Here is a 126,550-nt window from a genome sequence, read left to right on the forward strand (position 1 = left end):
AGACGGCTTCCCTGCCTCGAGACCCCAACCGCAGAGACAACTACTACCAGGCCCACATCCCCAAAACAGTGGGGCTACAGAGCGTCTACGAGAAGGTCCTGCACAGCGAATACGATTACGTCCTGGTTACCCCAACCAGACCGGTGAGGGTGCAGGAGATCAGCGACGTGGCCATCCCGGTTTACACCCCGAGTCCAACGCACTGTCCCAACAACGATGTTTAGGACACGGCGACGCACAACCCCACAGACTCTGAGTGCAATGTACAGACTGATCAGATGTTTTTATTTATGATGCTTTGAAGCTGAGAGAGATGTCTTCTCGTCTTATTATGCTAAACAGAGCCGGTCCAAGACTAAACGGGGCCTTGTGCAAAGTTTCATTTGGGACCCAAATAACTGTTTGATGTCAGCCATATTGAAAGGCTAATAATGCATCATACATGTAACTGAAACATTACTATGAAGGCTCAGCTTTTCTTCTGCATTTTATATGATCACAAGTTTTATTTTGCACAATAACTGAAGATGTGTTATTCCTTGTTTCTACCCCTGTGGGCTTTGGAACCCAGAGCAGCTGCACAGTTTGCTTATGCCTTGGGTCGGCTCTGCTGTTATATGTTTGTCTTTAAGTGGGGGGGCGGGGACAAATTTGAGGTCCAGTCAATCACTTTGGGATGTTTGTCGGACATGAAGTGTATCATATGCATATCCATATGTATATGGAGAGATTTTATTTTTCTATGAAAAAAATCAATAATTGAATTAAAAAAAGTAAATATGTGTAAATACAGATCTCTAAGCATGCTTACTATTTAAAAAGCCCCCAGAACATGTTAGAGAGCAGGAGAGGAAGAACGTATGATGTTGGGAACAGTGTATAAAATCATTTGAATGCAATATTGTGTCATTGAACAGTTTTTTTTATATCACAATATTCTGAAAATAAATAAACTTTGAGATACTCTTGTGAACATGAGTGTTGGAGTTTATTGCAAAGATGGACTATCCATCAGGCTAGTGTAACGGAAGCCAACAGGCGTCGCTGTTATTGCAGCATGACTGAGTCTGCGTCCTTGCAGCCCGCTGAGGAAGGTCACTTAAGTTTTTTTCCCCTCGGTGAATACATGATTTTCCTGGTGAGATGCCCAAAACAGACTCAGGAGCTTTTCAGTAAATCACCCCCCCTCCCCTCCACATGCACGCACACCATTTCACACAAGTCAGCCAAACCCCGCCTTGGTGATTCTGTTCTTTATTACAGACTTGGCTGCATTCATTTGCATGAAGAATTGGAGGATTTGTTTGAGTTTTTAACACCCTGGGTGATTAAAAAAAGGGGATAAAATCTGTAAACAACACATTTTCTGCTTAGAAACACTCAAAGAGACAGATGCAAGGTTTCACAGGGGGAACACAGTTCCTTGCAAAGTATTTACACCCCCTAAAACCTTTTCTTTGTTTGTTTTGAACTCAGAATCAAAAAACTTCAGTAGCTTTTATTGGGATTTTGATGGGATTAACCAATACAAAGTAGTATGGAAATATGGAGTGAAGACAAACTGAAAATAGTTTCATTGTTTTTCCAAATAATTTAAAAAAAGTCTATCCAGACCCAATGCATAAGTAATTTAATAATTTAACAGTTTCATATCTTTCATGCGTGCATCTTAAAGCTTTCCACGTGTTTGATGACATGTGATGCTGATTCTGAGCCAAACAGCGTAGGCTCGATAAAACTTGATCTGTGAATGTCATTTCTCACATTATGTGTTCGTATGAAATCGTACGAAAAGTTATGCACCGTAATTTCGTACGTTTTGGACGTTTTTTTCGTCGTATGCGCATGCGCATTTTACGCACCATTCAAGAACATAGACTTTAAAATACAATTAGCCCTAACCCTGACCCTAACCCTAAGATATAAAACAGCAAGCAGCGTAGTTAGAGACATGAAGAAGTGATTATTGCACTGTTTTTCCCAGTTTTACGTCCGTCCGCGGATCTGCTTTTTTTGTCTGTCTGCCAGCGCATGCGCACTGATCTGGTTTTTTGAAGAAAAACGACCAAAACGTACGAAATAGTGTGCATAACTTTTCGTACGATTTCATACGAACTGATAATGAGAATATGTTGTTTCTCAAGGTCCTTAGTTGGACAAAGGTTTGAACCAGTGAACCGCATCAATGGGCTTTGATATAAACCACTTGTGCAGCATATTGCCAAGGTGTTCAGTCACCTGCTTTAGCTCACATTTGAACATAAGTGGCATTTTGTACTTAATCCACAGGGCTCCATTTCTCATTGGTCCACTTTTTGCAGCTGTGAGATTCTCTGGAAAGGTTTTCTGCAAAGGACAGTGTTTAAGGGGAATGTTGGCCATTCTTCTGCAACAAGATGACCTGACTTTTAATCTCCTTCTTAATTTGTCTAAAGGTTCTTCAAATGTGTTGATGTTAGGATTCTACTGGGCAGTGAATCTAACTAAGGGTGTAATGATTGATAGTTTAATCAATGAACCAATTTCCATTCTTGTGATCCAGCCACATCTATGTGCGCTCTTCAAATTATTAATAAAAACGAGTCTAGTCTATAATTGTTTTCAAATAAGTAATCAATTTTATCAATATAAGCAAATAATATATCGAAGCATTGTAGCTCCTATCATTTTAAATTTGTTTTATTTTTGCATTTTAAAGCTACAGTGTGTAATTTTTAGCAACATCTAACGTCCAGACTGCAGACCGCAGCAACATGAACATCTCCCCCCCACCGCTTCTCCCCCCCAACAGTACGGCGAGCGTTACGGGACAAATTGTCTTCCACAACGTCCGCATCACCTACCTTCTCCAGTGATCAGGTTTGTTTACATAGATAATTTTAATACTGCCATCTACTGTTCAGTACCGTCTCAGTTCATCTCTCTCAACTTGCCGTAGTTACTTTCGAGCGTAATGGGCGATCTCGCAATCGCTAGTTTGTTGGCTCTGCGCTGCCGTAGCGCAAAGATGTCTGCCTCCATGGCTGAGAGACCCGCTCCTATGTAATTATAAATAAAGAATTCTAAGGCAACGCAAATATTAAGGTTAAGAGGCTGAGCTCGTAGATGATGATAAATAACATAGTTATGTATAATATATTACATTTCTGACTGTATATCCCTGTAATTATTACACACTGTAGCTTTAATGATAAAGACATTGAATGTAACTTGATTTACTCCGTCTGTCTCGACGTCATGGCTTTTATTATTTAACATATTTTACTTTATATGACATATTTTCAGCGTGTCTTACAGATAAAAACTTTTAGCAATCTATATAAAAGATGACTTCTTAAGACTAATTCTCTACAATTACTTTATTGTTTTGAAAGACTTCCATGTTTATTGACTAACTAACAGTTGTTCTGTCAACAGATTATCCATCTTCTAAGCAGCGGTACTCTGCAGCTCCACTAAAGTCACAACAGGCCCCTTGTGGCTCCTCTCCTGATTTTTCTAGCCTCTCAGTTTAGATCATAGCATAGTAAGTCTGCAGCTATCCTGTTTTCAAATTGGGATTATACATCTAGTGCTCTGTTAGATATTAATTTACAGTATAACCTAATTCTGCTTCACAGATGTTCAAAAACCTCATCCATCCACGATCTTAAGGATGTTTGTTCACTAGGATCAAATAAGACAAATGGTTACACTCCATTTACTGTTAGATGACTCTAAAGAGATTTTTTTTAAAGCAACGTTTAGGGCTAAATAGTTCTGTAAAACACAGTTTGCTTCCGGATTTTTTTCCCCTCCACCATTATTATTCATAGATTCAGGGCATTTCTTATTAACACCAAATGCTGTGGATGTAGGACAAGGTGTAGGGATGTGGGGAAGTAAAAGCACAGATTTGGCACATGGCCAAACGTGCAACATTCTGCAGGGGCAACCTTTGACCTGAGAAAGAAACGTCTCTGGGGAAAAAAAGGGCAAAAAGGAAAGGTTTGGGGGGCACCCTCCTCCACTATCACCATAATTATTGAACAGGTCCAAGTCGGCCCTGCTCAGGTTGTCATAAAGCCTAATGATATGAAATCCTGAGGATGAGCGCAGGATCAACCTCATGTAAGTTGCATGAGCAGCCTATGGAATCTTCAAAGGGAAAAATGGTTAATGACTATCTGGAAGAAAGCATAAAACCTTAGACTCACATTAGTGAATTTTCTGGCTGATAATCAGCTTGAAGTTACAACTTAAACTTTACCTTTTCTTATTAAAAGTAAGAAGAGCTTAAAATGCTAAGTTGGGGCTAAAAAGTAAAGTTAGATCTGAGAAGTGCCCTTCTCCCTCCTCCTTCCTTTTTCGAGGGAAAGTGAGAGAGAAGGAGAGAGAGGGGGGAGTCGGTGAACTGGAGCTGGAAAAGGTATTTGTCTGTTTGGCTCCAGTCATGGCCGGGAGCTCAGAGAAAGTACCCATTGCAACGGCGGAACCAGAGGACTCGTACCAGTTCATGGCTCCGGTGAGTAGCTTTAGTCCAATAGGGTGCACCTTCTATGAGAAGCAGTCATAGAAACCTGCTGCCTGCTGAGCATCCATGGGGATGAGTCAAGGGCAAAAACTAAAAGATAAGCACTATAACTTCAGTCAAACATAAAACCAGTCTGCAGCTTTGTGTTTATTTATCTGTTGTTGTGGTAAAAACTGTTTAGGCTCACTCCACCGTGTCTCTGAGACCAGCCTCCACCGGACGCCTCCTGAAGGCCGGGATTGCTGTGCTCGTAACCGGAGCCGTTCTGCTTCTGCTGGGAGCCGTCGGGGCTTTCTACTTCTGGAACAACAATGAAAAACACGTAAGGGGGACATTTCACACTGCCTCTTTGTGTAGGAGCAGTTCAGAGCCTGCTGCAAAGAGATGAACTTCAGTAAGGAGACTGTTAGAAGATAGTGAAAGGAACCCCCTGGGGAGATATTCTGCTTTATTTGATGTAGAAAAGCTTTATTATATGCATATTCAAACTTGTTCATTATTATTAAAGGCCACCGGCTCTTTTATGCCTTGTGTCTTTGTTTCGGGATTGTATCCAAGTGTACTTTGGATACAGCAGCTCCCATAGAGGGCAGATTAAAAAGGAAGGACGTGAATAATCAGTTAGCAGCAGTTTGACAGAACTCCAACACCCCAAACCTATCCGTTTTGCTACAGGTCTTTTTGAAGTGAAAAAGCAAACAGCTCTCTCTTTGAAAAAAAATGTTGTTTTAAGTAGTGTTGGTTGAATATGTTGAAAATGAAGAAGGAAAGAAAAGGGCCTTAGTCATCATTGTGTTTGAATAAAAATCCCGGCAGACTAAAGCAGATGGAGGCTTGTTTTTCTTATTATCATTTTTTTTCCCAGATTTATTTTTTGCGGAGTAGGCAAACAGTGAAGTGTAAATCAAGCACCCGCCCCTACGTGGTACAGTGCGAGGCAACGTTTGGTGAATGGAGCCGTTGTGCTATGGGATCCTGAAAGGGTGCAATGAGGAGGAAAGGAATGGTGCTGAGGGGCCCGCTCTCTGGTCCGGCTGATGCTCCGGGAGCAAGAGGGGGAAACGTGAGCGGCAAAATGCAGTTCCTACTTCTAGAGACAGAGGGGGTCTGCAGAGACCAGGTTACACCAAACAGGAGAGTTGGAAAGATAGATTCAACCAAGTTTTAATGTTTGCCTTAAAAAATGGGATATTAGAGGAAAAGTCTAAGCTTTGGACAAGAGGAGATTAAGAGCACATAAAGAAGCATCTGGGTGAGATGGGTTCACTTTCAGGACCCTCATACCTCACATGCCAATCTGAAAGAGTGTAAACAAAGCCTCTCAAAGTGACCACATCCCTATATATTCCCACACCTTGTTCGGTTACAATAAAACAATTCAATGAACATTTTTAATACTGTATAAAATCAACTCAAAGCAGTTCATCATCGTAAGGTAAAGGATACTGATACAGGATTTCCTAAGCCTTTTATGGATAAAAACTGAATAGATTCTGTTGCCCTGAGATAGACTGGAAGCCTGCAGACATTGATGTTAAAGTCTGAGCTCAGACTCTCTATTCGATTTAGATTAGAGCTTTGACTAGGCCATTCTGACACATGAATATGCCTCGATCTGAATCATCCATTGAACCTATGCCTGCTTGTTGTAGTAGTGACCCTCCATCATAGTTTCAAATCTTTTGCAGCACTGCCATGTTTTTATGACCAAAAACTCTGACGCACGTCCTTGTCTTCGTCTTTGTTAAAATAAAAAAATTCCTCTTTGTTAAAATAAAAGTTCAAGTCAGTCCGTGTAAGGGACAGCATATATTGAGGGCAGAAGAGTTGCTCGATTCCTAAACCATAGGAGCAGAACTCGGCCCAGAAATACTCCAATTTGGTCACATGAAAGCAATATGAATTTGGAGAAGTTATTACATAGATAATAAAGAAAGTGACGCTCCAGTTCTCTGGTTACATGCTGGGTTTATTACAGATGATAATTTGAAAAATATCTTTTCCCTCTAATTTGACAAGTCAGCTTAATGAGACAAACTGGTTCGAGGAGGGGGGGGTATTGCAGAAGCAGGAGGAAACATTTCTCCTCCAGTCTTAGCTGCATTTCTCAGAGGAAAGAAAACAACCCTCCAATAACAGCTTGACTAGTGACAGAGACACATAGGATCCAGTCACAGTGCTACCAAGATCAGGCATAGATACTAATTATCCAGCTTTGACACAACGTACCAGCTTCAGTAAAAAGAAAAAAAAAAGGCCACTGGTCGTATGAAATACTGGAAACACTGCAAATTAATTAGATTGATACCAACTCTCACTTATGAATCCCCAGGTTTTTCCAGTGCCTGTGGCTGTGGGCGGAGCAGAGTGTTAGCTTTCACCTTCTTCCACATATTTGCTCTTTCCCCTTTGTGGTTTGCTGCAAACTCTAAGGACTTCTAATGCCCCCCCCTTCAACAACAGCTTTCCTCAAAGCAGCCACTAAAAACTGTCTAAAAGATATTAGACTAATTTAACAGACTGTTCTGATACAACATTTATGATAGAGGAGCAGTTATATGTCATGAACCAGGGACAGAGAGACCCAGTATTCAAGGAGAGACAGTCAGTAGGAAAGTTCAAAAAGGTTTATTAAACAAAAACTAAAGTGGAGCTGTGGCTCGTGGACACTGCAGGCGGGGGGCGGGGCACCGCCCAATCTCAGACACTCTGGTTTAACAGTCCAGACCAAGAATGTCCCCAAGTGCTGCAGTCCCAGAGGTCATGCTGGAAGCCGATCCTGGTCAGGGATCCAGAACAGACAGGAACAGAGAACCATCAGGATCCAGATCAGGCAGGAACAGAAACAGGTGGCAGAATCCAGACTTCCAGGCATCCACAGGCTCCCAGGAGGGTTCAGAGTCTGACTGGGACCAGAAGCATGACCAGTTGGTCACGCACAGGATCAGGTGCAGACAGGCAGGCTCAGTGGAAGAGGGTAGCCGAGACAGGACGTGGAACCGGAACTCGATGCAGGGCTTTAAACTGGTCTCCTCCCTGGAGCCAGGCTTACTGGATAAAAACTGAACCTCTCCACATATTGAGCCAAAAACCCAGAGGACTCCGCGGGGGAGGAACAGTGGACGATCAGGAGACAAGATAAACACAAAAACCCTCTTTCGACTGGCTGCCAGGATCCAGAACATGAACCAAGCTAAAAACTGAACGGACAGACTAACAGAAAGACAAGTAATGATCTGGCCCTGAATGCTCAGGCTGAACTGAATATAACCAAGAGGAAACAGGTGAGAGGAATAAATTATAATTGAGGCAGAGAGGGAAAACGACAGGTGAAAGGAATGACTAATTAAGTGAGAGCAAATGGGCCAGATCATGACATTATAAGGGAAGGTTAAAGCTACTTAAAGTGAAAGATCCTTTTTCTGCTAAAGTTAAACCTGTCCTTCTACCTCTGCTGATAAATATCTCAGTGTCCACTATACAGTTATGAGTTAACTTATTCTCGTCTGTGAGATTAAACCCTAATAAATAAAGTCGCGCAGTGGTTTTTTTTTGTATCTTTAAGGTAATTGTATAAGTATGTGTGTATTTTCTACAGGTCTACAATGTCCACTACACCATGAGCATCAACGGAAAAGTGGAGGAGGGTTCGATGGAGATCGACTCGGCCAACAACATGGAGAGGTTCAGCACAGGCAGCGGGGCGGACGAGGCGCTGGAGGTCCACGACTTTGAGATTGTGAGTTTGAGCAGAAGTGATTGGAAAACATCACAAGGCTGTTGGGTGTGTCGTAGGGATCGCTGAGACTGGTTAAAGCAACGAAGGCCCCTTTGGGGGGGTCGGCTCATTGAACCCAGTAGAGAAACGAAGAACAATTAGACATCTTATTCCCTCGGGAAAAATCAGTGTCAAGATGCATCGTCCCTCTGATTTCCAGCACATTCAGACTGGTGGTTTTTGACCTTTAATTAAAGAGCCCCAATCAGGCTAATCAGAGAAGTGAAGCAGCAGCTGAAGCCTTTGAATATTAAAAATCTGACCTTTAATCAAAGTGTCCCTTTGATCCTCTTCATCTAAATCTGTGCACACATGCATCTGATCCAAAGTCTGTCATTACAGGTGAGGTGAAAAGATATAAATAAAAGGTTGGTGAATTTAAAACCTATGTTTTCTTCTCTTTGCAGGGAATCACAGGGTTACGGTTTGCAGGAGGAGACAAGTGCTACATCAGGACCCAGGTTAAAGCTCAGCTCCCTGATGTGGAGCCTCTGAACAAGGACTCAAAGACATTGGAACTGGTGAGATGACATTCTTTATGTGTGCGTTTGCTCTGAATCCCTGCAGTGAGCTAGAAACTTCATCACAAACAGGTAATGCATCATCTACAGCAGGGTGGCCAGTTTTGCTTGTATTGCAAAGAAGCACATGTCTGCGACTTATGATTTGTAACCAACACCTTTTATCCATCTTGCAGAAATAATAAGCCATCTTTTGGGGATATTTAGTCGGTTCTACTTGATCTGTTTCATCTATATGCTAAATTTTCATCAGCCACAGTTAAAAAGATGGAAAACACTGCCTGGAATACTTCTACGTAAATATCAATCCTACTTTGGTTAGAACTACTTTAACCAAAAGAGAAATGTTAAAAGTATTTTGCATTGACTGTAGGGTAGGTTTGGAACCCAACGTTCCCTCTACAGTCAAGGTGTCCAGACTTTTACAGCAGGAGCCAAAATCATTGGGTTCACAGGAGTATTTGCAGGGCACCAAACTGGTTTTATTTTACATTTTTTCCATTAAAACAACATTATTTAAAATAAATACCATAATTTTTTTGGTCAATGTACAGGATCATCGATGCTCAGTGCAGACTGCCCTTCTAAAAACTTGATGTAGCTTGTCGCTTTACAGCAGTCTGAGATGTCCAAAAACACGACAGCTAACCTTAACAGAGAGAGCTAATTTTCTCATCCTCATGTTAAGGTTGGTCATGAGCCGAGGGAAGCAAAAAGATGCAAACTAGGTTGGAGGGGGCAAAAAAAAAAAAAAAAAAGAGTAAGACACTGATTGCTACGTCTTATGAAAGTGTTTTTTGGACTAAAAGTCTCTGGATATTTCATTCTGTCAAACTGAAAAAAAAAATTGCATGCAATCTACAACATATTTAGATGTTAGTTTTTTATTTTAAAATCCTAAACGCTATGAGGAAAAGGAAAAAAAACTATCAGGTTGTGTTGAGGTTTTTCAGGACCCAAAAGCAGAGACTGAAGCTAGAGTGGTATCTTGCAGTTTTAGGCCCCGTCCACACGAAGTCAAAACGAACACGAAAGCTAATATTTTCCAGAACGTCTGTCGTAAAGACGGAGACTTAAAATAAATGTGATCGTCCACACGAATGCATGAAAACGCTGCAAAATGTATGCCAGGCCTGTAAGTGGCGCTGTCGTTCCAAAGCAAAAATAGGCAACGAAATGTTGGGCATGCGTACTAATATTTATACATGGTTGCCCTTCGGGTCCATTTTCGTGGTTCAGTCAAATTCAGGTGCTGAACTATGTCGTCGATATTGCTCTGTTCTTCCTGGAGATATTCCAGAAGAAGAAGATTCTGTTGTAAGCCCGACAGCAGGGTGAGTAGCATGAGCAGCAACAATTCAACACAGTACGGCGCCATTGTTGTTGTGATACTGTGTCGCGCATGCGTGTTTAGAGGCGACGCTATGACGCATGCGTGTAAGAAAAAAAATGCGGTTAGAGCTTAAAGATGGAAACGCAAAAACAGCGTTTCAAAATCTTCCCACTCTGAAGGCTGAATAAAAAAAAGATCGTTTACAGACCTCCGAAACGCCGGCTTCGTATGGATGAGAGGCTGGTTTGGTGAAAAATTTGTGCGTTTAGGCCAGGATTCGGCTTCGTGTGGACGGGGCCTCAATCAATGAAAAAAGTGGCAACTGAGGCAAAAATAACAAATACACAAAACCAAAATATAGGAGACATCAGGGAAAATACATATAAGGAGCCAGGAAATGACGAGGAACAAGCAAACAGTAGCTGAACAGGAGGTGTATATATGGGAGCCTGAACCCAAAAGGGAGGTAGGGGAAGGAGACTGACACAAGAGGGCAACAAGTATTACATACAAACTCAGAAAATATAAGCACTAAATTATACTTTTAACAACTATATATGGAATTAATTATAATAGCAGCATGCTACATTTTTAATGTTTGTTCTGGTTTTTTCTAAAATATAGTTATTAATTCACTCATGGACGTTAACAGCATCTGTACAGCTGAACTGTTGAGAAAAGTCTAAATCATGTCACAGACTATGCATCACACTGACAACGCTGCATAATTGCACCATATATATTTAATGCTCCGAACTTCAATATCAATGCGGTTTTTGCACCATGTTTTTGCTCCTACACTGTTTACATTTGATCACTGCTGCACTTTAAGAAATGGAAATGTCATGAAAGCTGTATAAAAAGAATAGTCTAATTATTTAACTTGAAGTGAAGAGAATGTGACATGTAAAGTTAATAAAATAAAAAGCATGCAATTCAAAAAATAATCTAGAAAAAAAATACATCTAAGAAAAGATCAAATTAACTCTCAAAAGCTAATTTTTTCAAAGATTAATTTTTGGTTTGCGTATTTTTATTTATTTTTTCATTTTTCCATTTAAAATACATGTTTTTTTTACTGGCAACATTAATGAAATAAAACTCCTTCCACACAGACGGACATGAAGTTAATATCTTGTTAGTATTAGCTCGACTTCCTACTTAATAATAAATGCCAGTTTGGTCAGCTAGGACATTTTAAAATCTTAATTTGTCTTTACATGAAGAGTTATTGAAGTTTAAGGGATTAATAAATGCAGCCCGTGTTGCACGGTCCTAATTACAAAAATCTAAAGCTCCTCACAGGTATTTATGAAAACTAATTCTCTATGCTTAACATCAGCGCTTTAAACAGCTGCCGCTTTAATTATTGCTAATGCGTACTCAGAAATTGGAGCAAGTGACCTATCAGGACCACACAGGTGACTTGTGACGGCGTGGTAGGCCAACACACACATATGCTCATCACACACAGTAGGAGCATGTACGGCGTGTGTGAGGATTGTTATCGCAAAACACACCACAGCGTGTGATTGCTCAATTGAGGCTGTGTGATAATTAAAATCATTTAGTTCTGGGTAAGCCTCACATCCACATAAATCCACATCAGCACAACTGCCTCAACGTATACGTGCATAAACACCCCCATCTGTACACCAAAAAACAACACAATTAATTATCACGCAAGAGTGCTCTTATTGCCTCTGTCTGCCTCATAAACGATCATTTATTTCACATTTGTGCTCGTGTGTGGGTTTGTGTTATTGCCTCATAAATGATCGTTTTGGCGCCCTGCTTGTGTATGTGACGCCGTCAGGGTGTGTGAGCCTCTGTGTGTTTGGAGACAGGGAGATGTTGTTATAATGGTTGCTGCAGGCTGGTCATTTGCTATAATTTAGAATGATGGCATATATGGGTTAGATAAGCGCACACGGCGCACACAAACCCTTCTTGATCCAGTGGGAGTGGGTCAGATAAACTCTTATCAGTCAGACAGGCAGTGAAGAAGAGCCCCCCCCTGCTTTTATTTGGCCCTCCAGCAAATTATTTGGAGCTGGGAAAGAAAAAGTCATTTCTGAAAGGTTCCTGAACGTGACTTTGGCTGGTGCAGCTCAGCCTGTGGGCAAGATCATCCCAACAGAGTTCCCCTTCTCCCTGCAGGCTGTGGATACTGAACGCATTTGTTTATGCAGAGAAACCTCGCCTGCTTTTTAAGCAGACTCACGTCCGTTCAGGACGTCAAACCTTTTCCCATCAGATGCTGACAAGACTTGACATCATGTGTATGCAACTAAATGTCAGTGCACAGAACAATCTACATACAGGCAGCCTTGAGTGCCTTCAGGCATGATTTTATAATCCTAAAAAGAGCATTAAAGGGGCACCAATAATGAGGATTAGACTTGGACAGGATGCACATAGAGTGGGTTATTTAAAGGGCAGTGACAAGACCCAGAAAGCCCAGAAGGAAACTGTTGTTTTGTTGTAGTGATGTTTTCTTGTGTCTGATTTGATGATGCCTCCAAAAACTAGTGATACACCCTAACTTTTACTCATTCTGCTAAGGGATGTTTTTTAAATCAAAACAAATCTGTTTTTAATGTGAAGTGGAGGGGAATTTATGCGGATATGAAAGTAGGTGAAGTTGGGTTTGCATTTCTATCAGCACATTTACCTAAAATAAAAATAAAATAAAAAACAGTCTGTAAAAAGGCTGCTTCATAGGTCTGTTTAGGATAATTATCCTGCTGGAAGATGAAGCATAAACCGACAGATTACCTGAGCTGCAGGAACTATTCAGAGCAGTGCTCTCCTTTGCTGATCTGTCAGCTTAGGTGAAAGGCCTTGTCTTGAAAACATTGAGGAAATGGACAACATTGGAGAACTTCCAACTCGTCCTCTCCTTCCTTTTGAAGGTTCTGAAAAAAGTTGTAACTGAACATGATTTTATATACAGCAGTCACTCTGAAGGTTCATATTAAACGACCCGGACAGAATAAATCTCCACTGAATCCAGGAATTGCTCTGTAACATGAGGCACTCCTCAAGGTTCTGCTTTTGGTCCCACTCTCTATCTACATGCTTCTTCTAGACCACATGTGTCAAACTCAAGGCCCGCGGGCCAGATGTGGCCCGCCATGTCCTTTTATGTGGCCCGCTAGAACTCCCACAGCCGTCATTTTGATGCTTCTGAGATTTTAAAGGGAAAGAACTATATTTAAAATTAAAATTATGTTGCTCATGTTAACTGACTTTTCCAGTTTCTATATTTCCTTCATTTTCACTTTTTTTTTTTTTTATACAATTAAAACGTAAAAAATAAATATGGTTAATTCTACCTCGATCCCCCACAACCGCCATTTTGACGGCTCTATTAGTTGCATTGTAAATTTCGTTGCCTAGCAACCAACATTCTACCTAGAACTTTTTGGCTAATATGGAAAAAGTGGCGTTCAGAAAAAACCTAACAGCGAAACAGGCTTTAGAAACGCTTCAAAATATCGATGATAGTGATTCGGGCGGAGGGGGAGAGACCGATGAGGAGGACTAGGTAGGAAGCGGCTGTGTGACACGTGTGTGTTAGAGCAACAAGCAAGCTTATGTTTTCTATGCAACTGTAATTGTCACTTGAATAAGTTATAATAAATAATGAGTTATTTAACATTAAGGAGTCGTTACATTTATTTTACATTACATTCAATTACATTTAGTTACATTTATAAGTTACATCTGGCCCTTTAAGGACAGCAATTACGCTGATGTGGCCCTCATTGAAAATGAGTTTGACACCCCTGTTCTAGACCATTGGATCAGTTGCTATGGAGTGTCTTTCCATTTCTATGCAGATGACACTTTACATTAAAATGGACTCTTGCCCTTATTCTGCTGTATCATCCAAGGTACCCCTACCATCATTGTACATGGACAAGATAAAAGCACAGATGACTCATTAATTCCTGCAGCTAAACAACTTAAAAAATAATGAAGCAATTTTAATCTGTACCTACCATCAGCTTCACTCACCCCTCATAGTCATAATCAGTTTCTCTGGTCAGGATATTTCTTTTCAGTCACCAGCCTTGGTGTCGAGTTTAACTCCCTATTTCCAACTTCAACATTAAGCCGCCTTCATGTTGAAAATATTGCAAGCCTTGCTCCATCACTTATCTTCACCAATTCTTAAAAAAACATCCTCATCTCCTTCAGGCTGGATGGAAATCTTCAGAAGCTTCAGTCCATTCAGAGCAGTGCATACAGATTTCCTTGGTTTCTTCTCTGTTCAAAAGATTTTTTTTAAATTATAATGCTATTTATATTAATTTCCCAATCTTAAATTATTTAAGACTTAGAAATATAAGTATATAGAAAGTCTATAGAAATATATATTTAAAAGGCAGTGCTATAAGGGAAGCGGCTCATGGCGGGCCCCTTGGCAGCCATAAGAACGCAACAAAAGCAGTGTTCTGTGGCACGCATGGCCTCAGTTCCCCGATCAACGGTTTGTACTAGTGTTGCACCAATGCCATTTTTGGCCCTGATATTGATACCATCTGCAATTGATATGTGTGTGTATATATATATACATGAAGAACTGCATACTACTTAGATGTAAAATATTTGCCATCATGGCTTTGTCAAGCGCCTGCCTACCTTTGTGAAGCAGGAAAAAGACTACCGGTAATAAAAAGTGAATCCAGGGGAACGTTTCATTGCCTTCCTGGAATGGGTGACAATAGCTGAATAAAATTTTGGCTCTCAAAATGCTATCGGTGTCCTATTTGTTGGTACTCGCCGATAAAGATTAACCTGACTCGGCGAAATGGATTTGCTCCGCATATCCATCTGGAAACCTTCCGTTGAAGTAATTTTGGGAAGGAGCGAAAATACTGGTTAGCTGATTGGCCTATGTTGGTGATAGATGGGCCAAATAAACCAATCAGATCAACGAAGCATATGACGTACTAACAGAGCGACGACGAAAACACAACCACAAGCCAGGCTACTCTTGCTGCTGCAGGTAAAGGCTCGTTAGACTCCAGAGCAGTGTTTTGCTCTTCTTTCAGTGAAGAAATACTCTGTAATTCCGATAAAACTTGCTCGATAGCCACGCTAACGCTAGTTTCATCGGCTGAAGCCGCCATGCTCTTTAGACTGAACTGTCGCGCTTCTCGTTGCGTCACACCTTAACCCGCCTCAAAGCCAACGCTGATTGGACGTTCATTTGGTGAACGGCTCCAAATTTTCTTTAACGGAAAGTAGCCAGACTGATCTGCGAGTGAAACCTTGAAAGCTCGCGAAAATCAGGATGGTCTCACGAGGCTAGATAAAGATATCACAATTTTAGTCTTGGATCGCGGCCCCGCCCGATACTGGTATCGGTGCAACACTAGTTTGTACTGAAACTCAAATCTCAATAACAAATGCAAATTTTAGTTGACATTAAAGAAATTGATTGATTTGATATAGACTCAATTGAAGCTCTAAGATATGATTTAGATCAAACTTATTTCTAATATCATATGATGTTACGCCTATAGCAGGTTTAATGTATTATCTTTAAGCTTTGACTGTGAATGTGGTTCCTCTTTATTTTTATTCGGCAGAACGATGAGGTGATGCCCGCCAAAGTCGATGACGATCTGATCCTGGTGGCTGCAGGCCCCCCTCTGCCCGACCCCTCCTTCCTCAGCAGCAAGATCATGGACCTGTGTGGAGACCTGCCAATCTTCTGGCTCCGTCCCACATACTCACCCAGTAAGCACGCTGCTATCTGTAACGATTTCAGATCCGACAAGGGGAAGATTTTTGTGCAATCAAACAAGTGGATAAAAACGATAAAATTGGGCCAACTGTCTCAATTTTCTATTTAACATCCCAGCTGTTTGGTGTACAGCTGATGAGAGGAGTGTAGTATGCAGAGAGGTCAAAGGTTATAAAAAACAACAACATTTTATTCGCCTCAATCTGAAGATTTCAAAACTGCTGCCTGAGAAGCAGCTCAGCAGCAAAGAGCCGTACCCGATGAGCGCCCCTCCGCTCCAACATCTGTGATGTGATTTCACTGTAATGCGTGCAGGAGGCCAGAGGAGCAGAGCCATCGCCCGCCAGCGCCGCCAGGCAACTCCTACGGAGGACTATGAGGACGTGGAGGCTGAGTTCAACCCAGAGAACCCCTATCAGGTGAGTCAGACAGACTCACACTTCCCTTCTTCCTCTGCAGTGTTTACATCCGGCCAGAGCGTTCCGGCCTGTCTGGTCGGATAGAAGCGGCTACCTGAGAAGGCCTTTTCCTGAGGAGAACTTCTCACAGCTGCAGGAGCCGCAGCAGATGCTGGGGTCATGGCGGAGGGGCCCGGCCCGTCACAGCAAATGAGTGTATGCATTTCCCCTACGCGGCTGTCTAAAGCTTTCTTTTCAAGAATGAGGCTGTATGAATAACCCCCCCTCCCTCCTTCTGTGGCCCCTCTGCCCTGCTAAACAGTCTCAAACAGACACATCCTCTCCCCCTCCCTTCTAGCCGCTCAGACTGAAGCCTCCCCTCATCTTCACCCTGTCAATTCCAGGCAGGATTGTACAGGAAAACCAACTGGAAAAACCCACTTCCAGTCCTCCCAGCTGAAAATCCATATCCAACAGGGCAGAAATAAGATCTTATTCATGGCTAAACATGCCCGCTAGGAATCGAGTCACTCAGTCTGACTGATTTCCTCTCTCCATCCCTGCAGCGAGGACTGGAGGGCGAGCAGGGCACCACGGATATCGACCCCATGCTGGACCACCAGGGCATATGCTGCAACGATTGCCGTAGGGGTTACACCCACTGCCAAAGGATCTGTGAACCGCTCGGGGGCTACCATCCATGGCCGTACCACTTCAGAGGCTGCAGGGTGGCCTGCAGGGTTATCATGCCCTGTAAATGGTGGGTGGCGCGCATCTTAGGGCTGGTGTGAGAAAACCCCAAACTCATCTGAGACGGCATGGGGTTGAAAGGGAGGCGAGATGAAGGAAAAAGTTTAAAAGAAAAAGGAGGAGTTGATAACTTTACTTGTAGGATACTGAGTTTGAGCAGATTTGTACCAAAAAGAACTGCTGCTGTGATTATAAACCTCACATCTATAAAAAAGCTGATTTAGACAATAAAAGGCTGTACAGAGGCTGCAAATGTTTTTATCCTGAAAGATCCACCAGCATTCAATGCACAACATGGTGTTGGGAAAGCAGAGATGCTGACAATCCTTCATGTAACCATGAGCATAAAAAAACCTTCCATTGTTTAGATATGATGAGTAATTTCTGTCCTTATGTCGTCTAAAATTGTGTTCATAAATATCTCGAAAGAACTGCAGAGGTCAGTAGCTTTACTAGGCCTTCCAGGAGGATTCATACATCTGGAGATGTGAAACGTTTTTTCAAAACTCAGAGGGTTCAACGCATTTATTGGGATTTTAATATGACAAACTAGTATGATGAACCCATATGATGATTTTTTATTTTGGAAAGATTAACTGACTTTAAAGAGTAAACGGACTTTTAGAAGTCTCCTAAGGTAGGGTGGTGGCTGCATCATGCTGTGAGATGGGGGGAAAACAGGGCTATACTGGGAGAAACTCGTTACAGGCAGCAAACATTTGAGAGCAGGATGACCCAATAACATGACGCTATATTTGGTTAGCAATAACATCTCAGGTGCTTCTGCTTAAAAATCAAATGTTTAGGCAAATTAATAATTATTCACAAAACATGTCATTTCAAGGCACTTTACAATTCAAAAAGATCATACAGTCAAATTGATTCAAAATGTTCTAAACAAAACCATTTGATTGCATCGACTTATTGACTGGAAGGCAATCCCTCGCACCAAGCATGCTTGTGTGATTGCTTGAGTCGATGCAATCAACTGGTTTTCCTTAGATGGAAAACTTTGAATCAATAAAGTGAATCTGTAAAATGCCTTGAGATGACATGTGTTGTGAATTGGCGCTATATAAATAAACTGAATTGAATTGTAGTGACAGTGGAGAGGAAAAACTCACTTTTAACAGAAAGAAACCTCCAGCAGAACCAGACTCAGTGTGTCGTAGGCTTCCAGAGTGCATTCAGTTAAATATGGCACAATCAGACAATCATGAGAAAAATATTGCAATGTCATGCTTTGTAATTATTGTACTTACCTTGCTTCAATCTAATGACAGGTTGAGATTAAATGACCCTAAAGTTCAGACATATTCATAGGTTTTATGTTGGTACTTGCAGTGTCCCCACAGCATGATACAACCTCCACCTTGTTGGGTATATTCAAAGGCAGCCGGAATGTTTTGTTAATTAGGGGTATTAAATATGGACATCTTATTAAAAGCATGGTTTACCTCAAAGTTGTGATTTCTTTTCCTTTCACACGAACCCAAATAAAAAGGTTGTAACGGGACCACATGTAAAAAAGGTCCATGAGGACGGTATGAGTTCCTCAGCAAGGCGCCGTAAACATCTGCTTACTTTCCATCTGTTTTAACTCTGTCTTCAAAGTTGCTTTTAATAAAACAATGTGCTGTATCTTTCTTCAGTTTTCATTTAAATATTTTATCTTCTTTCAAAACTTCTCAAGGTGCAATATCAAGAAAGTAAGCTTTTAAGTTTCAGGCCTCTTCATTCCGTTACGGATCAAAAGAATATATGTTATGTGATGATTCGTCTGGCTTCTGTCGTCGGGGTTCGGTCGGCGACGCCCCGTTTCTTCCTCTCATCCGGCCGCCGCTCCAAAAGGCCCGAGCCGAAAGTTTTCCAGAGTTCTTTTAATGTGCAAGTCAAGGATCTAGAACTCTTTAATGAGACTAAAGACTCTGCAGCCGTCACGCTCCCAGATCTTACCCACGATGCAAAGCGCTTAGCTCCTTTTGATGTCGCAGAGCCGCCTCGGGCAGGGGTAGGGGGTAAGGATGGGGGCGGCGTGTTTGTGTGAAGGATACTGGTGGAGTGAGTGTGTGTGTGTGTGAGATGGGAAAAAAGTAAAGTGTCACAGAGCTAAGAGTTCCATCCAGAGTCACAAATGGCTGTTTGATCATCAGGAGAGATGAAACGATGTGTGATGAATTTAACACTTAACTCTGTGTGAGAGGCTTGATGATGTGGTTAGGAAGGCTGATCCATATTAATGCTCCCCTGCTCTGGTAGGACACCCCCCCCCACACACAGTTACAGCTGCAGCATCTACAGTATGAGGTGGGAAAGAACGCTTCCCTCATCTTCGGCTGGATCCTCGTCCTTGGCCAACATACCCTGGAGGTGGGTGGGGGGGGCTCTTCCTTCACGATACCAATCTCACTGCAATAAGTAAACCCTGTCCTCAAGGTGTCAGCCGTATCTCAGCCGCCTGCTCTCATATCAGTAATACCACATTTCAACCGCTGCTGGCACATAATCACAGCACATGCTCCCTCCAATCCCGTCACAGCGTTCTGCCATCTTTGGGTCAGAGTGAAACATTCAGACACTTTCCATCTGATTCCAGACAAAACCAGCCGAAACAATACAGGAAACTGATTTAGAGACAAAACAAGAAATCTTTTATTTACAGCGAAGCTTGAGTCAGACTGACGGAGCGACAGGAGTTGAGCCATCGGCAGAAAAGTCAAGACGGTCGTCGGTGCAGGTTCTTTACAGAGAGGGGGGAAAAAAAACATTCATTTATAGTTAGATCACTTATTATGCGATTTTACATTTTTACATTATGCTGAAAATGGTAAATTATAAAAAGAAAAAAAGGCTTTGAAACGATTGGCTGAGGCTGGTTTAAATAAAAAACATCTGAAGGCTGAGTCGATGTAATTCAGGTCTAGCAAACACTTGTTTCCCTTTTGCAGTTCGTCAACCTTAAGAAAACCCAAACGGAGCGAATCAATCCTTTCAACAGATCATTTAAAGTCGTCCGACAGCATACAGGGCCTTGTTGTTTCAGTGGAGTGGTAGTGCCTCCCTAAGAAGCTGACCGCTGAGCAGGTCGCCAGGCAACCAGGGATCCCAAAGGGGCTCAGGTGGGTAAATGTGAAGACAGACCATATTTTTAAAAAAAATGCAAGGATGGGATGAAGACAGAGGGACATAGGGAGACGGTCAGTACTTCTTGAACTCTACGTCATCTGGAGGCTTCACATCCACCTTCCTCGTCCCCACGTCGCCCCAGTTGGTGCTCAGGACCGTCCCACCAGACTCCATCTGCAAAGGGAGGAGAAATGGAGAAACAAAAGAAAAATCACAATGGTGGACCAAGAATTGAACATGTTTTACCAAGAGCCCTGGGGGCATTTGTTCCATTCTATTTCACTTTGGTTAGAATTTGTAAAAAATAAGAAAAAGCTAGTATTCCAGTTGATCCAGTGCATTTGGTGGGGGGGCAGAAGGATCATTGTTGGACAATATTTAGCACACATTACCATATGTGTGGGGCTACTGCAGACTTTCTACCTCAGATGCACTAAAGAGCATCATCACTGATCCTTCCTACCAGCAGCTGTTAGACAATAAACATCACTGCTCCAAACAGGCAATGTAAATTGTGTGTGTACTATTCTAACCCATTCTATTCTATTATTCTATTCTATTCTATCCCATTCTATTCTAACCCATTTCATTCTATTCCATTCTATTTTATCCCATTTCATTCTATACTAACCCATTTCATTCTATCCCATTTCATTCTATTCTAACCCATTTCATTCTATTCCATTCTATTTTATCCCATTTCATTCTATACTAACCCATTTCATTCTATTCCATTCTATTCCATTCTATTCTATCTCATTCTATTCTAAACCATTCCATTCTATTCTATTCTAACCCATTTCATTTCATTCTATTCTATTCTAACCCATTCCATTCTATTCTAACCCATTTCATTCCATTCCATTCTATTCTAACCCATTCCGTTCTATTCCATTCTATTCTAACCCATTCCGTTCTATTCCATTCTATTCTAACCCATTTCATTCTATTCCATTCTATTCTATCCCATTTCATCCTATTCTATCCCATTCTATTCTAAACCATTCCATTCTATTCTAACCCATTTCATTCCATTCTATTCTATTCTAACCCATTACATTCCATTCTATTCTATTCTAACCCATTCCATTCCATTCTATTCTAACCCATTTCATTCCATTCTATTCTATTCTAACCCATTACATTCCATTCTATTCTATTCTAACCCATTCCATTCCATTCTATTCTAACCCATTTCATTCCATTCTATTCTATTCTAACCCATTACATTCCATTCTATTCTATTCTAACCCATTCCATTCCATTCCATTCTAACCCATTCCATTCCATTCTATTCTAACCCATTCCATTCCATTCTAACCCATTCAATTCTATTCTAACCCATTCTATTCCATTCTATTCTATTGTATTCTAACCCATTTCATTCCATTCAATTCTATTCTATCCCATTCTATTCTATCCCATTCTATTCTATTCTATTCTAACCCATTCTAACCTATTCTATTCTAACCCATTCTAACCTATTCTATTCTAACCCATTCAATTCCATTATATTCTAACCCATTCCATTCGATTCTAACCATTCCATTCCATTCTATTCAATTCTATTCTATCCCATTCTATTCTATCCCATTCCATTCTATTCTATCCCATTCTATTCTATTCTATCCCATTCTATTCTATTCTAACCCATTCTAACCTATTCTAACCCATTCTAACCTATTCTATTCTAACCCATTCTGACCTATTCTATTCTAACCCATTCTGACCTATTTTATTCTAACCCATTCTGACCTATTCTATTCTAACCCATTCTGACCTATTCTATTCTAACCCATTCTAACCTATTCTATTCTATTCCATTCCATACTATATGTACTACACTTAAAGTTGAACTGTGGGCATAAATATTAAATCAACATTGTTATTAGTTACGGTAGCTATTTGCTGTTTTTAAGAGCTTAAAATTAATATCAATAAATATAACCTGAGGATATAAAATGTTATGACTGTTTTATTGCTCTTTCACCCAACTCAGCATTTTTTGGAAATGACTGATACTGTTTGTTTGGCCACTAACAAACTAATTCACCAGGTGTATTAAAATCCTCAGCCCATGGCCACCAGCCATACCCAGGCCTGGTTATTGCCATACCTGGAGAACCAAGGCATTGCTTTAGCAGAACCTGTCTGACAGCATGAAGTAGGAAAGAGGACCTTAGGTGACAAAAACCATAACTGAAGCTATCCATGACATGGACACTTTGGGGTGAACCTTGTTATCCACAAATAGAGCAGTAGTCAGGTGTCACAGAACCATCAAAACACTTCCAGGGGTCACAGAGGATCTTGCCTCAGTTAAGGTAAGTCAGGGTTCTTGATTCAACAATAAAAAAGGAGAGAAACAAATACTAAAACCTCTGCTAAACCCAGAAAAACCCAAAACCAGACCAAAAAACAAAACAAAAAACAGATGATTTCAAAGATGTAACCAAAATATTTTGTGGACTAACCAGACAAAAGTAGAACTGGGAGGCCATTCAACACTACATTGAAGGAAAATAACATAAAACCACCAGTAAAACATGGTGATGAAAGTGTGGTGGTTGGGGATTTTTTTACTAGCCTGACGTAGTCCTACTCAATTCTAGTCAGAATATGAGTCTGACACTGCTCCATAGAGCTGTGATTATGGGGCGTGTTTCGAACGAACCAGGAAAAAAAAGCCTCTGCACTCAATTGGATAGACCTACAACCAATAAGAGTAAAGGCGTGCGTGACGTTTTTTAAGCGACGCATAGTTGTTGTCAACAAAAATCAAAGCGTGCAGTTGCACGCCTAGAATAAGAAGATGAGACTTGATCGCGTTTCTCTGTTCCTCTTTTAAAATTAATTTGCTGTCGATATCTTCTAGAACAGACCTAATAGCAGAATCTACACACCTCAACTCTCCAGCGGTAGCCATTGTTGTTGTCACCCAAGCGCGCTTTGGAGACGTGGTTGATTACTTTACTGTTGATCATCTGTCCATCATCGTATAAAGCCCGCCCTGACAATTTTAATGGCCCGCCAGATTTTGTGCCACCATACTCGCGCTAATATTGAGCAATGCCAGACTGAACTTCCCGAACTCAAACGTTGTGGGCGGGACTAAGTTCGGAATGGCACCCAGGCTATTATTTTACAGCTGGAGCGGGACTTTGACAATTGACATAATTAAAATGACCAACAATCCTATTTTTCACCAGAAGATCCTAAACAAAAACTAAAAATGTATTCTTGACTTAAACTAAAGAACTCTGGTTATTTAGCTGAATAACAGTCATCTATGATTTAATTAACTCCTAAAAGTAACTCTAATTAAGAACTAAACTGAACTGAAACTAAGCAAGTCTGCAGATAAACTACAGAAGAAAACAAAATGGTTTGGCTGCACAGTTTAGTTTGAGCTTGGATGCTGTGACAGGGGTTTAAACAGACTGCTCATCTACTGCACATCAGTCTAAACCTGCAGCTGAAAAAATTTATCACAATATAAGCCTTATTAATATCAGTTAATAAGAGATGAATATTAATTGCTAGCTTTACATATTTGAGATAAGGATCAGGGGGCAAAAAGACGGAAAGTCTTCCTTGCAAACATGAATTCAAAATGTAGAGCTGCACATCATGGACAATCAATAAAATATTATAGTCATCACATACAGTTCTAATGCTAGTTTGATTTCACAACATGAAGACGGGTGGCACATACTAACTGGAAATGTTATCTCTGCAGTCATTAAAACACGATAATCTTTTCATTCCTTCAGCGCGGAGATGCTTTAATTCACCAGGACTTTCACGACATCTATCAGCTTAAACGTTTTCCCTCTGCCTCATGTTTATAAACGCTTGCCTTCCCCTTCCTGTTGTGTCATCAAGCATCAACGCTGATGTTCCCGTCCATGTAAACCGATGCTTACTCTGTCAAGGTCTGGTGCCGGTGGATGTTTTTGAGCAGACACCTGCTAGGCATGAATGTTAAAACAGCCTCAGGTTAATTCTGCTGAGAACGACAGCAAATAAAGTTAAATACTCCATCACTGGAACTCGTGCAGATTTCCCCCTCTCACCTGCAGTCATTCTAAATGAGATCACAGATTTGCTTCTTTAATCATGGAAGGTCTGTGTCATTTTTTTTTTTTTTCATCGTTTAAACTTTGGGTCACATAAACTTTGCACTCAGCTCCTCTCTGCTAGTGATTCCTTCAACGTAGCGGTGACAAATCGATGCCTGTGGATAAGTGCAGATAGATGTTTTTTTTTTAAGAGGCTTTTGGTTGCTGTCAGTTCAGGGGGTGAGCATCTCCCACAGCCAACAAAAAAGCCCCTCTTTTAAAAACAGAAATGGGTTCAGAATCCAAATTAGCCCAGCTCTGTGTCATTAATGCACATCTCGCGACAGTCAATCTGCAGCTCGCATCAGCATCGTTTAGATTATTACGGAGTGAAAAGACCAAAGCTGCCTCCATCTAAAGGTCAGCTCTCCACAAAATGTGCAGAGACTGACATTCTTTGGTTTATTTTAAAGGACTAGAAGGGTTTTTTTTTTTCTGCAAAAGAGTGTTTGGAGCTCCAGAATTCCTTCAAATTGTTAAAAGCTTGCTGCTTTTCTGATGCAGAGTTAAAGAAAAGAAAAACTGCGTGTTGGTTTGTGGGAGAGCTCAAGATACTTGTGTCTGTTGAGATTTTATAGAGGACTTAAAGCTCGGCTGTACAAGGACTCTCTCAACTCACTGCACACAATAAAGGGAACATAGTACTCTGGAGGACGAGTCCTGATCTGTCTGAGCACATGTTTTATACAATGGAAGAAGGGAAATAAAATTACAGGGGAATGGTTATAAAAAGGTGAAAGGGTTAGCCTTGATCACTGCAGCTCTTAGCATCCTTTTCATTTAGTTTCTTGTTGAATAAAAACATGTTAGAATTATCATATTGCTGCTGTTTTGGCCTCTTAATAAGTATTCACGTCACCAAAAGGTATTCAGTGCAGAATTATAAGTGGGTAAAAGATTCAGTCCAGTACTCACTCAAAGCAATCAAATGTCTGGGCTTGAACAGTGAGCAACAGGAAGACATTTTTATTCCAGCTCAGGTTAAACCACATGAAGATTGATCATCTAATCACATTAGCTGAACTCAAACCCGGATGCTAAGAAAGCACCAGCATCAGATCTTTCTGTTTCCATCATGGTAGGTATGAACGTAAACCCCAAAATCTGCTTTATAGCAAACAACTTTGTGTAGCTGGGGGCAGGGGCGGATTTAGAATACAGTTTTCCAACTTGTGCACTCAACAACAGAGCAGGTTAGAAATCAGTTCTGGCCCACAGGAGCTGGATATGATGATCAGGAAAAGAATCACGACACCTGTTGTTGTTTAGCCATGACCATGATTTTAATTTTCTTCTTTTAAAGTGAGCTGAATATGTCCCTGCAGTAAAGGCCGTCGGTATAGCAACTGCTTATTGAGGTATACAACACTTGTTGACTGTTGGGGCCAGAACCTTGGCGCCCTAATGATGAAAGCAGTCCAGGTTTCACTGCAGTCGTTCCTTAGGTGGTGAAATGATTTAACCTTTAGTTCCATCCAGAGCCAAACGGCTTGTCTAGATTTGCTAAATCATCTAGAAAACGCAATGAGACCAATTACTTAAATGGAATAAAGCAGTGGATCATTACATTTTAGTTATGAGTATAAACTTTTACATGGGATTTTTGACCTAAAATTATTTAAATACATGAACCCAGCTCTTCACAGCTGATGTCCCTCTATAAGCTGAAGCGGGAAGCAGACATTTAGAGTTCTTTGTTTATTTCTCTCTGCCACACAATTTAGAAACCTGCCAAGCTCATCCTGCTTTTTAAAATTTATAAAAAAGTATTTTAAAAATAAAAGTATTTAACTTTTTGTGCATGTCTCCTCTGAGGAGACATGCATAAAAATGATGATGCACTTCCTTTGTTCCAAACTTATAAAAGACAAATGAGCATCCTGCTGCAGTGCTAACACTGAGTCTTAGCTGATTGCAGTGAGCAAACGAGTGTGAACATGAGCCTGGAAGTCACACGTCATCACAAGGCGAATACTCACAAAAGATTTGTTCATGGCTCGTTTGACCTCGTCTGAGCCGTCTGAGTAGATCTGCTGGAAGAGCTTGTTGAGCGCCGCGTCTCCCTCCAGCTTCTCGTTCTTCTCCTCCTCGCTTATGTCCAGCACCATCTTCTCCCACTTTCGGGTGTAGTGGGAAGATGTGGGGTACTGATCTGAAGGGAGGAGAAAAAAAAAGGTTTTGGGAACCTCGTTCTGTTAATTTCAGAGCAGAAATGGTAAGGAAAAGGATACAGGACAGAAGAGGGAAAATCCGCCTACAGTGAGCTGTCGAGGTATTCACATTATTTGATCTTTCTACTGTACGAACTAGAAAACTGTGTTTTACCAGGCTTCTATGTGAACCTGACAAAAACAAAATGCATGAAGAAGAGACTATTAAAATTACACTTAGTCTAAAATTAATGACAAAGTGTCTTCCATTTGTATTCCACCTCCCAGATGCACATCTTCAGGCTTATATCTGCATTTCAAAATCTCCCTATCAGACTGAGAGCATCTATGGTCACTAATTTTCAGGATCTCTGCCAGATTCTGCTCATGAAGTAGGTCAGGACTAACCTGACTCCGCCAGATGGATTTGCTCCGCATATCCATCTGGAAACCTTCCGTTGAAGTAATTTTGGGAAGGGGCGAAAATACTGGTTAGCTGATTGGCCTATGTTGATAGACGGGCCAAATAAACCAATCAGATCAACGAAGCATATGACGTACTAACAGAGCAACAACGAAAACACAACCACAAGCCAATTGATAGATTAAACTCTTGTGAAACCAGTCGGGAGAAGAGCAAAAACATCTTTTCCTTTGAGAAAAGTGAAGAAATACTCTGTAATTCCGATAAAACTTGCTCGATAGCCACGCTAACGCTAGTTTCATCGGCTGAAGCTGCCATGTTCTTTAGACTGAACTGTCGCGCTTCTCGTTGCGTCACACCTCAACCTGCCTCAAAGTCAACGCTGATTGGACGTTCGTTTGGTGAACGGCTCCAAATTTTCTTTAACGGAGAGTCTCCAGACTGATTGGCGAGTGAAACCTTGAAAGCTCGCGAGATCAGGATGGTCTCACGAGGCTAGGTCAGGACTTTGACTAGGCCCCTATGAACCTCTGCCCCAGTTTAGAATTTTTGGCAACACTCAGACCCACGTTCATGTCTCTACTGATGACATTCCCGCAGCATGATACTGCCACCACTTTTTTGTGCCTATTTCTGCCAAGTTTTCAGAGAGGACGGACTTGTGGAGGCCACAGCTACAGTTTTTATTCAGCCTGAGCATCTTGGTCACTTCTCCAATGTTGATGAAAAGCATCTCCACACTATGATGCTGCTGATGTGTTTTACAATGGAGGGTTAGCCTAAAAACAAGCTAAATCAGAAGGTAACACCTTCAAAACATTTGAGCATCTGAAAAGGGAGTATAATCTTGAGAACAGAGATTTATTTAAATATTTCCAGGTAAGGCATTTTTACGATACGAAAATAAAAAAAGGTGTTCCTCCAGAAGGTAATACTATTGTGAAAATTTTTACGAAAGCTTATACTCACCTCCCTTGTAAAACTGTTTCCAAACTATATAAAGGGTTGCAGGAACATAATGGAAATAACACCTTAAACATTAAGTCTAAATGGTAAAGAGAATTGGGAGTTATAATTACAGAGGATGATTGGCTTTCAATGTGTGTGACACAACAGACATCTACTAGTTCCAAAAGATGGAAGGAATTCGGATGGAAGTGCTTAATCAGATACTTTATTACACCTCAAATTACTAGTAGATATAGAGGAGAAGAACAGCAATGTTGGAGACAGTGTGGTCATCAGAACGCCAATCACTCTCATGTATTTTGGTCCTGCCCAAAGTTGGCAACTTACTGGGATGGAATCTGTCAGACAACTGGGACAATTTTGGGGTATGCCATCCCCAATGACCCTAGAATTTTTCTGCTGGGATTGATGTCTGGAAAAGTGTTTCAAAAAGAAGATCAGTACCTTTTTAAAGTTCTGTCAATTGCAAGCAAAAAAGCAATTACACGGTCTTGGCTAAAGAAACTCCCACCCCAGTTGGACCACTGGCGAGATGTCGTGGAGGAGATTCACCCTATGGAAAAACTGACATATCTTTTACGTATGAAAGGACATTCATACAACAAACGCTGGTCTAAATGGCTGACGTACAAGAGCAAGGAAGCATAACTAGGTGTATCATCTTGTAATGTATTGTTTTTTTTTTTTTTGGTATAATTACTGCTCTAACTGGGTTGATCTGTCAGCTCAAGGCATCTTTTACAGTCTCTATACTCCAGTTAATGATTAATTGATTACTAAATTGGTTGACGATTATATCAATAATCCTTTAGGGCCCTGTCACACCTTACCGATTTAACCAGTGCATGCCTGACATCCCAGAATCTTTTAAAACGCTAGCATACACTGTACTTTCAATATTTTCTTTCAATTTTAGGCATATAGATAGCGTATTCATGACAAGTCCAGAACTTAAGTCCAATGACAGCTTAACTTAAGCATAACGTACGGCAGCATAATACCAATGAAATGTCAAGCCAGTGTCCTAAGGGAGGCAGCAATGCACATGGAGGCGCCTGGTCTGCATAAAAAGATGTTTTTTATCGGGTTGTTAACCTAACTGCTGTTTACCGCCCACCAAAAAAAAAAAAAAAAAGAAGAGTTTGGAGTCGCAGCAGATTCAGGGTCATGTCTGCTAGGTTGATTGTTGGCCGTTGGCGTGAACGCAGAGAGGATCCAGCACATTCACGTTCTCACTTACCCTATGATGGGGATGAAGTCGGGAGGAGAACTGACGGTTTCCTCCTGCAAACCCCCTTTCAAACCAAAACACTGCAAAATTGCGATTATACAGTAGCTGTATGTTGGAAACATGTTTTGCGGTCGTCTGGAAAACGTCAGATAGGTTGATATGCATTGGAGATAAGTTCTAGATAAGTTACGTATATAAGTTACTCATAGAATTTGGATAAGCTGGACAAACCGACTTATGAGTAAATTACAATTATTTAAGGTATGTCAACGATCAAATAACTAGGGATGGAACGGTTTATGAAAACCGTCCGAACCGTTCGGTTCGACTGTCTCTGTTTGATTCGCGTGCTTTTGGTTCATGCGCTGCTTCTTTTTCTCATAGGTGAAGCGTTTACACTCCAGAGCAGAAGGTGGCGGTACTGTGACCAAAGCCAACCACCAGTAGTAAACAAGAAGAAGAAGCGAAGCAGCTTAGCCGGGTGTAGCAGAAAAAAATCTGTTGTTGTGGAGAACTGTGTGGGTATGGCGAGTGGGAAAGAACAGGAGTTGGAAGACGCGCCAGCAGCACTTTATAGGTCTGCTGTATGGGAGCGCTTTGCATTTAGAGTGACCTACGATGACGGCGGAAAGAAAGTTGTGGATAAAAGTGCAACAGTGTGCAAGCATTGTGCAAACGTGTTGTACTATACAAGACATAATAGATTTTCCTAACAATCAACATATACCGAACCGAACCGAAAACCGTGACCACGAAACCGTGAACCGAAACGAACCGTGGATTTTTCTGAACCGTTCCACCCCTACAAATAACCTTCCTGTAACTTATGTCCAACATATGAGCATATGCTGACGTACTCGCCGTATGTTGACGTCTGCCAGCGTGCTGCTGCATACTCATAACTTTTACAAAACATATCCATAACTTATCCAACGTATGCCAGCATTTTAGCCAGATTTTTTGTGCGTCAGACCTGCGCTGGACTAAATCGTTAAGGTGTGACAGGACTTTAATCATGATTAATCAGATTGTTTTAGCCCTATTGGAAATGTAACAAACAAACAAAAAAAAACAGGGATAATTTCCCGCCCACCTCTCAATTATGCATTGCTGTGTCGGTCTATTGCATAGGAGAAACGAGACATGCAAGGCTGAATAAATCTCCCTTTTCTCATCAAAGTCGCTTGGTAAACAATCACACTGAGGTTTGATTCCCGTTTTTCTCCCTGAATGTAAAACATCCTCTATAATCCAAACAACACATGAGGATGGAGAGCAGGGCGTGTAATCCAGATGGAGATTTATAGAAATACAGCAGCAGACAGATTCAGGCCAAGTGTGGACATATTGGAATTTGCCACAAAACAAAAAAAGTCCAATATGTTCGAATGTATCACAAACCTAAAGTTAAAGGCAGTCCCTAATAAACAGAAAACTGGGCCGTGGAAAAATAGTTTGGCTCCCCCCTTTATGACTTTGCCTTCCAAGCAAACACAACTACATAAGTATTTAATCGGGTCGGTTTCAGGAGCGCGTGGGCTACGACGCCGAGCTGTATGTTGCCGCCATACCTTTCCCTCTCCGTCACACTAATGAAAGACTCCAGCAGGGCTGGACTGCCCACTCTCATTTTAGTGAAGAACAGACAAACAGCAGCTTATATTGATCTTCGCTGAGAGAAAGAAACAAGAAGTGGTTTAGCAGGAAGACAGGGAGACAGCCTGACGGCAGCAGAGGCAGGGGAGCAGATATAGATAGGAGATTAGAGGGGAGCAAAAAAAAAAATTAAAGATGGAGTTTAAATGGCAAAGCTGAGTACTGACTCGGATCGAAGTGTTTGATGTTGGACTCTTGTCCTTCTCCCTCCAGCTTCTCCCATCTGATGGCATCCGTCTTCTTCATCTTGATTTCCACCTGACAGAAAACAGGAGGGGGGGACAGGACAATGTTAGACGAAATGTGATTCTTTGGACGAAAATAACATTTCCGTTAAACATCGGATCATTACTGAGGCCTGAAAGTCTGACTAGTTCACGCCGCTGCGGACAACTTAGCCTACTCATGAGCGCGTCTGAGAGAAGTCGGGGATATGCGGGGGCACAGCTCAATCTCAGGCCTCTCTGACAGACATACCGCACTAACGAGATGCCTGTCAGCCAGAGGGCCAGTGTGAGAGACGGGCATGGGGTGAGGGGTGGGGTGGGGGAGAAAAATCCTCATTGCACACAGCAGCATCTGATCCGAATCATTACACCAGGAGAACATGGGAGAGGAGGAGGGAAAACAATGCGGGATGAGAGAGGACACGGACTCCTGAGTCCTTTTAACGATGAGCCGCACTGACAGGACGCGTGGCAGCGAGACACGCGACCTGCCCCCCCCCCTCCCCAAACACCTATTAACGCTGCGTGTGTTAGGTGCATGTGCGCGTGAGAGACGGATCAGGTGATGTCGACGCAATTAAGGAACATTTCTGCTCTGCTGGGCAACGTGATGATTCATTTACGAGGGGGGCAGCCGAGGGTAGGGGGCGAGCGGGGCCCGGAGAAGGGAGCAGATCGAGGGGAAACCAGGCGGTGTGCTCGCCGTTAAGGGTGATGAGTTAGTGCGAGTGGCTGAACACCGATAGACTGCTCTAATACGTGTCATCGCTTTCTGCTGCACACTGGGGGCTAAAAACAGAACATCTCCGCTCAGAACGCTGGATCTGCTCAAGTAATGACTTTGCATCATAAGCTGTTAAAACAAATAGTTTACTAAAAGGTTGAAACAACTAGAACATCACATTGAATTCAATGAGCCTTCATCAACACGGATGAGGGAAAAATCATTTGGAGTAGCAATTTCAGCATTAAGTTCTCATGCCTTTTTCAATTAATGTCGCAACTTCTTCACAAGCCATAAATACCCTGGTTTCCATGGTAACGCTGGAGGGCTTGAGTGGTACATACAATGACGGCTGTCATCCCACACGACTATAATGCATCGAAATATTGTTCATAACTCTGGCAAACACACAGAGCCTCCGAACAACTTGGTTTGAAACCTTTAAGCTCAGCAATAAGTATTTTTAGCGAAGGGCCCGGCTAGCAACACAGCCGTGTTAAAATCTCCAAAACGAGACACGATAAAATGACACATCCATGACATAAAAAGAAACCAAAACTAGGAGTCTGGGTGTAAAAATATTAAAAAGTGGAGTTTTGGGGGGGATTCTACTGTTTTATTTCAGTATAAACTTCTTCCTGAGCCAATTAGACTCAGGAAGAATTCGCTAAGCTTTAACTGTGAACCATTTAGAGCTGGAAAGTTCAGCACCAAGTTTGGGTAACCCTCCCAATCGCCTGCTGCATTTGGCTCTGGCTCATAGCATAGCTAATGCTGGCCAGTGAACCTTAAAGCTTACTTCACATCCCTATTTTCAGCTGCATTTATAAACTCTGCCAAACCTTTCAAAATCCTCAGCTGATGTTTATTAACTCAAAAGCTGCGTCTCTATACCATGCAAGTAACACCTACAGATAAGGGGTCAGGACTTAGAAAACAAGAAAGCCTTGCAAAGGTGTGATAAGCGCCGTTAATAAATTAGTCGGTCTATATTAGGACATAAGAGAAGCAGAAAATAACAACTATTATAAAGCTGGGCTTTAAGGTCCGATAAAAAAGGCAACACATGTGGCATTAAGAGATAACAATAATTACAATTATTTTAGGCTTTTACTGAAATATTTTTACTCTTAAAAAGGCAAAATGGATTTTTATGTGGAGTCATTGCTAATTAAGACAATGATCTGGTTCTGAGTTTATTGCAAATAAGAAGGTTCTGGGTTTGATTCCCGGCCCAGGGTCTTTCTGCATGGAGTTTGCATGTTATCCCTGAGCATGTGTGGGTTCTCTTCGGGTACTCCGGCTTCCTCCCACAGTCTAAAAACATGCCTGTTAGGTTAATTGACTTCTCTAGATTCTCCATAGGTGTGAGAGTGTGTGTGAATGGTTGTTTTTCTCTGTGTTGCCCTGCGATGGACTGGCGACCTGTCCAGGATGGACCCCGCCTCTCGCCCATTGACTGCTGGAGATAGGCACCAGCACCCCTCGCGACCCCACTCGGGACAAGCGTGTCAGATAATGGATGGATGGATGAAAACTAATGTAATGGTCTCTAATGTTTATTTCATATTAGATCTTTTAGCTTTTTCTTAAACAGATGTTAGCTTAGAAACAGAGCTGGTCATATGGAAACATTATTTGGACGATAATGGAAATAATTCAACATCGGGACAATTTTTTCCTTTTTTTGTCTTTATTGCCCTTTGAAATATTGTTGTTAACATTGTATATTTGTAAAGTGCCTCAATTTCATCTGTGAGGAGGGGTTAAAGATTAAGGTGATGGCAGCGAGGCCTTTAAACTCTACAGCAGCTCATCAAAGAAGTGGAAAAATAAAAAGAAAATGGTCAGACATCATAAGAATGGTAAAAAACAGCTTTCGATTTATTATTAAGCAGCGTAAGAAGTAACTTTTCACTGATATAATGTAAATAAAAGTTGAGTCTCTTTCTGCATAGCTGATACTTTTAGATTATTTTCTCATATTTTGAGATGCCTGCAATTTTCTATCAGAAACACAAGTGTTGGTTGAATAAAAGTTATCTAAACCGATGAACTGGTAAATACATTTCAATTATAAGTCTAGTTTAGCCAGCTGTAATCTACAATCACCTTCGAAATTTCATTTTTTTTTAATCTAGCTTAAAGAAAATGACAAACCATCAGGAAACTCTTCATGCTCAGATATTATTTGTGATAAAATTAGTAGTAATGGTTGAAAAGCCTGAACTTAAAATGACCAAAGCCGCAAAGCAATTAGAAAACAACTAATTCATTATGTAAACAATTCTTTCAATAAACGAGGAAACAAGCAAGTTGGATATGAACCAAATTAACTCTGATTTCATTCCCAACACAGAGTAGTGCTAAGTGTTATTTCTCAACTGCTTGAGTAAAACATTGCTGTTGGTTTATATATATATAAAAAAAAGAAAACTAAATAAACAACTTTTAAATAATTGAGGATTAATCTGTCAGATCCCATCTCTGATCAAATGCGTCTGAGGAGCTAACTCCAACTCATTTGGTTATTGAAGCAGCTTCATGCAAGACATTAAACATTCATTGAAGCTTTAGACATATTCAGCATCAGTCTAAGAAGGAGCTTTGGTTCTCGTTTTATGTCACTCTGAGAACATATTCCACATCTCACCAAATCTAATTTATCGTAGTACAATAAGTCTATTTATGTTTGGCTCGTGGTGCAAACTATAAACTTATTACGATGTAATTACCAGCCAGCGCCGCCGGTGCTGCTTCTCCTCCTAAATATTTAGGAGACTTTAGGTTTGACAGGAGTCAAGCCGAGGCTCCAGCTGTGTCAAAGCGAGTGCGCCTCTATGTGTGCTGCTAGGCCATACAACATTAATCTGCTGCCACATCTCAGCTTCCTGGCTTTCAAGGGACGTGGCAGGCCGAGCGTCGCGCATGTGTGCCTCGCTGTGTGTATGACAGGCGAGGCGATGGTCCTTAAAGGGATGTGACAGCAGAGCCACAATCTGGGGCCACCACCCGCAGGACCCCAGGGGCTGGACTATGCAACACACACACAGCGACTCTCTACAGAAGGGTCCCGTGTCACTTGTCAACCGTGTTGGTAAGCATCTTTCCCCACCGGCTCTCTACTACAACTCTTCATCGAACATCTTTACCATCTTTCTTCCCAGATCTGCAGATTTCAAATAATTTCTCTAAAAAGACGCAGAAATGAAACACATCAACATTCTTGGACGTCGACAGCCGTGCAAATTAAAGCGGGGAGACGCCACTTTAGTTATTTGCAGAAAAGAGATGATTTCAGCGCGGAATGAGGGACGGCGAATGGATTCAAAATTATGTTCGGCGTATGTACATGCACCCTGGTTTCTGTGTGCGAGTGCATCAGCCGTCTGTTCTGATCAAACACACTGGTGTGTAATTGGCTCCCCGTTGTCGCCGCGACCCCTGCAGTTGGAATGTTTGTTGTGATGGAGGACGGGAGGAGGTCGCGCTGACGATAATGTGCTGCAGACGACACTGACACACGCACACAGAAAATAGTTTTAAATAGCACAAGTGTGTGGAAAGATTACAGCTCTGCTTTGCGTTTACGTGTTTGTGTGTATTGCTGTGTGCACGCTGCACTCCGAAGCCCAGCTTAGTTTCCCCCTGCTAAGTTGTCTTTAAAGACAGCGAGGAGATGAAGCGTAAACACAGCGAGGCGGAGAGTGCAGGGCAGCCTGTTACAGTCAGACACTGGTGGAGAATCAACAGCTCCCAGGGCAATTCTTCTTCTTTCTTTTTTAAACATTCATTATGGATGCATGCCAATCTGGTGAAACTCGATTTGATGATGTTGTTCATTTGAATGTTTTTATCCCCCCAGCGGCTTCTGAACGGCTCTGAGTCATTTCCGTGAGGTTGGCTCTGCAGTTAGTTGGGGTTACTGAGTGACAAGCGCATATGCCTACACATTTCACCTGTACGAGGTGAAGGGAGGCACACGGCAGCTGAAAAAGTTTGAATGTTGCAATTATCTGCAAGGGGTTTGGTGTAATCTATGTGTGTGGGGGCCACCTGTGCCTGAGGAGCCTAAAGGACCTGTGAAGAAACGGTGATTCCATAAAGATGGAAAAAAGGCTTTGATGCCGAGTGTAACTGAAAGATGTAGGTGTTTAAATAAGTCCAAACATAAAGAGTGACCGAAGCTGTGTTTTTATGACCGTGGGTGTGCAGGGGATTCACGAAATATAGGAGCTGAATGACAAAGGATGGAGAGGAAGAAACTAAATAGAAGGAGTCTAAGTCCATCCTCAGCTGCAGCCTCTCTAAGACTGATCCCTTGTTTAAGCTGCAACCCACGTGCACCTCTGGTATGCAGTGTCTGCTGTTGCCATGGAAAAGTGAGGAAATGAGTGAAAAGAACTGGCTTTTTTGAGAAGGGGCCGTTTCTGTGCGGGTCAACCTCCACCCAGACCCAGCAGATAGAGAGCACACAGTATGGACGTCAGGTTAGCCAATCTAATTTCTTTACAGCTTTTTGCTACGTGGACACAAACAGGGTGGACTTTCCAAGCCATAGAGTCCCGCCTCGCCCTTGTGCTCCTCTGGTGGGATTGCTGTAAAACAAACTAAACTATCAGCTTGCTCTCAGTGGCTCAGCCTGTACATTAGGACTATAACTCTACTCTGGATACAGCGTATTCTTAGTTACACATTTCCAACTATCTAATATTAATACACAATAAGAGATTTTATAAGAGAAGTAGTTTTTTCTTTACAAGTTATCTGAAAAATGTTATTGCCTATTGGTGGGCTTGAAAATAACAAGTTTATAAAAGAGTCAAATTCTTATTTCATGTGTTTTTGGTATTTTATTCATTTCTAAATCAGAAATTAGATTTTGACGAAAGTAAAAAGGGAATAAAGCCCCATTTGAGGGAAAAACTACATAAATAAAAGTGTGACTTGCACGACATGCAGTTGTCTAAGCTAGAAATAGGTGAGAAATCATAGCTTGGAAAAGACAGCCGGAAACGCTGCAGCATTAATGGCGTTCAGCCGTAAAAATAGAAAGAAAAAGTTCAGCCAATGTACCGTAAGGATTGTTTTTCCCTGAGACAGAGCGAGAGCAACTCAGAGAGGCTGAAAACTGCCATTTGGAGTCAAGAGGCTGCAGGAGTGCATGTATCAGCCACAACTGGAAGATTGAGCTGACCGAGCAGCCAAAAAAGGTTTATTATAGTGTTTTGAGGTAACAGAAAGTTAATACTGTTTATATTAAAGCAGGAAAGAGAAGATTAATACTGCTGTTTGGAAACAAGAGGGCGCAGTGGGATAACCATGACCCACAACAACAGGAAGACAGAGCTGACCGAGCAGCCGAAATGCCGTCAATTTTAGTTCTTTATTTTAATTATTTTAATCATTGAATTTCTCAAACAGACAGGATGGAGTCTCACTAAGAACCATATTATTCAGAGGGTGCTTCTAAACTCTTAACAACAAAGATAACGGCAACGGGCTGGGATTAATCACCCATACATTACACTGTTCTAGAGATGTACACAAATATTTATTACAATAAAACGGCTAAAAGGTTCTGGATTTTGTATTTTATATGCTCCTATTTGTTTTTGTTGTGGAGAAGAAAACCGCAGGAAGACACTAGCACCATCAAAAGGTTTTCCTAACAGGATCCAAGAGAAAGAGTGAGACTGAGTGAGTTTTCTATGCCTGTTTAATGTAATGGCATAGTACTATCTGAGCCACTCTTGTTGCTAAGCACTGGCAGACAGCAGGCTGAAAAAAGGCTTCAACACAGTTTCTCTTTCCAACAAAAAAAAAAGACTAATTCTATTGCTTTGAAATGCTTCCTATAAAAAATAAAGCTACACCAGTCATGGTTGGGAAACTGGAAGATTAAAGATGTTTGAAAGTTACAGTTCAACTACAAGGAATCATTTATTTGTCAGTTTCCTTTATTAGGGCTGCTCAGTGGTGCAGTGGGTAGCACTGCAGCCTTGTAGCAAGAAGGTTCTGGGTTCGATTCCCGGCATGGAGTTTGCATGTTCTCCCTGAGCATGCGTGGGTACTCTCTAGGTACTCCGGCTTCCTCCCACAGTCCAAAAACATGACTGTTAGGTTAATTGGCTTCTCTAAACTGTCCTTAGGTATGAGTGTGTGTGAATGGTTGTTTTTCCTGTTTGTCTCTGTGTTGCCCTGTGATGGACTGGCGACCTGTCCAGGGTGGACCCCACCTCTTGCCCATTGACTCGCAACCCCAATTGGGACAACCGTGTCAGATAATGGATAGATGGATGAGTTTCCTATATTAAATAGAGATATTGCAAATAATTAACTTTCTTGTTTCATTTGTCTATAATGAGATGAGACTATGTTGATTTAGAGGTTGTCATATGAAAACTCAAGTTCAGGCTCAGTTAAAAAAAAAAAGAACTTCTGAGAAAATTAGATGTTTGCCCACATCTGCAACTTTGAACTCTTAGCTGAGTTTGTAGTGATTATGATGAGCGAGAAGCCAAATATCAGCACAGCCTAAAGCTCTTACAGGGTTCTGGTTGAGGTCCATTTGACGAGTAGCACCAACCAAGAACCATTGGTTTTAAAAAATAAAAAAGTATAAAAACCATACATACAACAAAATTCTTCTTATGGTCTTTGTTCAACGAAGGCTGGTTTCAGGTATCAAAGCATTCTTGTATATATGCAGGTTTTAATAGCTTCATTGTCAACAAAAATATGGTGTTTTTAATTCAAGCTATAAATTTAGCATGCATTTTATGCAATTGCATGAATAGCTGAGCAGAGGGCCCATTTAATAACTCAGGTAATACCAGCTTAGCTGTGTTCCTCTAAAAAGAGAAGAATGAAAAAAAAAACATTCCTATTCTACAAAAGACTGAACGATCAATACATATTTTTGTTTTATATCTTCCTTTTTTCTGCTTTTACTTTCTATAATCTAGAAAAAATAACCAGCATGTACACATAGCAGAATTGAAACTGACATAGCGGATGTGTTTGCGGCATTAGGAATATCTCAGTCAGCTTTAGCTGGTTTGCCATATCAGGCAGTCTGATCCCTCATCAGTCAGGGGAAAGTTTCCAGGTGGGTGATTCCTTTATCTCCTCTGCATCATCTTTTAGCCGTCATACAAAAAACTGCAGAACTTTACAAACTCTATTAACACCGACACTTCCATGTCTTGGCTTTAGATACCTGGGTGTGTTTGGCTGTTTATATGAAGAATGAAAAAAAAGGTAATCCAAGAAAAGAGTTGGGAAAGGAAATAACTAAATAATTTTAGATTCTATATATAGATACACGTATAAACAACTGGGATGAATATTGATTCTGACTAACCCACCAAAGTGTTTTTCCTATCTCCAAAAAACATGACTTTAACTGATCCTAAAATGTCTACTTTTTTTTAGAGCTGACGCTTATCATTTGTCACCTATTTCGCTATTTTTGACAAAAAAAACCAGGTTATATATCATCGGTTTGTTAAAAATAAATAATAGTTCTAGAAAAGGCTTATTTCTCACAGATGATGAGAGCCTTTAGAAAACAGCAAATAAGCAGCGATTGATTTTTTCCTGATAGATTTATCCAGGTTTGCCCTCATGTTTGCAGACAGATCTACTGTCCAAAGCTGTCGTCCTTCAGCGAGCAGTTTATGACTGCTCCTTGGCTTTATGCGGTAGGGGATCTTTATCTTTTCACTGGGAGGTGATTTGATGTTTACAGGTCAGCGGTGTGCCCCGTCGTTCAGAGTCTCAGCCGCTGCTTCCTGTCTGCTGGGCAACGCAGTAAGTACCACTCTAATCAAGCAAAGGACGAGTTAGAGGCGGTCGTTGCTTTCCTCCCTGCTGTGTTTAATGGCATAAAGCACCATATTAGCACAAGCTTTCTAATTTCTTTAAGATTCACTCTGTATCAGACAATATTTACATTTAATAGTGGCCAGTTTAGTAAACATACAAATAAAAGTTTTTCTTTTTCTTTTCCTACTATACTCTCTGTGAAATCTTAGTTCATTTTAACATATAAGTGAAAACAAACTAATTAGAAAGGTTATTTGTCTGCGGTCAGCCTTCTTTCCATGGACCTGTACCAGAGATGGAGACTCCACTCTCAGGTCACTTTTAGTCATCCTTTTTCTCTGTGATCTCCTCGCCTTTTTACATCCCATGACCCACGACGAAACCATTAATGTAACACCCTCTGATCCCTCATGGGAGAATATGTAATATCAATCAACTGTTAGGGTCTCAAAAAGAAGGTGATGTAGCGCAAACAAAGGAAAGGTAGCCGTCGTGGCATAAATCTCACAGTGGAGACATTACATCACCAACCAGTGCTCGTCTGATCTGAGAAATATGTTGAATAAACAGAATCTGATGAATGTAGTGACATGCTGAAGATATCATATTTGAATCACATGAACCTAAATGGGATTTTTCTGCTGTTTGTCCGGTTTCTTTAAAGTCGTAAGGAAGCGGCTGTTCCAACGGTTGCAGTTCCGAATTCTGCCAAGTGATGCCCGATTTTACACGAGTGAATAACGTGAATGTGATTGGTCGTTTATCAAGGGGGCGGGATTGTTGTATTGGAAGGTTTGCAAGCATGTTTGGTTGTGGCCCGTTTTTTGGAAACATTTTGCTAACCAGTTAGCAACTTAGTGCTAGTAGGTTCCCAATGGAAAATTACATTAAGACCAAGTAGGACTTAGCAATGACACTGTCAAGGAACGCTGTGGACAGCGGAAACATGCAAGAGGAGGAGAGTTTTGTGTTGGAGGTCATGGATGAGCTTCCTCCATCATACATTTTTTATTTAGAGGAGGAAAGTGGGGACGAAGATGTTGTGGAAGAGGACGCCAGGGCAATAGAAGCTTTGTTTGGTGTAGAAGGCTTACAGCGGTATATGTTTGAGCCCTTGCATCGCAACGCTGCCAGTTCTGTTAGCTCTACACCTGCCGAAGACACAGACGTCCATCCCCGTGAACACTGGGACGTATAACTCAATGGTAAAGAAAATTGATTCTGATTTCAACAGTTGTGTATATTTGCTGCGACATATGAATCAAGATGCTATGACCGAAAATGTTTTATTGACAGATGACCGCTGACAAATAATTGGCTGAATTTAGGTGTACTGGCTGACTGGCTAACTAACTGGCCTGCATAAAAGAATGGGGGGAAAAATACACAGATTTTTTTTAAATAGAAAATTTCTAACTTTTGGGACAATATGGTCTGATAAAGAGTACATTTATATACATTTTTAAGCCAGAATGATTTGAAAATTAAATACGACTTCCCTACGACTTTAAAGAAAAGTAGTCTGCAGGTCTTTATCTGCTATTTATAGGCCACTCCCCTTTGCTACCTGAATCCCAGCTTCATGATTTGAAAGTGCACATGGCCTTTTAACCTCCACATACTCCGTCAGCGCTCCGTCCCGCTAATGTATGTCATGCAGAGTACTTGTCTCTCATGTTAATCAATGAAAACTGTTCCACATACACCACTACTTCTCCGCACGTCACTGTTCACGTAACTCTTCTCCATCCATCACATCAAAAGCTATTTCTTGCTCCGCTCCTGTCCGGCCAGTTCAAGATCCACAATTGCAATCGCACCAAACAGGTAAAATAACACTGAAAAGATCCGGTTTGTCAAATTAAAATATAGTAACGATGGATCGGTAACTACAAATTAGAGCATAATTCTTATGTATTCCCCAAAACTAAGTGAGTTTATTTAAATTATCGGATGCAAACTGTTAGTACTTCAATATACCAGGAAGCAGATTTCTCATTTCGATCAAAATATCTATTTTATACTGAGATCCTTAAAAGTTTAACAAAATCCAGTCAATAATTCCAAGAGCGCATCTGACAACTTCAAAAGAAACTTCTTTTCACGGGCGGCATGGATGAAGAGATGCTGAGGATGGAAGTAGAGAACAAACATAGTTCATACACACCATGTATGATCCCAGTTATCCCTGTTACAAAAATCCGTCCAAAATTAATTTCTGCATGCTTTGCTTCTACAAGTTTAATAATAATGATATTGCGCATGCTCTCCTCAAGCCCCAGGGAAGTCGGAGAGGAGCAGGATGGGAGGAACCATGGAGGCTGTAGGCTTGTAGGTCTGGAGCGCAGCGGTGGATGTGGGATTTTCGGTGTTACAGAGTCATTTAGATTGGAGTCAAATCATAAAAGTCATTTTGACTCTCTATGGAAGCGGGATTGAAAGACTCTACCTCCTGTAATAGTAGGTGAAAGTTCACTGACGTGCGCATCCTCATGACAAACAGTGTGTCGAATTTGAAACAAAGTGGCATTTGTAGACAGCTGGCTTTCAGTGGTTCATATATCCATTTTCTCTTTAGTACTCACTCAATTTCATACCATTTAAATTAAAATCAATACAAATAAACTTCTGGTTTGCGAAAAACCAAAGGTTTTCACTCAGTTTGGTTGATACAGTCTCTCACTCAACCCCTCCATGACCTCTTGGAACATGTTTACTTCTAATCTGTTTAATCCCTTAACAGCAACATAGTGCATCATGTAATAAGGGCATGAATATTCTGAAAATGGGAATTAACAGACTTAAACCAAGTTATTACAAAAAGACTCTTGGATCCTCGTAATAAAAGCATTCTCAGTTTGTTCCAGTGAGAAACTGACATAAACGCGAGTTAAAATGCATAAATCTCTCCACTATTTTTATGAACGTAAATGAATGCATTTTCCTTTCTAATTGAGTAGACATTTATTTTATTTCCTTAAATGTATAACAGTTCATATCAGCCCATTTAAGATTATTTATATGGAAAGGATAGGTTGTATGTTCATGTGTTAAATTAGGTCTAGGTTTATAATGGCATATGATCTGTATTCACAACCTGTTGAAGTAATTTTCTGATTTAATCAGTCATTAAGTGTAGCTGTAAATTTAGCATGACTCACTGACTTTATGGACATATTGGGTCTGGGGTTTTCTGTGTTCAGTATTAGAGCACCTCCAGTTGCCATAAATGCAGCATGATCTACAAAACAAAGGCTTCTGTTCTCTGGCTGGTGCTCATATTGCTCTGATATATAATGACATTTAACTCAGAAAGTGAAAGCTTACTCCGACAATTATTCAAAGTTATTTTATTTAATTTACCCTCCCCTCCCACTGTAATCATTCATCTCAAAAGAAGTTTTGTTCCCCTGCCTTCCCGTAGGTGGCTTGTGTATCTCAGACAAATCCCTTTTTCATTTCTTGAAAAGGTTGCCTGTCTTTATTTAGCCCGTAACATTATGATTTCATGACAAACTAACTTTTTTTTTATAAATTCAGTTTCATCAGTATTACAATTTATATTAAAACGATATAATCAGGCATATTAGTGAACTTTTAACTTGCTTTTTTTTTGTTTTTTGGGGGTTCTTTTACTCCTACATTTTAAATAATTAACACTTTAAAAGACAGTCTTAGCAAAAACGCATTTTTCAAATAATCCTTTTAAAATCTTTACCCCTAAAGCTAATAATTGGCTGTGCAACTCTTGGCAGCAGCCATAAAAATCATAAATGAAGTGTGGTCCACTATTCTTTGCAAACCTGCTGCATTACAGCCATGTTGGAGGGTTTTTTATCCGCCTGTTTCTACTGTTGTAGGAGCTTATCAGGATCTAAAGCAGCAAAGCAGCCCACCTCATCAAACTAAACTACAATATTCCACTTTTTATTTTTAGGGTCTTTTTCCTGAAATATTTCACTTTAGCGTTTTGAGTCCAAATGATATTTTCCTAGAAGTCTTCAGTGGATCTTAGAGATGACCAAATGTGAGACAAACAATTGTTCTTCTTTGCAGTCAGAAGCAGTTTTGTCCTTTGAGTTGTCCCATTGATGCTATCTTTGCCTACACACTGGTCTTAACTAAGCCAAAAGATGACTGCAAGTCTTTAGATGTTCCCTCTAAATCCTTAAAGCAAGTGTTCTGTCAGACCAGCATACCCATAGTCAATAAGCATAAGCAAGACGTCAGATTTGCATACGCGTATGCTAGTCCCGTTTATCTCTTCAGTTTATTGTATGAATAATTTTTATTAATAATTTTGTATGAAAAATACACATTAAACTACCTCAATGGGCGTGTACCTATATACCCCATTTACACTACCCTTGAAAAACCAATCCATGCCGAGACCGGTCCGAGCTGGGATCAGTTAACCAGGCCGAGCTCGGTTCTGACGACCGTTTACAGATCACGCTATCGCGGTTCCTCGACTCCTCGCCTCCTAGTGAAGATCTGCGGTATTACTGCCGGTATTGGAGGAGGACATCAAGCAGTTGGTGGCGGTAATGCACCAAAAATTGTTTGGCAACCGCCATAAAACACAAGAAGAAGAAGACGAAGAAGGAGGGAATCAAGCTAATCAAAATGGCGGCCCCCGTCACATTCAGAAAGTTAAGCTTGATTATTATTGCTGTACTTCGGTGTTATTTAAAATGCCATTATTTAAAATGTTGTGTGGAGAAAATTTCGATTGTTGTTTATAGTTGTTCTTCTGTTTTGTGTTGGTTGGCAAGCAACCGCCAACTACTGGAATGGAGTGTGAATCAGGATGTGCAACCAGATGGAGATGACGCGATCTGATCATGTACTCTTGTTATCAGAGAACCGAGCCAGGGAAAAACCGAGCCGATTGCGTCTAGCTCGGTTCAGTTAATTTTGCTTTCCATTTACACACGATAAGTTATCTCAGTTACTGAGCTCGGACCGGTCTTGGCACGGTTTTTCAAAAAAAAAAAAAACGATTTAATTAATTACTTATTGTTGCTTTTTGAAGCGTATGGAGATCTGGCCATAAACAGTTTTTTTCTACGGCATATGTTCCTTCAGATTTCTGTTGATCGGTGCATAATTTCTTGCGTTTTGAGATCTCTTCATTTTGCCACGCTTGTTCTATTGCTTGATTCTACATGTCTGGCAGTAATCTGCTCTGGATGCAGCTGGTGAAATGGAACCAAATCACTGTGGATTATCAAAATTATGTGCAATCCAATAACATTTCCCAATGGGAGCATGTTGGTCTGAACTGCATTCTTTCCCTCTTAGTAAACTGAATACCTATTGTATTTAATAGCCTATTTCTCTGTGATATTAACATTTTAAGAATGTGCAAGTCTGAAAAAAAAGCAAAGCGTTTTAAAACGATCATATCAAACTTGCTCCTATTTTCTGCCTCACTTGTGTTTTCTCTGAGGAAGAGAGCAAAGCTTCGTGTTGCTGGGTATTAAAGAGGTTGAGCAGATCAATGAAGAAGAGGAAAAAAGAAAAAAAAATCCACGTTCACAGCCTTGATGATTAAAGACCAAAAAGTTGCATAAAATCTTCCTCTTGATCTGTGGGCTACAAGCTGACAGTGGAATAAATCCTGAATCAGCAGTCTCAGGCTGCACATTCATTAGCCCACATCTAAAACACACAGTAATTAGTGAACAGTTAAAGGAAAAAAGTACCCGTCCCCCTCATTAGGTCAGTAATCACCTTTAATAGTGCAGAGGAAGTTTCAGCGGATAAATGATACCAGTGCGTGTCTGTGTGTTTGTGTACTGATGCAGGGAGAGGATTCATACCGACGGTTTTAATCGCACCGAGGTCTCTGCAGGAGATGTACTGTAAAAAGTAAGAGTGGATTCCACAGTTTCCACTCTTGCAAAAGAAAGCTTTGCTAGCATTAAGGAATTAAAGGTAGGGGCAGCCGACTATACTCTAATCTCTTGAAGAGATAAAGATGTTGATCTCAGCGTAGTAACCCCGGTAATTATCAGTTGCAGTAAGCTGCTTAAACTCCTATCAGTGTGCTCTTTTTCGATGAACAAAGGCATTAAAGCACATCTGTGGTAGGAAAATCTATTTCCTATTAATTCTCCAGACATCTATTGATTTATCAGTGCTGATTTTCATTTGTACTTAGGTTACAACGGTTTTCACTCAGGCCTTTTCCACCTGTAAGGCGAATAGTTTCCGTAACAGGACAGACTCCGTCCCCTGAAGCTTTATTTAACATTTTACTGCTTTCTTCATCTTTCTGTACCTTGTTTTGATTGAAAAATGTTGTCTAGATCAGAAGAGGACAGAACATGGAGCTATGAGGGCTGTTAAGATTGATAAAATGAAGTCCCGACTGAGTGAATATCCATCGATCTTGTTTATTTAACCGGACAGCTAAATACCTTTTTTCTACAACTATCACAGAAAATCAAATAAAAAGGCTAAATAAAAATAAAACTATTCATCTAAAGAATTCTACCCCATAGCATTAATCTGTGCTAACGTCGTTTTGTACCTTGTCTACAACTTTTAGTCTCTTCTCTAAATGCTGCGGACATGACAGCGCCACTCTGAACATAACAAATTTGCCCTTTGCTCAGTCTGATACCTTGTCATTATGTCAAGTACATGACTGCTGCTCGGTTGTGGTCACTCTGACCCAAAAAACAACCAAAAAAGGTGAGCTATTATTTCCTTTGTGCTTCAGCACAAAACCTTAATGTACCTCTGAGTTCACAGAGGACCATTTAGCATTGTTGGTGTTTTGGAGAGAACTCTGCTTTAGTTTGTTTCTGTTTTATGAACAAGTTTCTCAACCAAATGGGATTTGCACTCTTTAAAAAAATAAAAGGCATCCTAATGTCAATAAGCAGAAGATACAGAGTGCTTTGCTAAAGTATTCACTTTTCTACTTTTCTACACTTGTCATGTTTTGACCTACAAAGTCATATTTGTTAAGATTGTATGAGACAAGCAAACACAAAGTGGTGCATATTTCTGAAGTCAAGGAAAAGTCAAGGGAGTGGCTTAGAATCCTGAGGTTGTGAGTACGAAACCCACTCCCACAGACTGCCAGTCAGGCTCTCTAAACAAAACCCTTAACCCCTGATTGCTCCCCAGGCCCTGCACAACGGCAGCCCACTGCTCCCAAAAGGGGATGGGTTAAATGCAGAGTTCATTTCTCCATTGTTAGATCAATAAAGTTAAATATTTTTCATAATTTTTTTTAAAGGACATATGACCATTGGAACTACTTTGAAAAATATGTTCAAGTGTAAAACTAATTACTACAGTGCCCCCTTTAACTTTAAAACCCTTAAATATAAGTGCAACCAAGAGCAGAATAAGCTTTCATCCGTCACGGTGTAGTTTAATTTTTATTCATCATTGCCAAGTGGAGGCACGATGGTGGCAGCATCATACTGAGGGGAAGCTTTTCCTCAGCAAAAACAGAGAAGGAGTGGTTGATGTTAATTTGAAATTGGATGGAGCTAAGTAGAAGGCAGTCACAGACCTGCTGTGTTAAAAAGGCCTAGTCAAAGTCCAGCTTTAAATCAAATCTTAATCTGTAAATCGATGTTTCAAAGACCTTCCCTGTCTTTGACTTTTTAGCAATTTTTGACCTTAAATAGACATAAAATCTCTATAAAGACCATTCATTCTTTCCAATGACTTCAAAATATGCAAATTATCTGGTTCTAACATTAAGAAATATGAGAAAGTATTAATTTCTCCCCATAAAGTTTCATTCAGCATCTACTGTGTGCAATCTGCTACCCTGGAAGAGCTACCTTGGTGGTGAGGACCTTGAAGCTGCTCTGCTGTGGGACGATGGGGTGCAGAAGGTGGAAGTGGAGGTCGCAGTTCTCCCCCGATGCCATCTGTATGTTAGCAGAGAGCTGGATAGAGAAAATAAATAAATAAATAAACAAACCCAGCAGATTTTAAATGTTATTTGCATTTGTAAACAAAGGATTAGAAAAACTTCCAAGTGGAAAACAATCTGAGGTGACGATCCAACAGAAGGAGTGATAAATGAATGGATGAATACAAACGGTAAGAGGAGAATATTTTGATTTGATTTGACTGCAGCTCTCAGAACGTGTAAAACAACAAAGAGCGAGTGAGAGAAGGCGTCGGCAGTGCTGAGAGTTTTTTATGCGATGTGGCTGCTGTGATTGTCTGGAGACCTCGACATGTCCCCTTCAGCCACACTCTGATGACCGATGAGTGGGCGAGGCGAGGGTCAGCCTGTCGTTCACCGACGCTCTTGAAGCATTCCCTCTTCATAAGGATGTGACTTCACCATTAGCTCGCACAAAGAACGCTTATAATAGGTGCTCTTTGTTTTTTTATTCTGCTTTAATAACACATTAAGTTAATATATATATACCCAACTCTCAGTCCACTACTAATGTTTTCTTTAAAGTCCCTTCTTCAGATTTTGAACCATAAAAAATCATAATAAAAGACTTCAATGGAAATGAGAGCTTGGAAATTGAGATAAAACTGCTTTTGGGCAAATCCACAAAACTATCAGAGTTTAAGTATTCATTTCTAGTTGGATTTCTTTCTGTGCCGTCTGTAGGTATACAGCCCGCCGCACGCACAGTCGCAGGGGGGAAAATAAGTGGAACCACCTCCTTTCATCTTTAATTTCTTTTGTATATACTGACCTAGTAAAAAATATATGAACTTATCTATACTCTGCACCACAAAGGGAGCTTAACGAGTGACTGTTATTCGGAGCAAGAGAACTATTTCTTTTGAAATGAGGTAAATTCCGTTTGTTATTCTATTAGAAAAGACAAAGCCGCTCCCTGGGGTGCCCTGCAGTTACCCCTCAGAGAGAGGGAGAGACGAGTGGAAAGACTGAAACGAGAAGAGAAGAAGTCAAAGAAAGGAGCGCTGTCCCTGAAGGGCTCTGCGGCTGATCCTAGATCAGTTATGCCTCCCATCTACAGACAATTAGGAGGTTGGAGGAGCTAGGGAGGGTAAATTGTTCTTAGATCTGTACTTTGGGGGCAATGTTAACAAGGCACCACTGGAGGCATGTTTGGGTCTGTGGGGAGAAGAGGATGTGTATGTGGGTCTACATGTATGTGAGAGAGACCCCTCTAATGGGCCCCCAAGAGGAAACACTCAAGCGCTAACCTGTCTTTGTTCCGCGCACACAGAGAGAAAACACACCGGCTCCATCTCGGCCAGTCCTCATACCTCTCTTTCCGTGAAGTTGATGCGCACACCGTCCTTGGGAACATTCTTCGCCATGATGGTGACGATGACTTGTGATTCTGTTTGGTACCAGTCATGCCTGTAAGGGACGGATGACACTTTAACTCCAGAATACATGTTAAGACCGCTTCGTTAGCACCTCTGGTACAATTAAGTGAAAGAGAAAAAAGGCCTGGAGATTCCAATCTCTAATTAAAAAAAAAATCCCTCATTAGGAACAACTGACAGAACTATTGGCACCCCGATATTTTCAAAATAAAAATGACAGAAACACTGTTTATTTACATTTGTATTTGCCAAAGCTTTTAGGAACTTAAAACACGTAATCCATAACTTTCTGTTTCCATGGGTTATAAATATGACAAAGAGGCTCAATTTAAGCCTCTGGCTACTTCTGCCCTGTAAGAGGAGCCATATTTAACTTAGCAGCTCCCACAGTGAGCAGGATAGTAAATTAGATTAAATATAATCTCCACAGCTCACTGTTGGAAAACAGCAGCAGAGAGTGGCATGTTGGGGTCACCTAGTCTCCATAGCAACCATTACACACCAGCTACACGCCTGCTTGATATTTGTAAGGAAATTACAGGATAAACTTTGTCTGTCCTGCTATCAGAACAATAAACATGGAGTTGGTGAAACTTTATTAGGACTCTAATTGGAAGGTCGCTCTGGCATGAAACAACAGCGGAAGATGTGGAAAAGCTAATTTTACTCAATTTAAAGTACGGGGGAGGATCCGTGATGCAGTGGGCCCTGAACCTTCATGAAATGATGAGAGGTTTTTCGAAAATGTGTCTAAAACAAGATGAAAATGACTCTATCCTCTAACTCTATTCCAACCAGATATTCTAAAGGAAAACGGGAAAACTAAGCTGCAAACAAGCAGCTTTGATCTTGATTAGGGGAAGCTAAATAAAAATGAATAAGGATGACAAACTAACTAAAATAGCTGACATTTTCCTAAACAAAAAAAAAAAAAAGCCGGCTGAAGCTGGTGAAATCCAGGCAAATCTAATCGCATACATTTAGGAAGGTGGCTAAGTAATCAGAGTGACGGGAACTTACTCCAAGTTGTTTAAATAGCTTACTGAAAATTAGAAAAAAAAAAATTAGCTCTGCAAAAATAAAACTGACTTCAGGTGCGTACGAAGAAAGGTGAAAAGAAATGTTTTTTCCAGAAAAGGTAGAAGACCTGCATTTATCAGAGACGAGGTGTACAGCTTGTTTGCCTAATTTTGCATTGAGAACTATGAGCTCATAAGATTTAAATCGTGTTTTGATCCAACTGATACAAATTTTGATTAAAAGTTACAACGTGAAATAAAAGAAAATTCAAAATAAATGTTTTTGCATCCATTGAAACAAATTAACGAGCCGACGCAAAGTGTGATGTCATCATACGCAGACGTTACTTTTGGTTGTAGTAAACAGGAAGCCGAGTTAGCAAGCTAGCCCAGACCACAGATCAAAGATGGAATGACGTCATAATAAATGTTTTGTAATCAATGAGTTTTTACTTTAGCATGTCAGTTAGTATGAGTGATTGCTTATGTCATCTGGAGACGTCGAGAGAGAAATTAAATCTAAAGCTGCATTCGGGACACCAGCTGCAACAGCTGATCAGTCAGGTGAGCTGAATTATTGGCTACAACAGAACTTATTTAACAAATGCAATTCTGTTAGAAATATTTTATTTATACTCCGTTTGTGTTTCATGGGTTGTGTACTAATGAACTATTATGATGTATAATGTGTGATTTATCGTTTATTAACTCTTGCTAAAGTTCGTTCCAGATAAAGGTCATGCAACGGACAGGTTGTGAAAGAGGCCTGAACATCCTCTATCACATGTTTCTTCTACCCATGTGTTCTTGGAACAATTCAATTGTCAAACAACCACATGCTTTGTTTTAACATTTGTGCTGAGGTTTAAAGTAAGATCATTGTGTTTCCCTTTCCCTTAGTTAAACCTCAGCTTGTGTAATTAGGGACATCCCCTGACTTCAATAAATAGTGAGGACAAAGCTGAAGACTGGCAGAGTGGGGTGGAGATTTGTAAACTCCGCAGTCTCTTCCTACTCTCCTCGCGAGTAAATAAATTAATTGTCTCTGTGCCTTTTTTGTTTCCCTGTATGTATGTATGTATGATGTTTTAGGTGCTTAGACCTGACAATTTCCATCTTGTCTTAAACATATTTCCGCTTTTCCAAAGGTCAAAAAACACCTCCAGCTAGCATGAAAATTTCAAGAATTTTAGTACGCTGGTTTAAACTCTGCAGTTTCCATCGAGCTCTGCTAATGTGATACTTTAAAATGTGAATAATAATTAAAAACTTTGAAGGTTGATGGAAACACGCCTATAGTCAATTAATACCTAACAAACAAGAGGGCATTCTGAAGTGATCAGGACTGAGGATTATCAGGAAGGATGGATGGTTAAGAGGTCCTTTCTCTGTAGGCTACAACCCTGGAAATATTTCTCAGACCAGACAAAGTGGTGTCCTACTATCAGAAAGGGTGCCAATAATCCTGCCTCCAGTAGATCTGTTAAAAGCTGTCTTAAAATGTTTGATTTTTCCAACTTTCAGATCAGAGTCATGCTTCTTTACTAAAATAAACATTTATCTTTAGGCTTCCTACACATTTTTATACTGAGACTGCTTTGATTCTCATCTTGTCATCTTTATTTCTTTAACATTCAACTTCTTAACACAAGAAATTCCACATGTTTACATCATTATGATTTGATAAGTATGTAATGGAGAGCTGAAGTTTTGCATAATAAGGGATAAAGAGTTAAAACACGGGACTGGAGGTTCTGGCTTACTTCACAGGTGGAGTCGCTGGTGTCTGCTGGGTAATTCAGCACCGATGATGATTGGAGGGAAAGAAGAGGAAAAAAGACACAAACAAGGAACAATAAGCAGGCAAGAAAGAATATAGAAAACAGCTCTAAACGAGCCTTTTTTTCTGCCTTCTTCAAAGCCAGGCAGCCATCTGATGCCGAGAGCAACACTGCCCCCAAGTGGCTCAACAGAAACTCACCGTGGTAACGCTGCCGTTCTGTGTCTGAGCTGTGGAGAGAAAGACAATAGAAACATCAAACTCCTCCTCTGCCGTTTTAATACAACAGTCTGTAAAACATGGTGCATAGGACTTTAAATATTCAGCCACTGCATGGATGACTGATGGCAAACAGACATGGCTCCACAGTCGGCCGAGCCTCTCCAGCGGTTTGTTTGCTGGTCCGTCCACGCCCATTAAAAGCCCCCGTGAGCCCTAGGAAGCTGGGGCGGCATTTAACCAGCGTGCCATCATGCATTATTCACCGGCCTCGTCGCGTAACGCGCTCACAGAGAGGGATGAGATGATAGGCGGTGTGCTAATGTTGTCTTAATGAGGTCGTGTTTGAAACAGGAGGAAAAGCGGGGCTGTGGGGAGCAGTTAGGAAGAGACGGGGAAAAGTTGTGTGAACTCTGACACTATGTGTGCCTCAAGTGATGAAATAACCATGTTCCATATGTGTTAGTGTGTAGTAAACACCCTGACACTTCAAGAAGCAACCGCTTGCGGTGTGCATGAGTAACGGTGGATCTGTGTGTGCGAGTAGCGCTATAAAGGGGCTGGGTCTCACCGGGGGCTTTCAAACATCAGTAACGTTAACTCTGATGAATCACAGACCTCTCAGGGGTACGTGTGCACGCCGGTGTGAAGCGTGTTTGTCAAAACTCCTGCTCCCGTTTACTCGAGATGATCCAGAGGGCCACAGCATTGCCGGCAAACAGAAGCGCTGAGCCCTGACGAGGCATGCATCTTTCATTGGACGGGGCAGCGCTGCCCCCAACAAGGGGAGCACACACACACACACACACACAACAGAGGCATGCATATGTTGCATACTCATTTGTTTGATCAGATAAGCTGATCTGCTCCCTGACTGCACCGTTTAGTTTCATGTTTGACGGCGGCAGCGAACACAACGCACGGCCTAATTTACAGCAAGTGAGGCTCAGCCGAGTCACGGATGACTGATAAGCAGGAGAGTTTACATGTCACTGCTGTCAGCCATGCATCCAGGTGCAGCTGTAAACGGTGCATAAAAATCTGCAATAGTTTCATGTCACATGGGATAAAAATATAGCTGGAGTTATAGGACAGATGTGTGTGCTACTTACCCCCCATTGTCTCTTCGCACCGCTTTATCCAGACTTCACATGATTTGTCAGAATCTGCACAAACAGGCATAAATATATGTTGTTTTATTATTTTCCTCAAGAATTTGTTAGTTTTTCTCGACAATATGATCTGTAATATTGGCTTCAAAGGAACCAGATGGGGTTAGGAGGTAAAGGAAACTTGTTGGTCGCATCATATTTTTTGTTTTCACAAATGGGATCCTTGAGAATCATTATTAATCTCAGACTAATGCTAACCTAGGTTTTACCAGACCTCATTTTAGTTTTAATGCATTCAATCTGTAATTGGCACAAATAGAACAAAGGCCACTTTAATCTAAATGGTTTTAAAGAATCCTAATGCAGACAAACCGAGAAAGTGTTGTTTTTTACAGGTATATATATATATAACAGGAAGCGTCACAAATACTACAGTTTAAACAAAGTACCCAGAGGGTAAGCTCTGACCATTAATGCAGGTTTGAAAACGGAGGGAGGCAGGTCTCACCAAATGTGATGATACCTGAACATCTGGTCGTGCACAAAACGTGCGAGTGGCGCTTCAGAATAAGGGTGGGGTTAGGGACATATCTACTGCAATCTCTCCTACATAGTCTCCATTCTGTCAGTGTTGGTGTCATGGGGGATTTCAGGAGCGTTGGTAGAATCCGAGTAGCCTCCAATCCAGTAGGAGGGATCAGAGCCACCTTTTGTTTCTCCTTATTCTTTGTTACACCTACAGTATATTAATCTAAGTGATCCCCCACTGAATAAGCCTCTTGGATGGGGGGAGAAAAGTCTTCTAGAAAATTTTGTGTCCAGTTCAAAAAATGTTAAAAAGCAATCCACTGGACTTTGTTTCCAATTTGTAAGACGTTTCACTTTCCATCCAGAACGCTTTTTCAATTCAAAATGTCAGAAATATTGTCGACTTCAAGGCTTTATAGAGTAGACCAAAGCAAAGTCTCGTTTTGGCTTAGAAAACATGCAAATTGACGAGCGGGTCCGCCCCTTTAGAATGGGGGTCGTTTCGTTTCTTTGTTAGCCTGTAATACCCGAACCCTGTCTATGTCTCTGAAAGGGGGGTCGTTAGAGGAAATAGTTGGCCTGGCTGAAGTGGCAAGGTGCTCTGGTTTCCTGTATGAGGGTGGGGTTGCGATGATAGTGGGAAGGAATCAACTCAATCGCTGAATTGTAGGTTTTGGAAAGCTAACATCCGCCCCCTCTGTTTAAGCTTGGTTTTTCTTTAACAAAGATGGCTTCCTTCACACCTCTCTCAATCCACCTATGACCTGGATGACTGAGAATCTTCACAGATAGAAGCAGATGTTATTCCAACTATCACAACTGATTCTGCCCTTTGGCTGATGTTTTGGTTTGATCCTATAAAAAGGGGGGGAATGTGGAGATGCCAATCCAAGCCACAAGTATTTAACAAAACGCCTTATAGATAAATAAATGTGTCAATTAATACATGAAACAAAAGTAAAAACTAACTAAGAGTTTGTTAAAGTACAGTCAAAAGGTACAGAGTCCAGAGTAAAGTGTTACTATATTGCTTGAATTATTCTATATTGCTTAAATGTTTTAAATATCCGTATGTCCAAAGCTGTCGTTGGGTGCACTTATTTTTCACATTACTCTAAAAAGATCAGAAGCAAAATGAATCTATTCAGCTGCATGAAAGCTGCTCATTCATTTATGCATGCAGAGCATCCAATAAGCAGATGTGGGTTCACTCTAGTCTAAATCTGTCCTAAAATATTTATGAAGAGAAACATTTGGTAGACAGGCATGACCTTCAACATTTATTAGCTTACATAAAATAGTTTAAAATAAATCTCAGGCATCGAACCCAACTTGTAGACGGTCCAAATCGGAGTTTATTGCAGAAAAATCCCAGCATCATGGGTCATTTTAAAGGTTAAGAGCATTTAAATAAAGTAAATGAAAACAAGTTGTTTTCCAGGCTGCTGTGAAAGCGCAGCTGGGAGGAAGCTGATCCACAGTGACTGTAATGAAAACCATAGTAAATCTATAACCATACATTTATTTTTAAAAATGATGGATTAAAGGTACACTATGCAACCGGTGTTGATTTTCCAGTGAGGCTCCCTCCAGAGGGCGAAAGTAAAAGTGCACTGTCGTAAATATGCACAGCTGTTCTCCTGGTTTCTCCGTCAAGCCAGGCGCGGTTGTTTTGAGCTTAGCAGCGAATGACTAACGCTGCGTTCACACTGGACGTAGCTGGCGCGACAGAAGCAGCAAGTTTACATGCAAAGTCAATGGTTGACGCGCGTCGGCGCAGCAAAAGGTCCCGCGGCGCGTTTTGAGCACCAGGCTCAGCACGTCTGAGCAGCTGAAGCAGCGCGTCGGGTGCGTTTAACGCAGGGAGAGAGACACAGCGCTGATGATCACTCCTCTTAAACAGTTTATTGACGCCTAAATTAACTTAAAATGCAGAAATCTGCCGGCAGAATATGCAGTTTGGATTATTTAGATGAAAAACACCTACCAGCTGCCGCGGTGAACCGCTGCTGATGAAGGGATCCATACTGCCGGCGCAGCAAAAAATGAAGCAGCAGACGCGATTTTGCTGCTTTTGCTGCTTGAACGTAGCATAACTGCACAAAGATTGCCACTGTGCTAGCAACGAGAATGCTTTTAACTGGGGGCGTGTAGCAGTTCTCGCCGTAAAGCAAGACTGACTCTCACGAGACTTCTGAGCCTGTGGGTGCGGGTCGGTGCTCCTGCAGTTGCAAGTGCAGTATTTCCCCCACAGACCACCAGGGCGGCCGAGAATACCTTTGTTCAACCTGAAATGACTCATTTAGTCATCCATAACGTTATGGAACACATTAATTAACTGAAAAATGTTGCATATTGTCCCTTTAAAGTACTAATGCTGATGGTTTACTGTGGGCTATTTCTTTTCATTTATACATCTTTTTCTTTTTAAACAGCCGGTATCAGCTGGGTCACTTGTTTTTTCAAGATATTAAAGACTGTTTCACGTGACCAAAAAAAAAAATGAATGAGGTGAGTTTATAGTCAGCAGCTGCTCAGGTGTGACTGTGGTGTCTTAGACCCATGTAACTGTCCAGAGCAGATGTCTACAACCTGCGGTGCTAGAGCCACAAGTGGATCCTTCAACCTTCAACAATGGCTCTTTATAATTTTGGGAAAAATTTATGTATAAAAGAAAAAAAAAGATTTATACTGGGGGGAAAAAAATCCAGATCTTTGCATTTTTTCCAAAGGAAAATTTGCACTTAAAGGTATGTGGAGGTAGCCTCGTGAGACCATCCTGATCTCGCGAGCTTCCAAGGTTTCACTTGCTAATCAGTCTGGAGACTCTCCGTTGAAGAAAATTTGGAGCCGTTCACCAAACGAACGTCCAATCAGCGTTGGCTTTGAGGCGGGTTGAGGTGAGACGCAACGAGAAGCGCGACAGTTCAGTCTAAAGAACATGGCGGCTTCAGCCGATGAAACTAGCGTTAGCATGGCTATCGAGCAAGTTTTATCGGAATTACAGAGTATTTCTTCACTGAAAGAAGAGCAAAACACTGCTCTGGAGGCTTTTCTGAGGAAAAGATGTTTTTGCTCTTCTCCTGACTGGTTTCGGCCAGAGTAGCCTGGCTGTTAGTACGTCATATGCTTCGTTGATCTGATTGGTTTATTTGGCCCGTCTATCACCAACATAGGCCAATCAGCTAACCAGTATTTTCGCCCCTTCCCAAATTACTTCTACGGAAGGTTTCCAGATGGATATGCGGAGCAAATCCATCTGGCGGAGTCTGGTTAATGTGGAGGATTTTTGTGAATTTTATGAAAAGATCCACCGACTCCACTTTAAATAAAAAAGCAAAAGCACAACCCTGTACCAGCTCCTGAGAGGGGTCGCCTATTAAAAGCGTGCAAGAGCATGCACGAGCCAATTTCTCCTCGTGCACACCCTGTTTAACAGTTTCTGTTCTCATAGCTCATACAAGCTTACTGTGTCCGAACGTCCACCATAACTAATATTTCCCTCGATCACTTATAGAGCGGGGACTGACTGTTTGGACAGATGATCATGTTTTGCTGCCTGTTAGGAACGTAACTCCTCCTCCTTTGCACTTCATAGACACTTTTTCTCTTATGACCCTCAGCCATTTTCAAAGAACCGCGGCGAGAAAGGTGTGCTTCAATGACTGTCTGAAAGCCATAGATATACGGCTGAAAGTGCGCATGTGAAGAAAAAGATAGGTAACTGGACTAGCATGTAGGACGGCCTTACGTAAATATATCACCAGAATGATTGACAAGTAGGAGGACCACTTATTTATATATAAATATCTTCCTATTTACCTTTAACTTCAACAAAATTACACCAAAAACAATCAGTAATATATTTTCAGGTCTATTTTCCAATCATCAGGTTCAAAAACGTTATTGATACTGTTTTTGCAAAGGTTTAAGTATTTTTCTTTATTTTATAGCATAGAGAAATAAATAAATTGGTGGAACTTTAACACTAGGACTCCCAGAATTCGGATCCTACTAGAACTCCCACTGCCAGTCATATATATTTTCTAAATGGAATGCAAGTCCGGTGATGTCATCAAGTGAAATGGTTATAAAGTGCCATATAAACCCATTGTGGATATGTAGACCTTTAAAAAAAAAAAAAAAAAGTTTTGTCTACTGCATAATTGCGCTATATATACAGTATTTGTCTCTGAACTTCCCTATCAATGCGTTTTGCACCATGTTTTTTTTCCTCCCACGCTATTTACATTTGATCACTGCTGCACATTATGAAATTAAAATATTAATTTCACTGCTAAGCTGCTGCTTATTTACTGTCTGAAAGCCGTACAAAATGAAATTCTGTTTTGTATACACTGTATACAAAATTAAAATAAAAGTCAGTTCTAATATTATTTTAAAGGCTGCAATTTTTTATTATTCAAAAATTAGTAAGACTGATAAGACTGTTAATAAGACTGATTTACCACACAGGATCAAATTTTGAAATTATACATTTATTTTACAGAAATTGATTGATACCCCCCCGCACACCAACTATATACATTTGAGACAAACATCATAGGAAAGTTTTTTTGTGCAGCGTTGATACTCCTGCCACTGTTTTCTTTTCCGCGCTAAAGCTGGGTTTTGTGCAGCAGAGGGGTTGGTAAGCTGCGGCTCTCTGGAGTGCATGTGGTTTGCACGCAAATGTTTTATCAATTCAAGGATAAAATGTCTGCGTACCTTCGCTTTTACAGAATACTTTCCAATCACCTGATCAAACACATCCACACCAACGTTTGTGTGATTATAGTAGACCATGGGCTCTGGTTTGTCTTTTGGGCCTCTGAGTGTTTTGGCCGAGGTGCCAAACCTTGAACAGAATGGGTCACTGATAAGTCTGCGTTTTCCTGGGGAAGGTTGATCATCTTCGGACTCGCTATTTTTAAAAAACAACTTGAAAATGAAGGAAATATAGAAACAGAAAAGATCAGTTAACGAGACTAAAATAAGATTAATGAAAATAAAGTTCTTTCACTTCAAAATCTCTGAACCTTCAAAATGAACGCCACAGGAGTTCTAGTGTTAAATATTATAGAGGAGATCATGAGTTGTTCTTTTTACAAAACGTCATTCATTGACCTTTTGTGGCTCTGAAAGGAATTTTTGAGCAACACTGAGAGCAGAAATGGCTCCTTGGCTTGTAAAGGTTGCAGATCTTTGGTCCAGAGCTAAATGCTGGGGGACGGGGAGCAAAAGGTCTTATTTAGAAAGGTTCCTATTTTCTCTCATCTCTCATGTTTGGAAGCATGTTAGAGTGTCTTTTTTCCTGAGGTATTTTTTACAGTTTATTGTCCCTTTGGCTGCAAAGGGGGTTGTATCCTGGTGGGACACAGACTGTCTCGTTAGCAACTTCTATGAGCTCTGAAAGCTGGTATTTGCCTGTATGCGTTTTTTTAAGGAGCTAAAGATTTTGTTTTGACTGAAAACTTATAACAACCCTTCTAAGAGGACATTACTGTTCCCCAGCTACTGTTATTCTCCCATAGAAATCCCAGATCGCCTCTCTAAGCGTGGTCTGACATTTAAAGGGAAAACTCTAGAGACTTCACCGACCAGAAAACGGCTCAAAGGAGAAAATAAACTGACTGAAATCAAAAAGATTTAGAATAAATCTGAAACACATAAGCACATGATGAAGAAGGAGCTCTCATTAACTGCCTTAATGAGTCACGTTTAAGTGGTAGCATGAAGACAGTTAAAGCGAACCCTTGACTCAGAGCAACGACATGTGTGGGCAGCTCATTAAAGTGACTCTGATGTGTGAACTTCAGTCGACACGCAGCTCATCAGATCCATATTTATTCCTTATGAACTGGTAATAAGCCGAGGCTGAAACATCAAACAGCTGATTTTATGTCAGAGGAATGGACTCATTTTAGACATCCGTCTATTTCTGCCTCCGTGTTAAAAACACGTTGACCTCTGTTAAACTATGATTCTCACCAGAAGCAAAAAGTTAACTATTCCTAAAGTGAATCTGCTGCCATTTCTGTTTTTTTAATAAAGAACAGAAAAGCCCCTTAGAAGTTAGTTTACACATTACTTTTAACATTTAACATCTTGCTGGGAATATATTGGTTCCTTTAGCCTCTAGGACCGGCTGGAGGGCGAAACACTTTTAGTTATAATAAAACACAAACTGAAGTTCATTTGTTAACATGTGGACGATATTGACTGATATTAGGCTACGTTCACACTGCAGGCCTTAATGCTCAATTCCGATTTTTTTGTGAAATCGGATTTTTTTGCGTGTCCGTTCACACTTCCAAGTATATGCGACTTGTATGTGATCTACTGTGTGAACTGAAAGCGTTCAACCGAAGTGTCCCGCATGCGCACTCGAGGACGCGATGACGTCACATGTAGCAAGCGTCCTCAGTGTTTGCGGAAGTAAACATGACTCGTAATACCGCAGCATATATTGCGTTCTTTAAGTTCTTCTCCAACAGGAGCAGGCACATTATGAACAAAATCTTTTTAAGAAGATCAAAAAGAAAGACCCGGTTCCGGTAAGACCCTTCGAGTTTGATCTGAATCGAGCTATCTTTCCAAATATGAATTAAGTCAGCAACCTCACTTTCTCTCCATTGACTGCTCTCTGTGTTATCTTCCGCAATGGTTGTTAGTTTTTCCCGCCTCCGCTTAGTAGGACGCAGATTAGTAATGTTTAGTAACATTTGTCAAGTATCAATGACGTGTAGGTTGGATGAATGCGACCTGGCCGTACAGACACAGGTCGCATTTGAAAAGATCAGATACGTATCGTATTCAGGACCACATATCCAAGTGGCCTGGGTCGCATTTGAAAAAATCGGATCTGTGTCGTTCAGACTGTCATAAAAAGATCAGATACAGGTCACATATGGGCAAAAAAATCGGAATTGGGTCACTTCAGGCTGCAGTGTGAACGTAGCCTTAGAGATCTCACTTTTAGGAAAATATGAACCAAATCACAGTGTAAACTAGGGCTGCAATTATTTATTATTTTAGTAATATTTCATTCTTTTGTGACTACTTTTTTAATTTGCAGATGAAATAATGAGGTAAGAAAAGGTGCTTCACTGATTTTTTATTTTTTTACAGAATGGGAAACAAGTGAAGGTCAAACGATCTCCACTGAGTTCAGCATGCAGCATATTTACAGATTTCATCTGAAATATTTGCCTAGTTTTTGCTTCACTGCTATGTGAAGGTCATTCTATTAGCAACAGCCTGGTTTATGTATAAGCCATGTACAGGCTTGATTTCATTATCAGATTAGTTGATGAATGTTCTGATCACTGATTAATCACCATTAAAGGTGAATAGCACAAGGTCAAAAGATTTTATTTTTCATTCAAATTCCTGCTCTTACAATTGCCCTAAACGTAACTATCTTAATAGGCTTCATTAGTCAGTTCATGGGAGTAATTCAGATCATATTCTGTGGAAGTGTGCAAAGGTTGAGGCTCCACTACCACTGACCATTAGCGAGTTAACTTTAATATTGATAACCTCTTAACTCACAATGCCTTTAAACAAAAAACTTGTGCAGAGGCAAACAGCGGCGCTTTAATTCATCTCTTCTCCTAGTGCACAACACTGCAGGGTTCCTACAGCATAAGGCAAGTTAAATTCAAGACTTTTTAATGCCACTTGAAATAAAACTTTAAGACCAAATTCACAAGAAACACAAGCAAAACCTGCCTGCGACAACTTAACCCAAAGGTTTATTTTAACATAAACCACTGCACTAATGTTTAAAATTTTGAAAAGCTTCCCATACAGGAAGAAAGCTAAAAACACACAAATGACAGATATATTTTAACAATTATTTAACTGAATTCACAAACTTTGTTTTAGCAGGGAACAAAACAAATCAGTTTTAAAGCCACAACATATCCAGTGCTAAGTCTTTTTTGCAGCTATTTTTCTTTGTATTGTTTTCTTAGTATGTTTGATTTGGTGATAAGTGGAGGCGTTGCAGAGACAAGGGTGGAACTAAACTGAGAAATACCGGCTGTTTCTCGGTAACTAGGTTTTGTGTTTCGCGCTTCGCATGTGACTCCACTGCCTTAATTCCCATCGTTCCGAGCTTGAATCGCTTCTTGCACAAAATCCACTGAGCCTCATGTATGTTCCCTGGTTTTAGTCCGTGGAGAAAACTCTTGGCTGGAGCCAATTTTCGTTACATTTACACTTGCTCATATTTTCCAGACAAAAAGTTAATGATGCATCTCCCAAATGTCCCGGCCGCAACAACTCTTTTATTGGTTCCGTTATCGGGACGGAACCAATAATGGCGAGCCATTTTTTTTTCTTTTATAAAAAAAAAATTGTCAATTTTAACGTTTTATTTACATTACAAAAATAAATCGTAATAAAAAAAAAATCCTGTTTATGATGTTTTGAAAATTAAGACCTACGAAAGACTGATTTAAGACATTTTAATACCAATTAAGGCCTTAGTTTTATTTTGAAGAATTCAATGCCTTTTAAGATTTTTTAAGGACTCGCGGGAACCGTGCACTGGTATTCTTACCAGAGGGGAAACATTTCTGCAAAAACTGTGAAACCTGCTCTATGATAGATCTATTTTTTTGTGTGCAAACCTTTGAAAAGTTCCAAACGTATTCAATAAATAATTAAAATCTATAAAAGGAGAGAGAATGTAATTAAAAAATCAAGCAGCTTAGGTTCTCGGAGCAGAAAGCAAAGCCAGTCTATAAGAGGTCATCTTAAAATGATGAAGTTTCAAATCAAATGTGCCATATCCAGGGATATAGTATCAACATCAAATGTTAAAGTTGTTGATTTTTGCTGAAAACAAATATTTTACAAATATCTTTCCTCCCGCGTACAACAAAAACATGAAAACAAACTTGCATTAGTCATTTTGGCCCAGTTATACTAAAAGGATTGGATGTTGGGACCCGACTGACATTAAGGCTGTGAATAAATCACTATCATAATATCTGTGCATATGGAAAACATAAAACAGAAAAACAAATATCTGATCACAATATAAAGTTATAAGATGATTTGGTCCAGAAAAAGACACAAGTGGATACTAGAAATGATTAATAATAATAAAAATACAAAGATAATCAAAGAAATCTGACACTAACAGTATACCCCACAAACATCCATATAGGTATAAAGTTGAAGCAACGTTTAACGTTTGATGCGCTCAGAGAATTCAAACCCACATACAGGACGTTTAGTGACAAAAGGTTAGCTGGATTTCTATACACTGAAACAGCAGCAAATATTCAGTATTTACAAAAACCTCACAAATAATCACATTGAAACACAAAGACATTTGGTTTCAGTGGAAAACAGAAGTAGATTAGACTCACCGTCCAGCTGCTGCGCCTGCGTAAAGGCTGCATTTGCTGACTCGTAGTTTTTTAGGTGGTACTCTGCAATTCTAGAATAGAAAAAGAATAATATTAATTATAGGCAATGAGCAATGAAAGCGCCATCGGATGTAAAATAAGTATAGATGGCTCCTTTAATGTGTTAAAATTTATTTTTATCCACAATCTAAAGGTGCATCTGAAAAAACCTCGAATGTTGGAAAAATAGATTATATGAAAGATTTTTGGTCTTATAAAATGACTTGATGATCATGGCTTACAGATAATAAAAAATTTCTAAAACAAGGAATTTTTTTATTTTACTCCAGTTCTGTCAAAGGACCAAACTAAAGCTATTTCTATGCAATCATATCAGTTTTGGTCTCATTTTTGCCTAAACTGACAGCATCTGCTTAGTTTGAATGGAAGCCCAGAGCCTCAACCCTTTCCTTGTGTAGCTCCACTGAATTTTTATATGGTTTCTCTTATTAATCCTGATTAGGCCAGAACTGATTAGATTAGATTAGATTAGATTAGATTCAACTTTATTGTCATTACACAGGTACAAGGCAACGAAATGCAGTTTAGGTCTAACCAGAAGTGCAATAGCAATAAGTGCAGGATAAATAATGGTTCCATACATACAGGACATGGGTTTATAATATAATATAATATGTAGATCACTAGTGTTATGAACTAAATTTACAGCTGGATATGTACCGAATATAATATACAGGTGGATATTACTATAAAATGGGTTTTTACAGTTATGTACAATAGCATATATACAGATTAAGCAGATACATTAAGCAGATTAATCGTGATTAATTGATTATTGAAATAATCGTCATTTAATAAAATAATCAATTAATTGTTAAATGGGGTGTAGAGACTCTAAAACATGCCTTTAGCTGTCAACTTAGCTGACAACCCACTTAGAGCAGTAATATCAACATTTTGCATTTAAGATAAAAATCTATCAATATGCTCTATCCAGAACTCCTCCAGAGGAAATGTTTTAGTTTCACCTGGTTTAACAAATAAAATCTACTTTAAGGAACCTTTTGCTATCCGATTATTAATCGACTAATCGAAAAATAATCAACAGATTAATCAATTGCAAAATAATCATTAGTTGCAGCCGTAGTCCAGTTAAATTTTTTCACCGTTGACGTTTGTGCAACTTTCCCCACCGTAGTTTTTCCTTCCACTTAGCTTTCTATGAATATGCTTAGAAACGAAAAAAGAAATATAAAAAACAGCTTTGATGGTGTTTTAAAGCAAAGGCTTGTTGTGGCGTTTGGAGGGAATTCATGGCTCTCCTTCTCCGTGTGCCTTACCTACTGACTCAGAATGAGAGACCGTTTGGAGGCTCATGAGACCTTTGCAATACATTTTAGATATTTCATTATCAATAAGCCCACATTAGCAAAATAACAAGAAAGATTAAAGTTTTGATATTCTAATGTATTGACACATTCTTTAAATTTTAAGGTTTAGTTCAAGTCAAAATTCAGAGAGAACTAGTTCACATGTGTTATTATAATACCAACAAACTGATGTTCATTTGCAACGCAGAGAAAAAAAATCCCCTAAGAGATGTTGTTTTATTGAAAAGCTTAGAATACTGTCACTCAACATTAATATTTAAAACATTTAAAGATGAACCAAACTCCATGAACTGACTGCCGTTGTATTTTTGACAGGTTAGCCAAGGGCAAAATGGATTTGTATCTTTAAATAATCACACAGAGGTCAGCTGTTTGACTCTACGCACCCTGTTCGCATGAAGGCTAAAGGTAGGCTGGGTTTTAGCTGCTGGGCTTTCTTTGCATCATCAACGGCACCTGGAAGAAAAAAAGAAAAGAGGTGTAGTTAAGATAAGATGGTAGCATGAATCGACTCTTCTCTGTTAACTTTAGGTGCATACCGTATTTTCACGACCATAAGGCGCACCGTACTAAAAGGCGCACTCTCAGTTATGTGTCCCATTTCTGTATTTAACACACACATAAGGCGCACCGGACTATAGGGCGCATTTTTTATATACAGGTACATGTCCTCTACTACCTTTAAATACCTCTACTGCGTATTTAAAAATACAGCGGGGGCAAAACTGAGTATGACTGTGCTTTATTCATGTATTTATTACAAAGTATTAATCAAACCTGCGAGCTGGCCATGAGACAGACACATCGCAGATGACAGAGCGCTGTGATTACTCCTAAATTAACTTAAAATCCTAAAACCTGCTGACGGAATATGTTCGCTTTTATTGCCGGTATCCTGGTGCCTGCAGTTTAAATTATTTAGATGAAAAACACCTGCCAGCAGCCGCGATGAGGCTGCTGTTGAATGGATTTCTGCTGTCGGTGCACCGCTGGTATGTGGGGGTCTGAGCGCCTCCGACAGAAATAGATAATCTGGATGAACTGACTGCAATTAAGTTTTCAGGTGGACTTTCTCACTTAAAAACATATTAAAACTACTTTATTCCCACTGATCACAGCAAATATAGCTGCAAGATTTAGATTATTTAGATGAAAAAACACCTGCCAGCCACCGCGCTGAAGAGGAGGAGACCCGCCCAGAGGCTGCTGTTGAATTAAGTTTTCAGGTAGAAAAATAGAGCGGGAGCAAAACTGAGTATGATTGTGCTTTATTAATGTATTTATTACAAAGTATTAATCAAACCCATCAAAGTCATCATCCTCTGTTTCTGAATAAAACAGCTGCGCTAAAACAGACATGCCAATTTCCCCTTCTTCGCTGTCAGAGTCACTTTCCGTGCAGCGCGGCTCCTCAGAAAAAATGCCGGCTTTTGCAAAAGCTTGAACAACAGAGCCAGCAGACACGTTAGTCCATCTACAATCCATCCGCAAACGGTGGCGTAACTTGCCCGGCGCTGCCTTCCACTTATCGTGAAACTGTGGTCTCCGTCGGTCATCCATCGCTCCCACGCCGCTCGCAGCCTTACTTTGAATGGCCGCTTCACACCGATGTCGAGCGGTTGAAGTTCCTTTGTCAGACCCCCGGGATAACGGCGAGCACAGCGTCCATTTGATTCACCTTTTTTTTTTTCACATCGGCTGTGAGATGGGCACGCAGCGATGGAGATGCGTGGAAAAAAGCACCTGGTCTCCTCACATACACCTGCCTTTCATCATCTCCTCATTCATCCAGCCTTTTTCATTGGCGTTAATATCATATGTCATCAGAGCGCTGTGTCTGTCTCGCTGTCAGCTCCCAGATCAGCTTCTCTGATTGGTTGATGCGGCGCGTCCAGCAGCAAAACTTCAATGTTTCCATCTCGAGCAGCAGCAGCGCGTTGGCGGTGCGTCAGATACTTAAACGCTCCCGAGGCGCTGCGGCTGCAGCTCAAAACGCGCTGCCGGACCTTTTGCTGCGCCTATACGCGCGTCAACCATTGACTTTGCATGTAAACTCGCTGCTTCTGCTGCACCTGCTGGGTCCGGTTCACACCGATGTCGAGTGGTTGAACAGCGAGCACAGCGTTAATTTGTTTCCCCATGTTTTTCACATCAGCTGTGAGATGGGCACGCATGGAGTTACATATTAACAGCGATGGTGAGGGGTGGAAAAAAAACACCTGGTCTCCTTCCATTCAGCCACTCTTTCATAGGGATGGGGATCGAAACCCGGTTCTATCAAGGACCCGGTTCCAGTTTTTTCAAAACCCGAAAATCAATAACGTTTGGGCTTATCGATACCACTATCGAGTCTGGTCTTTTTTTTTTTTTTTCCCGGAGGTCCTGTAACATAATTGTGTGTCCCTCGAGTCGCGTCACAGCATTTAAATCTAATCAATCCAATCACTGCAGCATGTCTACCAATGTTTTGGAATGAAATTGTAAGCAAACAGATATTAAAAGTAAAACAAGTGAAGTCTGGCAGTTAACTTTGCTCGCAACTCGAGAATGGCTGAACGGAAAAGACTCCTCCTCCTCCTGCTGCTGCCCCGCCGCACCACAGTCGGGCCCGTCTTCATCATCCACTCAGAGAACCACTGGTTAGCGCGCACACAGACTTTGTAGCTTGTCTGGTCACTTAAAAATGGTAATTGTGAAATCCGTGTTGTAATCGGCAGCATACAAGCTAGTTAGCTTAAAAAGTAAATAAAGTTTCAGACGTGCTGCGTGATGATGTGTTCAGGTTGGCTCAGTAAAACGACAATTAGGTTATCATGATGCGTTCAAGTGTAACGTAAAGAAAAGGGAAATTGAGTTTTTGGCGAGAAACATGAGTAATACAGTTGTATATTGCTGTAATTATTTTACAATATATAATTAAACTACTGATGCCAACATTTATTAAAAATTACATTTAATTTAAAATAAAATTATTTATTTGATAAATATTTTCCTAATCTCTAAAAACCTGATGAAAAGTGACAGACATGTTAATTTTTCTGCAAAAAAATACCTGTTAATTTATGGGCTGATATTTTATTTCCTTTTTTTCTGACACAGCATATTATTCATTTAATTTATATACATTATGACATTTTATTTTTCATTTGGTGCTGCTGATATATTCTAGTTAGTTTTATGTCATTTAGAAGTGGCCTATTACATTAGCCATGTTTACTGAAGGCTAGAAACTTTTTTGTTATGCTCACTTGTTAAGCAATAAAAGCAATACCAGTTCTGTTAAAAACATATTGTCGCATCGTCTTTCCACCAAATAACAGAAAAGTATCGATAGTGGTATCGATAAAGACTCGGATCGATAAGGAGTATCGATAAAGGTATCGATATCAATAAATATTAACGATCCCCATCCCTACTCTTTCATCATCTCCTCAATGAGGAGGTCTCAAAAGTCGCAGTTAGAACACACATAAGGCGCACCGCACCATAGGGCGCACCGCACATTTTGAGGGAAAAAAAAGACGTTTAAGTGCGCCTTATAGTCGTGAAAATACGGTAGTTTAATAAAGGGTGAATGTCAACAGCAAACCAGCCAATCATATGGCAGCATTTAGGCACACTGATGGCTTGCTGGGTTGTAAGTAAGCTGCAGAAAGTGGAAGAAATTAAATTATATATCCATGTCATGGACAACCATCTGTTTGGCTTAAAAAGATTAGGGATGTCTCGATACAGAAAGTGCAGCTTTAACAATTGACGAAAGCAGATATTGACCCGACATTATCGCAAACAATACATGCTTGTATTAATCATCTTGTACTGTACAACAGTGTGAGTGTTTTTCCTCACATTTGCGCCTAAAAATAGATTGTCAGAGTAGGAAAAAAATAAATAAAACCGAAGCACTCGTGCAAGTACAGATATCTCTCCTTTCAATCACAATTTGCTCTCAGGCTTATTTTAAGTAAGATATCTGTTCATCTTTTATTAAAAACATAAGAAAGTGAAGAAATAAGACAGTGTTAAAATGTTTTTTTTGCATTTAACACCAAAATATCACAGCCAAAACTTGTGATGACCTGACATCTCAAGCAAACAGCACAGGCAGCTCACAAAAAAATACTCTACAGTGTGAAGAAAAGAACTGCGAAGCAGATTTCATCAGATTTGAGCTCATCATAGACAGGTGAGGGGGGTGCAAGACAGCTTCCAGGAGGAGAAAACTACATTTGGGACCATTTATGTCAGATGATAGTATAATCAGATAATAATTCAACATAAAACTGCACAGAACTAGATGGAAACACTGTCTGGTCTGATGATATTTGGTTTATCAGCTGCAACATTCAGATGGTAATGTTCGATTCTAGTATGAACAACATAAACTCTGATCTAGCCTGCTTTGTATCAGGCTGCCGGTTGTGGTGTAAATATATTGACTTGGCACAATTTAGGCTCCATAGAATAAATAAAAGACAAATCAAAAACAAAAAAACCTGAGTAGTTGAGGACCATTAGGATCTAATTATAACAGAATAATGCAAAAGAGGGTCCAGCCCTAGCAAGCTGTTCCTAATAAAGTGGCCAGAGAGTGTTGCAACAACCGGCACAAAAAGTGGAAAGTACTTTAAACGTTTCCTTCTTAATATCTTACAGATAAATAATCGGTAGTGATGTTATGAGATCAGCCGAGGCTTTGAGGCGTGTGTCGAGTACTGGAGGGGGCGTTTCAGCGAGGCGCGCATCGAGGATTGCTTTATTTGGGGGAGGAGCCAAAATAGATGACGTCCAAAGACTCGCTGCCCCGTCATACCACGTGACCACCTCGGGAAGTGGTTCAGCTTGCCTGGAACTTTGGCAGGAATCTAAACAGCCTCAGTATTCAGTCAAGATGTGGGAGTTTGTAGGAGAGTTTGGATATATTCTAAGAATAGATTGGTTGTTTTTCCACCCAATCTAGCTGGTTAAAACTAATTTGGTTAGATTAAATGATAGTGATGTCAGCTGACATGGACTTCCACTGCTGGGGTTGTTGGTTCAAGACCCACCTTAGACATTTGATTGTTGCGATAAAACAAGTATTTTGGCTAATGTGACTATTTTGTATTAGTTTGCCCTCGTACAATATATATTGGGTAAAAACACTACCAAATTATATTGGTTGGTTTAGCCAAAAGATAGGTTGAACAAATAACTTCCAATCTGATTAAACCACAAACTGTGGAAAAACTCTTATGTTTGAATAAAAAGACTAACACCTTTCATTTTGCCCATAATTGCCCAATTTGCACAAACACTTTCACTGTCTGCTTGAGCTCATTTAAATAAAACAGCAGAAAAATAGTGCACCATAAATTATTTTTCTCTTCCAAAACATTACGCACACATAAAAAAAAACTTGCACAAGATTTTATTATACAGACCAATCATTAAGAATTTCAAAGGAACTTAAATGGGGAAAAAAACAAGAAAAATTATTGCAAAAAATCACAGATTATTTTACTAACTGTAGTCCTGCACTTCACCTGTAGTGGTAAAATGTTCACATGAAGCTTTATGAACTGTGAGGATCGTTGAAGCAATTTGGCCAAAGGGTTCAATGCCTCATGAGGATTCATCTCAGCTTCACTAATAAACAGAATAAAGGACGGATTTGGTCTGTAATCCATGTCGTTAATGAGGGTTGTATTTTCCTTAATGGGCATACCAAAGTAGTGACGTACTAAAGCAGGCATGCCCAAAGTCAGTCCTTGTGGGCCGTCCTGCAGGTTTTAGAGGTTTTCCTCCTTCAGCACACCTGATTCTGATGATTAAGTTCAGCAAAAGCCTGTTAATCAGCTATCAATGAAAATCCGCTCTGCTGAAGCAGGAAACCTCTAAAGCCCACAGTACAGCGGCCCTCGAGGACCGACTTTGGGCAGGCCTGTCTTAAAGGGACAGTGTGTATTTTCTGAAGACCTTTAAGCAGGCAGATTTTTATATCCAAGTTAAAAGAAAAGTCTAGAAATCCTTGAAAAGGAAACACTAAACAGACAGGCCTTGTCATTTTAGCTAATTTTGATCATTCTAGAACAACTATAACAGATAATACTTTAATGCTTAAAACACTACATTCCATTAAATCTTATCGTTTTCAAATCCCTTAAAGGTGCTGTACGAGATCATGGAAAAACTAGCTATTTTTTTGAACATACACAACCATGCCTCTCCATTCAGGCCCCCACGAAACCACGCCTTCAAAACACATGACTGCGCATTCTGTCTGCAGCACGTCAGCAGGAGCAGCGCTGATGATGCACAGCGCTATGATCGCTCCTCTGAAACAGTTTATGAATGTCTAAATTAACTTAAAAAGCCAAAATCTGCCGGTAAAACATGTTCGCTTTTATTATCCTGGTGCTTGCTGTTGAATTGGATTCCTAGTGACTGCGGAGTGCCGGTGTATGGGGGTCTGAGCGGCTCCGACAGAAATAATATTTGAAGGCAGGATGGTAATCTGGATGAAATAACTGCACTGAAAGTTTTCAGGTGGACTTTCTCACTTTAAAATAGATTCAAACTATTTTTTACCCACTGATCACAGCAAATATAGCTTCCATTGTTACAGGCAAAGAAAGGATAGGGGTTATTGCCATAACCCCTATCCTTTCTTTAATGGTTAATGATAATTACGTTACTTGGATATAACCAGAATATCTTCAGAACGGCTCCAAATGACACAAAACTCATATGGGTGAGTAGAACGTGATGTAATAATGTAAAATCAAGGGCCCAATGTAAAAAAACAAAAAACGGCATTCCCCTTTAAGGTTAAAATAAGTATGTTCAACTTGTGCAACAGCATCAAAGATGATAAGTTTCTATGCTTTTCCAGATAAAAAAAAAATCATTAAGATGTGACAGACACATAATCAGCTGATTGTGCAGATTTACATGGAGCTTGAGCAAAGAAACGTGGAAGCAGTTTAGCAGAGAAAACAGGGACAGAGTAACAGCAGCCTCTTAATAAGCTTCAGATGTTTATTATTTGTTAGATGAGAGTGTTCATCTAGAAGATTTAGAAGATTATAAGATCTTCACTTTAATCAAATAAAGAAAACAGCTATATTGGGATCTGTCGTAGGATATTACTAAACAGAGAATCATGTCAAGACCCATCCAAGATCTTATTTTACAAAACAATACGAGGAATAAAATGTGCAAGAGCTTGGCTTGAGATATTAACTAGTTCTTGTTAAAAAGACACTTGACTTACTGCTGTAGTTTTTCAGAAGTATGTGGGCATAGGCGCGCTGACAGAACCACTCAGCATTGTCACAATCTCCTTCCAGGGCCTCATTAAGAGCCTGAGAAAATACAACACAGCTTTTAGAAAACTTCCTTCAATATGATTTCCATTTGATTGTATAAAAACATAAAAACAAGATTGATCACGGAAAAAGTTCCTGCTGCATCACTGAGCCTCTTTTAAATGCAAAGCATTAATATATCTAGAAATAAAAAGTCTTTCTGACTATTTTACCACTAGCAAGTCTGCAAATGCTGCTTAATTTCTGATTCCATTATGCACTTGTTAAAAAACAACCACAAAAAAATAAAATAAAAATCTCTTTGAAAGCGGAGGTTCATAGAATTTGTGTTTATAATCTGAAGTAAATGAACATACCCAGATTAAAGCTAATAAATATATCTTTTCTTTTACTAGAACGAACAGGGCTCATTGTTGATGTTTTCATGAAACAAAGCAGCTTGAATTCTCTAAAGTTAAGAAATATATCTTCAATTCATCACTACTGTTTTGATAAGTGAACACTTTATAAATGAAACCTAAAAAGTTCTGGACTCTAAATCTCAATCGTTTAAATTTATTGATAAAGTTTACTTGAATAAAATAATATGAACAGAAAAAGTATTGATCCAAGCCAAAAACATTCTATTTGTTTATTTATTTATTCAACAAATCCTCTTTTTATGGTCACATCATTAGGCATCACTTTAAACTGTGGGACTTGTGTTACTTTGCCAGGTTGTAGCAAAGGCGTAACTTTGTGAAGGACTGGTGGGGACAGTCTCCAACAATAATTTCCGCTTTTTTCCCCCTTTCCACTCATTTACTTTAACCAAAGGTAACCGAGGTTGGGTGCAGCGATCTGTGTTCAGAGCGTTTTGAGTCTGTGTTTTTTTTCCTCTCTCACGCTGCTCCCGTTTCCTGCCTCTTGGTGTGACATCATCAGATGTGTGGGTTTGAGACATCTGATTTGCAGTTGCATTTCACTGCGTACAAAGTAGCTACGTAGTTGGAGGAGAGACACACAGCAGCACTCAGTGAATATTAACCAGCAACGACTTCGATGTTGCTGGTTCGATGTGTAAAAAAAATTACAGATGCCATCCAAAACTCAGTTCGTTAGACATACAGAGCTTTTTTCCGCAAAAATGGCAACAGATAAGTTTATACAAGTTAGTATTATAATGCAAGAAACTTGAGAAAACATAGTTTAAATGTTGTGTTGTTCTTTACTGGTTTAAAAAAAAAAAAAAAAGTAAAGGGTGATTTATACTGCGAAACTAGGTCGTCTGCGTTGGTGTTGAAGAAATGAATAATAGAATAAACCAAGAATAAAAATGAGTTTTTATGGATGAGATTTACTGTAGGTGAACACTGATCCCTCCAGTTCATAGGTCAGTATTGGTAGCCCTTCCTATGACTTGGTAGCCATGAAGTAGCCCTCAGCCTTAAAAAGGTTGGTGACCCCTGCTGCAGACAGTGCTGCAGGCAGGAGGCCAGCTTGTTTTGTTTGTATGACCGAAATTGCAGAAAACGACTCATGAAGTTGGTCCAGCTAGAAGAGCGAGGTGTGCGAGAACACCGGGACCCTATTTCCACCTGGATCCCCACTCTTTTTTTTTTTGCCCTCACTTCCTCTCCGCCTCAGCCGTATCTAGACCCACAGCGTATGGCACAAACCATGCTCAAAATTGAGCATAAATGAAAATGTCTGCTTCAAGCTCACTGCGAAACCCTGCTGTGGGGAATATAACCAGCCCTTTAGGCTTCTCAGAGGACCATGACTCAAAAGTTACAGGTTAACATATTTTCTTATTGTGCAGACAGAATCAGACTGCAGAGCTTCTACATATCTTGAAATGTTGTTTCTTGCATCATAATATTTGTAAAGAGGTTCATAAATAATTTTTAACAGAGCACAGAGAGAAATAGGAAGAGCTGCAGATTTAAAGGTGAAACAGATTTACTGGGATATGCAACATGCAATAAAATATTTCTCCAAGTTCACCATAAAGTTAAAAAAATAATAATATGCTATTCTATATTTAAAATGTAGCATACTCATATTTTTCTGGATGAATGGATTTATTTGAAACTGCACATTGTAGGGATGAATGATTTATAGATTTTTAATCGATAAATATCCCTAAATATCTCTAAATATAAATATCAGTGTATTATGGTTCTCTTCAATGGCGTAACGACACAACAATAGACCTGTAAGCTAGGGATGCACGATATTGGGATTTTGGCCGATATCCGAAATGCCGATATTTTAAAACTCATGTAGCCGATAACCGATATCGATACCGATGTTAAAGCTGGACAAAAATAAGTAGTAATTGAAAATAGCAGTTTTGTTATCCATTTCTGACACTTTGAAAAATAATATACTCAAATATATTTTCATATGCTGATATCAAATTGATTTTTAAAAACGTGGTATTGATCTATTTTACTTTCAAAATCTCGTGAAATTTCATCGTTCTGTTACAAACTCTCGTGATGTTTTGCAAATTCTTGTGAGATCGATACCGCGTCAATATATCAACATATAAAAATATAGCAAAATTTCGTGAATTTTCGGGGGATTTCGTAGCATAACGATGAAATATAGCAATATTTCATTATTAAAAGAGATTGATATGGTGTTTTTAAATGGAAATATATTATCATATGAAGATATTGTTATATTTTAATGTATCAATATTTTTTCCCTCGTCTTTAGAAGTTTTTAAGTCTGTAAAAAAGACGTTTTTGAGGAAGAAGAAGAAGTAGTAATTTTTTTAGACCTTAGAAACTCAGAAGCTGATCAAATATCGGGTTAAATATCGGTGGGGTGGCCGATGTCCGATATTCAGTTTTAAGGAAGATACAGGTCGATACCGATAGGGGGCCGATTATATCCTGCATCCCTACCGTAAGCAATATTATCTGGGTGGGCCCCATATGAAGGAATACCCATAATTCCAAGCCGTGGTGTAAAAACTCAAATTCTCAAATACATCGTTCTGTTAAGATATTTGTTGCTGTTTGAAAAATATTATATGAGTGTATTTTTTACCAACCGTCTGACAAACTATACTCAGTTAATAACATAGTGATTAAAAGTTCCACCGCTTTGCTATTGGTGTCGTGTTTAAACGTCTCACCATCATGGTGAAATCTGGCATGTGTTGCGGTATAAATACAATCCGGTCAGTCAATCTAGTATCAGGTGGGTTTAAGTGGGCTTTTTCACACCATTACACCTGCAAAGAGACGTCCTAGTTCATAAATAGCGTGGGGGGGCCACCCAGGTGTCAGGGGTCGGGGCCCCCTAAGCAACTGCAGTCTCTGCTTACAGATAGTTACGCCTGTGTTCTCAACAACAGGAAAGCATTCAATTAATATATGTTTAAGCTAAATTTTTGGAAAACATAAAAACCTAATGAAGGCGTTTGGGTCAAGTAACTATAGGTCCATCAGCCCCCACCCACCCTATGAGTGCCCCACCAACTTTCATTACAAAGTTACACCTTTACGTTGTAGTCAGAGCTGTATAAAGGCAAAACAATGAATAATAATTGTATTATAAAATAATAACGGTCTAAGAGTATTTTTGTAACAGAAACGTTGCTTAGAAACCGTTCTTTAGGTTAAACATCTCTAAAAGTCCCAAATGCTAGCAGGCAAAAGAATGAACCAGAAATACGCAACTTAGCTTTCACTTTCAGTTAAACTCAACATTATGCGGTTGTAACGTTTATTTTAAATGCTGACTTTAAGCATAAGCTACAAGTAGTGAATAACAAACGTTATTATTCAAACTAGAGACGAAGAGGAATCTTGTAAATGTAAATATACATCTGGTTTTCAGAAACCTTTGCTTCCCAAAGTAGTGCTAGCAGGAAACATTAGCTAACTTAGCAGACTTAAACCAAAGCTAACATATAAAGCATTGCTATGCACAGCGTTTTAAGCTATCTAAAGAATAACTGGTCGCAACACTTCAAATTTAGACCATCAACGATTCCGAGGTTAATTACAGCATGGATGTAAAACATGTTTACCTCCAGGGCTTTCTGGGGATCTTCGTCAATGAAGCTATCACTGAAGCTGCTAAAGCAAAAATAACACACCAAGACTTCATTAAATGAATGGGAATTAACACGTGAAAACGAGCCACAGATAAGCTACTGAGTGATTTTATCTCACCGTTCGGCTGCCATGAGTTTTCGCCCCGAATGCGGTCTGTGTTTCTGACTGTTACAGGAAAGTTCTAGACGTGGAGAATACTAGAAACGTGATAAGCGGCAAGTGTCAGTGAACGCAACAGAGGGTTCAACAACATCCGGTGACGCCATGACGTCGAGTCCTGACGTTCCGTCCTCCCATCAGAGTGACAGAGTGCAATAAAAATTAATTTGCTGAAAATACCAAATTTTGGTGTACAATTACAAAATATATAGATACAAGATGGAGTATGAAAAATACATAAATAAACAAAAAAATCTATATTGATATCTATATCTATATCTATATATATATATATATATATATATATATATATATATATATATATATATATATATATATGCACTTTATATAAACACTATATATAGTGAATATGGAAATATTAAGATATGTATAAAACGCTTACAGATTTAATATAAATATTAATACGTTTTTGTAATCGGGGTACAGAAAAGTGCATGAAACAAAAAACAGGGCTATAGGTCAGTGTTTGATTTAAAAAGTGAGACAAAGAACCAATTGCAGCTTTTCAAAAAGCAGATAAAAACTGTGATCCTTCAGTAATAGAAATGAAGCTCAAACTTCACCTCCTTATATTTTGAATCATTGCTAAAATACAACTGTGCAGGTAGAGAATACAATAGGTGAAACCAATTAGACACAATTTCTGTGCTAATGTTTATAATTATCTTCATGATGTATTTAGTATCATGTCTTCAATAGGGCTGAAAAAGTTAATCTGATTAATCATGATTAATTATCGATCAATAAATAATTAATTATTGAAATAATTGTCATCTAACTAAGTAATCCTATAATCCCGAACTGGAGTATAGGGATTGTAAAAAATATATATGTAGATATTTATATATATTTATTTATATATATATTTTTTATCTTAAATGCAAATTATTAATATATATATATATATATATATATATATATATACATATATATATATATATATATATATATATATATATATATATATATATATATATATATATATATTAATAATTTGCATTTAAGATAAAAAATAAAAAGTTTTTCATTTGTCATCTCTATGCAGAACTCCTCAAGTGGAAACATTTTAGCTTCACCTGGTTTAATTTGGTAAATCTTCTTTAAGGCACCTTTGGCTATCCAATTACTAATTAAAAAATAATTAGTAATTAACAAAATATTAATGTACAGGATCAAAATGATCAAGGCGGACATATTTAGTCCGCCTTGATGTTAGACCTTAAGAGGTCGTAGTGGTGAGTGATGGTCCGATCCTTAGGTGGGCTCCCAGAGCCAGCCCTGCTAAGGACCCCATATACAGGTGCTGGTCATAAAATTAGAATATCATGAAAAAGTAGATTGATTTCAGTAATTCCATTTAAAAAGTGAAACTTGTATATTATATTCATACATTACATACAAACTCATATATTTCAGATGTTTATTTTGTTTAATTTTGATGATTACAAATGACAACAAATGAAAATCTCAAATTCATCATATCAGAAAATTAGAATATTGTGAAAAGGTTCAAAATTGATGGCCCCTGGTGCCACACTCTAATCAGCTAATTAACTCAAACCACCTGCAAAAGCCTTTAAATGGTCTTTCAGTCTAGTTCTATAGGCTACACAATCATGGGGAAGACTGCTGACTTGACAGTTGTCCAAAAGACGACCATCGACACCTTGCACAAGGAGGGCAAGACACAAAAGGTCATCGCTAAAGAAGCTGGCTGTTCACAGAGCTCAGTGTCCAAGCACATTAATAGAGAGGCGAAGGGAAGGAAAAGATGTGGTCGAAAAAAGTGTACAAGCAAGAGAGATAACCGCACCCTGGAGAGGATTGTGAAACAAAACCCATTCAAAAATGTGGGGGAGATTCACAAAGAGTGGACTGCAGCTGGAGTGAGTGCTTCAAGAACCACCACACACAGACGTATGAAAGACATGGGTTTCTGCTGTCGCATTCCTTGTGTCAAGCCACTCTTGAACCACAGACAGCGTCAGAAGCGTCTAAAGAGAAACAGGACTGGACTGCTGGTGAGTGGTCCAAAGTCATGTTCTCTGATGAAAGTAAATTTTGCATTTCCTTCGGAAATCAAGGTCCCAGAGTCTGGAGGAAAAGAAGAGAGGCACTTCATCCACGTTGCTTGAAGTCCAGTGTAAAGTTTCCACAGTCAGTGATGGTTTGGGGTGCCATGTCATCTGCTGGTGTTGGTCCATTGTGTTTTCTGAGGTCCAGGGTCAACGCAGCCACATACCAGGAAGTTTTAGAGCACTTCATGCTTCCTGCAGCTGACCAACTTTTTGGAGATGCAGATTTCATTTTCCAACAGGACTTGGCACCTGCACACAGTGCCAAAGCTACCAGTACCTGGTTGAAGGACCATGGTATCCCTGTTCTTAATTGGCCAGCAAACTCTCCTGACCTTAACCCCATAGAAAATCTATGGGGTATTGTGAAGAAGAAGATGCAATACACCAGACCCAACAATTCAGAAGAGCTAAAAGCCACTATTAGAGCAACCTGGGCTATCATAACACCTGAGCAGTGCCACAGACTGATCGACTCCATGCCACGCCGCATTGCTGCAGTAATACAGGCCAAAGGAGGCCCAACTAAATACTGAGTGCTGTACATGCTCATACTTTTCATGTTCATACTTTTCAGTTGGCCAACATTTCTATAAATCCTTTGTTTTTATTGGTCTTCAGTAATATTCTAATTTTCTGATATGATGAATTTGAGATTTTCATTTGTTGTCATTTGTAATCATCAAAATTAAACAAAATAAACATCTGAAATATATGAGTTTGTATGTAATGTATGAATATAATATACAAGTTTCACTTTTTAAATGGAATTACTGAAATCAATCTACTTTTTCATGATATTCTAATTTTATGACCAGCACCTGTATAATCCTCCTCTGTAGAAATGTTTGCAGAATTGCTTGCTAGCTGTTTTTTAAGAGTACTCCTGTTCTGTCCATTGATTTTTACAGAATTAATGCATGACTAATCATTTAAGTTAACTATCTTGGAACACTGACAGCTCCTTGGCTGTAGGGGAAACACAACAAAGCCCTTCTATCTGGAATACCTGAGGTGTGACTGAATCCCAAAACAGCTGAAGGTAAAATTTTGTAACTGGGCCATCAGCAGTGTTCTGAATTTATAAAGTTGTAGTGTTGTTTTCTTGCCGCAGTTAAGGGTGATCAGCAGGCCCAGCGAGTGGTAAAAACAGCAGGGAAGGCCACTCCAAAGGTCAGCACTATCCACACTACCCAACGCCTGAGGAAAGTCCATAACATCCTGAATTATCAACACCACCCATCAGGTGTTCCACCAACTGCCTTCAGGTGAAAGATTCAGGTCTTTACAAGCAACTTGACTTGCCCACAGCCTGTACCCTCAGTCAGTTGGCCCCCACCCCCATTCTCCCTTTGCACCATCTTTAGACATTCACTACAGCACTATTACAAAGCTCTCAAATTAAGACTCTGTTGGTCATTAACCAAAGGTTTAAATAAGGAAACATTCTCAGAGCAGCAATTAGATATAAAACTCGAACCAAAAAAAACCTATAAATATATATATTTACTCCTTTATCTTTTGTTTCATCCACAACTCTAAAAGTATCAGTTTTAGATTCACCTTGAGCGCCACCTGATTATTTGCCTGCTAATGAATAAAGGAATCTAAAAAATTTATTAATTAGCAAAATAACCTCTCTTGTTTTCTTTACAATTAATAAAGAATGTGCAATAAATGTTTTTTTCTTTCTAGTTAAAACCATTTTCCTTTTAGGGATGTTAATTTACTCAAACTCTCTTTTTAAGTAATTAACTGAATCATCAATGACTAAAACAATCAATAGATGCTGCTCAATGTTAAAAACCTGCGCTTTCACAGAAGATAGAGTCTTCTCACTTTGTTCTTGTTAATAATGAAGTTAATCAGAGGTCTATTTCCTCCTCAAATCGACCGCCATCTCCTCAGTCTTGTCAGCATTGAGGAGAGCACTTCTGCAGAAAAAGTACAAGGACTCAAGTTCCCTACTAATGCCTCCCTCCTCTGCAGAGTCAACAGAAGGCTTCTGGAGGTGGTGTGACTCAGGGTTGTACTATAAGACAGAGGTGTAACGACGGCACGGAAACGGGAAGACAACAATTCCCTCAGTGGCTGTGGACTGCATCAGACATGGTGTTCCTCAGCCAAACACACTGAAGCTTGTCTGACAGCTAATCAGGAACCCAGAGGCCACTTATCCTGAGCAGCTTGTCACACACACACCATGATCCGTGATACTCGCTGTGCCTCTCATACCTTCCAGGTGAGATCCAGTGAGTGTGCTGCTGCAGATAGATGACAGCATCATCCACCCCCACGTGCAGCTGGTAGGCAAACTGAAAAGGGTCAAAAGCAGTTTTCCACATCTGAACTGAGTGGGGTCAGAACTACTCTCTGGAACCTTCATGACAGGCAGCACCAGAATAAAATCAGAGAGGCCAGATGGTGCAGAGGACTTTGACCCTGCAGGCTGTTTTTTTTTTCAAAGCCCTGGTTCTCTTCTCTGAAGATCCTCGAATGAACAATACCTCAAGACCTCAAAACACAATCAGGATAAGCCTATTCTCTGCATGCATATAATTAGCTGGTGAACCAGTCAATCAAGCTGTTCGTCCATCACACTAGAGCTAAAGGGTCAGTTTACAGGGCGAACTTTTAATTAGGATTTCTATCTGAACAGTGAGAACTACCTTTAAAAAGAATTCACTTATTAAAATTATATTTCAGTTTCATTCTTAATGATAATATACAATTACAAAAGTGAAAACACTTCTGGTCTGCAGGTTTATACATACACTCCTCTTCACTAACAACATAATAATAAAGTCAATCTTTTTTTTTTTTTTTTATATTTATTACCTCTTGGTTTTATGGGTGGAAAAATACAATTTGGTGCATAACTTTACATTTATGTTTTTAGAGGAACATATAAAAGCACTTCAAACTGTTTAGAAAATGTGAGAAACTAAAATACTGTTGATGAAATTGGCTTTTAGCTTTATTCTTACTGGATAATAAACCACTATTCCATCTCTGAATAGAGATAGTAATATTAATTAAAAGGAGTTGGTACTTAGCATACGTCTGACTGTTAACATAATCCATACATTATTAGTAGGGTTTATTTCGGGACCATTCCTATGAAGGAGAATTAGAATCATTTGAAGGAAAAAAAAAAACATTTTTTTTTACTGTATTTTTCTTTTTTTTGTGGCACGGAGAATTGCATTTTTATTTCAAGATTAAAGTTGGAATGTTTAGAACTTTTATGTCCTTTATATTTTAAGGTTAAAATTCTAAAAAGAAAACACAGAGAATGCTGATTATTTTTTTCTGATAGGTCATATTTTTCCTATCTTAGTTTCCTTTCACTGGCTTCTTGTTAAATCTATAATATAAAGTAAAAAGTATACTCATTCATCTGACAATTATGAAGCTCTAAATAGCTAAGCAACATCTTATATCAGGGATCTGATCATTCTTTATGTTCCTAACAAACACTTTGCTCTCAACCTGCCGGTTTACTATTGGTTCCTAGAACAAGTACTAGAAGTAGATTGGGAGGCAGATCTTTTATTTATTAGGCTCCTGTCTTGTGGAACCAGCTTAAAATTTTAGTCTGTGAGGCAGACACCCTGTCTAGTTGTAAGTCCAGGCTTAAAACTTTTTGATAAAGCTAATTGTGAGAGTGGCTCAGGTTATCCTGAGCTATCTTTGTACTTACGCTACTATAGGCTTATACTGCCGGAGGACGTAGGGACCCTTTTTTATCATCCTGCTTCATTCTATTGCTTTTTTATAATTCTACAGTATTTGTCTGTTCAATCTTTAACTGTATGTGCTTTTTCTAATTTAGAATGCATTTATGGATCAGCGCTTAAACTCCATTCGACCTTTGGAGGAGGCCGCTCACACTGAGCCTCGTTCTGTTGGAGGTTTTTTCCTGTTAGAAGGGAGTTTTCCTCTCCACTGTTGCTACAAGCATGCTCATAGTGAGGGATTGCAGTTGTGACAATGAGCCTGTGCGATCAGCTGGTTTTCCTTAGATAGAAAACTTTTAACCAATCTGTCTGTATGATCTGGTTGAATTGAGATGATGTGTTGTGAATTGGTGCTTTATAAATAAACTAAAAGAAATTGAAATTGCCATGCCACTCTGGAATAACCTCTGTTTTGACAAAGATTGTTATAGGATAGAAGGTTTTCATGCTAACGGTAACAGATTTTCAGTTGATAAATCCTAGTGAAAAGCACCAACTCTTTGACATATGGAGTGAACATCAGAGGTCTTTGTGCTGCTGTCATTTAAACTCCATGTTGGTGCTTTTCCTTCATTTTACCACCTCTGATAAACTTAAATCTAAAAAAAACCCAAAACAAAACAAAAAAACAGCACAAAAGTAACAGACTCCAATACTCTGACCAAGTCAGAACTCAAACCTGACACCACTTTCTTCACTAGAAATCTCACCGGAAATTCAATTCTCACTCTGTTTGAAACACCCATTTACCTAGCTACTATTTAGAGATGGTCTTCCACCTCTACTATTCCCATCATTATGTAAAACATCAAATGGCAGCAAAACTTTACTATTATCACCTCACTGGAAAGCAGATTTATTGTATTTGATTTCCGGGTTTTACCTTTACACCTCTAAACATTCCTGTTATTGTGTTCAAATACCTTAACCTCTGTTTTATCTCATGCATATTAAACTTTTCACCAGAATTGGTTTCGTCGCTGAAGACTAATGCAGATTGAAGTTGTCGGTTTTGAAGCCACACCACTGTTGAACTCTCTTGAATGTGGACAATGACATGGTGCTCCTGCAGCCTCCAGTTTCACAGGCTTTTAGCCTTGATGGTTTCTAAAAATGTTCACCAATTTTTTTTTTCTGGGGGTGACACTTTGGATCGGATGGTTGAAACTTGCATGCAGTGGCCTGTTCCGATACAGAAATTGTCATTTGTCGAGAAGTGGGTTGAGTACACAAAAAGTCCTCCTTAAGAGTAAAAAATAGCCCTTAAGAGTGAAAGAAAATTTTCGCTTGAAAGGCTCAAGTAATTAAAACATCTGATGTTTAGAATAATTTAATAAAAACTAACAAAAATGTAAAGATATGTGCACATTCTGATATTTTAAATGCTATAACAAACTCATTAAAATAATCAAATAATGCAATCAAAAAATAAAAACTATGGGAATAAATACTTTTCCAAACCACTTTTAATTTTTTAAACAATAAACTTTTGAAACCAGTACCTTCAATGACATAATTTACTCTTCAATATATATTAGCATCTCCAAATGTCATGTTAAGTTCAAGTAAACCTGCATAAAAAAAAGAAAAAAACAGATTTGTGTCTTCTTTGGTAGCTTAAGAAAGCAGAATTGTAAAATTATATATATATATATATATATATGTGTGTGTGTGTTATTTGATTAGCAAAGATATGACTTAAATTAGTAAAGCTACACTATACATTTTTTGTCAAAAAGTAACTGAGTAAATGTAACTAGTTCATTCTCATCTCTACATTTGTCTACTCTGAGCTGTATTTTGCGTGCAAATGAGTTAATTTTTAAAAGGATTTTGGTAATGCAGTACTGAAAAGCATGAATTTAGACAAGAAAACAAAGATTTCACTCAAATTTGTCTTATTTTATTCACTTCTTTGGAAAACATTAAAGGAAACATACACAAGAAAGAAGGCAACAGAAAATCTGTCATCCTCTACCTAAAGCTTTGGCCCTATACTGTTAAAAACAGCACCAGGAGACAGCAAGAAAGGGCAGGTGAGGAGAATCGGAGACAAATGGCTTAATAAAGTGAGAAGCAGTTTTGCATAGCGGCTCCCTACAGGCAAAGGCACAGTCATTGCGTCAGCATCTCCTAACCACGTTTAGCCTGACAAACGGCAGCCTTGCTCCTGCAGAGCAGAATTTAAAGCCAGAGTGAGGTGAATGTTGCAGGCTGGCTTTGAGAGGCTACATTAAGACTAAGACAGGAGGAAACTCTGGAATAATTACTTCATTATCAACAGTCGGCCGTTAAACTCCTCGCACAGAGGACACGGTCGCTGCAGAGTAGAAAAATAAATGAACCTGAGGGGAGGAGATATGGGTATGGCAACGGAGCAGGAGCACAATCAAACATACAGAATATAATATACAACCTGTGTAGATACCAAGGCTTATATATGCAGTGAGACTTTACAGTTACAATGCAAATTCATTATAAGAAGCACTTCACTTGTGATTGTCAAGAAAAGAAGGGCCAAACATTTAACAGCAGCAAAAAGCCATCCCTTGTTTTAACATCTCACAATACAAATTCATATAGCATAAAAAACCACAGTAATATCAATAACAACAATAATAATAATAATAGTATGGAATGTGTTTTCCCTTACTAATCCCATGATTATCAGATAAAGAGAAAAGCGGGATCAAGACTTTCAGGCACTTAGAGAAGAAACATACAGCAGAGTGAGGATCATAGTGCAAAATAAGCTGCTTTGAAGGCAAAGGAATGATTCAGCATGTGATCATACATTAAATAATATGATTTAAAAAAAAGAGAAGTGAAAAATAGAGTGATTGCGTAATAAATGACTCCAGGAAACCTGAAGTTGGAAGTGCAAGCAGAGGATGTGTCTGCAGTAGCTGCAGAGAGGCTGTGGATTCCAGTGCATGTCTGTCTTTGGTGTCTTGAGTAGCTTAGAGATACAAAATACAACAAAGTGTACAAATTAAAGGACATCTTCTAAGGCTCTATCACCTTGAAGTCCATCTGGACTTTTTGCAAATATTGTCTGAATAAAGATGATAAAGAGACATTCAATTCATGCCTTGGATGAAGGAAAAAACAAATCTAGATGAAAAAGTTTTGCTTTTTCGTTTTAGCATTAAGAAGGCGTTGCAGCAAAGTACAGCTGTGGAAGAGTTCCTGAGTCAGTGGAGTGACCGGGCGTCTGTGTGTCTGAAGGTAAAGCAGAGGTTCTATCTATATTCACTGGTGGGAGCTTGTTGGAGGCACCAGGTGTGAAGACGGGGACCTCCGCTGCAACCCTTTACCCTCCGTTTCAGTCGCAGCCTGCCGCTCGCACAGACTCCCCAGCAGCTGAGCCGTCTTGAAGACGGACGCCTGCCCGGCGGGCTGCAGGGAGCGGACCTTCTGCAGGTTCTGCAGCGTCCTCAGCATCTCGGCCGACACGATGGGCAGGTGCTGCTCCTGGATCAGGCTGGTGCCGGCGGGCCGCAGGACGGTGTCGCGCTGAGCCGATAGCTTGGGAGCCGATCTGGGGCGCGGTGTTGGCGTGGCCCGCGAAGAGACCAGCAGAGTTTTCTTCTGCGGCGGCTGGGAATCCTCCTCATCCTCGTCCTCTTCATCCTCCTCTTCTCCAGCAGACTGGTCACTAGAGACGGAGCTGTCACTCAGGCCTTCATCGTTTCCACTTCTGTCGTGGTCGTCGTCTTCCTCCTCTTTGCCGCAGTCTCCATCTGTGATGTAGACCATGTCTTCAGGCAGAGAGGTGAACTGGTAAACGAGGCGCTGGCCCTCAACCTTGTTCAGGATGCCCCTCTGGTAGTAGTACCTTCAGAAACACAGGTGAGAAACATCCCATCAGGTCTCTAATTAAAACTGGAAGGAATAACTTCTGAGACCCTGCAACCTTCAGCTGACCGGCAAGACTTGTTTACAGTATTTGACAAGTTTGATTTAAGTTTGTGGGGATTTTATGCAACAGTCTAACACAAGGTAGGGCAAACATTCATCTGACAAGCAGGATAAGGACACAGGTAACTCAGGATAAGCTGCTGACATCCACAAATCAGGTGGAAGTATCTGTCACCTTTGCGTAATCCAAAAATTTTAACTTTTTTTTGTGTTAAAATTAAAAACCATAAGAGATCTTAACCATTTTTTGCTACAAACCAAGTCCAGGAAACAGCGAATAGGAGAAAAAAAATCAGATGAAGTGATAGTTAGTCTCTTTGTCACATGTAGTAATGTATGTATGGTAAGCCCTAAAAACCCTCTGATGCGATTCACACCTCTTAGTCTGCTCTACTGGTTCTCCAATCCTGAAGCATGAGTGACATAGATTTAGTTCGAATTTGGTCTGTTCCCAATAGGTCTATCTGCACACATTCTAAATCTTTAGGACATCACTGGCTGTGCAGACATTTAATGTGTCCAAACCAAAGCATCAAAGAAGCATCTGTTGCTTCATCTTAGATGCTTGTCCACATTAAGGTCAGATTCCTGATGACCCTGCATTGTCTGATGGCTCCTTTTCAGGGTTCCTACAGCATAAGGAAAGTTAAATTCAACTTTAACTTGACTTTTTTAAGACTTTTTAATGCCACTTGAAATAAAAATGTAAGACCAAATTCACAAGAAACACAAGAAAAACCTGCTTGTGACAACTTAACCCAAAGTTTATTTTAACATAAACCACTGCACCAATGTTTCAAATTTTGAAAAGCTTCCCATACAGGAAGAAAGCTAAAAACAACAAGCCGTTATTTTTTTTTAAACAATTAAAAAAAGGTAAATTTTAATGTTTTATTTAGATTACAAAAATAAATCATAATAAAAATGATCCTATTTATGATGTTTTAAAAATTAAGACCAACGAAAGACTGATTTAAGACATTTTAATACCAATTGAGGCCTTAGTTTTATTTTGAAGAATTCAATGCCTTTTAAGACTTTTTAAGGACCCGCGGGAACCCTGCTTTTGCTACCTCAGTAGTTACCGTCAGCTCTATTTAGACAGCTACGCCACTCAAAAAGGGCTAAAGAGTTTTTATGAATGTGATGTATTCAGATTGAGCCACACGTTTGTTTTGCTTGTCCTTCTTTTCGTAGTAAACAGTTTATAACCCTAGCATTATCGCTCCGCACCTTCCAGAGCCTGTTCTGAAAACTATACATCCCTGGAATAGGGTTTAACAAAGCCATTGGTGTACAAAGTGTGGAGAGGTGTCCCCTCGGAGTGACAGAGTTTAATTTCGAGGCACCCAGTAGTAATTAACTTACTAGATTACTTATTTTTAGAGGTAAATAAAAAAAAAGGGAAAAAAAAGTACCAATAGAAATATTGAATTCTGTAAAAGGGTAAAAAAGGCAATTGCTTTTAAAATGTTTTGACTTTAAAGGCAGGTGGTTTTGTGATTTAAATGAAATTGTAGTTTATTTTAAAACTACATTTACTTTTTCGCAGAAACTGTAAATTGTGGGGGTCAAGTAAAAAAAACAAATGCACAAAGGATTTGAAACTGCAAAGTGAAAAAGTAAAGTGAAATCTCCATTAAGAAAAAGAATTTCAAAATAAATGTTTAAAATTGCAGTATTTACTGAAGGGATTAATAAATACCATGTAAACTTCCTCTTTAATTAAATTTAAAATGCCCCATTAGAAAACGCCTTTAATATTGAATTTTTAATTGTATGATTTGAATGTCACATTTAAAATGGCTGCTTTTATTTTTCAGGGCTTTTCTTTGTCCTTCATTAAAACATAGCGAAAAATTCAATGGGATCTGAATGGCTACTGTCCATAGAAAAAAAGTTTATATCCCTTAACTTTCCACTGTACCCTATATGCTGCCTCCCCACTGTGAAACATGGAGGTGGTAGCATCATGATACTGTCAAAACTAATATAATAAGATTAAATAATGATAATCTGGTTGCACTGAAATAATTTAGATCCAAGCATATTTATGTGGAAGACTGACCCAATCAAAATCCTGATTCAATTGAAGATTCAATTAAAAATTCAACTGAAGTAGAATTATAAAAGTTCTGTCCACTAACAATTCAGACAAAGTCAAACTTACGGTAACTTCAGCTCTGAAGAAAGATTGGCGTAACTTTTAGTCTCTACGCTGTTGATGAATACCCAACAAGATGTGAAGCTGAACATTTATGTACGAATTTTCATGGTCTTTCATTTTAAAGGTAGATTTTTAGTCAAACATTCAGGATGATAAACATGTTTTCAAGACCCTGTAAAATCACATTATCAGCTTGGAAAAAAAAAAAAAACTTATGTTAAAAACATCACACAGCATCTAGCAACACTTTTAACCAAGACTAATGTTGTGAAAACGTACAGAATAAATGCTTATTGCAAACACTCAGGCTCTTCAGATGCACCGAAAACAGAACCGAGGTCTACAGCTCAGAGGAAACCTTTGTAAAGCAGCCATACCTGAGCGCTCTTCCCATGGTCTCATAATTCATGTCTGGTTTATTTTTGTGTTTGCCCCACAGCCTGGCCACTGCTTTGGAGTTGACCAGCTTGAAGATGCCCGCCTGCGGATCGGTCCATTTGATGTAACGAGGACAGACCTGTCTGTCCTGCAGCAGCTCCATCAGAAACTGCCACAGGTAGAGGGTGTTCCCTCCTGAAGGAAGAGAACAGAAAACATCACAATCAAGAAAGAGACAAAGAAACAACCCGAGGAGCAAGAACTTTGGTGAAAAGCAGGAAGGGAAGCTATGTGCTGCACCTAAAGTTGCTTTATGAACAACTAACTCCTCGATACCTAATGAGGCAAAATCTTTCTATCAGCATCAAAGTGAAAAGAGATTTTATTCAGGGTGGAATAGAACAGACTGCTGCTCTTTTTAATCCCTATGTAAAAAAAAAAAAGAAAATCATAAAGGTTGCAAATCGTTTTCTTTTCAATTAAAAATGATGAGCTACATCGAGTTGATACATCTCCCCTGATACTAATAAAAGGTATTGAGCTTCATGGTTTTAAAGGACCACAGTGTCTAAAGCTAATACAGGACAAAATGATGCACCTTTTGCTCACCTCATACAGTCTCTCAGACAAGCTGGTTAAATGACTCCAGTAAAATATAACAAGGAATCTATAAACACGGCGTGCATCAAGGTCAGTTAGAGACCATCCAACTGACCGCATTACTGATACGTGCTACATGAAATCAAAACAAATATTGCATCCGAGCCTTTCTTGGAAATGTAAATATTATACAAGATTTTATGTAAAATATAAACACCGTGAAGAATACAGAATTAAATTAGGTGAAGCTAAAATATTTTCACTTGAGGAGTTCTGGATAGAGAGCAAAGTGACAGACAAAAACTTTTTTTTTTTTATCTTAAATGTAAGATATATATTATTTTAGAATTTTGGTATATTTATAGCTCTAGTCAGTCGGCCTGTCAGCTAAAGGCATGTTTTAGAGTCTCTATACTAAAGTTAACGATTAATCGATCATTAAATTAGTTGACGATAATTTCAAAAATCGATTAATCATAATTAATCCAATTGTTTTAGCCCTAAAAAAGTAATTTAGAAAGTGCTGCTTTTTAATGTTGCGGGATAGCAGCTCTACAGAACTGGATCTGGAGTTCACTGATCTAAAGCATGCGTCAGTAAGACAGCTGTAAAGAAATGTTTCAGTGTGGAGAAAGCATTTCCAAGGTCATTTCTGTGACACAGCATTTGGTTGAAAGGTCGGGAAAAAACGTATTTTTCTCCAGAGGTTTGTTTTGCCTCCTAGATGATCAAAGGCAAACTGCAAATAGTGTTTCTTTTAAAAAATGATTCCCTTCAGCCAGTCCGCTATAAGGCCAGAGAGTCCATGACTGACGTTCCTGCCAGCCAGACTGCTGCACCTCCTCCAGAGTAACCATAGCCATGGACTTCTACAATTAATGCTTTCCCTTTTTAACTCCTTAACTATTAAACAAATACAAAAAGTACATATATGTTTTCTTCTGCTTCATGATTTAACATCGGAATAAAAAAGTCAATTATTTTAATGTTTGATATGGATTACAAACATAAAATCCTATTTATGACGTGGTAAAATTTTAAAACCTATAAAAAACTGATTGAATTAAGACCTTAGTTTTGTTTTGAATAATCTAATGCATTTTAAGGATCCCGGGAACCCTGCTTACAGCACCATGTTATTTTTAGAGATGCACGGATCCAATACCTGGATCAGATATCGGCTCCAACAATAACCGATTAGCTGGATCGCATATCAGAAATTTGATATCAGATATCCAATCCAATGCATTGGCTGCTTATTTGTTAGTAATAATATAAAGTACATTTATATCCATGTCAATTTGTTACCTGTTTTTAACAGCTTATATCAACGCTGAAGCCTTAACTCAGATGGCAAGATATATGGTTTATTCAATCAGTTGAATCGGATCTGTATCGGATAACAGCCGATACGCACAACCCAGATATCGGTATCGGATGGAATAAATTGGATCACCAGTTATTTAAGGTTTATTTTACATTTTATTCAGCTTTTTTTCTTTGAGCCTGCTTGCCTGCTCTCAATCTTCTACCAAACGGCGAAGAAAAAAAAGATATTTAACAACAAGCTTTAAAGGAATAGTACACCCAAAACATGATTAGCCTTCATTTTCTACTCACCCCCATGCTGAACAACACTCTGGAGTACTTTTTTGATATCTCAAATGCATCTGGAGATCTGGGAGGCTTCTTGCTGTCTGCTGACATTCAAATAATGAGGGTCTATGGTGCCCGAGGCAGAAAGGTCCATAAAAGTCCACAAAAAACGTGTCAATATTCCTCCATACTGCTCGTCCAATGTATTCCAAGTGTCCTGAGTAGGTAGCGTCCATAATTTACTCGAAACTAAGTCATTTAGAATGTTTTTAGAGCATTAACAGTAGTGTATAGTAGCGGAAACCGCGGCAGACCAAACCACAAAAGTGCGCATTCAGCTCGGCAAAGAACTCATGCTCTTCCTCAACACTGAAGTCCTCAGACATTTTTCTTTCGTTGTTTCTTTCTTTGCACAGGTAAACAGCACATTTCTTCTTCTATGCTTGCATTATCGGCAGAGCAGACGCTGAATGCGCACTTTCATCTGGTTTGGTCTGCCGGCTTCCGTAGCGTCGTGAACGCGCAGGCTCGCGCTTTCAGGAAATCCTATACACTACTGTTTATGCTCTAAAAACATTCTAAATGACTTTGTTTCGAGTAAATTCTGGATGCTACCCACTCAGGACACTTGGAATACATTGGACGAGCAGTATGGAGGAACATTGACACGTTTTTTGTGGACTTTTATGGACCTTTCTGTCTCGGGCATCATAGACCTCCATTATTTGAATGTCAGCAGACAGCAAGAAGCCTCCCAGATCTCCAGATGCATTTGAGATATCAAAAAAGTACTCCAGAGTGTTGTTCAGCATGGGGGTGAGTAGAAAATGAAGGCTAATCATGTTTTGGGTGTACTATTCCTTTAAGGATTAAACAGGAGCAAAACTCATGCAGCTCCATACGACATATGTGTATAAAAACCTGAGATGTGTTCAGATACCTTTGTTGTATTTGTCCTTCTTTACTTTTATATCTGGTGTAGGAGACTCTGCCCTCCGATGTCGAGCTTTTTTACCTGCTCACACACAAAAAAAGTAACATTTTTTTTTAATCAATAGAGCCACAAATTCCCAGATACAAAACCCTGCAGTAAAAAAAAAAAAAACAAACACTCACCCCTCTTTTTAGACTGCAGCTGCGCCGCGGGCCTCTCTCCGTTCAACCACTGCGACTGGTCAATGGCTCCTACAACCCCCTCGGCGGACACGGTTACCTGGGTAACGGGAGCGGTGATGACATCGCTCAGAGAGGGTAAGAAAGCCTGGGCTGCAGGGGGACATAAACAGATTTAATGAAAGTGAACAGCACAGTGACCATCATATCTAAAAATAACATCTCCCAGCCAAACCACTTGTGTATCAGAAAGCTGCAGGGAGTGATTTAGAGTGTGTGGGCTTACAGTAGTGCTGTTCCAGGGAGAGAGTGTCAACGCAGTCCATGTTAAGGAGCGAGTCAGCAGCAACAAGCGTCTCCATGGTCTCCTCCTCTCCGCTCTCACATGGCTCCACTACAGACCAAAGAGGAGCGAGGGCAAAAAAGAAACACTTTGAGATAAGGGAGGATGGCATTCAGAGGGAGGCATACTGCAGGAGACGAACGCTGGGGTCCTTCTGTTAACGAAGTTAGAAAAACTTACTGTCATTTCGTCTGCTCTGGCCTCACAATCAGACAACATGACTTAAAGTGACTGTTTTTGGAGAAAGCTAAAGTTTGCTAAAACTGATTGGACAGTCTTAATGAATGAAGGCAGTTTTGGTTGGAAAACCTTTCAGTTTCCTTCAGGCTGAAAGTTAAAAAGTAGCTTTTTCACTCATTTTCTGACTGGTTCTTTTCTGAAATCAAATCCAATTGTGTCGACTACAATGTCACAGATTGTTGTTTCGAGCATCAAATAAATAGGCTTAGGGCAAAGAAAAAAAATATATATCTTAAGTAGAGGAGTTGTGCGTCTGAAGGACGTATCTGAAGGACAGGGAAGTTTACTAAGGGACAGAAGGTCTGATAGATGCATAAACCTCCAATATACAGCTCTAGTGAGAAGGCTGCATACATCAACTGATGGTGAACTGATGGTGCTCTTCTATCACGGAGGATCGATTCACCAGGATTGGATTCAGGCTGAATTTAGGGCTGGTTGATATTAAATCTTAATTTTGCAATAGAATTTCCACATTGATATAAACTAAACAAAAGCCTGAGCCTCATAAAGTTCGCTAAGGATACCCTAAACAGATCCATGTTTTTTTGTTTTTTTTTCCATGTGGAATTTTTTTTACACTCATGTTTAGGTGCTGTGCAATTAATAGCATTTGCTAAATCACCGCAATTTTACAAAAGGAGATTATTCAATCACAGAGATGCTGAATTTCGGTCATCTAACTTTTGAAGGAAATGAGAAATGTACTTTCTAGCAAAGCAAGTTTGCTGCCAAGAGAAGAGGAAGAGAGAGTTGAAGTTAGCGACCAGATCCATGCAGGCGAGTTAGAGAAAGCACTTCCCCAAACAACAGTAATAGTGAAGTCCTGCCACAACGGAAAGTGAACCATTAAGGTTTCAAGGTCATGAAAACAATAAATCTCTGGAGTGAAACGTCTACATGCTTCTGGTTAGAGAAAAGAAAGATAAAAGAAGTTGGGACAAATGTCTTTTAGCAGGTTGCAGACACACCAGACACTCATCTTATTCCCATCAGCGAGTTTTTTTTTAGTTTTTTTTTTTTTACGCCCTTTCACCCATTTTTTTTTTTTTTTTTTTTTTATCAGAGTGAAGGTCGAAGCCGTAAAGTAACCCAGCATTTTCCATAACAAAACTACAGATACTTTTGCATTTGTCTGCGTAAAGGATAACTGTTCTCTCGGAAAGCCAAACTGTGTCCAAGTATTAACCATCTGATTCAACCCGTCATCCTCAGATTAAACAGCTTTAGTTATTATTACTGGAAAAATGTATGAACACTAAGACAATTAATTCAGGGACACCAAGATAATTAATCGATTAATGAGCTAATCATTCACTGATCTGGTAATTGAATAAAATAATTTTTCTATATAATATTAATAATGATACACAGAGTAAAAAAACAAACAAACTGCAAAGCGCTGAAAGAATAAGCTACTTATAGCAGTTGAGTTAAGAAAAATAAACATTTTTAAATATAAAATATATATGCAATCTCTCCAAGATTGAATTTTATATAACTATAAATAAAAGTATACATATGTATCTAAATTATTACATGTATATGCACAAATATCTTTTACATATCCTGCCATTTGCAATTTAATTCAAATGCACCACAAATATTGTTTTTTTAATACTCTAAATGTTTGTTTACGTAGAAATATTAATTTACTAAAAGTGTCTTTTTAGTAGGGTTGTCAAAAGTATCGATACTCAAAAAAGTATCGATACTGAAACGTTTTATCCGGATACAATACTCGTTTTTAAAAGTATCGATACAGTGCTACCACCAGTGGCACCTAAGCAGTCATTCATCTAAAGTGCAGAATAGAGGAAAATGCACTTTCAGAACACTGTGTGATTGAATAATTCTGTGCACTTTTCAGTTTCAGACTTTTTTTTTGTAAGAGGTGCAGCTGCTGAGAATTATTTTTGTTTCTTAACCGGTTTGGCTAGTGTCATTGTTATGTGTGCAAAGCAAAGGAAGGAACACTTATTTTTAATTTTATAAGTTTTTCATCAAGCTTGCTTAATATTGTGCACAGCATGCAACCTCAAAATATTGTTTTTATTGTTTATTGTATTTATTTATTGTATTTTATTTATTAATGAAAATATTTCTGTTGAATTTTGGAGTCTTTGTTTTTATCCTTGTGGTATTGAAAATGTTATCGAGTATCGAATATTTTACTTAGTATCAGTATCGAGTTGAAAAGTTTAGTATCGTGACAACCCTACTTTTTAGGTCGCTCAAAAAAATGATAGATATATTAATCAATTACTAAAATAATCGATAGGTGGAGTCTTATTCAAGACCTGAAAAGATTCTGGAACCTTTAGTATTACCTTCCACAGGACAGTAATTTAATTCCCTGTTTTTAAATTGAGCTCTGCTCACATGTAAAAACTGATTTATAGCCAATAAGACGGCTGTTTTGCCACAAGGACAGATTAGGCTTTGATAGCTGTGATTAGAGGATCAAATTCAACAGAGGAGTAACAAACAATTTGTTTTCACAAGCTGCTTGAAACACAATGCCAAGATCCGATTTAAATTTGGTTTTCTTGTCACACATAGACAGAAATCTGCCATAAAGTCTGTATTATCTACGTGTCAGAGTTAAAAGGGTCACAGTGGACTTAAATGATGACATGTAATGTACCTACATCTGGTTATATTAAAGCTTTGTCCCAGGTGGTATTGAATCAGCCTCTGTGTTCAAAATTCTGCAGACAATATTTAATTCTGTCTAAAGCTGCAACATAACCAAATATGGATATTGCAGCACTGTGAATACTTTCCAGATGTACAGTGAATATGAACAAGCTACCAATTTTAAAAGAATATGTTTTAATATGTATTTAATATCAAAATGTTTTTGTTTTTTTCCATCACTGCTGCTTACCTTAATCAAGGCTGCACTTTAAAAAATGTAAATGTCTAGAGAGCTGTTCTAAATTAAATGTATTTTTGTTTACACTTGTGTATACAAAATGACAAAATAGATGAAATACACTCCAAAGAATACAGAAATGTCTGTCTCCTACTGGGTAAAATACATAAAAATATATCCAAACTTTAGAGTTTAGAAGTACAAACGTAAAAGCAAGTGTTTGCTTGCTGCTGGAGAAATAAATAATAAAAAATGCAGATTAAAAAGTATTTAAAAAGATCATAATGAAAGCTGTAATTTGATTTGAATATTTGTTGATTCTAAGTACTCTGTTAATATCAATAAAACTGATAAAGTTTTAATGGTTAACTGTAGATTTAAATAAAGCGAAGACAGTTCTACTAAAACTCTTTGATCTTTGTAACACAATTAAAACTGAAATTAAATGCATGAAGTTGAAAGTTGAAGGACTGCTCACTGATGCCTAAAAAAGAACATTTTGTTTTCAAGATCTTAGAAACTGCCAAGAAAAAGTTGATCTCTTCACCTTCCACCTTGTTTCTCATCATAACATCAGCTGTTATATCGAAATACTGATTAATCAGTTTCCTTTAATCCAGCTGACATAATAGTTGTTTTTCTTTAACAGATTTTACACCACCGCGCAAATTGAATTAAGCTTCAATAGTCTATTAATGAATAACAGCCTGTAGCTTTTTTCACTCTGTAAAATCACTCTGATTTTTCTCTATACACGTTTTGGACATCACATCTAAAAACCTTCATATTATCACATATAATGGATCCACGCCAGAAGGGGTCTATTGTTTTCCGCGGATTTATTCAAGAGGGGAGAAGGTTGTGCTGCAGCCAAGAACACATCTGCTAGCTTAGCGGCTACCCGGGCTAACCTGAACTCCAACACTTTCTACTTCAGATAAAACTTCACAACAACCCAGCAGAGACACATAAACTCTAAATTCTGAGGTTCTGACCTCCGTGTTGTTAAAAGTTAAATGGGATATCCCCACATCTTTTTTAAACCAGCTGTTACCGTGGGCTAATTCCCCCCTCCGCGCCTGTCTGAGCTTCACCAGCTGCTGCCGCCGCAGATAAGCACAGCCCGGGCGGCATATCTTACTTTTTTAATCCGAGGATATCATAATGAAAGCTGCAGCCTGGTTTCACCGCGTCCACAGCATCCTGTTAGGGCTCCGTCTCCTTAACTGTCTACAGGAGCACGCGAGGAATGTTTTCTTTCACTTCCTGAACTTTTTTTTTCTCTTGCAGAGGGTGGTCCATGTGCTGCACGCGCCAGTACGCATGTGCTGGGTACACTTTTTCTCTTTCTTGTTTGTTTGTATCATTATGGTTAGCAACAAAAACAAACAAAAAAGTTTGTACCATCAGAAAAGTTACCAGAGGGACATTTTGTTGATTTTTTTTTTGTCTTTTTCTCTGAAAAGGACAAAAAAAATGTAAACTGATTTTACAGAATTTTGACTTTTTCTCATAATTCTGACTTTTTTCCTCATATTTCCTACCTTTTTCCTCATAATTGTGACCTTAATCTCATAATTCTGACTTTAATCTAAGAATTCTAACTTTTTCTCAGAGTTCTGAAATCAATCTCAGAATTCTGACTTCAATCTCAAAAGTATGACTTTAATTTCAGAATTCCGACTTTAATGTCAAAATTCTGACTTTAATCTCAAAATTCTGACTTTTTTCAGAATTCTGACTTTAATTTCAGAATTCTGACTTTAATATCAGAATTTTGACTACATTCTCAGAATTTTGACTATATTCTTTCCGTTTTTTCCGAATTTTTGACTTTTTTCACTGAATTCTAACAGCTAACAAACATTATAGCATCAAGCCATAGCCATGTCTGTTTTAGAGACGAAACCAACTCTCTTGTTTTAACCACCTTCTGCTCTTCCATTAATGAAACAGCATCACTGGGCCCCCTTAGGCACGTAAAAAGTTGCCCAATTCCGGAAAAAAAAGTGTTTTTTTGGCCACGAGGCATCACAAACTTTGCTCAGGTTACCTAAAAATAGGTTAAGACCTAAATATTCGAAACCAATTAATACTCCGTAGTGTCAAAGGCAATATTTCTTCATATGTATAACTTTTGAATGCCTAAACAAGCTTTAATATTTCACAGTAATACAAATCCTGACTGGCTAACACACTTGAAATCCTGGATATTACTAGATAATCTGAAGGTAATGTTCAGTGAAAGATGAAAAAACCAGATTAAACAATGCAGATGATCTCATGGCTGATATTCAAACAGCCGTACCTTCCTGTGCAGCTAAACAGAGACACAAGCTCATCGCTGACAAGCCACATTAAAGCAGAGCAAAAGGAGCCCCAACCAAGTACCTAGTGTATATACTATATATACACTATATCATGTATATGTATTCTATAGAACACATAGGGATAATACTATTCACTGTGAACACTTCTATATAAAATATCCTTTTTTAGTGATCTCATGTGATATTTTACTTCTTGAAGCACGTTATTTACTGCCAACCATGATCAATAGAATTAAACACACTTTCTGTTAATATTTTTGATTAACTGAGCAGCGTCCAGCTGAGTGGCAGACAGCTGTAGAGTTTGTAGGACTTCCTGATGTGGTGAGGCGGGTGAAGAAAGTCTGGAACCTGTGTGTGTGTGCTGACCTTTAAGTAGCTCATGGTGATCCTCTGTCTGTGACTGTTCATCGGTCAGACCAGTGTATGACAGCAGGTGTTGATGAGGAACCTGTTCCACAACTACTGCAGGGTACTCTAGATAACTCCCCATCTGAAAATTAAAGGTTGCAGTTTGTGAGGTTTTCATTGAATTAGAAAGAACGAAAGAAAATAAGAAAGTGAGGAAAGAAGGCCACACCTGTGATGAGTTAAAATGGTCGCTGGCGAAGTCAAAGATGAGCTCCGGCTGCTGAAGCATGGTTGTATGTCCTGGTTCAACTCAAACGTCATGGAAACAACATCAGAGATCTCTCCAACATAGATCTGAATAAGCAGGAGGTGTTTCTGAGTCTTCCTGGGGAGAAACTCTCCGCTGGCAACAGTAGATGTACTCAACAGCCTGTCTGAGGAGGAGGGATGCAAACAGCTACACTAATTGACCAGAGACAGCGTGGCGTCACAGGAAACTCATGTTGCTCTGCTTCGATTCTTGATGAGGAAGTGGTGGCTGAACTGTCCTGTGGTCTGACTGAACCTGCCAGAGAACAACAAAGACAAATGTAACCGAGGAGAGGGAAGCTGTTAGAGGAGAACACAACTGCACCTGCAGAAAGCCTACGAAGGGATCAGATATATTTCAACAATAAAGTAAAATATAGAAGAAAGAGCATACTCTGCCTCGAGTGGAAAAACAAGACAACATCAGCCTCTGAGCTCAAGTCTCTGTTTTACATATCTCATTCGTTCGCTCTTATCATGCTTCTAAACTGGGCTAAACCAGCAACAGGAAGGAAGCTTTTGCACAGCAGAGTGTGTGCGTCAGTATCTGTGGGTTGGTGGGAGTGAAGGGTCGAGGGGAGGCAGCTGGAGCCGAACTTGTAACATCACGCCTTTGCACAATGTTCATGGTTTCAGGGTCGCATGGTGCACATTCCCCACAACATGGCCATGAAGGAGGCATTCAGAGCGACACAACGAGCCCAGCGCCGCTTCGTTACTCCTCCTTAGTCACTCAACATTTCTTGTTTACATTTCCTCCCGTCTTTGCTTTCTGCCCAGCATGCATGAATGTTAAATTCCTGAGACCAACAACCAGCCGCTGTCCTCTGACCCCCATCTGCTCTGAGGGATATTATTCTCTATATGATTCCAAAAGTGTCCACATCCATTCAACCTATTTATTTTTTATCTTTTTTAAAAACTGCTAACATGAGTGTATTTACAACAGACCAATGCTAAGTAGCGCAAATTTGCGAAGCAGAAGAAAAATTATGCATAAATACAAATCTGAAAAGTGTGGTTTGCTTTTGGATTCACCCCTTTTATTCTAATACTCATGAAAAAAATCTAATGTAACCAACTGGACCAGATCGATCTGAAGAAAAGTGAACCGGTTGAGAGGAGAGGGTTTTTTTTTCACATGTTTTTATAATATAACAACAGCATGACAAACACAGTACCTGTCTTATACAAAGTAAAATTAAGTCTTCCCACTCCACCAATCAAACCCAGGTCTTGAATGGGGCTTAGGCCATTGAATTATGTTCTATTTTGAGTCAATTGAGTCAATTTGTCAGGGGGAAATCACAAAAGTTGGCATTTGTTTTGTATAAGACTACTTTTCTATAATAGAGTAAAATAGAATAGAATAGAAAAAAACAGGTACAGTAGTACAGAATAAATAGAATAGAATATAGCAAAATAGATTAGAGTAGAAAAAAACAGAACAGAAGAAAATAGAAAAGAACAGAATGAAGAGAATGAAACAGAATATCACAGAATTGAATAGAACAAAACCAAAAACAGAATACAGAATAAATAGAATAAAACAGAACAGAATGAAACAGAACAAACTAGAATAGAAAAGAAAAGAATAAAACAGAACAGAATGGAATAGAAAAGAATAGAATAGCCAAATATTCATATAGCTCAGTAAATGGGCAATGACAGACTATGGTTCGTCTTATACATATACAATGAAAACCTTAAATAAATAGAACAACAAAGGGGAAAATGCATCTTGGAAATGAAAATTGACAAGTAATAAAAAAAAAAATAAGATGCCCAGATTAAGTTAAAAAAACAGCAGCCAATTTACAGATAAAATGAAAAACGAGCAACTAACAGCTTGTATGTTAAAAAAAAAAAAAAGCACATATGGGGCTAGTAAAAAGTGTACAAATAGAAGCCAAACTATGCAAATACTGCAACGATAATGATTTAACAACCCCCTTACTAAGCAGATAATAACCGTGTAACTAATAGCAGGACAGTAAACAGTTAGTGGGCCTGCTGGGGGCCGTGGAGATTATAAACCTAGAAGGAACCATCTGCAATAATGTTCATTTGTGCACGTGGGGTGCAGTTGTATTTCAGTGAACCAGCTCTCCGGTTCAGCAGCAGCTTCATGCATGAAGAGGAGGGGGACATGGTCCAACAGTGATCTCATTATCATTACACTCTTTCTGTCTCCCTGCCCCTGCACTGTGTCCAGGGGGCATCCTAGGACAGACCTGGTCCTCCTAATGAGCTTATTCAGCCGCTTCCTATGAGCTGAAGACTGCTGATAAAATACGACTCTAATGTTCCCAGTGATAAAAGATGGCTGAAGAAAGGTCTTCAGGAACCCTCCTCCCTGTGGGTAATCAAAATCAGATAAAACCTATTATGCTTTATTGTATGAGTGACTTTAACTAATGGAAAGGTTCAACGTGATTCAGAAATCCAACCAACTATTGATGGATTTCTTAATCCATGCGACGACTAATGCTTTCTTTGCCAATAATTGACTTTAATCCACAAAAATGTGTTATTTCTTTTCTAATGCCTCAGACTCTATATCTAAAATGTATCTACTGAGTATTGGGATGAGAATCTCTGGTAACTAAGAGGAGAACTAAGGCTTGAATCTGTAAATTGGTTTAAACTTTAGTTTCCACAGAGCATTTCATTCAGATATGGAAAAACTATGGTGAAGCTTCAAAGCTACCAGGACATGACTATACGCATGAAAAATGGCATGAAAGAAAGGAATTATTACACAAACAAGTATCTCTGCAGGAGCTGCAAAGACCCAGAGCTCAGGTGTAAAATGTGCACTTATCAAATATCGCCTGTATGAAACGAGACCAACTTCGCCATTAAGGGGAAGCAGCAAAAAGGGAAGAAATTAGATTAAAAAGTAAAATTTTTTAACACATGCAAAGCATAGTATAGGGTGAAAAAACAACACTGCATATTGCCTGAAACAGGCCATCTTTATGGTTACGGAAGGTGGTAGCAGTTGTTTTGGTGCTTTGCTATTACCGGTATATAGACAGAATTTTTTTTTGGAAGTGATTTGAAGACAGATGGAGCAAAATTATTAGAACTGAAGAAAAAGAACTGTTTGAATCTGAGAAACTGGGTTGATGTTTCATCTTTCAGCAGGATAAATACCCTAAAAATACATTCAGAAGTAGAATAAGGTAGTTTATATAACACCAATCTATAGGTTAGAATAGATATGTCCAAAAACAAGGTACAAGTAAGAACTTGTGGCAAAAACCTGCAAGTTAATTCTCATAAATACGGTTCCTCATATCTGACTCCCCCCCCGCAAAGCAGAGTGGGCAAAGATTTAACCACTCAGATATGTTTAGCTGGTAGAGAAATAACCCACATGACATGCAGCTGCATCCGCACCTAAAGGTTGTTCTGCAAGATATTCAAGCAGGGAGGCTAAAAATGGCATTTCTTGCCAGGGGGGTGGCATCCCCCTTCTTAAAAAAAATCTTAAAAATCACCCCCCTTCTTAAATGACCATCCCGCCATATTTTATTACTTGATGTGTTAAATTTCTACTGTATATTAACAGTAATGCCATTAATATTGCCCCTTCAACATTCAGCCGACTGTTGGCTTACGAGTAGCCTGAGTAAAATAAATAAAATTTGTGGCCTACCATGACTATCAAGCTGATCCCAGTGGGAAATAAGTCCTCTGGATTTGTCCCTAACTATGTAGGGGCAGTGATAGCCATCCAGGGACTTACTGCAGTTCTACTGTAAGGTTGCTTGGGCAATGACCGGCATACCTAACATGTAACAACCATACCATGCAAATTGCTTTAGGTTAAGGCTATATTAGTTAGGCTAGGTATGCTTTCAAAAAAAAAGAAAATTGTACCATCCACCGCTTTTTTTTATTTTTTTTTTTACTAGATTACTGCTTGTAACATATAATTAAAACTATTCTTCCCTTTAAAACTACTTTCTGGTTCTTGGTTTTAATGTGACAAAATGTAGGAAAGAGAAGAGAAAAGGTTAAAGTAAAGGTAGAAGGATGTTTGCCAGTGCTTTTTAGTCTCCTCCCCCCATGGGTGTCAAATTTAAGCAGTAAACGTTGCTGCCACACCTGCTCTTACCTTCACCCCCCCTCCTATGAATATTACACCTGCATTTAGGTTATTGTTTGTACTGGATCAGGCTCTGTCAGCAGACTTCATCCAAAGATTATATCCTAATCTGTTTTAGGTTGCTTCTTTTTTTAAAATGGATTAATTCACATGTTTGGTTAAAACAATAAACTAAAATAAAAACACTTCCTTTTTACCCAGGCGTTTTTTTCTTTTTATTTCCCCACATTTTTGAGTGTTTGAGGCCTGACATGTTTAGGTCAGTTATCACACAGGAAGCACAGCTCAGTTAGGAGGAACCACTTCCTGAGTTATAGGGGCCAGGGCCAATATCTCTGCCTGCAGCAGCCTTTTCTGTCTCACTTTCTGATGCATTCAGTTGTTTTGAGCCTCTCTAATATTATTATGACCTGAGAAATGTAGAAGATAGGTGAGCGCTTTCAGTGTACACTAGGTGTGAAACTTTATTTTAGAAAAGGCTAAAGCAGACACTGCAAATATGAGCAAAGTGTTTCAAATTAGCATTTAATGTGCCAAACAGTGGAGAAACTGACTGCAAAACACAGTTAGAGTAATAATCATGAAATGCTGGAGTTTTTAAATGGGCATTGAAGTTAAAACCTTGACATTTTGGTTTTTAAGGATTTTGGACTAATGACGTCACAAAATGCAGAACAATTTTTAGTAGTTTTGGACACAGATTGTGAACCTTTGAAAGTAGATTCTGTCAAACCACCTAAATGTCTTTTCCCCCTGATTTTACTGAAGTTGAAGCAGTACTATCACATACAATCAAATACACCTTTCTATAAAACTTCAATAAACCCCATTTAGAAAAGAATTTAAATAAAAAAGTTCAAAGTGGAATGAAATCCATTGGAAAAAAAATGGGGTGTTTTTTGAGAATGTATTTTAATTGCTTTTGAATCTTTAGATAAGATTTCTATTTTTTTATTTATTTATTTTTTTTGTGAAGTCATTCACCGGATGCATGAAAAAGAGAATTTTCTTATTTATACTTCATGACTGTTTAAAAAGTTGCATTTTTTGAAATTACAGCTAAAGTAAAAATAATCTAATTTGTATTACCCAAGCTGTGTTTTATAGTCAGTCATGTAGTCTGTGAGCAAACAGAAAAAAATGCCTCTAAAGAGCAAAAGCTGATTTGAACAATTTACTCATATTTCAGAGCTAGAAACGAATAGTTTATATAAGATGGTTTATTTCCCTTTGGGGATTAGTAAAGTATAATTTTATTGAATTTAATTGAAAGCGTATCTATACATTAGTGTGGCCCAGCCCAGAAAGGTTGATGTTCACAGTCACTATTCCTCATATCTGACTCACCATGAGTTACTTTGCAGAGCAGAGTGGGCAAAGATTTAACCATTCAGATATGTTTAGGTAGTAGAGAAATACCCCAAATGACATGCAGCTGCAACCACAGCCAAAGCTTGCTCTACAAGATATTTACTGTACCCAAGTGGCTAAAAAAAACCAACTAATTGCCGCCTTCTTTCTTTTTCTCCAGATATTCACTTGTAACATAAAATTAAAACTATCAATCCTTTGCGTCTATCTCATAAACTAAATTCACCTTTAAACCTACATTTCAATTGGTGGTTTTAATGTGACAGAAAATGTGAGAGTGTTAGAGGGAGAATGAATACTGTTGCCAGGTGCTATTCAGTCTCCTCCCACTCAATGGTGTCAAATTTAAGCTGCCAATTTGACATCATTTAAGGATGTTATACTTTAGTAAACACCATTTAGAGTGGAATCTATTTATAAAACTGTGAACAAATTAAAGGAAACTGATAAGATGTGAGAGGTAATTTAAATGCCTTAGTTTTTGTGTTCGGATTTTTTTTTAATTTTGAACCTTTTCAACATTGTTCATTACATCAAACATTTTTTTTTAAAGATTTTTACTTAATAACCATTGTAACATTTTATAAAAAACAAAACAAAAAACAACTTACTTAATTAGATTCGAATTTTGATTACCTAATCTGTATTTAATAGTCAGTTTCCATCTGTTTGTGAAAGAAATGTCAAACTGGTTGGTCTTTTTAAAGCGGATTTAAACAGTTGACTTATATTGGCAGTAGATATGCAGCAGTTGCAGTTTTCTAGCTTATCACGGATCTTTAAAAAGCCGGTTTGGATTTTGGCCAATTCCTGTTTTACCCCTTCACTGATTTTTTTTGACCTTCAAAATTTAAATCCCCTTTGGGTGCAAAATGTTCAGCTCAAAGTATTTAGTTCATCTATTTTATTATGAGTCAAACATTACTGTATTCTGCTGTATCTGGTTCTAGATCGGACCAGATTTATACTGGGAACCAAGTAATGTTCAAGGAATTTGCAGACAGTGTTGAATTTTTTAAATAGGGATTAACCAGAAGTTGCACATCCCTTTAACCCAAAGTGTTATTTTATTTGTTTGATTAAAATATTAAATGCATAAAAAGAGTGAATCCTACCTATTATTTTGTTTTTTATCTTTGGAGCATTGATTCCAGACTCAATGATGTTAACCAACATGAAAAGAGGTTTGTATACAAGTTGTTAAAACAACCGTTTTACAGAAAATCTGTTTAATGCAGAAAAAAACATTTTTTTTGTGATAATGTACCCAGATCAGGGTATTTTTTACTGAAACTTCAGTATAATCTGTCTAGGAAATAACCAGGAAATGAATCTGCTAAACCAAATTTAGAGCTGTTATCTCTAGTGTTATAAATAAGATGATAAACATCTTTTAAAATTCATACAAGTTATTTTCTGAAACAAGTAAATAAATGCCTAATAAGAGTTAAAGACGTTCTTAGTTACTGTTCATTAAAGAGCAAGCAGAAAAGACAGACAACCATACTGGTACATGTGAAATTCTCTTGGTTTGATAACATGGAAATAAGAAATGCAACTTTATGGTATAAATAAAAAAAAATCCATCCATAAAAAACATGCATAAAGTGCTTAGATAACTTGCATTTTTAAACAGAACATTACTCTGATACATAGGCACACATAAAGTGAATGAGAGAAAGGGTGTGTTTTGACAGTCACCGTTAAAAATCAATCTGTTCTATAAACTCATTACTGGGACTCTACAAATATTCACATTTGCAATATAATTGCAGTTAAAATATGTATAAATACCCATGCTGCAATGGATTGGTGAGTTGTTGGATGCATGGATGGATGGATGGATGGATGGATGGATGGATGGATGGATGGATGGATGGATGGATGGATGGATGGATGGATGGATGGATGGATGGATGGAGTCACACATAGACTCAGGTTTTGGTCTTGTTACATTTAACAAGAGTAAAACACTTTACTTTCTCCCTCCAGCACTTTAGGTGGTTTGATGCTTAAGGTGTGTTTGCCAGCACAAACAAAAAAAGAGCGAGTTGCAGGTAGCATACAGATCTTTGCATGCAAGTCTGAAGCATCAATTTGAATGTAAACACACATATATATTTGTGGTGGAGAGGAAAGTTAAAAACAAAATCACAACCGTAAATTTGGTCTGAAATAGCATCCCATGTTTTCTTTCTCTGCTAAATTAAAAGAAGTCATTCGGCAAAGCTTAATTAGGGATCAAATTCTAATCCAATCACAAGCAGAAATAAAAACTTAAAGTGTAACTCACCCTGATTTAACAAACACAATCTCGCCCCCAGAAAAAATTCTAGCAATTGCCATCAAAGGGTTCAGTGCCAGCAGACCCCGAGGAGTGAAAATAAGTGTCTGGGAAAAATTCTACATTTACTGTAATGACTTGAAGGCTGTGTGGTGAAGACATGGCAGCTAGTTTAGCTTAGCCATATTAACAAATGGAGAGTGAGCAGAAGGACACTTGTAATCATACTCCGGATATATCTTTGAGGCAGAGGATTTTTCACCCCTTTTGTCACTAGAAGCTCCTCTTACCTAGCTGCCTACTGACTGAGCAATGCCAAAACCAGTGGATAGGATAACTCGCTATAGTGAGCTGCTTTTGATTCCAAACAAAAGGCAATGTTGACAAATCCCTGTACCTGTGAGGTAGGTTTGTTCCACCACAAACTGTTTGACCATGTAGGGAAATTCACTGCATCAGCCACCATTAATCCACTTTGGCAGCACTGAGGTGGTTTTCAGACAAAATTTGTAAGGCTAAAAGTACAGAAAAACAAAACACTGTGCTGGTGTGTTCACTCTAAATGCAAAACCTGCGAAAAATTTCCAGTTTCCTGTGCTTTTGCTCACCTAACATTTCTGTTCAAGCTACGTCATTCAGGCTTCTGGTGGTTGTTTTCCCATCGGCATGGCGGACATGGATTTTATGAAGCAAGTGGCAGAGCTTTTTTTAATTTGGAAAGCAGGACAAAGCTGTCTCAGTTGACTTCCCTGGAGATGGAACCATTATAGAGAATACCACCATCTCCTCCTGGAGGTGCGACTGGATGAGGATCATTTTAAAGAGCCTGCAGTCCTGTGTTGGGGCATAAATCACCCGGCCAATTGAGGTAAGGAAAGATGGCATTCTTGAGCTTACAGGAACAGGAACTAAGAGCAATAGGAGGATAGATCAGGAAAGTCCAAAAGCCATGTGGGCTTTTTAAAAGCCATCTACAAACCACTTAAGAGTTTATCTTTAGTCAACAATGTTTTCTCAGTCTTTTATTTTGATTAAAAATGCTTGCCTCTTTCACTGTAGTTCACAGCCATAACCAGTTTCTGATTTGGTTTCAGGACCAAATATTAACAAAAGTTTAAAATTTTGCTTTTCCCACTCTGCAGAGTCAGTGATGCTCTTGCTCTGCTGCATTCACAAAAAATTTGCTATTCACAGAATTATTCAGACCTTTGCCTTCCTCTGCCTTACAGTAAAGGACCGCCCTCTACAATAGGAATAATATCTAAATTGCTAGCTCTAGCCAAGAAAATCGGGTTTGGTTTAAACCCTTAAAATGAAAAGGCCACCACACATACCCATTTATTCAGTTTAAATGCAAAAAAGGAGATTAGGAGTGTGACTTTACCCTTAAAGTTAAAGTTAGCTAAAATAGCTCTTAGATAGCAAATTATAGATTGCATTGCAATCAGATAGTTGTCGGTTTGAGCCCTTTGATCAAGTCTACTGACTTGAAAAAGCACTATATAAGTATAGGCCATTTACCTTTTAAAATTTGTTAAATTTTTTAAATAAGCAAGTTTATCACAGAGAATATTATCACCTCTTGCAATTCAAATCCCTGAGCCTAACAACCTAACGTTAGTTTGTCAGTTTGCGAGCATTAGCCCAATTTGTTGCTAACACAAGTACTGCTCCAGCCTTTGAGCATTCCAACTACATTTTTAACAATCACTAATATCAGTAATGGGTGACTTTCCCTTAAGTGGAGATTAGAGTTCTGCAACCGCACACATCAAATGTCGCTCGGGTCTGGTTGCGAACCAGTTTTGCTGGTATGCTTCTGGACCGTCGGTCTGGAATTTCTAGGGACGCACAGCAGTTTCCCGCCAAAGCACAAGGGTCATGAGATGGTCACAAGAACTTTGTTTGGGCAGAGACCTTGGCATCTTTATATAATTTGTCTGAGGCATCGTACAAGTGGTTTGAACTCCCGAACTTCCTTGATTAACCTATTGTCATAGTTTTCCATTGTAGTTGTTCCTTGGTTTTTAAAAATGGTAGCCTCGGCACCAAATTGAGAAGGACGACCACATAGACCGGAAAGGCATACCAAGGAGCAATCACAGCTGCTTTTTGTCTGTGCACTTCCAATTTAGGTCTGCACGGGTTTGCGACCGTCCAACACGTAGTAAGGTTTTTTTTAGGTGCGCAACGACGGTTGCAGAACCTCTGTGCGAGGGGCGTGGTCGCGCACAGAGACAGATTTGACGGTTGCAGCGGCTATGCCTCAGAAGCATAAATTGGCCTTTAATGTCCATGCCCTTGTTTTAGACAAGGATAATTCCTGTCTTGTAAACGATCAAAGCATGTGATGAAACTGCATTGAAAGAGGTGAGATAGAGGAAAACCTGGAGAGAATTTGCTCATCAACGAAATTCGTTTGCACTTTTACAAAATTATTTTAAAGTGTAGGAGTGGATTAATGAAACAATAACCTCTACAAAACATGGGATGCATCGAAACCGGAAAGGTCCTATGGCTTCTTACATCCAAAATTGGTTTTAAAGTAGCCAGCCATGATGTTGAGTCTAAGACCAAGCCATCTCCACATAGTGAGGCCCCTGCTGGGAACCCAAACGACACCACCCACTCCTCCACTCTTTATCGATACACTCCAAGAAGAGTAGATCAGCTTTGGGTGGAAAGGTGGAATCTCTAAAGAAAACAGCACTGAATATAAGTACTTTAATAATGCAAAGATAGAATATACATAGAGGAGCATTAATACTGAACAACGGAGAAACCACGGGGGCTTTGCAAATGTTAGCTTAAAAATGCTTGAAACCATTTTTTTTTATCAGTGTAAAGTCCTGAGGTTAAAGACAGAGAACTTAAAAGGCTATACAGATAACAGGGACAGTTCATAGAAACAAACTGGTCTTTTCTTACAGAATAAGAGAGAAATATGTTGCTTTGTTTGTAAATGTTTGTAAATTGTATCCGAAAATGCTAAAGGGTAAAATGCATATTTTAATTAGTTTGAACCCCTTACCTTATGACCCCTAATGTAAAAAAAAAATTGGATTCTATTGTAGTTCTTTAGGTTTCTATAGGCCTCGTAGAAGCCTTTAAAACATTTCTTAAGAATTAAAATAAATTTTTTTTTTTTTTTGTTTTTTTGTTACAAATTTGAGATATTTTCAAGCAGGAACTGATGCAACTTAGTGTGGAGCTTCTTTAGTCTAGTCTGTGCATGTGGTTTGGAGTTGGCAGGGGCCCAAAAAGAGGGGATTGCCTTTTGCAGACATTCATGCAAAAACCACCACTGCCTAGTGACAAAGATGCAATTAAAGGGTTGCTTAAAGTTGTCGTGCAGGATATGGTAAACATACCCACTCATCAAGCGCACTTATCCGATCGTGCTGCATTAGTACCACAAACTACAACAGGGTTTAATGTTGTAGACCAATACTTGATAGAACTCATACACAATGTCTTCCTCTTTCGACTGGGGGAAACCTGAGGCATTTTTTTATCGTCCCCTGGGCCACCTTCTGGTGGGACGTTCCTAAACACCTCCCAGGGGAACATCGGGCACACTCTCAATTTCAGACATGGTAGAATGAAATAGTGAGTTCCAGGGACCAAGTGGTTTGATATGGAGCGATCCCAAAAATGTGTTTTTACTACAGGCCTCATTGTCCCCTACTGAAGGGAAGCATCCCCCAGCATGACACCGCCTCTGCTCTGCGTCATTAAACCAACCTCAAGTCTTCCTTCACAAATTGCACTCCTGTAACTCGGGCACTTTTTTCTCATCAACAGACTGAATTCATGAAGGATTTTAGCAATGTTGGAACAAACAGCTCCTCTTTTTTGCCTCTTTGTCTCTCTGCCTCTGATTGTCTTTCACAGGTTTGCTCTTTCTGCATGACTTGTGACCAAAGGACAAACAGGATATCTTATTCTTTCTTTTCCCAAAGCCTTCTTCTTGTCAGTCTTTATCAAATTTGTGCAGTGCTTGACCAACATTTATTCTCACTACAGATTTACCCTGATATCTGGTGCTCCGCTGCTCCCCCAGAGTAGCTATATACCTTCGCCTGCCTCTGCATATACTCTTGTTGTACAGGTTAAATGGGTAATGAGAGTTTGTTACAGATTATGTAACTAATCCTCACAGCCTCCTCACTGACCTCTCTGCTGTGTTTCTTGGTCCTCTTGATGCAGTTTCTTCTTTAATGTTCTTTTATAATCTTCTGAAGCGTTCCTAAAACTCAGGGATTCATACTAAAATTAAATCCTAAAGGCGAACTCTGTTTTCTTTTCTGGTGGTTCATATACTTATTTTCACTAAACATTTATTTTTCAGGTGTTAATTTAGTGGGGCTCAGTGGGGCAGTTGGTAGCACCTCCACCTTGCAGCAAGAAGGTTCCGGGTTTGATTCCTGGCCCGGGGTCTTTCTGCATGACCTGTTCTCCCTGAGCATGCATGCGTTCTCTCTGGGTACTCCGGCTTCCTCCCACACTCCAAAAACATAACCGTTTGGTTAATTGGGTTCTCTAAATTGTCCTTAGGTGTGAGTGTGTGTGTGTGAATGGTTGTTTGTCTATGTGTTGCCCTGCGATGGACTGGCGACCTGTCCAGGGTCTATCTCGCCCGTAGACAGGTGGAGATAGGCACCAGCACCACTTGCGACCCTGCTTAGGATAAGCGTGACAGAAAATAGATGGGTGTTATTTTAAAAGGTCTCTTTTTTCAGATTTTTTTGTTCAAATCTCAGTAAATGGAACAAAATAAAAAAACAAAGGAGTATGAATACTCCTGTGAAACAATTTACTTTGAAAATCTTATTTAAAACAAGAGTAGATTTTATGTTTTACGTTTTTTAACCATTTTAGCTTGGCGAAACGGCCAAGTGGTTTGTTACTGCTGAAGTTTTGCTTTGCATCTGACTGTTTTATGGTTGCATGGCTGTTCAGGTCAAAGCACACATGAGTAATCAACAACTGTTTATGTTGGAAAACAGACAGTGAGGACTGAGTTTACCGCCCAGCTGTTTCTCCTCTGAGCAGGATCCACGGCTGCACAGCGCAGCACCCTGCTCATATGGGTTCATTGTTAGCGTGCCCTGCAGCCTGCTGCTTCTATAGACACTCCAACTGCACTGTAAACCCGGATAAGTAGAATGTACTTAAGAAAATCAAGGTAACTCGTTGCCTTAAAAAATTTAAGTAATGTGGTATTAGTTGTATGAGTGCAGTAAACTATGTTAAATGTACTTGAGCACCTAATGGATTGGAATAGAATATTTAAGTTGTATTTACTGGTAATCAAGTTGTAGTAACTGACGATATGTAGTTGGAGCAACAGCTTAACACCTGTCAATTAAACTTAGCTTGTTAAGTAGGCATTACTGCATTTTAGTTCAATTAAATTGTGTATTCAAATTGACCAAACTTATATTTTTTAGTTCTCAAAACGTGTTAAATTAATAGAGCTGTACAAAATACATTTCACTTCAACTTTTTATTGTTTTCATTGAACATTTTATTTGTATCAACAAAAGAAATTTCAAAGCCCAAAAGATTTTAAATGAGCAGATCTTGGATCTTACATGGCAAGCTGATTTTTAAGTGTTTGAAGTTTAGGCCTCAGATCTGTCTTACCCAAGTTAAGAGGTACCTGCTGAAAAAAATCAAAGGTGTTCTTCATGTACTTTGGGTAGCTGAGATGGAGTGCATAGGTAAGTCCAAAGACCGTGTACATGGCCTGCGGAAGGTTCTCAACTTCCATCACTACATTTCCCTCCAGGATAATTCCCACTGAGGATACATTATGGTGAATGGACTGCTTGTGTGGAGTTATATTTTCTTGTTCATTGCGGAGGACCCCCACAGGAACATTGTTGTGCACACTTTCTTCATCATTGTCCTGAAAGAAATAACAGTACATGACTTTGTTAACATCTTGCAGTCAACAGCCTTTACTGTTTTGCAGCCCACACGTCTGACCTGTATAGAGTTCACCCCCTGCCTAGTTCAGAAATTAGTGCAAAAGGAGTTAAAAAATGATAAGAGGCACATGATACAGTTTTGGATGGTGCCTTTTTATGTATGCATACAAATCACATCAACATAAATTAAAAAGAACCAGTTAAACAATCCTTTCCTTCTGTGGAGTAAGGAAAATTACAGTTAATAGAGAATAGCTTCTTAAAGTAACTGAAAAATAGCTTTTCTAACCAAGCAAGATAACTAACAGGCTAACATTAGCTAAGTAGCCTTTGCTAAGTACTGCAGCAAAACAAGAGATTAAACTTACCGTTTTGTGGCTGAACTCACTTCATTCACCGAGTGCTTTAAATCTCTGTGGAATGACTTCCTTGTTATAAGTTGTTGAAGATCTCAATAACGCTGTCGTCTGTTTTGTCTCAAAATGCTTCGGAGTTCCTCAGTGCCAGCTTTTCTATTTCACTCGCTCAAAACTGGTCTAAACCGGATTTTTCGCGGGCAGGTGGATGACGTGAGAGGCAAACTAATGATATTGAGTTGTCTGAGCTCAAATACATAATTACAATAAGCTAGATCATTGGAAAGTGGTGTTTACTCAGAAAAAATAGTTAATATAAAGAATTTAGTGATACTAACTTAGTTTGTTTAAGTCCAAACCATTGACTGTACTTAAAAATATAATTACACTGAAAAAGGACATAAAAAAGTTCAGCTTAATTGAAATAAACAAGTAATGTCAGTAAATTAGACCTCTCTAAGTACTATGAACTCAGTTTCTTTGAGTACAAACAAAATCTGGGTTTACAGTGTGTAGAGCCCTTTGTTCATCAACAGTCTGGTCACATAGGTTTGTCCCTGTGGCCCCGGTGCTCTGATCTAAGTCTGTGAAGAGGCTGCCAGGCCCCCAAGGACACTGATAAGACCCCCACCACCACTCCCCTTCTGCCATAACATTCATTCCCCGGGTTGTGCTGCTGTGTGTCTGTGTGAGGAAAAGAGAGTCAGAAAGTGAGATAGAAAAGAGCGGGAAGGTTTTTTTTAACAGAATAGGACAGAGTATATATGTGTGAACTCGGCCGGCCTGATAACAGCATGGCAAGAGAGGGTGAAGATGATAAGCCCCTCTTGTTACTTTGGGTAACCAGGCCTTTTGAGGAGAGCACAGTGAAGTTTGGTGCGCATGTTTGCAGGAGATGGAGAGCTACAGAGAGTACAGTGGAGGTTTTAATAGGTGTTCACTATTTTTACAAGCTGCACCTGTCTGCCTGCTTGTATAAATGGATGAGCTATCTCTGAAAGAAAAAAAAAATCCTTTTTAACAAACATTCTCAGGTAAAAGCCTTAAATGCACCACAAACTGTTAAGATTGGAAAAAGTTCGCACTTAACTACTTTCACTTTCTCTTCCACACATGTCACCCAGTGCACAGACGCCAAATCTACTTTATTCTACTTGTTTTGCTCATTTCTTTTCAGTTGTATAGAACAAAGCACCTCAAGGTTGGTAAACAGAGGAAGAAGCAAGCTTACCTTATCTATACAGCTCCTTTCTGTGTGTGACCGAGCAGCAGTTGCCTGAGAGAGGAACGGAAATTGTTCTCATTACATCTGACAAACTAAGAGCCCTCATCTGCTCGCAGACCTGGGATCAGTTTCCTTTCTGTGGATTCCCAGGAACCAGAGAGGGAGTGACGCACACAGTTAAAATCAGAGATGTCAGTTGTTGCTTCCCTTTTATTTTTTTTATTCCAGAGAACTAGTTGTGTCACATCCCCTCCCACCCCAACACACACCAAGTCCACAACACACACACACACACACACACACACCCACACACACACACACACACACACCAACACACACCTCTTCCTCTTGCCTGGTCCTGTGAGATCTTATTGGTTACCTGTGTTGTTAGCAAAAGTAACCCATGGAGACAATTGTCAGTGAGGCCAATGTAAACACAGGTTTATTTGCAATGTAAAGCAGCAGGCCAGGCCTCTACACACAGATGTGCAGCTTGCATTAAAGCATATTAATAAAGGTTAATGATGAACTCACTAACTATTATATTTAACGGAAATTGAAAAAATTTAAAAGCAGCAATATTCTTCAAACAATGCATGATATTTCTGTTCAATTTTTTGAATAAAAAGGCCAACCAAAAAAAAAAAAAAAAAAAAAAAACAGAAGGCAACAAGAATTTAGGGCTTTACATAGACCCTGACGCCCCCTACTGGCAATACTTTGCACCTGCTCCTTTAAAGAGAAATCCTTGTGATAAAAGCACAAGATTTTTGATTTTAAAAACTCATTTATTCACTCAATGGTGATCCAAAAATTATTCAACACAGCTTCAAATTAACACATCCATAAATGAAAGTTCAGAATTAATTACATTAAACAAAACACCTTCATAGTCCCAAATATTATGAAAAGTATTTAGTTCATCCATTTTTAGATAATATTTAAATTCTAACATAACTCTTGCCCTAACCATACTCTTAAAGAGCATTACACAATCCATATTCTGTCCATTATTAATTTTAAATTTTCTACTCAAATAAATTGCAAGCTTTGCTTGACCCAGAAAAAAAATGTAACAATCGTCCAATTTTCTTCTTTCCTTTGCCATATAAAAACGCCCCCTACTGGCAATACTTTGCACCTGCTCCTTTAAAGAGAAATCCTTGTGATAAAAGCACAAGAGGAAGAGAAGGAAAGGACAGAACCCCTTCCATCCCAGAGCTGGGATTAGAGACCTCTACAGGTTTATTTGTAAATTACCATTTAAACAGTCTCTGTCAGTCACTGTGCTGATGACTGCATCATTTAGCCTTATTAGATTTGTGAAAAGAAAAATGCTATCTATAAATAACAATCATTGCAAAAAGGGACCTTTTAACTCCTTTTCCTATAAAGTATGTCTGATGAAAATATTTCTGATCAGAAACTTTTCTTTGACAGCTGTAGAGGTACAAAAGGAAAGCCTGTTTCTTTATTTTTGGATCATGGCATTTGCCTCAGAGGCGTAAACAACAACTAGAATCAGTTATGATGCAGCGTAGATATTTTCCAACCAAATATGATTCTGAGGTTAAAATTATTCTGTCCTAAAAAAAAAAAAAAGGAGCAGAAAATGGAGTTTAATATAAATTTTAAAACATGATCTCAGATAAATTGCCTTCCTTTCTTAATAGCATCCCCTGGTGTTCAACCAACACTGAGAGTTAGAAATGGCCTCTGATCCACCTATAAAGGTGTAGGTCTCTTCACAGAGGAAAGCGGTTATGATAGTATATCCTTAACATCAGAACAGATCCTAAAAGTGAGTAAAAACGATCATTATTGTCATGTGTACTGAGTCAAAGCTTCATATAAGTGTAATGAAAGAGGAAATAAATCTGTAATGAAAAGTTAGATTAATATTTTTGTCTCAAAGTTCCATAAACAGCCCACCAATCCATTATTTGTTGGAAAAAAAAAACCTTTCAAATATGATTTTCTCAGATGGTGTTTTTTATTTTCTAATGTCCCTTAACCCTTTAAAGTCTGATCCAAGAATAAAACAAAACAGAAAATGACTTTTTTTTTTTGTTTGAAGTCCTTATTTGGCCTTTTAACAAAATATGTAAAAAGAAAAAACAGAAATAAATGTTTGATATTAATAATTTATTACTATGCGATAAGTCAAGATTATTTTTTGTGTAGTCTTCTGCCCTCTGTTATCAGGTATATCTGATTGTGTACAATAGGATTTTGGATAGTGGCAGGATATCTCCTCATGTCAGCCTGCACTGTAGAGTCATGGAGTCACGACCTCTGTGTCTCATGCATTTGATATTTTTGCTCACCTAAGTGTTTACCTGGATCATCCTTGGTTGCCTTTCAGGTTTCCCCACTGGATCTCTCTCACTCCTCAGGACCCAACCCTTGCTGTCCTCTTTCTTGCTGTGAAAGCTCCAGCAAGAGGCTCAAACCCACCGACTCCCAGTAACACTCTCCATACCTAAGCTGCGTTACATTCTCCTCCCACATTTGCATCACCGTATCCTTCTTCCAGTTAACAGAAGAAAAAACAATCCCTTCATTCTTTCCTGGCATCATCTTCACTCTACATAAATAATGTATATGCATTGAATCAAACAATGGGAACATGTGATAAAGATTATCCTAAGTGATTGAGTGAACGAAAGAAAAAGTATTAGATCAGGCTTCAAACTAATGGATGGATACTGGTGCTTTTAGTTATTGCAGAACAGCTGTTCTGCAGTCAAGTTGTTTTTTGGTTTTTAAGCCTTGCCCCACTATAGCTCTCTGTGTTTCTCCATCGCTATCATGTTCTTTGCCCCTCAGGTTGGTTGAAGCTCAGAGGGGGCGGGGCCTTATCTATTGTTGCGCCTCATCTATGGAGCAACCTACCAATTAGAGAGACTCCTTCACTGCCAAACTCTAAAACCTACTTTTATTCTTTTGATTTTTGTTTTGTTTTAAATTGGATTTATTGCTTTTGTGAGACTTTCTAATTTTTTATTTTATTTTTTTTTACAGTGTCCTGTCTGGCAATGTGGCAATAAGAATAATTGTCTTGATGCCAAAAGGAGCCCAACAGATTTTACTTTCACAAGTGTAGCAGTATGGCAATTGCCATATTGCTCCACTTGTTTCATGCATATAAATTGCTTTATTATAATTATGCAGGGAGTTTTACAGTTCATATGGACACTGCAATGTAAATAGAGCAGAAAAACAGAAGAAGAAAAAGGAAAGAAGAAAAAAAAACCCCAGAAAAGATGAAAGATGAAAGAGAGAGGAGATAGAAAGGAGACAATGTTTTTGTGAGTCTTTCTGATGCCTTAATTATTATACAACTTGTGCTTACAGAGGCTAACTCACCCATCCATCCATCCATCCATCCATCCATCCATCCATCCATCCATCCATCCATCCATCCATCCATCCATCCATCCATCCATCCATCCATCCATCCATCCATCCATCCACACACACCTCCTCCAGCTGCTCTCAGGGGAACCCTGACGTGACACCAGGCCAGCTCAGAGACATAGACCGTCCAGCGTGTCCTGGGCTTTCCATGAGGCCTCCTCCCAATAGGACATACCTGGAACACCATCCAGGGAAGGCAACCAGGAGGCATCCGGTATAGAAGCCCAAGCCACCTCAGCTGGCTCGTTTCGACTTGGAGGAGCAACAACTGTACCCCGAGCGCCACCCAAGTAACTAAGCTCCTCACGCAATCTCGAAGGGTGCGCCCAGCCACCCTGCAAAGGAAACTTATTTCGGCCGCATGTATTTGCCATCCTGTTCTTTGGGTCATTACCAAGATCTCATGACCATGGAGGGTAGAAACTTAGATCGATCAGTAAATCAAGAGCTTTGCCCCCTTGAACAGCTCCCTCTTCACCACAACACTCCGATACAGCAACAGTATCACTACCGATGCCACAGCGATCTGTTTATCGATCTCACGCCCCATCCGTCCCTCACTTGAGAACAAGACCCTGAGATACTTGAACCCCTCCACTTGAGACAAGGACTCTCCACCGTCCTGAAGAGGGGAGTCCATCTTTCTCTGGTGGAGAACCATGGCCTCGGAATTGGAGGTGCTGATCCTCATTCTGTCCGCTTCACACTTAGCTGTAAACCAACAGGACAACATCATCTGCAAACAGCAGAGAGGATATCCTGAGGTTCCCAAACCGGACACCCTTGGGTCCCTGGCTGCACTTAGAAATTCTATTCATAAATGTAATTAACAGACCCGATGACAAAGGGCAGCCCTGGTGGAGACCAACATGCACCGGGGACAGGTCTGACTTACTGCCTGCAATGTGAACTAAGCTCCTGCTGCAGTCAGAGAACCTAACTGTAAAAATTTGTTTTTTGTTATTTTGATTTCATTATTAAAGAAATAAAATGTAAGAGCTGCAAGAATCTCTCTGGTAGCTGTCTCCTTTAATGGTCATATGTCTGGAATAAGATGTCAGGTTGCTGTTGGGAGCTGGAGAAATTCCACCTTTCTCCAGCAGAGTCCGCCGTGGATCCTCTGAGGGAGCCTCCTGCACAGCTGCAGCTCATCAAGACCATCAGAGGATCCACTACTTAAGCTGTCTTCAGACCTTGCCTCAACGCCGCAGTGTTGTTCCAGTTGGTCAGCGCTTAAGCCTAGATCCTCAGTGAAACTCTTTGACTTTGAATCCAGCCTGGATTCTAATTATTGTCTCTGTCTTCCAGGAAACCTGTGTCTCCTCTGTGAAAGCTCTGGAAGAGCTAACCTGCCGAGCCCACCCTCAGAGCCAAACCTGAAGAATCTCAGAGAACCTCCAAGCAGCTCTGGACTAGAGCTGGAAAACCCAAACCAAGGTCTGTTCAATATAGACGTGAGACGCTGAAGCAGCAAACGGACTCTGCTGAAGAACTCCTCTCCAGACTCAACAGTGACTCTCCCAAAGCTAACCTCAAGAACCCTCAAGGTACAATCAGTGATCCTCTGGAAATCAAACCTCTGTTGGCAACGCTAACTGAACTGTCTCTCACGCAGACTCCGGTGAACCAGTATCCAGGCCCCGAACCAGAACCTGTACATTCTGTGTGCTTGTGCATAATAAACTTGTAAAACTTTCATCCCTGTGTCCGTTAGTGGTGTTCTGCATTCTTGGGTCGCTTTTAGTGAACCCATCATGACAGTTGCAAGACAGGAGTTGTTTCTTTCAAACAAAGCATCCAGGACTGGTTAAAATCTTGTGGAAGAAGTTTCACAATAAGTGAAATAAGTCCAGCTTTACCTCAAAATGTCTGTATATGTGCTGGAAAAGCGGCAGTAAACATTTCTTTTTTGTGTGTGTTAAATCCAATCACACATCAGAAAATCAGCAAACGACTTGCAGAAAGTTTTGGAATGGCTTAGCTAGAGTCCAGAGCTGCATCTGATAGAAAAGCCTCGAGGTCTGTGTAGACCAGATGTCCTAGTTTTGGGCAGATCTATGTGTACAAGCCAAAATGGGCAAATTTCATTAAGTAAAGAAATGGGATGCCGACTGACTCCTACAAGGAATGCTGAAATAGAATCAAAAGGTTTAACAACATTATTAGTTTGAGAGTTAAATCATCAGAATAAATCAATCATCTGTAGGAGCAGCAGGAGACTTAATGCATCGGTATGACCCAAAAAATTAAGGTTTCATCTCGTGATTTTTATAATAAGAGCAAGATTGGATTATTGCAAAATGGGTTTACATCTCCCGCTCCATCACATAGAAGCAGAACACTTCGCTGAGATAAAAAAAAAGAAAAAAAAAAAAAAAACAGTCCTGCATTCTGATTAAATGTTTTAGATTTTTAATCAAGTATGAGAAACACAGCAGGCGCCTGCTAAGTTTATGAGACAGTTTGAAGACATACTGTGAAGCTGAAATGTTACATATGGGTCTGTTAGTAAAATGGCTGATGGATTCTGGGGGGAAAAAGCAAAGGAATGTCTTCAGCGTTGCCATAGCTGTATCAGCACTGATCCATGCCACATTTGATTAAACTGCTTGATAATGTGTGCGGGAGAGTATCTGATTTATGTCTTTTCTTTTTCATGGTTTTTATCAATGCAGACACTGTTTTCAAAAATAGGATACTTAAAATTCAAACTAACTAAAAAAAAGTGTACAATTTGACAGTATATTGAAGCAGTTTTGGGATTTTTTATGTGTCCTGACAAACATGGAGAAATGCTTCTCATCCGTCTGCAGAAGGAGCTCAGATTTCCCTCTAATGTCGTCTGTCTTCTGGTTGCCTCAATAACAATACAGGTCTGGACTTTGACTGGGCCCCTCTAGGTCATGACTATTTTAATGTAAAACAATGGCTCTCTAAACATAGTTATGCTCTGTTTTTAAGCATTAAATTATTGCATTTTGATACATTAAGGCCAGAGGTCTTCAACAGGGGGTCCGCGACCCCTAGGTGGTCCATGGAGGTACTGCATGGGGGTTGTTTTTTTTTATATTCCCCCTGCAAATTTTTTCCACTAATTGAAATGTCTTTAAAGGTACACTATGCAACCGGTGTTGATTTTCCAGCGAGGCTCCCCCCAGAGGGCAAAAGTAAAAGTGCACTGTTGTAAATATGCTCAGCTGTTCTCCTGGTTTCTCCGTCAAGCCAGGCGCGGTTGTTTTGAGCTTAGCAGACAGGCGAACGCAGCTGGCGCGACAGAAGCAGAGAGTTTACATGCAAAGTCAATGGTTGACGCGCGTCAAGGCGCAGCAAAAGGTCCCGCGGCGCTTTTTGAGCAGCAGGCGCAGCGCGTCTGAGCAGCTGAAGCAGCGCGTCGGGCGCGTTTAAGCATCTGACGCATGTGACGCGCCGCAAATGCGCTGCTGCTCGAGATGGAAAAATTTTATTTTTGCTGCTCGACGCGCCGCCTCAACCAATCAGAGAAGCTGATCTGGGATCTGGCAGGGAGAGAGACACAGCGCTGATGATGAGAGCGCTATTATCACTCCTCTTAAACAGTTTATTGATGCCTAAATTAACTTAAAATGCAGAAATCTGCCGGCAGAATATGTTCGCTTTTATTATCCTGCTGCCTGCAGTTTGGATTATTTAGATGAAAAACACCTACCAGCTGCCGCCGTGAACCGCGAGGAGGCGACCCAGCCAGAGGCTGCTGATGAAGGGATTCCAACTGTCGGCGCACCGCTGGTATGTGGGGGTCTGAGCGGCTCCGACAGAAAAAATATTGTAAGGCAGGATGATAATCTGAATGAACTGACTGCACTGATTACGTTTTCAGGTGTATTTTCTCACTTAAAAACATATTAACACTACTTTATTCCCACTGATCACAGCAAATATAGCTGCAAGGCAGAGAAAGGATAGTGAAGCTCCGCCCAAAGCGCGTCAGACACACTTTTGCACCGCGCAGCCAGAGCAGCAAAGCTGCTTCAGCCGCGCGTCAGAACTAACTGGTACAAGCAGTAAAAATGAAGCAGCAGACGCGATTTTGCTGCTTTTGCTGTGTCCTGTGTGAAAGCAGCACTGCACAAAGATCGCCACTGTGCTAGCAACGAGCATGCTTTTAACTGGGGGCGTGTAGCAGTTCTCGCCGTGAAGCAAGACCGACTCTTGCGAGACTTCTGAGCCCGTGGGTGCGGGTCGGTGCTCCTGCAATTGCAAGTGCGGTTTTTCCCCCACAGACCACCAGGGCGGCCGAGAATACCTTTGTTCAACCTGAAATGACTCATTTAGTCATCCATAACGTTATGGAACACATTAATTAACTGAAAAATGTTGCATAGTGTGCCTTTAAATACACATGAATATAAATTCAACACACTGCAGTAAACAGATAAATGGAGATAGAAGACGTCTTTCAGTCATCAATGCATACATTCAGCAACACACAGGAGCTCTTTCAAGTTGAGCACCGTTTCATTCACAACACCTGTCCCATCAACCAGAAATCAGAATCAGAAATACTTTAATATTCCCAGGGTGAAATTACTTTAGTTACATGACTCCATCTGTAATAGAGTGACTATAGGACCAGTTTGATATAACACAATTTCATACACTATACATATTTAGGGGGTCCCTGCTCCATCTCGTCATCAGTTTGGGGGTCCTTGGCTTGGAAAAGATTGAGGACCCCTGGCTTAAACCATTGCATCAATATGTACCCTAAAATCAGCTGTATAGTAGTTGGATTAAAAATGTAATGAAATAAAAGGAACCAGAAGTGTCCTTCAGCTGTCATTAACCCCGATGAAATCAGCTGGTGTTAAATTAGATAGAAAACTGGACAATCTGTCTGGTAAAATGTAAAAAAAAAACAAAAAACAGAACAGAACACTTTAATTGAATGAATTGTGCATTTAGACCATTTTCAAAATGCTCCCATTTTCCTCATATCTTTTAGGATAAAGGTGGTAAAGGTTATAGTAAGAACTCATACATGTTTTGCAGGATCTTTTAGAAATGAAAATAGTCTCCATGTGTATGCTTCTGGCTCCTAAATGACTCTTTATCTTGTACTCTTGCCTCCACGGATTTGTCATCCTATTGTTCAGACAAGCAATAAAGGCCAAGTGTGTTAACAGGGAGGTTCCGAGACACAAATTTTCCCGTCACCCCCACCCTGGATGCAGATGTGGGGAGGAGACGGATGGAAGAAATCCTCCTGAGTCCATGGAACGTTGGGCTGATGAATTCCTCCTGCTCGTCGCGTCTGCTCACCTCCTGTGAGAGTGTGTTCTCAATGCAAGTGTGCAGCATTTGTGTATCTGTGGAAGTGAGTGATGAGCTGCATTTTTGTGTCATTTATTAAGCCTTCGTTGTAGTGTGAAAATCAGCGGTGGGTGATCATAAACAGGTCTTTGAAGCAAAGAAGGTTTAAGCTGGTTTCTGTGCATGCACACTTGACAGCAGCTCCACACCTTAGTGTGTGTGTTCTCAGTTTTTTTTTTTTTGCCCTTGAAGTTATTTTCATGGCTCCACACACACACACACAAACATTCCCTCTAATAAAAAAAGAACATTTTCCTTTGTTCTTTTCAAATGTTTGCAGATGATGTGCCAGACTACGGCTTCTCTTCTCTCTGTTATCAATCCAGATACTCTTGAACTCAGATGGAATCGACTAATATCAAGCGCTCTGCCTGCACTTTAAATCATTACACGTCTGTCAGACTCAGTTTTTACTTAGATGTGATCTAAAGAAAATATGTGAATATCTAGGATTCTTAATTTACTTTAAAGAATTATAAGTGTGCCGACTGAAGAGCTGTCACCTCTTGAACTTTTGGAAAATGTTTTCTATTATGTTTAAATACATATAATGGTTTCTGGATGCAGTTTGCTGGAAGCCGCCAAAAGGCACCAAAATACAAAACATGGGATAAAGGGGAAAGCATGGAAAGAGAGAGAAAAAAGGTTCAGATTGGCTTAACTTACCACCCCAACCCCAAAAGCAAGACCCGGAGTAGAGGACATGCTGTTTCTAGCCATGTGTCTCCAGCCGTTTGTGTGTATTGGATGCAGAGAAATGTGCTGCGTCTACTGTTTGTGTAAGACGTTTATTTTTCTGCTGAGGCGTTCTGAACAAGCTGGATCTCTACAGTCTCCATGAGTTATTTTGCTTTTGGGGTTATTTCTTTAACAGTTGGCTACTTGACACATTTACAAAGCTCTTTTTTTTTTTTTTTTTTTACATCTTCAGAGCAAAAATCCTCGGAGACAGAGCATGACAGTTTTCCTTTCTTCCCAAGTTTACAGCTCTTTTTGTTGCCGTGCGTTTAAATGGATGGAGGGAGCAGTTCGGCTCCCCCACTGGATTAAGTGTTTTCAATCAATTCAAGTGCCGCTACAATGTGAATCTGAGAAGAAAAAAAACAATAACACATAGAGATGTTGCTGCATTCTGCATGCAATGGTAAGGAAGCATCGAGGTGTTGCTTTGAAGTTTAATATGTGCACATGCCTACTGTTAAGCATGGTGGCGGCTGCCATTGAGAAAATAACATTACATGGGTTAAGAAACTCTGCTGTGAGATGGTGGATGTGTCAGGAACCGAGGACCGATGGACCCAGTATTCAAGGAGAGACTATCAGTAGGAAAGTTAAAAAAGGTTTATTAAATTAACAAAAACTAAAGTGGAGCTGTTGCTCGCGGACACTGCAGGATGGGGAGCGGGGCACCGCCCAATCACAGACACTCTGGTTTAACAGTCCAGTCCAAGAATTTCCCCAAGTGCTGCAGTCCCAAACAGACAGGAACAGGATCCAGATCAGGCAGGAACAGTACAGGTGGCAGGATCCAGACTTCCAGGCATCCACAAGCTCCCAGGAGGGTTCAGAGTCTGACTGGGACCAGAAGCATGACCAGGTGGTCACGCACAGCAGCAGACAGGATCCGGTGCAGATGAGCAGGCTCAACGGAAGAGGTTAGCCAAGACGGGACCTGGAACCAGAACTTGATGCAGGACTTTAAACTGGTCTCCTCCCCGGAGCCAGGCTTACTGGAATAAAAACTGAACCTCCCCTCATATAGAGCCAAAAAACCCAGAGGGCTCCACGGGGGAGGAACAGTGGACGATCAGGAGACGAGACAAACACTAAAACCCTCTTTCCACTGGCTGCCAGGATCCAGGGCATGAACCAAGGCAAAAACTGAACGGACAGACTAACAAAAAGACAAGTAATGATCTGGCACTGAATGCTCAGGCTGAACTGAATATAACCAAGAGGAAACAGGTGAGAGGAATAAATCATAATTGAGGCAGGGAGGGAAAATGACAGGTGAAAGGAATGACTAATTAAGGGAGAGCAAACAGGCCAGGTCATGACAGGATGTTGCACAAATAATTCTTATGACTGGTAGAAAGTAGAAAAATAGCCCCGAAGACATATAATTAAAATAAGAAAGACGGAACAATCCAAATACAGATTGGTAACCTGAAGAATGAGGCCTTAGTAAATGGGTTAAACTGCAGCAGTCAGCTACCACCTATTTCCACTTGTTTGTTTGTCGTTAGCTCAGTATCTTGGTTTTCAATGCTAATAGAGTGAAAAAAAGCCTTTGGCAGTTCACCAGTATGAGGAGCAATGCTTTGGAAGCTCCTTGTGCCTCATGTGGCGCGTTTCTCTGAGCTGAGAGCCCTCCAAACCAGGAGCTGCTTCCAAACGCTAATGCCAAGCTTTGAAGAATCTCTACTTCATTGCTTAAAAAAAAAAATGTCAAAAAGGTATCAAATAACAAAATTATATATAGTTAAATGTAATAATGAAACCTTTGAGCACTTTTGGATGTTTTTTTTCTTGTTCTTAATCGTTCTTTACATTTTGCTGTCATTTACCTACAGCAGTGTGGTGTTATTAAAAATAAAGATGAGAATCTGTAATTTTGTTTCGCCTAAATCTGTAATGCAACTCTATAGTGATTATGCTTTGATGGTCTGCTGAAAAAGACCCATGTAAGTCTACTTATTTCTTTAGCTCAGGTTTATGTAACTCTACTGGTAAAATGGCAGATTTAAAGTGTTCTCACTGCTTATTTTCTGACAAGATAAATGCTATGTGTTACATGATAGCCTACAAGTAATACTAAAAACTCTGATTCATGCTTCAATAAAATTAAAAGCTGCCCACATGGACAAACTGAATGCCTTCAAGAAAAAAGCTTTACAGTCAGAGGAGATAAAAGCTATTTTGACTTACGTAGTATTTGCACCTTAACACTGCTTTAACTATAGACATTTCTAATCAAAATTATTGTGCATTTTGAAGTATAGCATTAGAAAAACGAAAATTCTAATCAACAAATTTTGCAAAAAGTTTTTGTGCTCGCTTGAAGTGGTTTTTGATGAAAGGGGAAAAAGTTTTTTTCTAAAAAGTTCTGACATAGGAAATATTTATTGTATGACGGATCAGCCGTTTCTGCTGCGGCTGGGTCCTGAATGCAGCATTAGAATCACACCATCTCTTTCGATGTCTCCAGATGGCAGGAACCTTCGCTAACTCTGGCTGTATTAATATCATGTAAGTTAAGTAAAATAAGACACATTCATCAGATCCTCGTTCCATCATTGATCTAGCATGCTATTATGTATGTACTTCCTGTTTATTACAGACAAATGCAATGTCAACATATGATTACATCATGATTTGCATCACTTTTTTAACTTGTTTGAATGGATGCAAACACGTCTAATTCACATTTTCTTTTTTCTTTTTCAAAAGTTACCTCTAAATTTCCTTTTTGTCTGAACTCAAAAAAAAAATGACTGCCCCCTGAAATGGTGCCTTGAGCTTATTTTGTCCATCGTCCTCAGAAATCTGCAGAGTTTCCTTTTCAATGATAAAGAAAAGTTTTCCCATAGCAAGATCCCCCCTACACCATGTTTCATGATGGGAAAAGACTTCAGGGTTCAGTTAAGAGTTCTTCTTTTAACAGTGGCTTTCTTTTTACCACTACTCCTTACAATTGTGGACAGCTTCCATTTTTTTTAACCTTTATTATTCACATTTTTAAATTCAGGAAGTTGCTTTCTAACCTAACTCTGTGTTAAATCTCTCCATATATTTACCTGTGGCATTTTCCTCTTTCTTAGGAGCTGTTTGCTCTCCAATGTTCTCTTAGAAACTTCTGAGACCTTAACAGAGCAGAAATTATACTGAAATCAAATAAAATCCAAGTTGGTAGTTGGTTGATCTGTGTTTCTTTTAGAGTTTGTAATGTGAATTGGGCACAATCTAGGATATGCACTACTTATTTTACTTACTTTACTTACCTTTTCTCTATTCCATGAAATCCAAATAAATTTGCTATAAGTTGAAGTGATGATAAAGTAATCACTTTAAAACAGTATAAAGCTGAGTATAAAGTGTTACCACATCCTGCTTCAGTTTATTTGATAAAATATACATTAAGCCTTATTTATACGCAGACCTACCTGGATGACTCTCCACTTTTTGGACCAGATTTTTTAATTCTTGCAGAGGATTCATTAAATATCAAGAAAAACTATATTAACCAGAGCTATATATGTTATTCTAGCCCCTGCATGAAGCAAAGAAAAGAAAGGACTCAGAGAGGAATGTACTGAATGTGATTTGGTTCAATTAGACCTGCTTAGAGCACCGGTGGGTTTGATTTAACGTGGAACCACAGCATCATAATTGAAGGCATGCTGGAAGAACAGCAGCTGAAAGAGGGAGAGAGATGGTGGGGTTACAGGAGGGGCTGAGGCAGGAATGCAGGGAGAAAGAAAGCAGAGAGAAGAAAAAAGCAAAAAAGAGAGAAGGCTGGGTGAAGGCGAGGACGGTGGATGAGAGATCACAGGACAGAGAGCTTCTTTGACAGTTAATGTGACATGCGTGACACTGGTTAGCTTGGAGCGGGATTCCATGTCAGAACTTGCGCTGTGTGTGTGTGTGTGA

The 126,550-nt window shown here is 39.5% G+C and overlaps 4 protein-coding genes across 10 annotated transcripts in view; 2 read left to right on the forward strand and 2 right to left on the reverse strand.

Annotated features, from left to right (window-relative positions):
• LOC119779271 (protocadherin-8-like) overlaps positions 1-973 on the forward strand; it is a 4,243-nt gene extending 3,270 nt beyond the window's left edge. The window contains exon 3 of the mRNA XM_038278841.1: positions 1-973. This exon is cut by the window's left edge and continues 129 nt beyond it. Within this exon, the coding sequence (XP_038134769.1) occupies positions 1-224 (224 nt within the window). The 3' untranslated portion in view covers positions 225-973.
• A 3,369-nt stretch (positions 974-4,342) lies between these two features.
• On the forward strand, positions 4,343-17,299 carry LOC119779272 (leukocyte cell-derived chemotaxin 1-like). Its single transcript, XM_038278842.1, has 7 exons — positions 4,343-4,504; positions 4,695-4,835; positions 8,112-8,252; positions 8,699-8,812; positions 15,749-15,899; positions 16,222-16,325; positions 16,871-17,299. The coding sequence occupies exons 1-7, from the start codon at positions 4,433-4,435 to the stop codon at positions 17,093-17,095; spliced, it is 948 nt and encodes a 315-aa protein (XP_038134770.1). The 5' UTR covers positions 4,343-4,432; the 3' UTR covers positions 17,096-17,299.
• A 2,383-nt stretch (positions 17,300-19,682) lies between these two features.
• On the reverse strand, positions 19,683-75,890 carry sugt1 (SGT1 homolog, MIS12 kinetochore complex assembly cochaperone). Of its 5 annotated transcripts, none has more exons than XM_038278845.1 (14): positions 75,739-75,890; positions 75,594-75,642; positions 71,509-71,599; positions 64,640-64,709; positions 62,863-62,933; positions 52,949-53,002; positions 51,819-51,847; positions 51,601-51,623; positions 48,753-48,849; positions 47,327-47,434; positions 30,899-30,989; positions 26,281-26,453; positions 20,260-20,354; positions 19,683-19,794 (listed from the first exon to the last, which is right to left on the reverse strand). In XM_038278845.1, exons 1-14 carry the CDS (start codon positions 75,750-75,752, stop codon positions 19,728-19,730), a joined length of 1,032 nt encoding a protein of 343 aa, XP_038134773.1. In that variant the 5' UTR covers positions 75,753-75,890; the 3' UTR covers positions 19,683-19,727. The 5 variants fall into 5 exon arrangements, with proteins under 5 accessions (XP_038134773.1, XP_038134772.1, XP_038134774.1 ...); XM_038278844.1 differs by having other exon boundaries at positions 51,601-51,626; XM_038278846.1 differs by having other exon boundaries at positions 51,601-51,626; positions 75,594-75,639; positions 75,739-75,866.
• Positions 75,891-83,497: 7,607 nt separating this feature from the next.
• Positions 83,498-113,344, reverse strand: LOC119779274 (ETS-related transcription factor Elf-1-like). 3 transcript variants are annotated; one of them, XM_038278849.1, is made up of 8 exons: positions 113,138-113,344; positions 97,763-98,098; positions 97,552-97,675; positions 91,678-91,785; positions 91,395-91,544; positions 91,219-91,293; positions 88,082-88,277; positions 83,498-85,454 (listed from the first exon to the last, which is right to left on the reverse strand). In XM_038278849.1, exons 2-8 carry the CDS (start codon positions 97,820-97,822, stop codon positions 84,869-84,871), a joined length of 1,299 nt encoding a protein of 432 aa, XP_038134777.1. In that variant the 5' UTR covers positions 97,823-98,098; positions 113,138-113,344; the 3' UTR covers positions 83,498-84,868. The 3 variants fall into 3 exon arrangements, with proteins under 3 accessions (XP_038134777.1, XP_038134778.1, XP_038134779.1); XM_038278850.1 differs by lacking the exon at positions 113,138-113,344 and adding an exon at positions 98,237-98,383; XM_038278851.1 differs by lacking the exons at positions 97,552-97,675; positions 97,763-98,098; positions 113,138-113,344 and adding an exon at positions 95,994-96,167.
• Between the last annotated feature and the right edge of the window lie 13,206 nt (positions 113,345-126,550).

Source organism: Cyprinodon tularosa, unplaced genomic scaffold, assembly GCF_016077235.1.
Source record: "Cyprinodon tularosa strain WSP-4 unplaced genomic scaffold, ASM1607723v1 ctg145, whole genome shotgun sequence".
Taxonomy (NCBI): domain Eukaryota; kingdom Metazoa; phylum Chordata; class Actinopteri; order Cyprinodontiformes; family Cyprinodontidae; genus Cyprinodon; species Cyprinodon tularosa.

Coding starts and splice junctions, on each gene's coding strand:
- LOC119779272 (XM_038278842.1), top strand. CDS start 4,433: ATGGCCGGGAGCTCAGAGAAAGTACCCATTGCAACGGCGGAACCAGAG. Junction 15,900..16,221: donor CCGTCCCACATACTCACCCA/GTAAGCACGCTG, acceptor TAATGCGTGCAG/GAGGCCAGAGGAGCAGAGCC. Junction 16,326..16,870: donor ACCCAGAGAACCCCTATCAG/GTGAGTCAGACA, acceptor CCATCCCTGCAG/CGAGGACTGGAGGGCGAGCA.
- sugt1 (XM_038278844.1), bottom strand. Junction 51,848..52,948: donor GTGCGAAGAGACAATGGGGG/GTAAGTAGCACA, acceptor TTCTCTCCACAG/CTCAGACACAGAACGGCAGC. Junction 48,850..51,600: donor CCAGCGACTCCACCTGTGAA/GTAAGCCAGAAC, acceptor CGTCCCTTACAG/GCATGACTGGTACCAAACAG.
- LOC119779274 (XM_038278849.1), bottom strand. CDS start 97,822: ATGCTTCAGCAGCCGGAGCTCATCTTTGACTTCGCCAGCGACCATTTT. Junction 97,676..97,762: donor ACCATTTTAACTCATCACAG/GTGTGGCCTTCT, acceptor TTTAATTTTCAG/ATGGGGAGTTATCTAGAGTA. Junction 88,278..91,218: donor GAAGGACAAATACAACAAAG/GTATCTGAACAC, acceptor CTCTTCCTTCAG/GAGGGAACACCCTCTACCTG.